We start from the raw sequence: 144,179 nt of genomic DNA, 5'->3' as shown, positions 1-144,179 counted from the left end.
TGTCACCCATAGTGTCTTGGATCTTGGATCCCCTTGTGGTTTACACTGGAGACCAGGCGTGGGGATAAGGAATCCTCCAATATCTTGTTGCAGCAAGAAACTCTGCACATGCTCTGAGGATCCTTCAAAAACCTAGATAATGTGTGTTGAGTTGGACTAAACTCCATGCACCCTCTTAATGGCATTTCACTAATATTTCCAAGCCCACAACCAGGGAAAAATCCCCCAACTGGGTAAAAAAAAATCACAAAATGGCCAAGAATTGTCTCAAGAGGGTGAGTGCAAACAAAAGGGAGGGAACTGAACTTTTTAGGAAATTTGTGCGGAAGGGCCAGAGTGTTACAGGAAGTTTTCCTACCAATTTAAACAGTTGCTCCACCTCTGTGCAAGCGACATACATCTCCTGATTTGTTGTGGGTCCCAATTAACTGTGGTCTGTTTGCTGGGGAGGAAAACCACTTTTGTGCGTGTGTGCCTGCGTGCGCTTACTTTTTCCACTTGAGCAAGGTATGAGTCGATGAAATCCCGCGGCTCTTCGGGCACCCCGCCCTTCTGATGTTCTCGGATTTCATTCTGTACGAGCCTTTCCAGTTGCTTCCAGTGACTCAGCGCTAACAGCGTTCTCTGAAGGATAGGTTGCAAGGGCTTCATGACCATCGGAAAGGCTTCGTAGAGCTGCGTGGAAGAAAGGCGTCAGACCCTCGAACGTGGAAATAACAGAGACCATAGGAAAATCCTAAAGCAGTTTATTTCTAGCAACGCGCAGGGTAACAATCTAAAGCTGAATCTAAGCTCCCCAGTTTAGATCCAGAGATTATATCCTTCAAACACCCCCCCCCCCGTTTCGCCCCACACCAAATGTCCCTCGCAGTTTCCACAACATTTGCACCACAGAGCTTCAAAGGATCTGGGAACCGTTCGCACCTTCTTGCAAGCGTTGGCGCCAGGAGGTTGCCAGGAAGGGAAGGGGGAAACAGGAAAGCATTTACAGGAAAACATTTGCAATTCTTACACAGCAAGACATCTAGGCACTGACACAGGGAGGTTGTGAATGAAGGAGAGGTAGAAGCCACCTTGAGTCTCCTTACAGCTGAGAAAAGCAGAGCATAAATCCAAACTTTTCTTCTCCATCCCGATAATACTCACTCTTGGCCACATCTTCCCACTGAATTGCTGCATGGCCTTTGAGCCGTCAATCAAGTGCTGGAAAGTGTCCTGCTCAGATGAAAAGGAGTGCCCGAAAAGCATGGTGGCAATCACATTGTTAATGGCAGCGAGGAAGGGACCGGAGGGATCTATTGGCTTTCCTGTGGATCGAGAAAAGGTGGAAGATGTCTATGGCCCCTTCCGCGCATGCAGCATAATGCACTTTTGATAGCGGAGCCAGAAGTGATTTTATTCCACTTCTGGTCTTGTTTTGAGATTGGGGGGTTTCTGCTCTACCTGGGCATGTCCCCTCCCAAAACTACAGGACTACTACGAGGCATTTCAAATAAAAAGTTTGATGGGAATTCAGGTAGACAAAAGAGACAGATGGATGAAGTTTGAAAACGAAATAAATCTGAATATTGGTAGCTTTGGAATATATTCAAGTTGTTCAAAAATAGAAAGACAAAAATTAAAAGGCCCTCGAAAAGTGTTAATGGAAATTTGGGAGAAATGGAAGGGGAAATGGATGCCAGGGTTACTGGATGCGACACCACTTGCGAGCATGGTTGGACAGGAAGGAGCACAAGCAATAAGATCTCTACATAGACAAGGAATACATAAGGTAGCACAACTGTATAATGAAAGAGGAGAATTAATACCGTTTCCAAATCTTATAGAGAAAGGAGGTAAAGAAAACTGGTTATTATTAAGAGGAATTTGGGAAAAGATAAAAGCCTCCAGGATGGAGGAAGAGTGTATAATGAAAAATTGTATAAAAATATATGAGGAAAGAAAAGGACAAATGTTAGGGTTTTTCATACAAATACATGATAGAGGATCAAGAATTTATGGAAAGAGCTATAAAGGAAAAATGGCAACAAGATGGAGTGAAAGACACAGATCTTATTAAACGGACTATAGACAATATAAATAAGATAAAAATAGATAAATATGCAGAATTGGAGAAGAAATTAATATTAAAATGGTATAGAACACCGAAACAGTTGGCATATATGATAAGTGGACTCAGTCCGAAATGTTGGCATTGTGGGGATAAAAATGCAATATATACCCATATGTGGTTAGAATGTATAGAAGTAAACAATATGTGGGAAAATGTGATAAAATATATAGAAAAATATGTGAAGGTAAAAATAATAAATATAGATTTACTATTTATGGGTATATCGGATTACACAATAATAGAACAAAGAAAGAGAAAGCTTCTCAAATTCATGATCAGAGCGGCCCATGCAGTAATAGCATTGGGGTGGAAAGACAAAAAAATATGGACAATACCTGGGCATGTCCCTTTCATTTGCTAAAACCATGAATGGACGTCTGACAAAAGGGACCCGGGAAGAAGCGCCTCCATCTGCCTTAATCCCACCAGCAGGTAGATAAGGGTGCCGTCGTCGTTAGGTTTCGTTTCCTGGCCCAAGCACACGAAGGACTCTTTGTGTTTTTCCCGCCTGTACCTACGTCATCGCCTCGCCCTGCTTCGGCCGCGAAATTCAAGAAGGGGCTGCCCACCGCACTCTGATTGGTTCCCATGTATTGTAGATGTATGATTGGTTATCATGTATTTTGTGAATTAATGGTTGTAGGCTGTCCTGTATTCTCCCGGACACCCGGTGGGAGAAAGTGTATTTAAAGTGTTGTAAAGCTGCTAGGCAGCGCAGTTGCCGTGGGCGGAGGTGCTGACACGTAGGTCAGCATCTCAATAAAACCTTTTTATTATTTACTATACTCACTGTGTTGGGTCCCGTTTCTGTTCACCTGCGCTGCCGAGAGCTGGTTGGTCTGGAGATACTAAAAGCTACCAGGCAGCGCGGTAACACTTTCAATCCACTTTCAATGCACTTTGCAGCTGGATTTTACTGTGCGGAACAGCAAAATCCACTTGCAAGCAGTTGTGAAAGTGGATTGAATATGCATTGTTCTGCATGTGCAGAAGGGGCCTCGGAGACCCAGTTTCAAATCCCCGCTCTGCCACGAAAGATTGAAGGAGGGTAAAAATGGGGCCGGGAGAACTGGGCATGCTACCCTGTGTCCCTTCTATTTTTGAGCTGATATTATGGTACAGTTATCTAAAAAATGGGTGTCAGATGTTTGAGGGGGGCACAATTTGATAGGTTGCCCCATTAAGACCTGCCCCTGCGCCACCAGCAAGGGTGGGATGATTGGGACAACAAGCAAGGTTGGTGTAATTGGAACCAGTTGATTATTAACAGGCCATTGTTCCTGTATGGAGATTTGTGGGCCTGCTGTATTCTTCCAGCTCCTAGCAGCTCTGGCAAAGAAGGGGGGATCTGTTATAGTGACCTCAGGGGCTATTGGGATCGGATTGCCACTCTGTGCTGGGAAACTCCTGCAGATTTAGGAGTGGAGCGGGGCGGGGGGGGGGGGGTGGTTTGGGGAGGGGAGGGACCTCAGCAGGGCATAATACCAGAGCGCCGACCCTCCAAAACAGCCATTTTCTCCAGGTTAATTGATCTATGTATCCGGAGTGCGCGTCTCAATCTGAGAGATCTCCAGACTCAACCTGGAAGATGGCAACTCAGTATTGGGGGGACAGCTCATCGAGAGCTCTGGCTGTAAATTGGGAGCAGTGCTGGACTATTGGCTTTGGGGTTGTTGGGTGTGTGTGTGTGTATGGGTGTGTATATATATGTATATGTGTGTTTATATATATATAAACACACATATACATATATATACACACCCATACACACACACACACACACACACATAAAAGCAGTGTGTGTGTGTGTATATTGATATGTGTGTGTGTGTATATATGTGTGTGTATATATCTATCTATCTATCTATATCTATCTATATCTATATATCCATATCTAAATATCTCTGTCTGCCTGTCTGTCTGTCTGTCTGTCTGTCTATATCTATATCTATATCTCTATATCTATATCTATATCTATAGATAGATGGATGGATGGATGGATGGATGGATGGATGGATGGATGGATGGATGGATGGATGGATGGATGGATGGATGGATGGATGGATGGATGGATGGATGGATGGATGGATGGATGGATGGATGGATGGATGGATGGATGGATGGATAGATGGATAGATGGATAGATAGATAGATAGATAGATAGATAGATAGATAGATAGATAGATAGATAGATAGATAGATAGATAGATAGATAGATAGATAGATACAGAGTTAACTTTATAATTTCAGATGTATGTGCTCACTAACATGAAACAATGGCTATCTGACCAATAGCTAATTAATAGATCAGGTCATAAACAGTGACTTCAGCAACTTCTTTACATACGAACAGTTAGCCCTTTTGTAACTGAGTTGTGACAGACACTTGCAAAATCCCAACAGAGGTTTGGGTCAAGAGAAGCTGATTCACCCGACCTCCGACTTATTCTCCCTTGGATGGAAATAGGACTACTTGCTCCCAACTACAATATTACCTCCAAAGGCTAACTAATCTGTGTCGTTCCCAGCTGTAACAGCATGATGTTAGCATAGATGGTTTCAAAAAACATAGAAACAGTACTGTACCACGGCTACATAAATTGACTTTAGCGTCAGAGCACAGAATGATTTAGCCCAGCAGAATATGTCACATCCTACTGTCTGAATATTATATATTATATAATGTAGAATATATGATATAATTGCATTTTTGGACAGATGATAAGATATTGATTTGTGGGCAAGACCAACTAAACTGCCGATGAAGTGGGAAAAGCTAACCATGAAACGGGCAATACGGGAGCTCGTCACATTTTTGGACTTTTGGGTTATTCCTAATTGTGCACTTTTGACGCATTGATTTCCTGGCAATACTTTGACTTACATTTTGTAGCCTTGTTTGCATTGTTTACTTTTATATACCCTGGTTTGCGCCCTCGTTTTACTATATCTGCGTGTCCAGCAATTTATGTCGCCTTGGCACATGTTTAATTTAGTACATACTAGTTGTTATAATATGAATTGCTTTGTAGAAAATTGCATACATCAATGAAGCTTTCGAAACAGGATTGAACTGGCAGCCGGCATGCTTTTGCTCGGCCTTGGGAATCATTGCAGAACATTCAACTGCTTGTAAATTATCCTGATGGGGATTCAACTGCTTGTAAATCACTTTGGTTGATTGCGTGGAAAAACAGAATAAAGAACCAAGAGACCATTTTACAAGTTCCACTAACTGGAGGAATTTATTGTTAACGATTACCATGCAGATATACGCCAGCTGATTGGCCTTTACACATGGGAGTTTTTGCATTTTTTTTTTGTATAAAATGTGGAAGTGGCAAAAGATAGCTCCAGGAATTGGCAGAAATGCTATGGTAAAAACCATAGAGTTTCCAGCGATTCCCAGAGCTACCCTTTCTGTCATATCTGAGTTTTACTGTGTAGTGATACGGTGATGTTCCTGGTGGCAGAAGAGCTGCCAGGCAATGCCATGGCAACCAGAGAGAGGACTGTGGGTGGGGATATGGGGGCCTCATGATGGGTGATAGGACTTGCCAGTTAGGTGACTCCAGCCATACCTGGAGTTCCAAAACAACAACATAGGAACCACAAAAACTTCTAATTAACATTAAAGAATTTCTATTTCAGAACTTTAAAGATGAGTGTTGATATGGACATATAGTTTATGATGTTTTAAGCCATTGTATTTATTCATACAAGTTATATGAGAGTAATTCACTGGGCACCAAGCACTTCAAAAACTAACTTTCGTTGGAAGAAACGAAACTCATAGAGCAGCCTGACACTGAGCTTTGATTTGGGAAAACAGGGCCCCTCAGTTGGGACTCTTTAGTTTGGAGAGGAGACGTCTGAGGGGGGATATGATTGAAGTCTATAAAATTATGCATGGGGTAGAAAATGTTGACAGAGAGAAATTTTTCTCTCTTTCTCACAATACTAGAACCAGGGGGCATTCATTGAAAATGCTGGGGGGGGAGAATTAGGACTAATAAAAGGAAACACTTCTTCACGCAACTTGTGATTGGTGTTTGGAATATGCTGCCACAGGAGGTGGTGATGGCCACTAACCTGGATAGCTTTAAAAAGGGCTTGGACAGATTTATGGAGGAGAAGTCAATCTATGGCTACCAATCTTTATCCTCCTTGATCTCAGATTGCAAATGCCTTAGCAGACCAGGTGCTCAGGAGCAGCAGCAGCAGAAGGCCATTGCTTTCACATCCTGCATGTGAGCTCCCAAAGGCACCTGGTGGGTCACTGCGAGTAGCAGAATGCTGGACTAGATGGACTCCGGTCTGATCCAGCAGGCTATTTCTTATGTTCTTATGTTCTTAGATAAGAAGTTAGCAGAAGCTCACAAATACAGATAAAGATGAAGTAAAATCTTAGTTGGTATAGAAACCAGTAGTTGTTATAGAAACCTTTTACGCAAGGTGTTTTTGACTTAAGTTTTCCCAAATATGGGAATGGGCAAGGTGTGGTAAAAGGTGGGATGAGATGACCAGGTCTGTACGTCTTCTTGACTCAAACCAATGGTCAGAAGACAAGGAGGGATGTTTGTAAGAGGGTATAAATTAAGTTACGCAAGCAACAGCCCCTTTGAACCTCCTCCCTGTTGCTAACAGAGGAGAGTTCCCTCTTCTGTGCAGAATTGAATGAAAACAACAAATCTCTGAACACTGAAGAAGCTTTTGGATGGTTATTTTTGTAACCGGTCAGAGCTTTTGCTCTGTGGACAGGGCTTTTGCCCCTGTGCCTATCAATATTAACATGGTATTTGTTCAACGAAAACACTTGCTTTCCTACCAATTCCAATTCCAAAGCCTTTATTGGCATTATAAACTACAGAGTTAGTAGAAAAGTAGAAAAGAGGCATTTATCTACTAACTGAGACATTAAAACATTAAAATGCATTAAAACATTAAATACATTAAATACATTAAAACAATGTTAAACATTCACAACCACGCCTTGTAAACCGCACATATAAATTAGTTAACCATTACTACTATGTAGACAATGATTGCGCCTGACCAAATAGTGCCTCAAAAAACTTGCAACATTCTCACATACAAGATCACAGGACCCATTGAGTAGAAAGTTCATCACAGATGGTAACCTGACAGCGTTTGAGCTCTCTACCAATGGACAGATGTACATGGAGCGTATAGACTCGTATATTGGACACTCCAATAGTACATGTTGAACCGTCTCAACAACGGCCATGTTACATTGACATAACCTGTTCTCATATGGAGTGTTTTTATACCTGCCAAGAGTCATAGCGTTAGGTAGAGCATTAAAATGAGCCAAAGTGTACACTCTGCGTTGTTTGGGATTGCACAGAATGTACAGATAGTTGGCACAGTAATCTGATCGGACAATTCCCAAGGCCTGTGGGGAGCAGCTTTTCCCCCCCTCCTTTCCTACCATGAGATCCTCTGAAGATGCCAGCCGCAGATGCAGGCGAAACGTCAGGAGAGAATGCTGCTAGAACACGGCCACACAGCCCGGAAACCACACAGCGCCCCCAATCTGTTTGAATAGATTTTAAATTCTACAGAAAGGGATTTTTACCATTCTGTCGGGCAAAGGTTTCAATCAGGACGCCAGCTTCTTGCTGAATACTGTCCTCCAAGACCGGCTTCCCCAGGCCCAGGTTCCGTAGCGTCATGAGGCTGAACCTCCTCTGCTGCTTCCAATGATGGCCGTTGGAAAATAGGACACCTGGCATCACAAAGAGATTGGGGGGGGGGGGGGTAACAGTTTAGAAGAGAAAAGCAAGACCTGCTGAGAGAAGAGGGTGTAAACCGCACTTGGAGTCCTGTGTTCAGTTCTGGTCGCCACATCTCAAAAAGGATATTGAAGAGATAGAAAAAGTGCAGAGAAGGACAACGAGGATGACTGAGGGACTGGAGCACCTTCCCTATGAGGAGAGGCTGCAGCGTTTGGGACTCTTTAGTTTGGAGAGGAGACGTCTGAGGGGGGGATATGATTGACGTCTATAAAATTATGCATGGGGTAGAAAATGTTGACAGAGAAATTTTTCTCTCTTTCTCACAATACTAGAACCAGGGGGCATCCATTGAAAATGCTGGGGTGAAGAATTAGGACTAATAAAAGGAAACACTTTTTCACACAACGTGTGATTGGTGTTTGGAACATGCTGCCACAGGAGGTGGTGATGGCCACTAACCTGGATAGCTTTAAAAGGGGTTTGGACAGATTTCTGGAGGAGAAGTCGATCTATGGCTCCCAATCTTGATCCTCCTTGATCTGAGATTGCAAATGCTTTAACAGACCAGGTGCTCAGGAGCAGCAGCCGCAGAAGGCCATTGCTTTCACCTCCTGCACGTGAGCTCCCAAAGGCACCTGGTGGGCCGCTGCGAGTAGCAGAGAGCTGGACTAGATGGACTCTGGTCTGATCCAGCTGGCTTGTTCTTATGTTCTTAACAGTTTGCAAACAACTGTTCACATAGGATAGTTTACACACTCAGCCCCCCTCTGCACGGGCCAATAAACATGAGTGTAGGACGGTAAAAAACCCATTTGGGGGCGGGAACCTTCCACAGATCCAGCCCCTAAAACTAGTCTGCCCCATGTTATTTCCCCAAAACCGTTTTTTTTAAAACAATCGTGCTGTTCGCAGATCCCGGGTTGCAGCTGCTCACAAGCAAACGGTCGGGCAGGAGGCACTTTATTTGCCTCTGTTTTCCTTTTTTAATTTTGCTACTTGCATCTGCGTAGCTACACAGGTGCAGATGGTGGTATCGTGAGACATCAGCATGGCTGTGGGGGTTCGTTTGTGCATGCCTGTAGCTGTGCATCGGTGGGAAGTAAATAAAGAGATGCATCTCCATGAGAAGGTGTGAACAGCAACACGGATTGTTTCTGTGGGCTCCAGTTGCTGCCTGCACGGATGCCAGTGAAATGTGAATGTGAAAACAGGAAAACAGGTTCCTCTATCCTGACTGCAACCTGTTATACATTTGCTGTGTGGAAAGGGCCTCAGGCAATAGAGGATTCGGGGTTTTTATGAGCCTGTAATTGGTTTCTTGATCAAAGCTTTCCAGCTCAGAATTTCCACTTACACCAGTGGTTCTCAACCTGGGGGTCGGGACCCCTTTGGGGGTCGAACAACCCTTTCACAAGGGTCGCCTAAGACTCTCTGCATCAGTGTTCTCCATCTGTAAAATGGATAAATGTTAGGGTTGGGGGTCACCACAACATGAGGAACTGTATTAAAGGGTCGCAGCATTAGGAAGGTTGAGAACCACTGAGTTACACTAAGGCTGGGTTTACTTGCATTTGTGCTGATGCAACTATAGGAGCTTTAGTTCTCGCAAACTCATACTCTGGGGATCTTGTTGGGTTTTAAGGTGCTACTGGACTTGAATCTTGCTCTTGGATTGCAGGCCAACATGGCTACCTGCCTAAAACTGTCTGGGTACTATTATATGTAGAGAGAGAAACACTATTGTTTCACTAGATCCCAAATAGGCAGATCCCACACGATCTAGAGAACTGGGGTTGATTCTCCACTTCTCCACACGAGCAGCAGACTCTTATCTGGTGAACAGGGTTTGTTTCCCTGCTCCTTCACATAAAGCCTGTTGGGTGACCTTGGGCCAGTCACAGTTCTCTCAGAACTCTCTTAGCCCCACCTACCTCACCAGGTATCTGTTGTGGGAAGAGGAAGGGGAAAGAGGTTTGTAAGCAACCTGGAGACTCCCTACAGGGGAGAAAGGTGGGGTTTCAATCTAAACTCTTCTTCTTGAAACACCTACCTACCTATCAGAGCCCATCAAAATTCATTCATCAGCCAGAGGAATTTTGTCCAAAAACATGTATAGCAGCGCTGGAATTCATACACTTTACCTTGTAATTAATTGTAACTGTAATTAATTTGAACAGCTACCGCCTTGATTGCCTGCTGTAAAAACATGAAAACATAAGAAAGAGCTGCCTGGATCAGACCAGAGTCCATTTAGTCCGGTACTCTGCTGCTCGCAGTGGCCCACCTTTGGGAGCTCACATGCCCTATGTGAAAGCAAAGGCCTTCTGCTGCTGCTGCTCCCGAGCACCTGGTCTGCTAAGATATTTGCAATCTCAGATCAAGGAGGATCAAGCCCCTTTAAAGCTATCCAGGTTAGCGGCCATCACCATCTCCTGTGGAAGCATATTCCAAACACCAATCACACGTTGCGTGAAGAAATGTTTCCTCTTATTAGTCCTAATTCTTCTCCTCCAGCCTTTTCAATGGATGCCCCCTGGTTCTAGTACTGTAGATAGTGCTAAGGCTCAAATGCCACCTTAGAACTATCTTGTTCATTTATTATTTTAAAAATGGATTTATTGTCCAGACTGACACATACCTTGTGCATCATGTATTAGGTCTTGGAGAAAAATGGGAACAGGCCGTTCCGCAAAATCCTCCGAACGAGTGACCAGAACTTCTTTCACGGCTTGGTATCCATTCACCACAACCATGGGGGTGGACCCCAACCAGAGCGTGTAGACGTTTCCATATGTTGAACTCATCTAGAAAGGAAGAACACACGCGCCATCAAGAAGAGAATGGGCAAGAAGACAGAGAGCTGAAATATTGTAAAGGGGGATATAAATCCAAACTCCTCCTCCTCCTCCTCCTCTTCTTCCTCTTCTTCTTCTTCCTCTTCTTCTTCTTCTTCTTCTTCTTCTTCTTCTTCTTCTTCTTCTTCTTCTTCTTCTTCTTCTTCTTCTTCTTCTTCTTCTTCTTCTTCTTCTTCTTCTTCTTCTTCTTCTTCGCTACCCTGAACCTTCTTGGTTGTTCCCCACCCAGGCACTAATCAGGGATGACCCTGCTTAGCTTCCAGCTGAGCTAGCCTGGGTCTCCCCGGTCAAGTTGCCACACTCTACCTTTTCTCCAGATTTCAAAATTGCTGACAGCCCCAAATGTTCTTATGTTCTTTTGAGGGTGAGCAGCTCCAGAACGGGAGTATAGGCATATTTTTGGGCACCAGCAGATGTTTGCCTGCAGGTGGCAATATTGCCTTGTGGTTGGTGGTACGTAACAATGATGGAATCAGTACAGTTGATTTTCTGTAATTTATTCCCTTAAACATTTCCCCCCCCCCCCCATCGGTTGGAAACTAGAACAGAAGAAGAGAAAGAGGCAAATTGCAAATGCCTTAGCAGACCAGGTGTTCGGGAGCAGCAGCAGCAGCAGGCCATTACTTTCACATCCTGCAGGTGAGCTCCCAAAGGCACCTGGTGGGCCACTGCGAGTAGCAGAGTGCTGGACTAGATGGACTCTGGTCTGATCCAGCTGGCTTGTGTAACCTCTATCTGTGGGTTCTGTGGGGCAGAACTTGGAATGCGTTTGCAACAACAAAATTTAAAAAACAAAATGGTTTACTTTCTTAACATATAACATCAACATTTAACATCACACTTCAAGGTCCTGTTCAGGTTGCATTTTCAAGTCCTTATATTTACAGTCTACTGATATTGCCAAGTCCAATTCTTCTTTGCAAGTGGGTTGGCTCCTGAAGACTCCAAGGGCTTGATGGACAGGATTCAGCAGGATGAAGGTTTCCAGGAGAACTCTCACCCATTACAAACACAAAAACCCAAGGTCCGAGTCTGGTAGCCTTGTCTCCTCCAAACTACATGAGCTCTTCAGCCTTCTGCTGCTTTGAGTCTCCCCCCCTTTCTGGGCCAACCCATTCTGAGCATGGGGGTTACACTTGTTCTTATGTTCTTATGTTAGGCCTTCCAGATTGGCAGCTATGTTTGAGTCCAGTAGAACCTTACAGACAAGCAAGGTTGCTGGGTCCATTTGCGCATCTCTGTACCAGGAGTAATTGGCCAGTGTCAGTGAAGCTGGGAGCAATACCATAAGGGGCCCAGAGACTATACCCCTAGAAGAGTCACTCAAGGTGGAATGGTCACATCTGAGACACCAGACTAATGATGCATCCACCCCCTTCAAGGATCAGTGGCCAAATCAGCAGAAGACAACGGACTGTTCCAAAGGTGAGGGGAACAGAGGGATCCTTAACGGCTAGCTACTGGGCAGCAGCAAGCAGTGGAAGATGATACTGATGGAGAGGATCTTTTCTAGACAACAGCAGCACCATGCCAGCTAATCGTGCACAGGAGAAGGCAGTGGACTCCCAGGATTCATGTGGAGGAACGGGGAAATAAATCCAGGTCACCAGACAAGAGTCCGCTGCTCATATGGAGGAGTGGGGAACCAAACTTGGTTCTCCAGGCTGGAGTCTACCTGATCTTGACCATTACTTTTGGCTTTTGGAGTGTCCGGCCGCTGATGTGCCCCCTCCCCCCCCCTCTACTCTAGTTTCCTGTGCTGGGGTCCCTTTACCACCTATGGGACCCCTCCCCCCCCCTTTTGGGAAGGTTTTTTAATAAGAATTTCGTTGCTGATGCTGTTTTTATATGCTGACCGCTGCGTTTATTTTATTTTAAATGGATTTTAATTGTATGTTGTTTAATTTGTTGTTCACCACCCAGAGCCCTTCGGGAGTAGGGCGGTATAAAAAACTCAACAATAAATAGATAGGTAGGTAGGTAGGTAGGTAGGTAGGTAGGTAGGTAGGTAGGTAGGTAGGTAGGTAGGTAGGTAGGTAGGTAGGTAGGTAGGTAGGTAGGTAGGTAGGTAGATAGATAGATAGATAGATAGATAGATAGATAGATAGATAGATAGATAGATAGATAGATAGATAGATAGATAGATAGATAGATAGATAGATAGATAGATAGATAGATAGATAGATAAAAATAAATTACGCCACACTGCTCTCAGTTCAGTTGCTGGCTTGAATGGATGCAAAAGGAAAATTCAAAGCTATTCAACACATATAAATGAATGTGGAGTATGAGAAGCACGAATCCAAATAAGCTTGAAATCAGAGAACAAGAAATGGAACATGGAAACGCCGCTGTCCTAAAGTGGAGTGAATTAGAGTATTTTCAGTCAGAAAAGTGCAAAGGGTTTTACTTGGGATGTGACAAGCACAGAAGAAACAGGGTTGCTGTAATAGCGAGGCGAGAAGTAGCACAAGAATTCGTGGTTCTATACTGCCAAGTTTGATAACATGATATCAATCAGACTTTATCAAAAGCTTGTCAACATAAACATCATTGCAGTTTATGTCTCAACTACAGATGCTGATGAGGAAAAACCTGAAAGCTTTTATGCAAGTGTTACCGTGCTGCCTGGGTAACTTTATTTCCCCAGAACTGCCAGCTCTCAGCAGCGCAGAGGAACAGAAACAGGACCCAACACAGCGAGAATATTTAGAAATAAAAATGACTTTATTGAGATGCTGACCTACGTGTCAGCACCTCCACACCACGGCAACTGCACTGCCTAGCAGCTTTACAACAACTTAAATACACTTTTCTCCCGCCCGGGAGTCCGGCGGAGTACAGGACAACCTACAATCATTCATTCACAAATGCAGGGGAACCAATCATACCTCTACAAATCTATGGGACCAATTAGAATCCAGAGGGCAGTCCCTTCTTGAATTTAAAGGCAACTAGAAATGAGAGTAAGCACATTAAAGGCACAAAGGCGGGAAAAAAACACAAAAGTCCCTTTGGGGTGCTTGGGAATTCAGGGAAAGCGAAACCCTATGCGCTTTCCTTGGCACCTTTAGCACACCCTGCTAGTTGGATTGGGCAGATGGGGGCTTTCTTCGAGAGGTCTCTTTTTTTTTTTGTCCAACGTCCGTTCATGGATTTTAGCAAATGAAAGGGACATACCCAGGTAGGCAGCAGGGAATTTGAATTCCCTCCACCTTAGAGCTAAGGAGGGTTCCATGCCACCAGACACCGAGAAATCCACCAAAGGAGCCCTACAGAAGCAGTGGGGAATTCCTGCAAATTACCTGTGCAAGCTTTGGTTCCCTGTATCCTGGCTTATAAAGAATAAAAGCCCATCAAGCTGCATTGGCGTAGGAGTTTAAGAGCTAAGGTGTAATCCTAATCCTGGGAGGAACTGGGTTTGATTCCCAGCTCTGCCGCCTGAGCTGTGGAGCTGATCTGGGGAATTCAGATTAGCCTGTACACTCCCACACATGCCAGCTGGGTGACCTTGGGCTAGTCACAGCTTCTCGGATCTCTTAGTCCCACCTACCTCACAGGGTGTTTGTTGTGAGGGGGGAAGGGCAAGGAGATTGTCAGCCCCTTTGAGTCTCCTGCAGGAGAGAAAGGGGGGATATAAATCCAAACTCCTCCTCCTCCTCCTCCTCCTTCTTCTTTATTAACAACAAGATCAGAAATTGGATAATTCATTTCTGACTCCTCTATCACAAGTGTGAAACTGATCACACACCTAATCGAGACATGCAGATAATTACAGGTAACTGGAATGCAAAAGTAGGAAACAAAGCAGAATTAAATACTGTTGGAAGATTTGGTCTAGGTTTAGGAGCATGAAATGAAATCGGAGACCAACTCAGTTTAGACAATTTGTTCATTGTGAACACATTTCAGGCAACCAAATAAACAATGGTATGGTAGACCTCCACCCAGAGCCCAGCCAAGCACAGAAGCAGGAACCAAAGAGGAATTAGGAAATACTCCTATTCTCTCCTGCACAAAGGCAAACACACTCCTCCTAGTCTTGTTTTACTTGGGGAGTTGGAAGGTCAAGAAGGGTGGGGATCCAGCAGGTTCTCACCAGTTCCCGAGAGTGGGTTACTAATTATTTGTGTGTGCCGAGAGGGGGTTAATAATTGGGTCCGCTTTTCCGTTAGAAATTCCATTAGGTCAAAAAATCATAAAGTCCTGTCGTTTCCTATGTGGCTGGTTAGCGAAGGTAGTAAACGGGATCATTCTCCCTGTTGGGCTGTTTTCAAAACATGCTTTAGAAATATGGTAAAGTTCCTTGTTTAAGGAAAGTCTCCTTCTTTTGATTTCTAGAAACAAAATGAAGTATTTGAACGTATTAAGTATTTGACAGGCAGTCAATTAGAGGAGAAGTAGTTGTTTCTGTTGGCAGTAGACGATAGGACTTGCTATAATGAGTTTAAATTATGGACAGAAAGATACCAGCTGGAAATTAGGAACTTTTTTTTACAGTAACAGAGAAATTATTAATGCCTCGCCCCTGGAATGCCCGGCCACGCCCACGCCGCACCCCGCCCAGCCCCATTGGTGCTATGCCACTGTTTGAATCCCACCACCATGGGAACCTGTTACTAAAATTTTTGGATCCCACCACTGGTTGGGCCAACACAAAATGGCTGCCAGAGCTGACTTCAGCCACACAGTGAAGCATCTTGCGCTGTGGTCGCAGCTGTTGCCCAAGCAACAGTTTTAAAAAATCCACACAACCAATCAGAAGCCTTGCTGGGCAAAAGCCCCACTGTGACCTGTCCACTTTCTGAAAACTCTTGGCAGGCACCAAGAAAGGTTAGCACTTCGGGGACCCCTTTCTACTATCAGATCTCTACCATCTCAAGGTGTAGCCTATTACATTGCTTATTGGATTCCCCCAAAGTATGCCCCTTTCTTCGTTCACATTTGATCCTCCTGTCTCTCTCACCAAGGTCTTCCCAAGTCAATTATCTGACCAAAGGGTGCAGACCTGTGGGAAGGAAGTTGGCATTTAGTAGAAGAGATAAGAAATAAGAAGAGATAAGAAGAGAGGTGGAGGCTGCTGAGAGGCGTGGCTTTCTATCAACTCTGTTGCTCTCTCTCTTGAAGCAGCAGCGTGCGGCTAACAGTGCATGCAGGTGTCTTACTGAATATGGATATATCTTGAGGGAAAGCGGAAGATACCGAAAGCTCAAGGCGGAGGCAATCTTTAAAAGTTTAATATTTGAATATCTAAACAGAGTTAGATATGAAGGCAGGAAGCCAGCAGGGGCGTGGGGGCTTTCCAGAGGTGGGATCCAGCAGGTTCTCACCAGTTCCCGAGAGTGGGTTACTAATTATTTGTGTGTGCCGAGAGGGGGTTACTTAATGGGTCTGCTTTTCCGTTAGAAATCCCATTAGGTCCAAAAATCATAAAGTCCTGTTGTTTCCTATGTGGCTGGTTAGCGAAGGTAGAAAATGGGAGATAATTCTCCCTGTTGGGCTGTTTTAAAAACATGTTTTAGTAATATGGTAAAGTTCCTTGTTTAAGGAAAGTATCCTTCTTTTGATTTCTAGAAACAAAATTAAGTATTTGAAAGTATTAAGTATTTGACAGTCAATTAGAGGAGAAGTCGTTGTTTCTGTTGGCAGTAGACGATAGGACTTGCTATAATGAGTTTAAATTATGGACAGAAAGATACCAGCTGGAAATTAGGAACTTTTTTTTACAGTAAGAGTTTTTTACAGTAACAGAGAAATTATTAATGCCCCGCCCCCGGAATGCCCGACCACGCCCTGGTCGTGCCCCGCCCAGCCCCATTGGCGCTACACCACTGTTTGAATCCCACCACCATGGGAACCTGTTACTAAAATTTTTGGATCCCACCACTGGTGCTCCTGAAGCCAACTGAAAGGCTTGCCGCCAGTCCCCTTCCTGCCAAGAACCCCGTCCAGCTTTAAACTGCCGGATGCGTGTCCGAAATCCACCTGGCTGCAGGTGGGGGAGGGGGGAGGGGTTATCAGTGCTGCCTTTGATGGTTTTCCATCAAGATGCCCCTGTCTCCACCCAGTAGACCCCCCAACACCCCTGCTCCCAGAAGAAACCAATGGCAGCCGCATTCTCATGGTACCTTCAGCAAAGTTTGATGGTGGAGCTTAAAGCGAAGCAACCCCAGGTTGCCAATGAGAGGCAGCGGGGCAGGTCCTGTAGGCAGTTTGCTTCGGGCCACTTGGACCTTCAGGAATTTCCAGGCTAAGAAAACAGCAAGGAGACCCAGGAGGGCTGGAAACAGAGGCAGCATCTTCCTTCCGAAGCTCCTCAGATCTCTGTTCCGCCGCGATTGCTCCTTCCACCACTGTCTGCCGACAGACTGCACTTAAGTAACCTCCCGGGCTGTCCTTATATGGACATTTCAAATATTTGCCAATCTACAAATGTCAGTTTCTTTTTTGTAATCAACTTCTGTCCCTTGCCCTTAATTGCAGTTCGACACACTGGTCTTAGCAGGCGGGCTCAATTACGTTTATTTCCTGGTTAGGGAAAGTTCCACTTTCCTTGCCCCTCCGGTACAATAGCCATTCAGGCCCTTTGTTCTGGATGGCTGACAACCCTCCTCAGACAGTAATTCCGGAGGGCAGGTGGCTCACTGGTACAGCATCTGCTTGGCATACTGCCTATGGCCCATCGCATCTTTCCCACGATGGGCTTTCCTGCTAGTCTGGTAAATAATACATAACGGCCCGCAAAGCCTCCACGAAAGGAACAAGACATTGTTTTGCTCAGATGCCCTCGACATATTGATCCTGCTCTTTCAATAGTATTTGGGCACCCGGGCACCCTGGAAACAGATAGGAGCTTATCCAAATAGAGAAGAGTGGGGAAAAAAACACGATAGAAGTTTCTCGCAGCAGTAGGCTATGAACTTAAGAACCCTCCTGCAGTAAAAGTGTTTTGAAAACCAAGCGAGGAGAAAGAAAGTGATTGTGGAGGGCGGGACTTGAAGGCCGTCGACCTCTTAAAGGCCACTTTCGGATATCAAAACAAACCTTTGTTTGCTCATGACTGGCAGGAACACAACTCAATTGCCAGCAGAATTATCTGTCTCCTATCAGGTAGCGGAAAGCAAATTATACCAGGAAATCCTTCTTGTCTTGAGCACAGTCAGTGGCTCAGAATAGGGTTGCCAAGGCATCCAAAATCCACTGGGGGTCTATGCCCCATCCTTATACATAATTGCCTAAGGGATGGAATGTCCGACGACAAACCCCCAGCCAATGGGTGTACAGGACTCACCTACAAACAGAAGGGGTGCAGCAGTAAATATTGGTAAATAGACTACAATGGCTGTTGCACTCTGGCTGTGACTAATCTCTCAGATGCATATATATACACATAAACTTATATCATTGTTCATCGTATATATTTCATTAGTTATAATCACAATCGCATATTTTCAAATAACATCCAAGAGGTAAGTCCAGAATCATCACAAGTAAATCCAAGATCATCAATGTTGAACCAAGTGAGTATTTAGTTCATACTCTTCCCTAAATTCAAACTTCCATACAGGTAAGTGTCCAATCAATACGAAGTCATTTGAGGTGACCTGGTGCAAAAAGGGTTGTTTGGTCATAGTGGGGGAGGGTGGCTGCCCATACGGGGGGAGGGGGGGCTGAAAACTCAGATTTTTGCACCGGCCCACATTTTCCATAGATACGCCTCTGGCCGTAGATGAGGCAGACTGTCTTCCTGTTTGTGGATCTGATAGGGTTCGACACAAAAAGGTACACACTGCAAATCAGAACAGTCACGTTTCCCACACTTCTCTGCTGCCCTGAGTTTCCTCGATACCATTCTCTGATCTCACTCAGCTCCCCCTTGCCTGTTTATTTGTTTTGAGTGGAAAAGCCCCTTGATGGGCAAAAGACATCCCTGACGGTGCGCATTTTCTAAAAACGCACTGGGGACACCAGGAAAGGTGTTGGTGGTCCCAGAGACGTCGCGTTGGAAACTCCCTGGCCTATGCCCATACCCACACATGGCGAAACTCTTCTTCCATAAGATGAGATGAGAAAGTTCAGCACTGTAGGAACCCTTAAGAACATAAGAACATAAGAACAAGCCAGCTGGATCAGACCAAAGTCCATCTAGTCCAGCTCTCTGCTACTCGCAATGGCCCACCAGGTGCCTTTGGGAGCTCACATGTAGGACTAGATTAAATAAACTGGAAGGCGCTGGTCGCCACATCTCAAAAAGGATATCAAAGAGATAGAAAAAGTGCAGAGAAGGGCAACGAGGATGATTGAGGGACTGGAGCACCTTCCCGATGAGGAGAGGCTGCAGCGTTTGGGACTGTTTAGTTTGGAGAGGAGGCGTCTGAGGGGGGATATGATTGAAGTCTATAAAATTATGCATGGGGTAGAAAATGTGGACAGAGAGAAATTTTTCTCTCTTTCTCACAATACTAGAACCAGGGGGCATCCATTGAAAATGCTGGGGGGAAGAGTTAGGACTAATAAAAGGAAACACTTCTTCACGCAACGTGTGATTGGTGTTGGAATATGCTGCCACAGGAGGTGGTGATGGCCACTACCCTGGATAGCTTTAAAAGGGGCTTGGACAGATTTATGGAGGAGAAGTCGATCTCTGGCTACCAATCTTGATCCTCCTTGATCTCAGATTGCAAATGCCTTAGGTGCTCGGGAGCAGCAGCAGAAGGCCCTTGCTTTCACATCCTGCATGTGAGCTCCCAAAGGCACCTGGTGGGCCACTGCGAGTAGCAGAGAGCTAGACTAGATGGACTCTGGTCTGATCCAGCTGGCTTGTTCTCATGTTCTTATGTTCTTATGGTATCTTTGGGACCTTCTATTCTTAGGCAGAGGTCTTGAACGATAAAACCATGAACTTAAATAAGACCCACACATACAGATACCTCTCTACAGACTGTTCTCCCTCTAAAAAATGAACAATAAAATAAGGGTCAGAGTCCTCTAAGAGGAAATGAACCGAAGGCACTGTTTTATGGTTTCCCATCTTGTTTATGGGTTGATTTGATCGTTTTATGGTAGTTTTATGGTATTTTGGCTTTACTGTATATTTTAAGTGATTTGTTCTGGAGTATTGCTGTTAGCTATATTGAGAACACATATGGGAAGGAAGAAGTATATAAACATCCGGAATAAAAAAAATACATCCCGGCGTGCTGCCAGGTTTACAGAGCAATTCTATGCAGAGGTTACTACAGGATAACCCTTTGAAACATGTCACAGTGTATTCCCCAGAAGAGCTCTTTTCCTTTCAATTAACGTTAAATGCTTAACGGTAAGCCCTGGCTTTAAAAAGAAATGTTGCCTGAAGGCTACTTCTGTACCTTTTGTTCGGGACTATATTCTAAGGTGGAAGGATACAATTTTCTCAACTGCTGCAGCTCATCTGGCTGTACTACCCTGTTTCCCCGAATATAAGACATCCTCTGAAAATAAGACGTAGTAGAGGTTTTGCTGAAGTGCGAAATATAAGGCATCCCCCGAAAGTAAGATGTAGCAAAGTTGTTGTTTGGAAGCATGCCCGACGAACAGAACACAGAAAAATAAGACATCCCCTGAAAATAAGACATAGCGCATCTTTGGGAGCAAAAATTAATATAAGACACTGTCTTATATTCGGGGAAACACGGTATAAGTATGCTTTAGCTGAGATGTTTAAAAGCTTTATTTCTATTTTCTAATTTCTGGGTCTGTGCTTTTAGATATGCTTTAGTTGAAGATATTATTTTCATGAGCTTTGACTTGCACACAAGCATTTAAAAAGTATCCTTTTCTGGAATGCAGGAACATTGAATGCTTTCTCTTGACAAAGACACTTTTTTATGATTCTGTGCAATGACTTTAAGCTGTATTTTTACCAGAATCTGTTTCAGAGAGCTTGATTAAGGCCTACATGATTTTGCCTCAGCTTATGGTTGTCAGCACAGAGATGTAAAAGGCATTGACTGGCTTAATATAAAATAATTTCCCCGTTCTGTGCCTACACTAACACAACTAAATGATTCTATGATGATACTTCATACATGCAAGAGGAACTCTCTGCTACTGCGTGGATTCTGATTTGGTTGACACAAAGCACTCAGAGCCCATTTTAAAAAATCTTTCATTTCGTGAGAGGTAAAATATTCCTCAAGAAAGAAGCAAAAGCAAAATAATGGAGGAGAGGCTGCAGCGTTTGGGACTCTTTAGTTTGGAGAGAAGACGTCTGAGGGGGGATATGATTGAAGTCTACAAAATGATGCATGGGGTAGAAAATGTGGACAGAGAGAAATGTTTCTCTCTTTCTCACAATACTAGAACCAGGGGGCATCCATTGAAAATGCTGGGGAGAAGAATTAGGACTAATAAAAGGAAACACTTCTTCACGCAACGTGTGATTGGTGTTTGGTCTATGCTGCCACAGGAGGTGGTGATGGCCGCTGACCTGGATAGCTTTAAAAAGGGCTTGGACAGATTTATGGAGGAGAAGTCGATCTCTGGCTACCAATCTTGATCCTCCTTGATCTCAGATTACCAATTCCTTAGCAGACCAGGTGCTCAGGAGCAGCAGCAGCAGCAGAAGGCCATTGCTTTCACATCCTGCATGTGAGCTCCCAAAGGCACCTGGTGGGCCACTGCGAGTAGCAGAGTGCTGGACTAGATGGACTCTGGTCTGATCCAGCAGGCTCTTTCTTCTGTTCTTAAGGCCATTGCTTTCACCTCCTGCCTGTGAGCTCCCAAAGGCACCTGGTGGGCCACTGCGAGTAGCAGAGTGCTGGACTAGATGGACTCTGGTCTGATCCAGCTGGCTCTTTCTTCTGTTCTTAAGGCCATTGCTTTCACCTCCTGCAGGTGAGCTCCCAAAGGCACCTGGTGGGCCACTGCGAGTAGCAGAGAGCTGGACTAGATGGACTCTGGTCTGATCCAGCTGGCTCTTTCTTCTGTTCTTAAGGCCATTGCTTTCACATCCTGCCTGTGAGCTCCCAAAGGCACCTGGTGGGCCACTGCGAGTAGCAGAGTGCTGGACTAGATGGACTCTGGTCTGATCCAGCAGGCTCTTTCTTATGTTCTTAAGGCCCTTGCTTTCACCTCCTGCAGGTGAGCTCCCAAAGGCACCTGGTGGGCCACTGCGAGTAGCAGAATGCTGGACTAGATGGACTCTGGTCTGATCCAGCTGGCTAGTTCTTATGTTCTTAAGGCCATTGCTTTCACTTCCTGCACGTGAGCTCCCAAAGGCACCTGGTGGGCCACTGCGAGTAGCAGAATGCTGGACTAGATGGACTCTGGTCTGATCCAGCTGGCTAGTTCTTATGTTCTTATGTTCTTAATGTATCTGAAGCTTGAGGTTGCTACCACACACACTAAACTCGGCAACTCTTTTAGTCACAGTTCATTTGTTTCACATTTAAAGTTTTCGCTGAACAGTAAACAATCTGTTCTGACATAACTACCCACATCTGTATCGAGAGAGGTTTTTCCCGCCCCCTCAGTGTGAGGGGCTGAGCTTAACTGCCTTAACTGCCTTAACTGCCGCTGATAGAATGTTCACTCTTTTAAAAATTTCTCCCAGCATGCACTCCTCAGGGGCCACTGACTTCAACGGATTGTTGGAATGTAACATTTTGATCAATGGTCACAGCTGAGTTGTGTTGGCCTTCAGCTAACGAACCGATTCAGCTAATACCTGGGAAAACCAAAACCAACGTTTTCATATAACAGTGATGGCGAACCTTTTCAAGACCGAGTACAACCCCAAACCCACTTATTTATCGCAAAATGCCAACACGGCAATTTAACCAGAATACTGAGGTTTTAGTTTAAAAAACAAACGGTTGACTCCGAGGTGTGCGTTACTCAGGAGTAAGTTTGGTGGTAGTCGTTGGCTTTGCTTTGAAGCAATGGAAAGCTACAGGTTTGGCAACAACCCCAAAATAATAGCCCAATGCAAGGAATAGTGCAAAATAAATGGAGAATTCGCATCAAGTCTATGTATGGTGAAGCAATGATAAGCTCACCACACCGCCAAGGAACAAATTCTCCATTTAATGAGACGTACAGTTATATCCAGCTGATAAAGATTAATGTCCTTAACTTACCTGTATATCTGTATGTTGTAAAGTTATAAGGATATTTATAGTTGTGACCAGAGGTGGGATCCAGCAGGTTCTCACAGGTTCCCGAGAGTAGGTTACTAATTATTTGCGTGTGCCGAGAGGGGGTTACTAATGGGTGATTTTGCCACGTGATTTTTGCCTTAGTTACGCCCCTCCTCTCAGCAGTAGCGCGCAGAACTTGAAGCAGTCCAGCAGGAGGTGCACCAGCGTGCGTGGCAGCCTGCACCTGCATGCATTCATTTCCCACCCAAGGACCGGCGCAGCGGCTGCGTCCTTGCCACAGCCCCACCCAGGAATGCCCCGCCCCCATAATGCCCGGCCACGCCCCCATCGTGCCCCACCCATCCCCATTGGCACTAAGCTACAGTTTGAATCCCACCACCATGGGAACCTGTTACTAAAATTTTTGGATCCCACCACTGGTTGTGACTGAGAATATAGCTATCACGAATTTATTTGCACTATTCCTTGCATTGGGCTGTTATTTTTGGGTTGTTGCCAAACCTGTAGCTTTCCATTGATTTTTTCTGTAGTTTTGCTTTGAAGCAACCATGCAACTCTTCGAACGGGTGAATCATGACCCTAGGAGGGTTTACTCAGAAGCAAGCCCCATTGCCAGCAACCAAGCTTACTCCCAGGTAAAGGATCGTGCTTTAGTTCTTCGCATGAAAATCAGTGGGGCTTAACAGGATTACCTACACTGCTTCCCCCAAACTAGGTCTTTGGTTAAATGCTAATAATCGAGCCCAGTGGCTCAGGCCAGCCTAGATGTGTGAGGGGGAGGGGGGACACTGTTTTGTGTGTGCCCACAGAGAGGGTTCTGAGTGCCACCTCTGGCACCCGTGCCATAGGTTCGCCACCACTGTCATATAAGAATCAAAATTTCAAACATGTCTAATGTTAGGCTAAGTTAAGCCTTTCTCCACAGAAACCCTATTGGAAACCCACAAATTGGCTGTGATTGGATGAGGCTGGATGGTCATATGTCAGGAGTGCTTTGATATCGTGTTCCAGTATGGCAAGGGGTTGGACTTGATGGCCCCTGTGGTCTTTTCCAACTCAATGATTCCCCTTTATACAGGCGTCCACAAGGAACTGAGCGTGACACAGCAGCCTGAAACTGCAGTCATAAACAGAATTACATCCTTCTAATTTCATAGTAGTCAGTAATCTTACAGGAGTGCAAATCTGCTTAGGAGCGCAGTGTCATGATCAGCCCGTTTGACCTCCCGCCATGTTTCACCTGCCGCCCAGCACCTGGGCACCTGCTTCTGTTCAGACCCACCCCTCTTCTCAGTTAAACTGTTTTCCTTTACTCAGCCCCGTTACCAGCTTGTTAGCCCCCTGCTATGGCAGCACTCTCAGTAGTGTTACCGCGGGGTAACTAATTAGAAGATTTAAGGCCAAAGAGCTCAAGCCGACAAGGAATAAAATTAAAGAAATAATTTTTATTCAGGCCAACAACGGGCAAGTTAGCATCAGAGGAGCCGCACCAAAATGGCTGAAGTATCTCGTTTTTATAGGTTACATCAAAATAGTACCATTAGAAAGAATACACCCCAAGTATAATCATCATCAATCAATCATTGAAGAAGGAGGAGATCATCCCCTTACCCAAAACATTTTAGACAGGCAGATGCCCCCATTGGAAGGTGTCATTAATTCACACTTTTGACGTCTTGCGAACTAAGACCCAGCCTCACCTTATCAGTATTGTTCTTGGTTGCCCTACTTATCTAAACAAAGAGCCTAAACATTTGGCTGTGTTCTGGTTTGTTTCAGAAAAGGAACAGACTTATGGTGCCAGCGAGGACAAGAAGACCTTAGAGACAACATAATGCAAAATCGTCTAAATTCCAATGGGTCAGCTAGAACAAAGGGTTTTCATCAAGGCTGTTACTGTTCTGGTTAGTAACAGAGAAAGAGGGGCAAAGAGCAAAAGGCCTATATGCATTTTATTTGACTGGTTATGTTTGAAGCACAAAATTATGAAGACAAGGAAATTAAAGAAAAATGATTTTCTAGAGGGTTTAAAGAATCCTCAGAATATACTCTGTGCCTACAGTAGTGTGGGATGTAGATTGTTTTCATCCTAGTGGGGGGAGGCAGTTTCTCCTTCCAGCAGACCGTGGGACTGGAGAGGTGCCGTAACCCCTTGGGAACTGGCAGGGATAGAGCAAGGAACTGGGATAGAGCGGCACTGCCCGTGTCGCAGTGCCCCCTGCCCCGGAACGCCATCGTGCCCCCCCGCCCCATGGGTGCTATGCCACTGGGCACTGGCCAGCAGGGTGGGGTGACAGGACATAGGGACATCACCATGGGGTATAATAGTGGTCGCTTAGTTCTGGCAATAGAAGTCTAAATGCTCATTTACTGATGCTGTTGCGTAATGAAGAAATCAACCGAAACCAGAGTCTTGTTATTGGACACTTCAGTGTGCGACATATAGCTGAAATTTATTTGTTTAGGACACTTTTAAGAACATACGAAAGAGCCAGCTGGATCAGACCAGAGCCCATCTAGTCCAGCACTCTGCTACTCGCAGTGGCCCACCAGGTGCCTTTGGGAGCTCACGTGCAGGATGTGAAAGCAATGGCCTGCTGCGGCTGCTGCTCCCGAGCACCTGGTCTGCTAAGGCATTTGCAATCTTAGATCAAGGAGGATCAAGATTGGTAGCCATAAGGTTTTATGTTGCCTGTCCCCGAGGTAACATTCTGGACAGATTGGGGGAAAAAAACTTTTGTTTTTATATATAACATTAGCAGCAAGAATACAAAAACGGAAAACTTTATAACTATAACAGAAGAATGAAGCTGTTGGAACTGGTGGAAATGACTAAATTTACTTCTGTGAATAGCAAAAAGAACTTATTTAAATACTCTGTTAATTGGGAATCCCTGATAAACTTTGTGCACAAGACAGGGGAACAAATGAATGGATGATGAGAAATAGAAGATTATAGGGGAAAATGTGAACCTTATTAGTAAGAATAATTAAGAATTAAATGTTATGATTAGAAAGCAAGTAGTAAAATTTTATGTTTGTTTATATTTGGTGCAGATGGAATCAGTGGCCTTTTTAATGTATGTTTTGTGTACTTTTTTCTTTGTTTTTTCTCCTTTTTGTTTTTTATGTATCTCTTTAAAGTCTCCAAAAAATATCCAAAATTATTACTCTGGTGGGCTTGGGAAGCAAAGGGAAACAGTAATACCTGGTGACCGCTGGAGATTTCCCAAGTCAGACAACCAAGATCAGCGTGGTGAACCAGCATGATGCTGTGGTTAAGAGCAGGTGCGCTCTAATCTGGAGAACTAGGTTTGATTCCCTGCTCTGCCACTTGAGCCTTGGAAGCTTATCTGGTGGACTAGATTCGCTTGTGCACTCCAACGCATGCCAGCTGGGTGACCTTGAGCTAGTCACAGTTCTTTGGAGCACTCTCAGCCCCACCTACCTCACAGGTTGTTTGTTGTAAGGGGGGAAGGGAGTTTGTAAGCCCCTTTGAGTCTCCTTACAGGAGAGAAAGGTGGGATATAAATCCAAATCTTCTTCCTCTTCCTCTTCTTCAAACATCTCCTTTGGTGGGTGGACTCTATGGCATTATCCTCTGCTGAGCTCCGACCCCAGGCTCATACCCAAAATCTCCATCTATTTCCCAACCCAGATTTAGACAGGTGTATAATCTGATAGAAGTCATGATGTGGGTGAACTGGAATGGGGGCGACTTACCTGTGTGGCTACCTGCGAACATTGCTTCAGTACCAATGTTGGTAGAATTATCAGTTGTACAAACTGCAAGATCTCTGGAACCCATTGTACAAATTGCAAGAGCTGTGGCACCCATACAGGACTATATAAGGGATGCTGAGGCTCTGGGTGGACTCTGCTAGGAGGCCCGGCAGGTTGCTCCACGCGGACAGGTACACAATGCAAAGGGAGATGGCAGGGATGAGTGAGTGATGAGTTCTGTCAGCCCCACCTACCTCACAGGCTGTTTGTTGTAAGGGGGGAAGGGAGTTTTTTAAGACCCTTTGAGTCTTCTTACAGGAGAGAAAGGGGGGATATAAATCTTCTTCTTCTTCTTCTTCTTCTTCTTCTTCTTCTTCTTCTTCTTCTGGTTTGTCGTGGCTGCCTCCGTGTCATGCTCCTGGTATTCCTTGGATATCTCCCATCCAAATACTTGCCAGGGCCAAAGGCTCAGAGTGTTTGACTAGCCCAAGATCACCCACCAGTTTCCGCCTGGCAGAGTAGGGATTTGGCCCTGGGTTTCCCAGATCTAATTCACCACCTGAAGCACTACATCACGGTGTATAAGTGTATCCTGCTACTACAGCAACCCAATACCCAGAAATTAGAGAGTGACTTGCTTACATGGAATGGGAACCAGTGGGCTTAGCGATTTCTTCTTCTTTATACTCAAATCTTTAGTTCTGCAGACTACGGTGAAGCGAGCTCCCTGGAGGCTGCTTTTGGAGAGTGGGCTCTATGGCATAATACTGGGGGTCCCTATACCTATCCTGGTACTCCTAAATCTCTGAGAATTCCCCAACTCGAATTTGGCAATCCCTAGCCAAAGAGGACACCTGATCCTCTAATCTGTAGGCCAGGATCAGCCCACACCAGCTAAACCTGCTCCTTCAGGGGGGAATGCAACCTATTCAGGACAGGTTGGTTCTTCAGTCTTTGAGCATCCTCATCATTGACCAAAATCTCCTCAATCTGGTCTGGATTGAGCTTCATTTAATTACACCTCATCCATCCCATTACATTTACTAGGCACCTGTTCAGGACTTCCATAGACTGCCATGACTCAGTTGTTAAGGCAAAATTGTACTAGATGTCATCTGTATATTAGTACCGCTTTATCACTGTAAATCTAGATCATCCCTCCCAGTGGTTTCAGAGTCAACGTTAAATAGAATGCGGACAAGATATTTATTTATTTTGTTATTTATTTCCTTAAGCACATACGCCCCATCGAGGAGACTCTGGAAGTGTACAACTATAGGAATAACAATGTGGAATAATTAAAACATTTTAAAAGCAGCGATAAAACCATAAAAAACTATTCCTAATAGATAAACCATAAACTAATAAAGTAAATGGCGTTCAACAGTCTATTTAAAAGCTCCTCCCATAGGGGGAGGAGGAGGGTGGCGTCCAGCATACTGATTATAAAGTTCCCTCCCCAAAGGAGGAATGAAGCCATGCAGGAGACCCACATAGCCCAAGTGCCCGGCACTACCTTCTGGAATCAGTCAGCCAAGTAACAGTGGAACCACGAGAAGCACAGTATCCTCCTACTCCAACAGAAGCCTCTCGAAAAAAAGATGCCATTGTCAATATTAAAGAGGGTCTTAGGAGAATCAACAGGATCATACTCCCCTGCCCTCTTCAGAAGATCGTTAGTCAAGATGACCATGGCTGTTTCCATCCCAAATGAGCCTGAATCCATATTGAAATGGGTTCGAACGATCTGTCTTCTTCATGACCAAAGCTGCATAAGACCACCAACAGCAATAAGCAGTATTGCTTCAGTTGGAATGTTGGCCACTGGGCACTGGTTATTTAGCCCATTTGGGTCTTACAAATTTGTCTTTCAAAACAGCTGGAAAAGACATTCTCCCAGTAAGAGGCCTAACCAGCCCAGCTCAACATCAAGTAAAGTCATGAAGGGAAAGGGTTGAATCTAGACATCTAAGCAGCTTGTCAACCATAATGTCCTCCTGGACTGGAGGCATGAAAGTCATCCATGCACACTAGATGACTTAGCGTCATTTCTACCTCCAGTAAATATCCACTTCCTCTGAGCAGGATCTGTTGGCAAGTTTGGGAAGGAGCATTAGTTTACCAAACTGGACTTACAGGTCTTACGTGTTAGGATAGCAGAAGGCTTTGAACATTTGACAGCTTTTGGCAAGTTATGGCCAATTTGAATAAGTGATGCCCTGCAGGTTAAGTGGAGCCCCAAAAAAGGTTTTTATATGAGTCTTATCAATGATGTTCGGGACTAAGTTGTTCAGAGGAGTAGTGGTGTGCTGGATGATGTACTCATCTACTCCCAGGATGATGAGTTACTGCTGCTATAGTTTTAAATTTTTTGTATTGTTTTGGCTGGGGTTATTAGGTTTGTTTTATTGTGTTTGTTGTTTGTTGTTGTACATCACCCGGGCCAGCCGGGATAGGGTGGTTTTATCAAAATCGAATAAATAATAAATAATAATAATAATAATAATGTGCAGTTAGTGTGGGAAGTGTTGAAAAAAGAACTCTAATGACTCTCTGTTTGTTAAGCTGCCTAAATGTGCATTCCGTCCAGGAGAAATTGATTTTTTGGGTATAGAATTTCCACTGGCAAGATAGAGATGGACCCTTCAAGGATCAGGATGTATTACAATGGCCACCACCAACTACCCGTAGAAAAACAACTGCAGCTGAGTGGTTTTGGGGCTGCTAACTGATGGCCTTAAGCAGGCTTTTAACTTATGGACCTGTTCTTAAACATGCTGATCAGCCTTACCTTTGTGGTCCATGTTGATGCTTAGGATAAAGGCCGCAGAAGTGACCCTCCTCCTAAAGGGGGCCGGATGGCAAATTACACCCCTGTGTGCTTACCTTTCAAAAAAAAATCACTGGCTCAGAAATGAACTGGACTGTGGGGACAAAGACTGTGGCTATCAGCCAGGCCCTCACTACTTGGCGGCATTGGTTGGGGAGGAAGCGGAAGTCGCTTTTGAAGTTTGGACTGATCATGTAAAAAATCTGGCTTGTCAGTACCCTGGTAAGCCTGTCATTCTAAGCAGCTTCAGTGGGCTGATTTCTTCTCCCGTTTTAACTTTACCATTCACTTTTTCCCAGGCAAATCCGGACCCGGCTTTCCTGCTTCCAGAGATGGTGGCTGAAGGGAGGTGGAGTTCTTGGTGCCTCAAACCATTCTTTCCCCACCCAGTTGGGCCTGACTGTCATGACCGATCTCAAGCCTGCCTCCAGAGCATGCCAGTCGCCGCCCTCGTCTCCCCTCCTTCCCAGCTTCTCTCCTCCTTTTCGGAGGCAGGCAGCAACCCGTCTCCCGAGGTGGTCCTTAGCTAAGTCTTCATGATGAATTGTAGGAGGCGGTCTGTTGTTTGTGCTGCCTCTCCGCCAAAATGATCATTCAACAGAGGGGGGCACAATTCCAAAACTGCAAGGACATTTTGGCTTTGTGAAAACCTCCCATACTCACGAGGAACAGTTTGAGTGGCTCAATGTGCAGGACATTGATGCCTATCAGGGGTTGTTGTCCTACATGTGCAATGGCAAAAAAACAACCCGAACCCCGAAACCACAGGGCTTCTCCACCGATTTCTGCCCAGATGGCCTCTAGAAAAAATTATCTCAATGGACTTTTGTGCTGATCTGCCTGCCAGCCCACGGCAAGGCGGTGATTTGGATGGTGGTGGATTAATTGTCTAAGCAGGCACATTTTATCCCTTGTTCATGTCGATTCAAGTGCTCCCAAATTGGCCAAATATTCATCCAGCATATCTATGATCTCCATTCCGCGCCCTGATAAAATAATTTTGGACAGAGGCAGTCAATTGGTTTCAAAGTTCTGGAAGGTGTTCCTATGGCTCTGGGGGTGGAGCAAGCACTTATCTTAAACTATCACACACCCAATCAGATGGCTAGTGGAACACACCAATCAAGCTTTAGAACAATACCTTATAGCAACTACCGCAAGATAACTGGGTGGATCTGTTACCCTATGCGAATATGCCTACAACAATGCAATGCATAGTAGCACAGGCAAAACTCCTTTGCAGTGGTCTCTGATCCCTCAGACAAGCCCCTCCCTTTTTTGGGTCAGCCTGCTGTTGATCCTCTAGAACTGCAGAAATGGATTCAGCACATAGTGGATGGCTGGGACCCCATTTTATGTACCCTCCAGAGAAAGCTAAAGATGCTCAAAAAAAACAAGCTGATAAGCATCGTCGACCTGCTTTGGTGATTGGAGGCATGGTTTACTATCTACTAAGAACCTCGAGAGACATACACAAGTTCAAAACTGGGTCATAGCGCATTGGTCCTTCAGAAGAAGGTTATTAAATGCGATTAATGAATTGTATAAATTGTTTAAATTGTATGTAACTAACAGCACGGAGTTACATACAATTGTAACTCGAAACCCTTCGGGGAAAAGCTGACCTAGAAATAAAATCCTAAATAAATAAATGAAGTGACTGCTCAACTTGAACTGCCTAAGGCACTCTGAGAAAAATTCACCCTGTTTTCACAGCCTGATCCAAAGCTTGCAGCCTCGGATGCCTGGCAACCCACATCATCTCCTCCTCCTCCAGTTCTGATTGATGGTGCCAAGCACTTTGAAATCCAGGAAGTACTGGACTCTCGCATCTATCACAACCGCTTGCAGTACCTGGTATCCCGGAAAGGCTATTTAGCTGGACAGAATGAGTGGGTGACTGCAGATGACATCAGAGCACCCAGATTCATCAAAGTGTTTCATCGTGCCTGTCCAAGCAAACCAGGGGGAGGGTCTTAAGGGGGACAGAAATGTCGGGACGCCATTGTTGGGAGGGGGAAATTGCCTTGGCATCTGCATGTGTCTGTTTCTCTGGCCTTGGGCTCAGCAGCTGGATGAGCTTGGACAGTTTTGTTCTCATGTGGGGTGGTATTTTTGCTACCAATAACATATTATTGGCGCGCTACGTAGCACAGTCTTCTCGTGTCTTTCGCCTGTCTTCATTAAAATCCTTGAACCCATCAAACGAGTCATTGTCTGAACGGGGAAGTCGACAAATACATTACTGGTGGCTGGAGATCTCTTGAGATTACATCTGATCTCCTGGAGATAGAGATCAGTTCACCTGGAGAAAATACCTCCCTTTGGCAGGTGGACTCTATGACTAATTGAAGTCCCTTCCCTCCCTAAACCCCACCCTCCTCAAAATCCATCCCCAAAATCTCCAACTATTTCCCAACCTGGATCTAGCAACACTATTGCTTTACATATAGGCCCCTTAAATTAAAAGGCTGGGGGAATAAAAGAATGGTCGCAGCTGTAGAAGAAGAACTTTGTACTGCCTTAAGAAATACTCTCAGATGTGGCTAGGAATGCAGCCTTCCTATGGGCTCTCCATGAGAGATTATAAGAAAATAAGAGCCGAATATACTTATAGCACTTAACCTGTTCAATTTGGATGCTGTTCATTGCCCAATTGAACATCTTTAAGCCCCTGGAAACGACCAGTACCTTGGTTTTTTATTACCAGTCTGTTGGATTCACAGCAGTCCACACAGCGCTTCATTATTTATTTGTTTGTTTGTTTGTCTATTAAACATATACCTTCACTCTGGAGGAGCTCAGAACAGTTCACAACAAACAAAACAAATAAGTAAATAAACGAACAACACCATTACATTTAGTACTGGGGTCACATTAAAAATACAGTGCACAATCATAAAATACCATTTCAAGACAACAGATGGCGTCCAACAGTAAACTCCTCAAAGGGGGGGGGACAGCAGGGCCCAGCTGTTGAAAAAAGGGGGGGGGGGCATCATGACCACAGCCTCCCCAAAAGCCAGCCCGAACAAAGCTCAGTCTTAGGCCGGGGAGCATTGGAATCCCTTGGGGCCGGACCGGCTGGAGGGAGAGCATTCCACCAGGCCGGGGCCAGGGCCGTAAAGCCCTGGCCCGAGTGGAAGCCAGCCGCCATTAAATGTCTAAGGCCAGCTCTGGAACAGGAGAATAAAACAGCATCATCATTATGCCCAGAGGTGGTACATGGGGTGTACCCTGTTTTGGAGCATAACTATTCACTACTGAAAGAGCAGAAGGGAGCTCATTCAAAAAAAGGTTGGAAAGAGTAGGGGCCACAACACATCCTGTTTGACTGCTTTGGAAATGGAAATGCAATGCTGACAAAGGCCTTCTTAGGGGCACTTAAGCTGGCAACTGGTGATGGCGTGCAGTTGCCTTATTAGAAAGTCTGGCATCAATGTCAGGGCAGCCAGTTTTGTCCAGAGTATTACTGTCTTTAAATCAAGCTGTCTTTAAATCCAGCAAAGGCAGCATAAAAAGTTTATTGTTGGCATTCAGGGTGTACTAGTGTGTGATAGCACCAAGGCATGATCAAGGGCGAATTTCCCTTTACAAACTGCACAAGAGTGAGCAGCCCACAGCTGAAGTTTCTTCAGTAGTAATTTGAAAATTGATCTTCCTATCACAGAAAGCAGACTGATAGAGTGGAGAATTGGCGAGCTCTGGTGATTCCTTTTATATAGATGGGAGTCACCATGCGAACAGCCAAGTCTTGGGAAACATACCTGTGAGTTATTTGTTTGGGTAAAAGAGTAGCCAGAATAGGGGCCCACCAGTCAATGCGAATTTCAAGAATCTCTTGGATTATAGTATCAGGACCAGGGGCTTTTCTTCCTTTAAGATCCTCCTAGCACAGGGTGTCCAACTCTGGCGCTTGAGGTGTTTATGGATTCATGGATTCAATTCCTGTTTGCCCCATTGGCCTACAAAGTTCTAAGGAGAGCAGGAAGACAATAGTTGATATCCCTTTATGGCAATTTATGCCCTTGTAGTCTCTTTTGCTTTGAGCCTACATTCCCTTCAGGTTTGATTCTCTGTGCCGTTTGTTTACCTTCCAGCACTCATAAGCTCTCTCAGGTGGATTCCACAGGTCCTTCAGCAGCACCCACCAGCATATAGCCAGTTCTGGTGGAGACCTGGGAGCTGCTAGCACCACTGAGGGCGAGGCGGCCCCAGAGCAGCCTGACCCGTAGGAAGAGAAGAAGAAAGTTTGGATTTATATCCCCTTTCTCTCCTGCAGGAGACTCAAAGGGGCTGACAATCTCCTGCCCTTCCCCCTCTGCTCGGCTTACCCTGTGGTAGGTGGGAGCTGAGAGAAACTCAGAAGCTGTGACTAGCCCAAGGTCACCCAGCTGGCGTGTGTGGGAGTGTAAAAGGTTAATCTGAATTCCCAGATAAGCCTCCACAGCTCAGGCGGCAGAGCTGGGAATCAAACCCGGTTCCTCCAGATTAGATACACGAGCTCTTAACCTCCTATGCCACTGCTGCACTTCCATTTTCTTTCACAAGCATCTTCTTTCCTTCCAGTGGCATGAACAGAGGACAGGGGCATGGCAGGGCATTCTGGGAGTGTGGCGGGGGCAGGCAGGGGTATGGCGGGGGTGCAGGGCACACATGTGTGCCCTAGTGCGGCTCTGCTTTCTCTGCGAGCTCGCAGGGACAGGGGAGGTGCCCACACCTACCCTCCGACCCTGGGGGGGGTCGAGAACATGGGCGTCTCCTCATCCCCTGCTGAGTTCCACAGGAGAAGGTAAGTGTGGAAATTGAAGCTAAAACGCCTCCAAACAGGTGCCATTCCAGCGGCTGCCGGCAGAAATGCTGTTTCCCAAGGAAACAGTGTTTAAGCCAGTATATGTGTGTGTGTGGTTGGGGGAGGGGGGGAGCACAGTACTGCCTTGTTGTGGGGGGCAGCAGCGTGTGAACAGCACCCTAGGGGCCGGCATTTTACGTCCCGAGAGCTGTTTTTGGCCAGTCACAGACTCCACCTCAGATCAGAGAATCTCCCACAGTTACTGAAAGCTCCTAAGTGAGACTTTTTTCTCCCTTTGCGGGAAAGTGGGAGATCCATATGCATTAGCATTTCCTTGGATTTTCTCGCCTCCTCACCTCCCCTACCCACCCACAGTAGTTTCTCTCCTCTACCAGCCACCATTTCAGGATGGTTAAAAAAAGTTTGGGGAGGTCCCCACCCCACCCTGCTGACTTCTTTTTAAAAGTTTCACAGTTAAAAGTCTATCCCTGGAGTGGTAGACTGCAGTACTGAACCTGTGAAAATGGCTGGGCTTTCAGTGATCTATCACTAGTCAAGACACACCCACCAAAGGCAGCAGGCAGCCTCCCAAGCGAGGAGGTTGCATGATATATAACAACAATAATAAAATGACAGATCAACCCGGTGAAAATAGGAGAAAAACTCACTGTGAATCGACTGGCTTCTCAGCTGCCAGGTAAATGGCACATGCATAAGTGGTCTGTAAAAGAGCTTGTCTCTCTTTAAGGTTGCCAGCACAAAGCCAGGGTAGGCAAGACTGTGCCCATTTAGAAGGACATGCAGTAGCAGCAAAACAAGCCACACTCTGTTCTAGAAAATTAGCAAAATGTGCTAATTATACAGAGTGGGCAATTATACAAATGAACGGTATACAAATATCACATGATTATTCCAGACTGTACTACTTTTGCATTGCTCCTGGTGAAGGAGTACTCAACCTGACACTCCACTGGAAACTTATTCAGTCACTTTCGGGGTTTCTTACACATGCGTACTCGTTTTCAAGTATATTTAAACTACTATGAGTTTCATGCTTTGTCAACGAAAAACTGATGTTCTTTCAAGGAGCTGTATTGCACATTCACTCACCACATTTTTTTTTACTGTTTACAACTTTCACACAAGTGTGACCTTTGCACAGGTAGTGTTATTTAAAAAAAAGGAAATTCACCACCCAAAAGTCAATTCACTCACCAAAACAGATGAACAGTAGATTCAGGAAAAGGAGCAGAGAAAAGCTTCACTGGTTTCTGGAATTTCTTTATTGGTGAAGCCCACTAGCTAAACAAGCGGGGAGAAATCATGCTGGCGTTTCCTTGCGACGTCTATGCGCGCCCTCCGCGGCAAGGTGGAGGCGGCACTGCGTCTCGCCCATGGCGTGCGTGACCTCAGGAGAAAACCAGCAGGCGGCAGGCTGACTCCGCGTGGGTACCTCTTCCCCTTCCTTTCCCATTTACTCTTGTGTTGCCGTCTCTGCGGGCCTCCTAAGCCGACCAGCTGCCTCCGACCTCAGGGTGGGAGGACAGCGAGGAAGACAAGAGCCAGCCAGTTTCTTGTTGCCTGAGATAAATAAGGAAAGAAAAACTAGCGTATGTTCCGGTGCTGTTAGGCACATCTTCACGAGAAGACACTGTCCCCTCAAAAACAACCGCTTAAAGGGTTGTTTTAGGCGACATCAGCAGCCCTGAGGGAGGAGAGGAGTCGGAATTAGGCTGCTCTGCGTTGCAGTAGCGCCTGTCTCGAATAGCTCCCTGAGGCGGCGTTTTCGATCCCCAGAGCCGATAAAGAACGTCTTGAGCGACCACTGCCAATGCCTAAAAGAATCATCCATGTTTAGAGACGGTAAGGCCTCTCCATATACCAGATGCTGAAATGCAAGTGAAGGAGGGCTACTTTAAAAAAAAAAAAAGGATTTGTTTCCTGAGGACGCAGGTGTTGCTTGGAAGAAGATAGGCATGGGCGAATCTGCTTTTCCCATAAATGAAAACTGTATCAGCTTGGTGGTACTTGTCAAAAATCCTCTCTGGACAGAAAGAAGAAGGGTTGGGGCTGCCTTCCTTTGAATTGGTTGGCTCACAGTTCCAACCTGTGACAAACTGGGAATCAGTAGCTGTGAGGCCCCAATATGTCTCTTTTCAGGTTTTATCTACCCACAAGGCAACTTCCTCCTTGGTCCTCCAGTTTCTGAGAATTCTTCCCAAGGATGACGTAACTGGAAATCCAGTTCAATATGGTTATCTTGTGGTCACTAACGAACGCCTCAGGCAGTTGACTGTCATGACTGATTTAATTGTGACAGCCTGGGGCAGAGAGGGCAGGCAGGGTGTGATACTGCAAGAGAGCAGCTATGGGTGCAGTAATGCTGAACACACGTCCTGCAGTAGCTGCACATGCTAATGGCACAATTTCTTTGGAGTCTGTTTATCCCATGTTGCATTCTACTGTAGCAAGCTAAGCATTGTGCATGTATAAATTGTTTTAAATTACCTTAGTTTTTATGTGTGTAAATTGTTGTTTTTAGCCTGCTGTGTTTAATGTTATTATGTATTGTTGTTGCAGGCCTGCTGTGCATGCCTAGAGTTCTTGGGGATGGAAGTAGGTTTAAAAATCTAATAAATGAATGAATGAATGAATGAATGAATGAATGAATGAATGAATGAATGAATGAATGAATGAAACAACTTCTATTAAGATCTGGTTTGAATTTTAACATGCTTGTATGAAGACTATGCCAGTAGTTCTTGCTCAGTCTTTTCATTCCTTAATTCCTTAATTCGTTCTATTTTCACTAGCCATTTCTGACTTGGGCCCTTCCGCATGGGCCAATAAAATGGGCTAACCGACAAATCCGTGTTGAGGAAGCTTCTTATGGATCCCATTCTTAATGTGAAACCCAGCTCCGTTCCCCATAGCTTAGGTTTTCAGAATCACACTATCGCTTAATTCTTTAGTTTTAATGTGGATGCATGGCTGTGGCCAAATAAATGACTGCCCTGGAAACACGTATTTGGCTACACTTCCCCAGCTTTTTTTGATCCACACCTCTGTGCTGCATAGCTATGAAGGAGACACAGGGATGCCTGCCTTAGCCATTAGCTATGCAGCGGGAAGAATAAGTAGAGAAAATGTGTCTTCTGCAAAGCTGGCTGACAGCAACGCGTGCCTCTGTGGGCTCCATTAGCTGCCTGCATGGAGGCATGCAAGCAGCCAAGCAATGTGGGTTAGCAGCCCCAACTACCAGAAACATGATGCCTGCCCACGTCTTGAGGAAGGGGCCCAAGTAAAAAAAAACACTAAGGTGGCTTTTTTGCCAGATGAGGCATTTTTTAGATACAACTTGTAATTCAGACCAGGGACGTAGGTATAGATTTTTTATGGGGGGGGGGAGGGTTAGGGGTGGGGCGACACCCCCCGCCCGCACCTAGGGCATGGCCATGCCTCCCAAGCCTGCCCTTGGCCTGAGTGCTTATAAAAGCAGCTCTCGAGGCCTCGGAAGCGGCGAACTTCCTGCCCTCCCTTCCCCTCCCTGCCCTCCCAGCGGCAGCCAGCAGTTCCTTTGCCCTCCCCTCTGGGCAGAGGCATAGAGGGAAAATGGATCCCCAATGCAAACTCTTCTTCTTCTTCTAAACTGAGGACCTCAGATTCTCCCTTTAATCCACATGCCAAAGGGGTGGATTTAAAAGGAGAATCTGAAATGAGGGTGCCTGCTGTCAGGGGTGCAATTGTTGGTAAGCTAGAAGCACCAAACTTTCAGGGGTATCTTTAGGGAGACTCTTCTAATGATACCACAGGTTTGGTGAAGTTTGAGTTCAGGGTGTCCCAAAGCTATGGACCCTCAAAAGTGTAGCCCCCATCTTCTATTAGATTCCATTGCAAACAATGGAGGATGGGGCACCTTTGGGAGTCCGCGCTTTGGACCCTAACAAACAAGCCGGGTATTATCATCAGGAGAGTCCCAAATAATCCCTGAAAGTTTGGCCTGCTTAAACAATGTGCCCCTGCGAGGCCAAAACCGAAAAACACTAAAATGTTTAAAACCACAAATGGAGACTTCGGACATTAATGGGGGGGGTTGAACCGAGAACCCCCTTACCTACGTCCTTGATTCAGACAAAAAGGGCTGAAGCACAGTTGACTTTATTAGAAAGTAAGAGAATATATAAACAGATTATACAAAGGAAAAAGAAGGATCATACTAAGAAGCATGGGAGGAACTTATACAAGCTACAAATCAGGAAATCTGCATTATTTTTTTGGAGTGTTCAGACTACAGGCAAAGGTTTTCTTCGATGGGCTTATGTATCTGCCAATCTACCTCCCCAAATCCCCTACTGGCGGCAGGGGGGATATGGCATTATGTATTATGTAAGACATCAGGACCAGGTGCCTTGTTCGATTTTAAACACTGGATCACTTCTTTAATTTCTATAGCAGGAATATTCTGATTGAGGGGCTCCGGTACATTTCTGGCGTTAATTTATTTAACTCACAGTTCTTTAAATATTTTTGAATATCCTGTTTTGCTGCATTTTCTTTGTGGTACAAATTTTTGAAAAAATAATTTGGAAGAGCATTTTTATTTCTTCAGTATTTTGAATTACTTTGCCCTTGTGTGACTTTTGTTATTAGAATTCCTTCCCCTTTCTTTTTTCTTAGTTTTGTGGTTAACCATTTGCCCGGTTTGTTAGCATGAGTGAATTCATATTGTTTTAAATATTTAAGTTCATTAGCTATCTCATCCATTCTAAATTTCTCAAGTTGATTAGTAAAATTCTAATTCTATTCCGTATTGTTTGTTACTAGGTTTAGATTGTAATTATATTTCTTGTTTTCTTAAGTCTGATTTCTAATGCTAATTTTTTTTCTTTTTTTTGATTCAGTTTATGGTATCCGATCTCCTGTGTTACCAGTTAAGCCTCTTAGTAACCTTATGTGCATCCCTTGAACATGGTCATCATAGATTCGAAAAAAAAGCCATATCTGGAGGGATACATAAACCCGGTTGGAAAACCAGGAATTATTTCCATTTCTCTCCTGTGTCTCTCCATTTCATTTGCCTGTGTTTAATCTGTAATACTTTCATAAATTAAGCAAACCCCATTCCATTTTCCTTAAATCATTACTATAATGTGGGGTCTGTGTATGAGAGGAATCTACCAAAGTTTTCACACATTTTAGATTAAACATTCTAAGTTTGATGACCTCCATCTAACACATCTGAAGCTTGAAGGGGGGTGACATTATGGTTGCCATCTCCAAGCGGGAATTCCTTTGAATTTGGGGGCAAAGTGTGGAAAAGGGATGGAGTTGAAGGGAACCTAAGAACTGTGAAGTTATGACACCATAGAGTCCACCCTTTAAAGCTGCACTTACTTAATGAAGAAATGGCTCCCCTTCCGTTTCCTTTTTGCTTTCATCCTCTCCTTCTCCAACCGGGTACCCAGAGATTTGGAGGGACTTAGAAATCACAGAGAAACACCAGGAAATGCTACCTGACCTAGGGAAATGATATCTTGACCCAGCCTGACCTGGTCAAGGAGGTGGGGTCTGGGATCCTGATAAATTGAGGGAAGAGTGAGGTCTCTTGGCTCAGGTCTCTCTGGAGGGCAAGTCTCTTGCCTGAACTGGGGCGGCAGCCATTTTCTGGACCATGTGCTCCAGCCAGGTAATGTGAGCTCTTTGCCAATGGCAACATTTTAAGCACAGGACCTACCCTGCTTTCTACCATCTCTAGCCAGGGTATGTGATTAGTGATAGGAAAAGAGGATTTCGTTTGTCTCCTTTTATTTTGTAGCCCTTGCTAAATCTGGGTGTGTGCTAAACATTTGGTAAACATTTTTTTCTTTTTTAATAAATACTTTTTTAAAACCTTGGCGCTGTGGAAAGTTCTCTGTACCACTTATGCCCTACTGTCTTGGACAGCTATTTAAACAGGAGGTAGAGGAAGGCTGAGCAGCTTTTTCCTCCAGGATCTCCAGTCTCCCCTGTGGAACCCAGGAGAGGGGAACCAAAGGAAACTGAGGCAGGGGCCTCGTGCAGTTGGAAGGAAGCTGGGGAAATCCTGATCTTCCCCAGCAGGCAGTCCTCAAATGATCAGGTGGTGGCAGCATGCCCAAAGAAAGTTAGCCCTCCCAGGAAAGAGTTGGTAACTCCTGGGGGTGTGCAGAGAAGTCTTGAGAAATAGGGGCCACCAGCCAAAAGCAAGCCTGTTCGCCACTTGCCCTTTTCTCAAAGTAGCTGATCCTGATGCTGTAACTCCAGGCCTTACCTCGAGGTTGGCAACCTGTTCCCCATGTATATCTAGGGGACAAGATCCTGTGCAGACTTCTGCATTGAACAAAAAGCCTAACAACTGTGTGTGTATCTAGGATTACGATAGGTGGTTTTGAGAAAATTCCTGGAGATTGGGGGGGCAGTGCCTGGGGCTGCCATGCCCCCTGCCACCAGTGCAGGTTGGAGGGTGGGGAAGATAAGTACCAGATCCAGACTGGGAAATTTATGAAAGTTTGGATAAGGACCTCAATGGGATAGAATGCCATACAGTCAATCCTCCAAAGCATCCATTTTCTCAGAGGCTAATATCTGTAGTCTGGAGATGAGCTGTAATTCGGAAGATCCCAGGTCTCACCTGGAGGCTGGCATCCCCTAAGTGCCTAAGGAGAGCAACATTCAGGGTGGGGCTTGGCAGGGATATGACACCATAGAAACTTTTCCTCCAAAGCTGACATTCAGTCAGGGAAACTGATCTCTATAGTCTGGAGATCATATAATTCCAGAAGACCTCAGACCTCATCCTTAGGGTCCTCCCCAAAGGAATCCTTTAGCCAGGGCTGCCAACTCCATCTTGGGAACTTCCTGGATATTTGAGAGCAGAACATAAGGTGAGAGTGGTGTTTCAATAAGGAAGACAGCTCAACAGGGATACAGTGAGTGAGTCCACCCACTAAAACTGCCATTTTCTCCCAAGAAAATTGATTTTGCCGTCCTGAAATCAGCTGAAATTCCTGGAGATTTCTAGATTTACATGGGGCCTGGTATAATAAGTCAGCCTAAAACAATCTGCTCTGTATTGATGTGCAAGAAGGTGCACATTTTGTGACATCAATACAAGATTAACAGAAAAGGGCATCAACCTTGCAAGATAAAAGGTAAGTGCCTTGCTGAAAGCCCTAGAAGGAAGGAGGCTAGGAGAACTTGGGACCAAGAGTAAAGCAAAACATTTAATGCCACAATGAGAAAAAATCTATATTTGCACACGAAGACAATGGGGTGGTGATCGTTGCCAAAATCTCTGGCATCACTATCTGTGAAGGTACCCCAGGCAATATGTTCTAAATGTTCTTGTTTTTATGTCTCTTACCTGCTCCCCTAACCACGGAATGTCAAATTAAATAGTTGCTAGTACAAGCCTACACTATATAATTCACCAGGTGGCAGGGTAGAGAAAGTTGGAACGGGCATTGAACAAACAATAGTACCACAAAAAATTGGCATCTGTTACATACATTCAGAATGATATTTCAGGACTCAAAACAGTGAAGCAATGCATTCCCAGGCCAAAAATGCCTCGAAACAGACTGGGCAATTAAGGCAACAATAGTACTAAAAAAAAAACCATGGGATGGATTAAAGACACTCCAGGACAATATTATAAAAAAAAAATCCAGAAGACTGAAATGGTACACATTTATTAACCTTTCAGATCAAAATGCTCCTGGAACAGACCAGAATGGACATTAAAAGCAAACTACCAAAAAAAAAGGGAATGGGTGAGAACAATATTTTAGAAATTAAAATACTGAAATGGCACAAATTTATTAACCCTTTCCAGGCCAAAATGCCTCCACAACAATATAAATGGGTCGAATGGGCATTAAATAAAAAAAACAGTAACAGCAAAATACTGAACTGCATTCAAGGCTTTTAGAACTAGACTTCCAGGAAGGCGATTGTTTTGAATTAGCTTCGAGAGACTTACATGTTGCTGAAAGGAGTGATTGTTTGGCAATTGTTGGCGTTAGGTCCAAATAGGGTCTGGTCTAGCTTCTCCAACAACTTTAGAGACCTTCAATTGACAAGATGAACTGGGGTGTTCTTTTTTTTTTGGGGGGGGGGGGGTTATCACTAGCTCTGATTCAACCCAGAATCAGTAACAGTCCAACGTTTGGCTTTAAAGCTGCCTTTCCTCTTTCAAAACTGTTTCCTAGATTTTGATTTTCCACTTTCTGGTGCACTATTCTCCTTCTTGTTAGAATAATAAAATCATAGAAGTTGGAAAAAAAGACCCCCCAAGGGCCATCAAATCCAACCCCCTGAAATGCAGAGATGCAGAACAAACAATCAATCAAACAATCAAACAATCAAAAAACACCAATCAAACAATCAAAACATCAAACAATCAAAAAACACAAAACATACAAAACAATCAATCAAAAACACAAAGGCCATCCAGCCTTTCTTTAAAACCTCTGTAGAGAAATGGCTCCTCCCGCCCTTTCCCCCACTTCCCTTCTCCAAATCAGGTATTATGGGTTGGAGGACTTAGAGGCCAAGAGGACATCAGGAAGAGCTATCTGACTTAGGGAAAAAAGATATCTTGACCCAACCTGACCGGATCAAAGGGTGGGAGATCGCAGGAACTGATAAAAACTCCTGGGAAGAGGGCATGAAGCTCTTCTCTTTCTGCTGGGTCACTAGAGGAGCAGACCTCTTGCCTGAACTGGCTAGAAACAGCCATTTTGAACCATGTGCTCACCCAGGGAATTCGCTCAGCCTGCCAGGTAATGGGAACTCTTTGAGAATTACAACCTTATAAGCTTTAAGAACCTACCCTTTTTTCAACAACTGCCTTGAGCCCTTACTCCTGGTCCTAGTCTCTGGAGCTGCAGAAAACAAGCTTGCTCCCTCACCAACATGATGTCCTTCAAATATCTAAACGTGGCCATCGTGTTACCTCTTAACCTTCTCTTCACCAAACCCAACATACCAAGCTCCCTAAGTCTCTCACGTTAATGCGACATGGATTCCCAGACCTTCCACCATTATTTTTTCCTATTCTTTGTTGCTATGTTATTATGCTTTGTAAAAAAAAAAATGTTTTTTTTTAAAAAAGGCATTCAGAACAGTATTTTGGAAACCAGAACACACAAATACCATACATTTATTAACCCTTTCCTGGCCAAAATGCCTTGAACCGACGCGGGCACTGGTATTTGAATGAGGATCTTCCTAAAGGGACAGTTCAGAGAGAGCTTTGTAACAACGACCAAGCACTCACAACAAGAAAAAGTTAACTGTGATGGATCAACAAGATTTCATACAAAGTTAAAATAAACATTGCTGAACTAAAAGTTGTATGATTGGTTTCTGTAATTTTCACATAATACCACCACCATCACAAAGTCACCGGTAATTCCATGGAACCAACCACTTACATCAGTGGTATGCTAAGGAAACACACATAAAAAGGAATTTCAGAGTAAAAGTTCAAAAAAGCAAAAATACAGCCTTTTTTAGTATACAAATTATAAATTTGCATAGTATATACAAAGTTTAATACTGCAACTGTGGGATTGGGATGCCTCTTGATAGCATATGATTCTCGACTTGCGGGTGCGTACTAAAGCTTAAATAGATGCGGTGAGAGTTGTTAAATTACCACCAGCTGGAGAATCCTCCTTAATTTCTCTTTAAGGAAATTAAAATAGTATGATGTCGAAATTTGAATTAAGCCCTAAAAGGGTGCCGTGTTCAAAAGTTTAAAACTGTAAAAGATTCCATTTGAAGAAGTCTTCTATGAATGTTGATACATAGAGTTTGCCATTTCATTTGGCTAATACTAAAGAATTTCGATTCTTGGTGAGGATTACTTTTTTTTAAAAAAAAGGGAATTGATTAAAGAGGGGCCTCAAGTACACAATGCTAGTTGTGAGAGATGTGCACCAAGATCTACAATTTAATGGGGCAAATTATTGCTACTTACACAAATCAAATTACACAAGCATTGGATGATATATATCACATGGCTTGAATTGCAATTTGGAAAATGTCTCAGCTCTTTTACAGTATCTCTGGGTTGGGTGCACAAACTGTTGGATTCCACACTTAAAATGTACACATTTAAATAGAGTTTTCTCCTTTTAAAATCGATCAAATGAGGATATGTCCCAGACTCAGAAATTGATGGCCAGTATTTATTTATTATTCCCTTGATTCTATGGCTTAAAGTTGAATGTCTTAAAGCCACATGACAACCTTCCCTCCAGCTATTTAAACTTTGATTGAAATTTAGCTGCTTAATAACTCACCAGGGTGAGTTTTTGTTTATTAATTGTACCTCCACTGATTTGGCAGTTTACAATCTTTACTAAATGCACAATTCATGTACCTTCAGAAATAAGACAAATTATATTTTAAATGGCTAGGATGGTAGGAAGAAAAAAATAAAGTAAGGCATTTGTTTTTTTAATATAATACTAGTGAGCCCGGCCACCCATTGCTGTAGCTGAGTCTGGTGAAGTGGAAAGAAAGAAAAGGAGAAATAGCCCGGTTCGAACATGTGTCATTGCACAATGCTGCGGAGGGAGGAGGCAGGGCCCTGGCTCCCCTCCTCTCCGTTCCTTGCATAGCTGCCCGTCCTCCCTAACGTTCCTCTTCACTCTGCTAGGGTGGTGGGCCATGTCCAGTGGCTGTCATCCCTTTCACTCCCTTCCCTTGCCAGCGAATTACCCTGGCGTAAAACGGCTGGGAGGCATTATTAGCTTCGTTGTGTTCAAATTTCAGGCGTTTGGTTGGCAAACCCGGACCTCCTCACCTTCCTTCCTCGCTAGGCAGCGGTTTTCAAGGAAGGCATGGTTGTTTTCTCTTGTATCAGAGAGGTGTTGCTTTGGCGGCCAGCAGGTAAAGCTGTTACAGGAACAGAACTGTGGTTCCAACTGTCACAGGTGTGGCATGTACAATAACTGGCTTTGGTTGTGACATGTACACAACAGGTGTGGAAGCAATTATGGAAACCTGGCCCGCTTTTTTACAAATCGCGACATTGTGTGAAAATGTCCAAACAATCGGTCCAGTAGTTTAAGGGAAGTGCCTGTCAGCAGAAAAACACTGATAGATTTTTATATATATGCTGGCGGGCCTGGCCACCCACGTTGCTGTGGCTAGTCTGTGGAAGGTGGTTTAGGCATATTGTCGTACTGTGCTTGCAAGGAGGGAGGGCAGCGGGCCCCTGGCTCCCCTCCTTCTCCGATACCCTTTCATGGCAACCCAGCCCGGTCCTCCCTTTCCCTTTCCTCTGCTTACTAGGGTGGGTGGAGCGTAATGCGGAGTAACAGTCCTGTCCCTTCACTCCTTTTCCCTTGCAGGCGGGTATCTGGCGTAAAACAGCTGGGAGGCATGAGCTACATTGTGTTCCAAATTTCAGAAGCGTTGGACCAGCAAAACCCCTGGACCCTCCTCACCTTCCCTTTCCTCCGTAGGTGGGTGGGTCATGTCCAGATGGCCGGGCCCCATTCCTTTCCTCCATTAGGCAGTGGTTTCAAAGGAAGGCATGATTGGTTCCCTTATTATCAGAGGGTGTTGCTTTGGCTGACCAGCAGATGGCTGTTGCGGAACAGAACTGTGGTTCCAACTGTCACAGGTGTGGCATGTACGCAATAACAGTTGTGACATGTGTACGCACAACAGGAGATGTGGAAACAGTATGGAAACCTGGCCGCCCGTGAAATCGTGTTGTGTGAAAATTTCAAAGCTGTCGGTCCAGTAGTTTGGGGAGATTGCCTGTCAGCCAAGAAAAGCGCTGATAGATTTTTTATATAGATAGATAGATTACATGCAGCCTAACATCAGGTTCACGCGGACTACAGCATAGGTGTCAAACTTCGCAGCCCTCCAGATGAACTTTGGACTGCAGTTCCCATCATCCTTGCCAGCATCGCGCTGGCGGGGATGATAGAGAACTATGATCCAACATCTGGAGAACTCTGAATTGTACCTAATGAATTCAGTATCAAAAAAAGCTATTTGTTGAGGAGTTGAATGTACCCGCAAAGGAATTTAATAGTTGAATGTAAACTATTAGTCCATTGTATAAAACTCAGTCATCTTTGAAGAATCAGTAGAAACAAAAAATAAATCATCAATAAATCTTTTTGTAAAAGACAGCTACGCTTCATTTCTATCCGGGGTTCCACGCCTTCTAAAATCCTTAATGCATTTGTTATTGAATGTCCCATTTTCAGTAACTGTCCTGGCTCATTCTGTCCCTGTGGAAAAGGTAGATTATAAATAATGTAAATAAAAGAAACACCTGGCGTACATAAGTTCTGTTATTGTAATTTTGCCATTTAATGTGTCACATTAATATTTATGCTAGGAAAGGAATATTTATGCTAAGAAGGAATATTTATGCTAGGAAAGGAAAACCAGAACCAGACTCAGGGGAAGGACCTGATGCCAAAGAAAGCATCTGCAAAGCTGAGGTCAAACATGTGTGTGTGTGTGTGTGTGTGTGTGTGTGTGTGTGTGTGTGTACGTGCGTGTGTCTGTGTGTTTAATGGAAGGGGAAGGAGAGGAGGCTGAGCAGCTGACTCTGCCATTGAATTTGGACACAAGGCAACAGGCTGGAGGGAACTGAGGGGACTGGACACAGCCAGGCCATGTGACACCTGATTTTACGACAGTCCCAGTGCACATGCAGACATGTGTCTCTTTTTTTCTCCTTACATGCCATCACGAAGAGTGAGACACGCCTCCTCAGTGTAGATGTGGTGGCAGAGATGGCCAAGCACTGCTGCCCATCCTTGCAGTCTGCTGTAGCTATAACATTGTGATGCTCCTCCAGGATGCAGCTGGCCACCCAAATGGGAGGGAGGAAAAGAGGAAGGACGAGCCACATCAGAAGTGTCACAGCGGTGGCCATTTTGCCTCAAAGCTTGCTTAACTCAACAACTCAAGTCCCAGACTGTGGGAGAGGCAGGAGGGCGGAAGCCTGAGGGAAGGAAATGTCTGCATGCTTCTTTTCTTTTCTCTGGGCTACCTAGTACTCTCCCTCAGGAGCATCAAGGTATCTGCCTACTCCCACCTCTAGTTATGCCCTGGTACTGCTGTGTGCAGCTGAGAAGCAGTCAATTCACAATTTTGCTTCACAGTGTGGTTTTGCATTGTGCACAATGCTTTTTCACTTACTGTTATTTTTCATTAATGTACTGCAGGGTTTGTATTTTGCATATCCACAAAAGTTAGCTTTTCAAGAGTCTGGGTGTGGGGTGTCACTTGTGCCATGGTGAAAGGAATCCCATATCTTTGGCAAGGTCTATCACAGCTTCAGCATGGCAATAGGAAATTTGGATCTTCCTGGCTCTGTGGCAGCATACACAATTGCACTATCAATTCATTGTCCTCCATTTCTGTTCCCCTCCCCAGAAATATCTTGATGGGATGCACCATTTTGCCCTTCTTTGTTTGCCATTTTGGGAGGTTTCACTTGGTTCCCTGGTAAAAACATCCATCTCCCCACATAGTTTCTCCCCCCACCCCCCACCCCGGCCCCAGCAGCAATGAATTTAGTATTGATAGATCACTGGCCTAAACTGTAAATAGGACTTGATCCTTAGGAGAAGGGGAAGTTTCCCCAACAGTGTAAACTAGCCTATTAGCCTGGGGCTCCCTCCCACACAGTCGATGACCAATCTAAAATGTGTTTTTTCCAAGACCAATATTTGGAAGGATGGTTGCCAATATCAATAATAACACACACACAGCACTGGAGAAAAGTGTTGTTGTTTTTTAAGTTTTTGTTCTGGAGTGCCTTTAATGCAGTGATGGCGACCTATGGCCTGCCAGTGCCAGAATTGTACTCAAACCCTTTCTGTGAACGCAGCGCCAAACAGAGTGTCCCCACATCTGAAACGGCCTAGGCTGCTTCTTCTTCTTCTTCTTCTTCTTCTTCTTCTTCTTCTTCTTCTTCTTCAGTTCCCCTGGAAAAAAGTCTCCTTTGGTGAGTGGACTCTATTGCATTAAACCCAGCTGAGCTCTGTTCCCAGTTTCATACTCAAAATCTCAAGGTATTCCCCAACCCATATCTAGACAGGCATATAATTTGATAGAAGTCATGGTGGCAGTGGGTGAACTGGAATGAGGCTCACTTACCTGTGTTTCTACCTGTAAACATTGCTTCAGTACTGATCTCCTTATAATGTAATTAGATAATAGTTACTGTTGGTAGAATTATTAATTGTACAAATTGCAAGACCTCTGGTATGCATTGCACAAATTCCAAGACCTTTGGCACCCATACAGGACTATGTAAGGGATGGATGAAGATGCTGAAGCTCTGAACAGACTCTGCCAAGAGACTTGGAAGACCCAAGAGACCTGCCAAGAGACCTGGCAGAGCCAAGAGACCTGCCAAGAGACCTGGCAGAGCCAAGAGACCTGCCAAGAGACCTGGCAGAGCAAGAGACCTGGCAGAGCCAAGAGACCTGCCAAGAGACCTGGCAGAGCCAAGAGACCTGCCAAGAGACCTGGCAGAGCAAGAGACCTGGCAGGTTGCTCCACAAAGACCGATACACAATCCAATGGGAGGAATAAGTATGCTCTTCATACTTTTTGCTGTAACTTCCTGGATACTACTGTTTTTAAAGCTTCAGTGGGCCAGGCGCAGCTTACCACCCGGACCAATTCCCTTTCCCTTCATAGGTGTTGGAAGATCCACACCTGGTGCGTGTGTATCCCTTGAAAAGTAGCAGAGTGCACGGAGGCTAAACACAGGGAAGCTTACCTGAGCACAAACACGTGGTTGAGCTTGCTAGAGAGAACTTCAGAACACAAAAGAAAGTCAGAGTCATTTGTAGTTTCTAATCTAGTAAAAAGAGTATTTATTAGTGAACTCCATTCTGGATAGAAAGGTGGAGAGATAGGTTCACTATCTAGTCTAATCTAGCTGGATGGAGGCGGATGCGTAGGAGACACATCCTCTCCCTAGGCATGGTGAAGGTAAGAGTAATGGAGAGGTCCGAGAAGAAGGTGGAAGCAAGGGAGGAAGTCCCTAAGAGTATCAGTCTACATCAAAGGGATAGACTCAGCATGATAGAGTAAAGGTGACAAATTCCTAAGTCCCTATCTAGCCACTAGCTCGCTAGTAAAAAACCCCTCTGTAGGATGAGGCAGGAAACAGCGTAAAGTCCCTTTCTTCCAACAATAGGAACCCTGTGGTATTGGCCCTTGCCATTGGAAAAGGTATGTATTTGCATGTGTTGATGATACACAATAGGCCAGCTGAGAAAGCAAAATGGAGCTGTCATTTATGGGTATGTTTGACTCCCAAATGCATTGCGTAGTTTGATCCTGTGTGTGATGGACACTGGCAGAGATTCTTGGAGCAAGAGCATTGAGACTCAAAATGTGGGGTAGTGGTTACAGCATCTACCAAGGCTCGGAGAGAGCAAGTTTACACCCCTACTTGTGACTGAAAATCACCGGGGTCTTTGGGCCAATGGTTCTCCCATTGCCAACCCCCCCCCCCCCAGCGTTGTTGTGTGAATCACATGGAGAATGGTATTTCAGAGGGCAGCTGTAGAAAAGGTAGATTACATTGCAGGGGTACCTTACAGATTGATAAAATGGGGGGGGGGTTGTGGGCGGGAGGGGGATATAAGCTTTTGAGAGTCCAAACATTTTAGGAGTATGATGAACGGAACTTTTACTCTTGAAAGATTATAGCCTGAATATATTGTTGGTCTCTAAGATAGTACTGGACTCAAGTGGAGAATAGAGAATCATATAGATGGCTCTGAACATCTTGGAGGGAGGAGGGAGGGAGGGAGGGAGGGAGGGAGGGAGGGAGGGAGGGAGGAAAGAAAGAAAGAAAGAAAGAAAGAAAGAAAGAAAGAAAGAAAGAAAGAAAGAAAGAAAGAAAGAAAGAAAGAAAGAAAGAAAGAAAGAAAGAAAGAAAGAAAAAGAAAGAAAGAAAGACCTGGACCTTAGATTTGCATGGAAAATGCTCAATTTTCCTTAGCATGAACAAGGCTTTGCTCTGAGTTACTGGATTGCTTTATGCATGAAGGATGCTTGAGACTCAAGTTTCACTTATATTTTTGCAATTACAGATGGAGATCAGAAAGATATATTTTTAACAGCTGGGTTGTTAATCACATTCACTTAATAATCACATTCACCTATTAATCACAATAAAAAAGCTAACTTGGTCATAAGTAGTATTCAAATCAAGTCCAGCTACTCAAATGGAATGTTCTGATACTGAGTCATCATAATGTCACAAAACTCTACAACTGTCCTTTATGAGAGCCAGGGCTGAGAGTCAGCATGGTGTAGTGGAGTCAGACTTCAGTCCAAAACAAAGAAACTGTAGACGTAAGCTATAGCCTTTATTGGGAAACCAAAGATCAGAACAAGCAATAGACACTTCTAAAGAGTCACAAGGCAATGCTTGGGCTTAAATTCCCCTCCTCACCATGGCCAAAAGGCGCAAAGGGCCCCCCGTTTCCCACAGAAGAAAAGGGAGAGTGTACAAAGGAAATTGAAAGTACAAAGGGAGATGGCATTTCACACTGATAGCGGTTTGAGCTAAACCAGACCCTCAAGCAGAGAGGAGGCAAATAATGTGGGAGAAATGGAGCCTAGGGACTAGGAAATCTGAATTTTCATGCATGCTCCATCAACATGGGCGACCATCCCTCCCTCACCAACAAGTGGACTCAAACAATGAGATTTTTGCTACACCATTGTGGTCATTTCGAAGTCACCATCACATTATAGAACATGCCCCAACTCACAAATCTGAACACAGCAATGGGCCATGCCACACAGCAAAAATAATTTTTTTAAAAAACATATTCAAAATGCTTTCAAAATGTTTTATTACTGCTGTGAAAAATGTTTATGGTGTTGTATCCCCCCCCCCCAATTGGGGGAAACAGCATTACTTTCAATGTTGTTTAAACTGGGGACCCCAGATTCTCCCTTTAATGTGGATTTAAAAGGAGAATCTGGGCTCCCTAGTTTAAACAAGTGATGCTGGAATCCACCTCCAAACAGCATCACTTTCAATGGTGTTTAAACTAGGTAGCCCGGATTTTCCTTCTAAATCTACCTGAAAGGGAGAATCTGGAGTCCCCAGTTTAAACAACATTGAAAGTGATGATATTTTGGGGTTGGATTCTTCCCACCCTGAAACAGCATCACTTTCAATGTTTAAACTGGGGACCTCAGATTCTCCCTTTAAATCCATGCTGAAGGGGGTGGATTTAAAAGGAGAATCCGGGGAAATTTGGGGGACGCCTGCTGTCAGGGGTGCAATTGTTAAGCTAGCAGCACCAAACTTTCAGGGTATCTTTAAGAGACTCTCCTGCTTATACCACCCATGTTTGGTGAAGTTTGGTTCAGGGGGTCCAAAGTTATGGACCCTCAAAGGTGTAGCCACCATCTTCATTAGCTCCCATTGGAAACAATGGGGGATGGGGCATCCCCTTTGAAAGTCCATAACTTTGGGGGGCCCTGACCAAACTTCACAAAACCTGGGTAGAATCATCACGAGAGTCTCCCAACAAATTCCTAAAATTTTGGTGCTGCCTGCCTAAAAACTGCACCCCCTGCAGACCCAAAACAGAAAAAACCACTAAAAAATACAAAAACCCACAAACAGGGGGCAAAACTTTGGACATGTAATGGGGGGGGGGGTTAAACCCAAGAACCCCCCCTTACCTATGTCCTCTGTGGCTATTGGAAAGACAAACACAAAGGGCCAGATCTGTGATGTCTGCTCTGATCCCCAGTGCCTCTTTCTCTTTTCTGTTTAACTTCTGTACTCTTCTTGACCCTTGGACCTTCCATTCAGTCCTGAGAATTGGCTTGATTTCAAATACATGGTGACAAATGACTCTATATTATCATTAATAGTCCTTCTTTATCCTTGGCCAAATTCCCAGATAGATTAGCCTCAAATGCCATGAAAACAAGAAGAATTAGAGACTGTCACTTATTTACCAGTTCCTCTACACCTGAATGGAATAAAACTGCATGCCGTATTTTGCGCTTAAACTGATGACGTCAGGAAGAGGCACTCCAATTGAAGAAGCAGAATTTGGATTTATAACCCGCTTTTCTCAACTGTAAGGAGTTCCAAAGTGGCTTGCAAACCTCTTCTCTTCCTCTTCCCCACAACAGACACCTTGTGGGGCAGGTGGGGCTGAGAGAAAGGGTTGTCAGATCCAGAAACACGGGCTATCAGATTTTGTGGAAACCAATGGTAATGGTGAAAAAGCCAACTTTTTTTCTACAAGACAACATGTAAGAGAAGGTTTTGCTTTTTCAGATTATTATACCTAACTAGCGGGCTTGGCCACACGTTGCTGTGGCTCAGTCTGGTGAAGTGGAAAAGAAAGAAAAGGGGAAGCGAACTGTTTAAACATGTGTCATTGCACAATGCTTGCAAGGGAGGGGCAAGGGGCCCCTCACTCCCCTCCCTCTCTCCCGTTCCCTTGCATGGCACCCCGCCCCATCCCTCCCTAACGTTCCCTTTCCTCTGCTAGGGTGGGTGGGCCATGTCCAGGTGGCTGACCCTGTCCCTTTCACTCACTTCCCTTGCAGGCAAATTACCTAGCTTAAAACACCTTGGGAGGCATGAGCTACGTTGTGTCTCACTGGGAATTTCAGGAGCCGCTTTGCAGTCCCAGCCAAACCCCCGGACCCTCCCTCACGCCTTCCCCTTCCTCCACGTTAGGGCCATGTCCAGATCACTGGACCCCATCCTTTCACTCCAAGATGGCAGCTGCTCTTCTAAGGAAGGCATGGATTTGGTTCTGGAGGGGTCTTTGCAGGGCTGTGTGAGCCGTGAAGGGTCTGGTGGATTTTGTTCCTAATGTTTAGCACTCTGCATCTGTGGTGGCTGGAGGATGATATTCAGGAGGTGTATCACAGAGAAAAGTCAGTTTCTCACTGTGTCTAAATGAGAAGGGAAAGTTTAGTGGGGTATATATTGTCCATGTCCCAGGGTGGGGAACCAATCATTAACTGTTTGGGTGGAACTTGCTATGCAAAGGTGTGGTTTGAGTGCATTGTGTATTGCTGGATTGGGGTTATCAGTCCCATTTTTTAGAGTTACTGGGCACCAGGCCCTGCTAATCTTCAAAGTCTCTTTCTTTCTCTTATTGAAATTCCAAGTCCTGGTGTTTTGTAGAATTTCCAATGGCCTCCCTGTGCAGATCTGACATAGTAGGCTTCTGAATTGTCCAAAATTTCCCAGTGTTCTCTGCAATAAAATGTTATGTCCAGTTTTGTTTAACACGTGTTCTGCTAACTGCAGATTTTTTTTCTCAGGATGGTTAAGCTTCAACAGTGTCTTTCGCATTGTTCCTTGCACACGGGTCTGAATGCTTTCGCGTTTGTGGTTTCCTATGCGTAGACCTAACTCCATAGATAAGCAGGAATTATGCTGGATATACTCCTGCAGTAGCGAGGGGGGCTCTCTTGTCCTTTGCTGAGCGTTTAGGCATCTGCTGTAGTATTTCCTGGTGGGTTTGAAAATGGTTTGTATGAGGTAATAAGCTTTTTCATCCAGTTTCCCTATTTGATCTGTGATTCCCTTTGATGTATAGGTAGTGGAAATATTCTTTCTCGGTGGTGGGCTGTTTCTCCTCAGTCCTCTGGGTTTCTCTTTGTCTTTAAAGCTCTTCTGATTTCTGTTGTGGAGTAGCCATGACTAGCCACGTAGAGTATTATTACCAGTCTAGGATGGTTGGTTTCATCAGGGAGTGAGAGATGAGGGATTCACGGATTCATTTTTTTGCACTTGATCTGTCAGAGTTTTGATTATGTCCCCTTTTCTACTATTTGTGGATGAGATCTATTTAGGAGTTTGTATGTAGATACCTCCGTCTGTGTGCTTTCAGTTTTGTGCGTATACTGTGTACGGCCCAATTCTGGTGGACAGGTCTCTGCTAAAGATATAAGATACATCCTAAAAAAAAAAAGGCAGTTTCCCTTCTTTTTCAGTTTCCATGGTAAATTGTATGTTTGGGTGGATGCTGTTAAGGTGGTTCAGAAAATTAAGCAGTTCTTCCTCACCCCGGCTCCAGATTGTTAAAGTGTCATCCACAAATCGGAGCCAAGTTGCAGGTTTCCTGGGTGCTGTTTTGAGGGCTTCTTTCCCAAAACGTTCCATATAAAAATTGGTTATCACTGGGCTGAGGGGGCTTCCCATGGCCATCCCATTGGTCTGCTCATAATAATCACTGTCCCATTGGAAGTAGCTGGTTGTTAGGCAGTGTTGAAATAAAGCTGTGATGTCATGTGGAAGCATTTGGCCCAGGGGTAGGGAACCTTTAACACTCAAAGAGCCATTTGGACCCTTTTTCCACGGGAAAAGAAAACACTTGGAGCCGCAAATAATTTTTGACATTTAAAATAAAGATAACACTGTATATATTGGGGTTTTTAAACCTTTTACTCCACTCATTCTGAGAAGCGCATGGATACAGGGCGGGCAACGATGCAGGGCGGGCAAGGATGAAGCCAGCAGCTCGGCTTCACCGGCCGCCGGGAAAGCACCTGCCCCACTCCAACGGGGCGGGCGAGAGGGGAAGCCTGCAGCGCGGCCCAGCCAGCCACGAGCAATTGGTGCTGCTGCCCTGCTGCCTGCAGGGCGGCCAAGGATGAAGCCGGTGGCTCGGCTCGTGGAGCCGCAGTGCAAGGGCAGAAGAGCCGCATACGGCCCTCGAGCCGCAGGTTCCCTACCCCTGATCTGGCCGATGAGTGCAAGTGTGTCTTTCACTGAAACTTTGGTGAACAGTGAGACAACATCAAAGCTGATCGGTCTGTCGCTAGGGTTGAGATGGAGATTGCTAATTTTCTCGATGAAGTGGGCTGAGTCTTTAACATAATGCGCTGTGTGTGTCCAATGTGGTCTTTGTAACTATGAAGTCGGGTTAAAGAATTTTGCCAGTTCATATGTGGGGGAACCAATCGCACTCACAGTAGGTCTGAGTGGAATGGAGTCCTTGTGGATTTTGGGGAGTCCATATAATCGGGGTGGAAGAGCTTCTGACTTGCAGAGTCGTTGGCATGTGTCTGGTTGAATGGAGGAGCTCTTAATCAATGTGATGGTTTGGCGAGTGATTTTCTTGGTTGGGTCTTGTTTCAGTTTTTTTTGTGCATTTATTGGGATCCAGGAGTTCTCCTTGATTTTTTTCTTTATATTATTGTTCAGTCTTCATGATTACTAAGTTGCATTTCCCTTGTCTGCTGGAATTATGATGATTGGATCTTGAGCTAAGATTCTTAATAGCATTTCTTTCCTTTCGTAAGTGATATTACTGGGGGAAGTTTTGCTTTTTTGCAATATTCTTTAAGCTGTTTCTCACTCTTGAATTCCTTTGTTTAGCACTCTTCCAGGAAGGAGTATGCTCAGATGGCTGAATTCTTATCGTTGGCAATGATGTCTTCCACGGGAACTCTGGTGGGAGTAACAGCAAAATTGCCTCCCTTGGCCAGGATGGATGTTTCATCACTGGAAAGATGCCGTTCAGTCAAATTTATAATGATTCTTGAAGTGTCCAATGAAGGGTTTCTGTTGGTGCTGATGTTTTTGGATTTTGCTGAATTTCTGCTTCTGTCTTTTTGTGTGTAGGTGAGGTTGTCAATTTTGTCCCAGTCCTGGCTTCTCATTTTTTGACTGATGTGGATGTGGAGAAGTAGTAACACCTTGTCTATGGCTGCAAGTTCTATGCAGGTGGTGTGAATTCTCTCATGTACTAATACACATTCCAGGCAGTTATATATATGGTTAGCCTGTGGGGATTTGAAAGTTCTTTTTGCTTTGGGAAAGGCTGGAATAGTCTGGAATAGAAGGCATGGTTGTTTCCCTTGTATCAGAGGGTGTTGCTTTGACAGCCAGCAGATGGTGCTGTTGGGGAACAGAACTGTGGTTCCAACTGTCACAGGTGTGGCATATTCACAATAATGGCCACAGTTGTGACATGTTCACAACAGGAGGTGGGGAAACAGTATGAAAACCTGGCCGCACGTGAATGCGATGTTTTGTGAAAATTTCAAAGCAATCAGTCCAGTAATTTGGGAGATTGTCTATCAGCAGAAAAATAAACTGATAGATTTTTATAGAGAGAGATATGTTTACTTCCAAATGTGTTGTTTTTAACAACAACAGCAGCAGCAGCAGCAGCAGCAGCAGCAGCAGCAACAACAACAACAACAACAACAACAACAACAACAACAACAATAATAATAATAATAATAATAATAATAATAAGCCTTTATTTGGCATAACAATAATCATAACACAATAAAAAACCTGAGATAAAAGGTATACAAATACAAAGGTTTAAGATAAAAGGTATACAAATACAAAGGTTTAAGATAAAATATAAATTATTGATTGTGCATCACCTCCAGTAAAAATTGTGCAACCAATTCACAAGTTTCATTGTCAGAATTGTCCAGAAGAAAAGGAAGTCTACTTGATTCTTCCATTTCACTAGGTATCCTAGAAAGAATGTTGGAATATTTTGATCTGATATTAGCAGATTTTAGGGCAAAGCAAAGCAGTTGATGTGCCAAATGTTTCAATCTTGTTGTTTCACACCACAAGAGCATACCCTTTCAGCTCATTTCCCAAGGATTGTTAAATCTACCACGCAATAAAGCCGGAGGGGGAAAATATCATTGAAGCTGAAAGAAAGTGCTGCGGGAGTAGAGGCTCTTCTCTGCATTGGATTAGTTAAAAAAAATACAAATAGGAGCCATCCCTGTTTTGATATAGGGGTATTGAAAAGCATGTAAGGGTGAACAAAAGTTCTTCACTAGCAGCCCTTAAAATAAATTAGATCCATCTCGCTTTCCAACAATTCTTTTGTTTTAACAAGTTGTAGGATTCTCTGAACTAGGATAAGCGGGAAAAGCGAGAGTCGCAGAGGATATACCAAGTGATTCAATCTTTCTTCGGATCAGAGAGAACTACATGGATTGAAAGCCTGAGTATCAGACAAAGGTAGGTGAATCAGCGAAAGTGCATCATCATGCGAGAAATGCAGGCTAGAGTTTCAAGATTTAAAAGCTCTCAACCAAGCCCTATAAACTCCAATGAATTTTGGCCCAAGTTCTAAACAGAGGGCCGCCTCACGGTCTACACAATAATTTGGCAGGCCCATAGATTTTACGGAAAAATTTGGATTGGACAGTATTCAAAGGAGTCATTGGAACTGCTTGGAGCCAGATAGGTACTGCTACATAGCAAGTAACTGCGCTTCTATCTTAGGAGTTAGAAAGATTTTAGATGCTGCTGGGACAAGGAGTGGCACCCTTTCCATAAAAAAAGAAGCGTGGCAATGGCAGAATAACTGATGGTAGCACCTGCAATAGCAGCTTTTGTGGGAGGTAAATCCAAGGAGAGGCGTTATAAGAAAATGTAATTCCAAGATCCATTTCGTATTGGATTAACCTTGCTCCACTGGCACTTTATTAATCGCTTCCAGTTATGTTTTTTTTTGTGCATTGTTTGGCAAAGATCAAAATCTTGGTGCTTTTGATAATTTGGGGAGTGACTAGTCCGGTTATCCTGTACAGTACTCGCCCACATCTTATTCAGTAGTTCGATCTCAAGATCCAACTTTTGAAGCCGTAGTATAGAAGGATGGTATCTGTATCAGCATATAGAAGTATTGGAATATGCCTTGGGCCTAATTTAGGGCATGGTTATTAATTTTACCAATAAGGCTGGATGGAAGGTCACTCCAAAAAGAAATAAATTGAAAAGGGTTGGTGCTAACACACAGCCCTTGCCTCTCACACACCTTTAAAGTTGTAGAAATAGAACTTCAGTCATGAGACCTTCACGTGCGAGCACTTAACTCTGCAGTTTGTGTTGGTATAAAGTTGCCTGATTAGAAAAGAGAGGCTTTCATTGTCTATTCCTTTGTACTTAGCCAATTTATTCCAAAGAGCGCTTCTCTAGGGCTATTAAGTCAAAAGCTGCAACCTCCTAAATCAATTAGGGCAGGCATAAAGTTTGTTTTCAGCTATTGGACTTTTGGAGTATTTATTAACCAAATGCGTAAGAAGCATAGTGCATGGTCCATTCAACGATGGATTTCCCCTGCGTGAAGCCCTGATTTTGCTCTGGGCCAATGATGTTCTGATGAATCGTCCAGGCCTGTAGTTTGGGTAGAAGTGTCTTAGCATATATTTTCCCAATGACTGATGTCAAACTAATTGGGCGGAAGTTGGTAATAATAATAATAATAATAATAATAATAATAATAATAATAATAATAATAATAATAATAATAATAATAATAATAATAATAGGTCACTAGATACCATTATTTGAAAATCAAGTTTCAGCGTCTATGGCACAAACCAGCTGAGGTCGTCCCAGTGGTAATAGGCATGCTGGGCACCATCCCAAAAACACTAGGGCAGCATTTGAAACATCTTCGAATTGACAAAATTAACATCTGTCAAATTCAGAAGGCAGCCCTGCTGGGATCCGCACGAATACTACGCCGATACATTACAACTTCCTAGGCCTCTGGGTGAGGCTCGAATTGTAATGAAGGCCAACAACCAGCTGTGAAATCTATCATAACAGCAACAACAACAACAACAACAACAACAACAATAATAATAATAATAATAATAATGATAATGATAATAAGTGAGGCTCGAATTGTAATGAAGGCCAACAACCAGCTAAAGATCTGGCAGCTAAAGATCTACCATAATAATAATAATAAGATTTTTAAAATTTTCATTGTGCACGCACAACGAAATTACAAGCCTTCCCTGATGCACACTCTTCCAGACCTCACATCCCACCCTCCTCCAACCATCACTACACAGTCCCAACCACATCAGTGCGAAACCATGGAGTTCAGCATAGCCACAGCTCTCGAATAAAAGCTGTCTCTGAGCCTTTTTGTCCTTGTTTTTATGGTCTTATATCGTCTGCCAGATGGTAACATTTAAAAAAAAGAGTATGCAGGGTGAGGTGGGTCCTTCAGAATATTCTGAACTTTCTTTAGGCAACGGGAATTATAATGTTCGTCCAAGGAGGAAAGAGGGCAGCCAGTTTTCTCTGGGCAGTAGTAATCACCCTTTGGAGCGCCTTCCTATCGGCCACTGTGCAACTGGCAACTTGCAGTCAATTGACCCATAAAACAACCTCATACAACAGAAAACAGTATCCAGCCAACAACAGCAAACAGTTCCATAGATTAAAAGAACAAAAGAAGTAAGGTTACGTGGACTTAGGTGCAAAATAGTACAACAATGGAAAGGCTGCTTGAGATCTCTGGTTTTTAATTCTGAAAAACTGTCAGAAATTTTGCAACCTCTAATGTGATCCTAAAATGTTTGTCTTCTAGCAAAAAATGTATGCGGGATTGTTCTGTATTACCGCTAAATTTCGACCATAGAAGAAAATCTTTTGTTGATGCTCACGATGATAAAATCCGCAAAAAATAAGCCGATGTGGTAGGGTTTCTATATCCTGAGAGTTACAAGGTCATAGTCTGAAAGGATAAGGAACACCTGTGAGCCTACCATGAAAGTTTTCAGGTGAAAATGTGCTGAGCCTTGCTTTTGCGAACAGCCATCCATAGGGAAAAGCAATCATGGTTTTCAAGTAAATAGCTGTAAGGTTGTGGTGTGTGTGTGTGTAGTCTGACCTTGGAAAGGTTCCCCCTGGAGGCTTTTGGCTTAACGCCCGGGAAGGGGAATTTCACTGTTTTGGTTATCTTTCACTTGCTTGCTTGCCTGGTGTGAAACTCTGTGTGAAATCCTGCCTTGTTTGGCTACTCTCTTTGGCTGTGGAGCCTGTATTGTTTGCTCCTGCTATAAGCGTTTGAGTCAAGATCTGGGTTTCTAGCCTCTTGCATTTTGCTCTGTCTCACCTGGACTAAGTAAATGCCAGCTCAATAAAGAAGAACTTTAACAACCACGGTTGCTTTCTTTGACTGGATTCTTCTTACTGGTTTCAAGTTACAATGCTCCAGCATAGCACAACAAAATGGGACCACATTTACCACAGTAAAAAGAGCAGCAATTAAAGGGACCCACCAGTGCTGATTATATAATCAGTGCCTGGAGCCTTACCATTTTTCAGCTGGTCAAGTAGTTTGTCCACTTCCTCTGTCATAAGAATGTTTAGCTCCTCCACTGTATGTATAGCTCCTCCACTGAGGAGCTATACAGAGTACATCCAAGATTTGGGCTTCATCATCTTCATAGTGACCATTACGTTCAGAGAACAGGGTTTTAAAATGTATCTCCTAGATATCTACAGGGATGCCAGGTCCCCTTCTCTACCCCTAACCCCAGGGTGGGTGGGCCACAACCAGAAGATTGGCCCCTTTCCCTCCCCCCCCTCTCTAACTTTCCTGCCAGGGTGGGTGGGCCTTGACCCCTTTCCTCTCTCCTCCCCTTTGGATCATCAGCTGAGCCGAGTGCCCATGTAACCCCCATGCTCAGAATGGGTTGACCCAGAAAGGGGTGGAGACTCAAAGCAGCACGAGGCTGCAGAGCTCATGTAGTTTGGAGGAGACAAGGCTACCAGACTTGGACCTTGATTTCCATAAGCCCTTAACACCTTGTTAAGGTAACTGCAATGTTGTTGGGAACTACTGGAAAGATAATTGTTTATTTTTGCTATGTCGTAAATGTTGGAGTTTATTGTTTCAGGGTGTTTTTTTGTGTTTGTAATGGCTGAGAGTTCTCCTGGAAACCTTCATCATGTTGAATCCTGTTCACCAAGCCCTTGGAGTCTTCAAGAGCCAACCCACTTGCAGGAAGAACTGGACTTGGCAATATCAGAAGACTGTAACTAGAAGGACTTGAAATGCAACCTGAACAGGACCTTGAAGTGTGATGTCAAATGTTGATGTTTGATGTTATATGTTAAGAAAGTAAACCATTTTGTTTTTAAAATTTGTTGTTGCAAACCCATTCCAAGTTCCGCCCCACAGAACCCACAAATAGAGGTTACACCCGCAGCTGTCGTCTGGCTGTCCGCAGACTTTTTCTGCCTTGCCTTTCTTTTTGAACATGCCTGCATCTCCTTGCCAATGGTGGGGGGGGGAGTCTGGGGGCCTGGGAACAGCGGCTGGTTCCGAGGTTCGGAGTCAGGAGGGGTGAGGACCGTCAGATTAGATCTGAGCTGCTTGTTTGCTGGGTCAAGAGCAAGGCCCCTTCCGCACATGAAACCCATTTCTGCTGCGTTGCCGCCATCTGATTGGCAGCTGCGGTAGCCAGTTGGGATCGCTGGGATCCTGGAGGTAGGGCAGCATGGTTCGTATGGAAATGCCGTGTTTCCATGTGAACCGTGCAACTGAGATTTTTTCCCCCCACACCCAAGAATCTACCTCCCACCCCCGAGAAGTGCCCTCACCTGAGAATCCCCCCCCCAACTATCTGCATGGCTTGGCAGCCACCTATTAGGGCATCCCCTCTAATGGTGCCACCTGGGAAATCCACCATAATGGTGGAGGGAATGGGTTGGGAAGGGAACACTCCCACTTTCCTTAGTTTGCACAGGCAAGCAGGAAGTGTTTGCAATCCAGGTTTAAGCGAAAAAACTTGCAAAATGAGTGAGTTTCATTAAACCTGGGTTCTGGCCATGGGATGTTAACAGCTCTTATACATATTATTAAGAAGAGACAGTAAGTGTGGTATCTTAAATGCTTAATTTGGTGTTTATGAATAATAGTATTGTAGATATGTATTCTTTAAAAATATGTTCTAATTATTGTAGAATGAATCCCAAAGACGGCTAGAATAAGTATACAACAATTGTACTGAAGAAGGCTTTTTAAAGCCGAAAACGCAATATCAAGCAAGATGCGTTTTGTTTGATGCTTGCTTGTAATATACGTCCTACCTTTCAAGGTTGTCCTTGAATTGACTTGCTATGAGCAACTTCTTGGATAGCTTCAGCTGGAGAGCCAATTTCATGAATGGACTGAGTCTACATAGAGTTGTTACCTATTATGAATGAAATGTCTATTTTGACATGGACAAAAGTATTATGAATGGGAATTTAGCTGTGTATTATACCACAGTAAAATATTATGAATGAGACCTGAAAATTGCTGTGTTACATTGTGACTAAAATATCTTGCTTTGCTCTCACCCTAATATTTACATTTATTGTTAATTATGAAATGATTTTTCTGTATATAATTCTTCTATGAAGCAATAGGTTTGTATAACTTTGGTACAAAGTAGTTTTTGTTTATGTTGTTATTCCTATGAAGTAATAGGAAAATACATACATATGAAAATAATTTCCAAGTCAAGGACATGTTTTCACGTCATTATTTATTATCCTGTGGGTCCTGTTCAAATGTTAAAAAATATTAGATATTTCAAAACACATAGCACCATTCAGTTTCTTAGGGTGTGAACTCGCTTGTGTTACTAGGGTTTCCTTCACACTCTGACCTTGTGTATGTTTGGCCACCTGGGAAATCCACCATAATGGTGGAGGGAATGGGTTGGGAAGGGAACACTCCCACTTGCCTTAGTTCGCACAGGCAAGCAGGAAGTGTTTGCAATCCAGGTTTAAGTGAAAAAACTTGCAAAATTAGTGAGTTTCATTAAACCTGGGTCCTGGCCATTAAAACAAGTTAGCAGAGTTTTGAAGGAGAGTTCTGAGCAAACTTCCCCCACCCCAGAGGCTACCTACTCCAAGGGGGCAGGGGCGCAAAGCACTGGGGGGCGCTCCTGTGGGGGTGTGGCGAGAGTGTTGCGGGGGCGTGGCATTCTGGGGCATTCCAGGGCATGGCGGGGGCGTTCCGGGGTGGGACGGGGCAGAGGATGGGCCCTTCCCCCCGCTACACCTCTGCCCCACCCCCCACGCTTTTAAAAAGGGACCCAATCTGTTTTAATTGGCCCATGCAGAACATGCCCAAGAGGGTCAGTAGCTGGTGACGGCTCCTTTGAGACTTTTGCCTCTTTTCCATCTGAGTCAGCTGTGGGGATGTCAGGGTCAAGGAATGTCATCACACAATTGCGGAAAAGAATGTGTAAAACTCTATGCTGGGGATAATTAGGAAAGGAATTAAGAATAAAACTGCAAAGTTTGTCATGCCCTTATATAAAGCACCGGGTGGCGCACCAAGCGACTTGGAGATACTTGTGGTCCAGTTCTGGTCGCCACATCTCAAAAAAGGGATATCGAAGAGATAGAAAAAGTGCAGAGAAGGGCAATGAGGATGATTGAGGGACTGGAGCACCTTCCTTATGAGGAGAGGCTGCAGCGTTTGGGACTCTTTAGTTTGGAGAGGAGACGTCTGAGGGGGGGATATGATTGAAGGCTATAAAATTATGCATGGGGTAGAAAATGTTGACAGAGAGAAATTTTTCTCTCTTTCTCACAGTACTTAGAACCAGGGGCATTCATTGAGAAATGTTGGGGAAGAATTAGGACTAATAAAAGGAAACACTTCTTCACTCAACGTGTGATCGGTGTTTGGAATATGCTGCCACAGGAGGTGGTGATGGCCACTAACCTGGATAGCTTTAAAAGGGGCTTGGACAGATTTTAAGTGGAGGAGAAATTGATGTATGGCTACCAATCTTGATCCTCTTTGATCTGAGATTGCAAATGCCTTAACAGACCAGGTGCTCGGGAGCAACAGCCGCAGAAGGCCCTTGCTTTCACATCCTGCATGTGAGCTCCCAAAGGCACCTGGTGGGCCACTGCGAGTAGCAGAGAGCTGGACTAGATGGACTCTGGTCTGATCCAGCTGGCTTGTTCTTATGTTCTTATATTTGTATGTGTAAAACGTTAAGCAACACCACAGTCCGTTGACTGGAATGTTCAGCTCATTAGATAAGAAAGGTGATAATCTCTTAAGAAATTTTGGGCCATTTGCAGGGTTGATGATTATAGGCCTTTGGAAACCAGGGAACATCAGATATCAAAATCTGGCTGAGGAAACGTTGGTTAATTATGGTGATGGGGGAAAAATTGCAGTATGTAACCATTGAAGGCAGGGGTTGGCAATCTTTACTATCAAAGCAGCAGAACATATTTGAGCCTTACAATAAAAGTAAATTAGCATACCAACATGACTATTAAGTCTAATTGAGTATTAACTAATGTTATGTTTTATTACACGTGAATATATTCTGCAGTGGACTACGGATGATCATTTGGTACTTTAACTTTGCATCTCCACTTCAACCCTGCCAGGTTCTACTGCATTTATGAATGGCCTCTGGGCCGTAATCATGACAAATTGACTGACCAGCGGTACAGTCAGGATAATTTGAGTAATCACATCTTTAAACAGCACACAATAAAGAAATTCCCCAGTACAAAAACCACTGATTATCAACAACACATATTGATTCAAAAGGGAGTTAAACCAGCTCATGGAAAGGTACGGTATTAGTCATGCCAGCTAAACAGAGCCTCCAGATTCAAAGGCAGTATATCTCTGAGCCTCGACTACCAAAGAAATGCTGCAAGAGAAGGCTTTACGCTCACAAATGTGGGATTCCTGGATGTAGACGGACCTTGATTTGATCCTGTAAGGCTTTTCTTACATGTTGCCAATTCCATTTGCCTTCCTTGAAAAGGCAAGAGAAAAAGTGATAAATCCTATGCCAAAGGATAAATATCTTTGTGCTGTCCTTTACACCTCAAGTCCAGCCCTTTGCCGGCCTTTGCTGCTTCAACAAGATTATCAATCCATGCAACTCCAGGGGACATCCCAGCCCCAACCACCTGCCTGCCCGGCAGATGCCTCCCTTTCTTCTTCATAGATGATCCTGTTAGCAGAGTAACAAGCAGAATGTAGCTTTGTGTGCCACTATACGATAAGAACAGTTATCTAGCCAAAGACCAGCCTTTTTACCTCAGAAATCATAAACAAAAGAGAGCTTTACTTAAACTGAGAGAGAAACAGACTATATACCCGTGTTTCCCCGAACATAAGATAGGGTCTTATATTAATTTTTGGTCCAAAAGATGCATTAGGGCTTATTTTAAGGGGATTTCTTATGTTTTGTGCCCCCCCGCCCAAGTGACCAGATCAGCTGCTCCGGGGAATCTGTAACTAGGGCTTATTTTTGGAGTAGGGCGTATATTTCAAACATCCTCAAAAAAATCCCAAAAAATCATGCTAGGTCTTATTTTCGGGGAAACGGGGTAGATACATTCACAGTTCATCGTTTGGTTACAATATCAAGCACTAGCAGGGCACCCGTGCTTCGCTATGCATACTTCATCACAAGCTCTCTATGAATTTCGGGGTGACATTCCACATACTTCTTTACAGCCTGTTTGTGAACTTTGGGGTGACATACAGCATGTTTCCTCACAGCCTGTCTGTGGACTGATGGGTTTGTTTTTGCATATTTTGCAGCAGCTTCCTGTAGTTGTCTTTTTCTAAGGCAATGTGTTATTGATCTCTTTCACCTGGTGGGCTCCAAAAGACGTCATGTGGAAGCAGCCATTGTATTTTCGGGATCCAGAAAGGAAGTGTTCTGCCATTGGATTATGATGAGTGAGAAGGCTGTGAAGAGGTTCAGGGTAGGGTTGAAGGGCAGGGAGCTGGACTGTACCGCCACTGCAGCACATTCATGGGGACTCATCCCGCCACTTCAGAGCACAACACCAAGCACAGGGTGATCGGAGGCCAAGAGCAGTAAACTTGTCTCCACGGTAATAAATCTGATGTCTATATGCAAAACCCAACAAATGTTAAGTAGTCCAAGTAGTTGTGGTTTGTAATCTATTTTGATAGTATTTAGCTGTAGCGGTGTTGTTAACGTGAGGGTGGGTGGAGGGGTACATTTTCCACAGCCTGTGTGTTAACTTCGGGGTGACATTCAGCATGCCTTTTTGCAGCCTGTTTGTTGAAGCTAGTGGTGTTTAACTGTCACCCTTATAATGTTCGTGCAGCATTTCTGTGGACTGAGCGGTCGGTTTGCCCTTAGAATGTTCACGCAGATGGCCAGAGATGAGCAGTTAAAACAGTAAATAGGTAATAAATCGAGTGGAAGTGAATATTTTGGGAAATCCTTTCTTAGTGAGCACCTGGAGTATGCAAGGAACAGGTGTGCCAAATTTCATGTGTGTGGCTTCGGTGGTTTTTGAGTACTGTTGATGAGTCAGTCAGTCAGTGAGTGGTATTTCGCGTTTATATATATAGATAATCTTCAATATTAAACATTTCAGTCAGAGGCGTTTGGTTAACAGAACACATAACAAGAAGTTTCCTCAGCAAGAGTCAGGGAGCAACTGTTCCCAACTGTCACCTTTAGAATGTTCGTAGAGATCTCCCAGAATTCCCTGCTGCTGCATGCAAGCAAGGCTGTAAAATCCAACACTTTGGACACTGAGCACTCTTTTTTACCCAGTTGGGCACTTCTCTTTCCATATCCCTGGCCCTCTTTCCCTTGGCACAGATAGCCTCATTTATGGATCTGTAAGAGATGGTATGTACCATCCAGGCTGAAACAACTGCTTCAAAAGCAATTACCTTTCATTGGAGCGAAATAGTTTTGACTTGTAAGTAACAATTATATATGTTCAACAGTACAATTAAATATACAACACAAGCAATAAAGCAAAGCAGCTAGTCAGAATCTAGATAGTGCCGGCCTCGTTAAAAACCTTCAAGCCTGCTAAGTGGCATAGAGATAAGGACTCTCAATGTAATAATAATAATCAATCTGACTGCACTCTGCAAGTCTAATAATCAATCCGACTGCGCTCTGTCCTCGTAGGGCATGGATTCCAGACCTTTCACTGATTTGTTTGCCCACCTCTGGACTCATTCCAGCTTGTCAATATCCTTCCTCAACTGTGGTGCCCAGAACTGTGCACAATATTCCAGGAGACGTCTAAGCGATACTTCTTCCCTTTGTGTCTTTTAATACATTTCCAAATAGTTTTGGCTGACACAATCAAGGAATTTCTCTTGCGTGATTGGTTCCCACCCAACCTACCTTTCAGCCATTGCCCCTGTCACAACCAGCATTTTGAACGCTGCTTTCATCTAAGTTGTGACATAGGGTCATGTACCTTCTCACCCAATATTTCTTCATGTATGCTATTAACAGTGCCGCCCTGGGCAGCAAGCCAAGTCAACTGTGTTAAACAGACCCTAATGTCAAGAAGACCTTACTTGGATTTCCTAGGTTGGCCCGATCTCCTCAGATCTTGGAAGCTAAGCAGGCTCTGCCCTAGTTAGTACTTGGATGGGAAGTCCAGGTTTGCCACATAGAACCAGGTGCTACAGTTTATCACTTAAGAACATAAGAACAAGCCAGCTGGATCAGACCAGAGTCCATCTAGTCCAGCTCTCTGCTACTCGCAGTGGCCCACCAGGTGCCTTTGGGAGCTCACGTGCAGGATGTGAAAGCAATGGCCTTCTGCGGCTGTTGCTCCCGAGCACCTGGACTGTTAAGGCATTTGCAATCTCAGATCAAAGAGGATCAAGCTTGGTAGCCATAAATCGACTTCTCCTCCATAAATCTGTCCAAGCCCCTTTTAAAGCTATCCAGGTGAGTGGCCATCACCACCTCCTGTGGCAGCATATTCCAAACACCAATCACACGTTGCGTGAAGAAGTGTTTCCTTTTATTAGTCCTAATTCTTCCCCCCAGCATTTTCAATGGATGCCCCCTGGTTCTAGTATTGTGAGAAAGAGAGAAAAATGTCTCTCTGTCCACATTTTCTACCCCGTGCATAATTTTATAGACTTCAATCCTATCCCCCCTCAGACGTCTCCTCTCCAAACTAAAGAGTCCCAAACGCTGCAGCCTCTCCTCATAAGGAAGGTGCTCCAGTCCCTTAATCATCCTTGTTGCCCTTCTCTGCACTTTTCCTATCTCTTCAATATCCTTTTTGAGATGTGACGACCAGAACTGAACACAGTACTGCAAGTGCGGTCGCACCACGGCTTTATATAAGGGCATGACAATCTTTGCAGTTTTATTATCGACTCCTTTCCTAATGATCCCCAGCATAGAGTTTGCCTTTTTCACAGCTGCCATGCATTGAGTTGACATTCCCATGGAACTATCAACTAAGACGCCCAAATCCCTTTCCTGGTCTGTGACTGATAGCTCCGACCCTTGTAGCGTGTATGTGAAGTTTGGATTTTTTCGCCCCTATGTGCATCACTTTACATTTTGCTACATTGAACTGCATTTGCCATTTCTGAGCCCACTCGCCTAATTGATCAAGGTCCGCTGGGAGCTCTTCGCAATCCTTTGCAGTTCTCACCACACTACATAATTTGGTATCATCTGCAAACTTGGCCACCACGCTACCCACCCCTACTTCCAGATCATGCTACAGTTTATCACTTGTCTTGGAAACCCTATTGGGAACCCACAAATTGGCTGTGATTGGATGAGACTGGATGGTCATATGTCAGGAGTGCTTTGATCGTGTTTTCCAGCATGGAAAGGACTTGATGGCCCCTGTGGTCTTTTCCAACTCAGTGATTCTTTGATGAAACTTAATCCATGCATCCACAAAGAACTGAGCGTAGCACGGCAGCCTGAAACTGCAGCCATAAGCAGAATTACATCCTAATTTCACAGTAGTCAGTAATCTTACAGGGGTGTAAATCTGCTTAGGAGCGCAGTGTCATGATCAGCATGTCTGACCTCCTGCCATGTTTCACCTGCCGCCCAGCACTTGGGCACCTGCTTCTGTTCAGACCCACCCCTCTTCTCAGGGCGTTTCCCCGCTCACCCTGATCCCCCCTATGCCACGCGCTGCTCTCAGCGCGCGGCATCCCTGGCGAGTGCCCGGGCGTCGCCACGACCCCACGCTCTGCACGGAGTCATCAAAAGGCGCCGTTTCCTCCAGCGCCAGGGATGCCGCGCACTGAGGGGGTGCGACAGTGGCAGCTTTGGGGCGGCTGCACTGTCACTGCCCTTGTCGTGGGGAGTGCCCCGGGACCCCACGCTACATGAGAGTAGCGCGGGGCTTACGGTAAGTGGGGAAAGGCCCTCAGTTAAACTGTTTACTCAGCCCCATTATCAGCTTGTTAGCCACCTGCTATGGCGGCACTCTCAGTAGTGTGCGATGTAGATTGTTTTCATCCTAGTGGGAAAGACAGTTTCTCCTTCTAGCAGACGGTGGGACTGGAGAGGTGTCGCCCCCCCCCCTTGGGAACTGGCCGGGGTGGAGCGAGGAAGAACTGCGCCTAGGGTGTGAACCCTGTGCCCCTGCTGCTGCGGCGCCTGCCCCCACCCCACTCCGGAACGCCCCTGCCACATCTTTAAAGTCTCCAAAAAAATTCCAAAATTATTATTCTGGTGGGGGTGGGAAGCAAAGGGAAACAGTAATACCTGGTGACCGCTGAAGATTTCCCAAGTGATCTTCAGACAACTAAGATCAGCGTCGTGAACCATGGTGCTGTGGTTAAGAGTAGGTGCACTCTAATCTGGAGAACAGGGATTGATTCCCTGCTCTGCCACTTGAGCCTTGGAAGCTTTTCTGGTGAACTAGATTAGCTTGTGCACTCCAAGACATGCCAACTGGGTGACCTTGGGCTAGTCACAGTTCTTTGGAGCTCTGTCAGCCCCACCTACCTCACAGGCTGTTTGTTGTGAGGGGGGAAGGGCAAGGAGATTGTAAGCCCCTTTGAGTCTCCTTACAGGAGAGAAAGGGGGGATATAAGTCCTCGTCCTCGTCCTCTTCTTCTTCTTCTTCTTCCTCTTCTTCTTCTTCCTCTTCGTCTTCTTCTTCTTCTTCTTCTGTTCCCCTGGAAAAAAGTCTCCTTTGGTGAGTGGACTCTATTGCATTAAACCCAGCTGAGCTCTGTTCCCAGTCTCATACTCAAAATCTCAAGGTATTCCCCAACCCATATTTAGACAGGCATATAATCTGATAGAAGTCATGGTGGCAATGGGTGAACTGGAACGAGGCTCACTTACCTGTGTTTCTACCTGTAAACATTGCTTCAGAACTGATCTCCTTATAATGTAATCAGATAATAGTTACTGTTGGTAGAATTATTAATTGTACAAATTGCAAGACCTCTGGTATGCATTGCACAAATTGGCACCTTTGGCACCCATACAGGACTATGTAAGGGATTGATGAAGATGCTGAAGCTCTGAACGGACTCTGCCAAGAGACCTGCCAAGAGACGTGGCAGAGCCAAGAGACCTGCCAAGAGACCTGGGAGAGCCCAGAGACCTGCTAAGAGACTTGGAAGAGACAAGAGACCTGCCAAGAGACGTGGCAGAGCCAAGAGACCTGCCAAGAGACCTGGGAGAGCCCAGAGACCTGCTAAGAGACTTGGAAGAGACAAGAGACCTGCCAAGAGACTTGGAAGAGCCCAGAGACCTGCCAAGAGAATTGGCAGAGCCAAGAGACCTGCCAAGAGACCTGGCAGAGCCAAGAGACCTGGCAGGTTGCTCCACAAAGACGGATACACAATCCAATGGGAGGAATAAGTATGCTCTTCATACTTTTTGCTGTAACTTCCTGGATACTACTGTTTTTAAAGCTTCAGTGGGCCAGGCGCAGCTTGCCACCTGGACCAATTCCCTTTCCCTTCATAGGAACCCTGTGGCATTGGCCCTTGCCATTGGAAAAGGTATGTATTTGCATGTGTTGATGATACACAATAGGCCAGCTGAGAAAGCAAAATGGAGCTGTCCTTTATGGGTATGTTTGACTCCCGAATGCATTACGTAGTTTGATCCTGTGTGTGATGGACACTGGCAGAGATTCTTGGAGCAAGAGCATTGAGACTCAGAATGTGGTGTAGTGGTTATAGCATCTAACAAGGCCCAGAGAGAGCAAGTTCACACCCCTACTTGTCACTGAAAATCACCGGGGTCTTTTGGGGCTACTGGAGCCTCTTCCTATTGCCAATGGGGGGGGGGGGGTGGGGGGGGGGGGGGGTGGGTGGGGGGGGGGGTGGGGGGGGGGGGGGGTGGGGGGGGGGGGGGGTGGGGGGGGGGGGGGGTGGGGGGGGGGGGGGGTGGGGGGGGGGGGGGGTGGGGGGGGGGGGGGGTGGGGGGGGGGGGGGGTGGGGGGGGGGGGGGGTGGGGGGGGGGGGGGGTGGGGGGGGGGGGGGGTGGGGGGGGGGGGGGGTGGGGGGGGGGGGGGGTGGGGGGGGGGGGGGGTGGGGGGGGGGGGGGGTGGGGGGGGGGGGGGGTGGGGGGGGGGGGGGGTGGGGGGGGGGGGGGGTGGGGGGGGGGGGGGGTGGGGGGGGGGGGGGGTGGGGGGGGGGGGGGGTGGGGGGGGGGGGGGGTGGGGGGGGGGGGGGGTGGGGGGGGGGGGGGGTGGGGGGGGGGGGGGGTGGGGGGGGGGGGGGGTGGGGGGGGGGGGGGGTGGGGGGGGGGGGGGGTGGGGGGGGGGGGGGGTGGGGGGGGGGGGGGGTGGGGGGGGGGGGGGGTGGGGGGGGGGGGGGGTGGGGGGGGGGGGGGGTGGGGGGGGGGGGGGGTGGGGGGGGGGGGGGGTGGGGGGGGGGGGGGGTGGGGGGGGGGGGGGGTGGGGGGGGGGGGGGGTGGGGGGGGGGGGGGGTGGGGGGGGGGGGGGGTGGGGGGGGGGGGGGGTGGGGGGGGGGGGGGGTGGGGGGGGGGGGGGGTGGGGGGGGGGGGGGGTGGGGGGGGGGGGGGGTGGGGGGGGGGGGGGGTGGGGGGGGGGGGGGGTGGGGGGGGGGGGGGGTGGGGGGGGGGGGGGGTGGGGGGGGGGGGGGGTGGGGGGGGGGGGGGGTGGGGGGGGGGGGGGGTGGGGGGGGGGGGGGGTGGGGGGGGGGGGGGGTGGGGGGGGGGGGGGGTGGGGGGGGGGGGGGGTGGGGGGGGGGGGGGGTGGGGGGGGGGGGGGGTGGGGGGGGGGGGGGGTGGGGGGGGGGGGGGGTGGGGGGGGGGGGGGGTGGGGGGGGGGGGGGGTGGGGGGGGGGGGGGGTGGGGGGGGGGGGGGGTGGGGGGGGGGGGGGGTGGGGGGGGGGGGGGGTGGGGGGGGGGGGGGGTGGGGGGGGGGGGGGGTGGGGGGGGGGGGGGGTGGGGGGGGGGGGGGGTGGGGGGGGGGGGGGGTGGGGGGGGGGGGGGGTGGGGGGGGGGGGGGGTGGGGGGGGGGGGGGGTGGGGGGGGGGGGGGGTGGGGGGGGGGGGGGGTGGGGGGGGGGGGGGGTGGGGGGGGGGGGGGGTGGGGGGGGGGGGGGGTGGGGGGGGGGGGGGGTGGGGGGGGGGGGGGGTGGGGGGGGGGGGGGGTGGGGGGGGGGGGGGGTGGGGGGGGGGGGGGGTGGGGGGGGGGGGGGGTGGGGGGGGGGGGGGGTGGGGGGGGGGGGGGGTGGGGGGGGGGGGGGGTGGGGGGGGGGGGGGGTGGGGGGGGGGGGGGGTGGGGGGGGGGGGGGGTGGGGGGGGGGGGGGGTGGGGGGGGGGGGGGGTGGGGGGGGGGGGGGGTGGGGGGGGGGGGGGGTGGGGGGGGGGGGGGGTGGGGGGGGGGGGGGGTGGGGGGGGGGGGGGGTGGGGGGGGGGGGGGGTGGGGGGGGGGGGGGGTGGGGGGGGGGGGGGGTGGGGGGGGGGGGGGGTGGGGGGGGGGGGGGGTGGGGGGGGGGGGGGGTGGGGGGGGGGGGGGGTGGGGGGGGGGGGGGGTGGGGGGGGGGGGGGGTGGGGGGGGGGGGGGGTGGGGGGGGGGGGGGGTGGGGGGGGGGGGGGGTGGGGGGGGGGGGGGGTGGGGGGGGGGGGGGGTGGGGGGGGGGGGGGGTGGGGGGGGGGGGGGGTGGGGGGGGGGGGGGGTGGGGGGGGGGGGGGGTGGGGGGGGGGGGGGGTGGGGGGGGGGGGGGGTGGGGGGGGGGGGGGGTGGGGGGGGGGGGGGGTGGGGGGGGGGGGGGGTGGGGGGGGGGGGGGGTGGGGGGGGGGGGGGGTGGGGGGGGGGGGGGGTGGGGGGGGGGGGGGGTGGGGGGGGGGGGGGGTGGGGGGGGGGGGGGGTGGGGGGGGGGGGGGGTGGGGGGGGGGGGGGGTGGGGGGGGGGGGGGGTGGGGGGGGGGGGGGGTGGGGGGGGGGGGGGGTGGGGGGGGGGGGGGGTGGGGGGGGGGGGGGGTGGGGGGGGGGGGGGGTGGGGGGGGGGGGGGGTGGGGGGGGGGGGGGGTGGGGGGGGGGGGGGGTGGGGGGGGGGGGGGGTGGGGGGGGGGGGGGGTGGGGGGGGGGGGGGGTGGGGGGGGGGGGGGGTGGGGGGGGGGGGGGGTGGGGGGGGGGGGGGGTGGGGGGGGGGGGGGGTGGGGGGGGGGGGGGGTGGGGGGGGGGGGGGGTGGGGGGGGGGGGGGGTGGGGGGGGGGGGGGGTGGGGGGGGGGGGGGGTGGGGGGGGGGGGGGGTGGGGGGGGGGGGGGGTGGGGGGGGGGGGGGGTGGGGGGGGGGGGGGGTGGGGGGGGGGGGGGGTGGGGGGGGGGGGGGGTGGGGGGGGGGGGGGGTGGGGGGGGGGGGGGGTGGGGGGGGGGGGGGGTGGGGGGGGGGGGGGGTGGGGGGGGGGGGGGGTGGGGGGGGGGGGGGGTGGGGGGGGGGGGGGGTGGGGGGGGGGGGGGGTGGGGGGGGGGGGGGGTGGGGGGGGGGGGGGGTGGGGGGGGGGGGGGGTGGGGGGGGGGGGGGGTGGGGGGGGGGGGGGGTGGGGGGGGGGGGGGGTGGGGGGGGGGGGGGGTGGGGGGGGGGGGGGGTGGGGGGGGGGGGGGGTGGGGGGGGGGGGGGGTGGGGGGGGGGGGGGGTGGGGGGGGGGGGGGGTGGGGGGGGGGGGGGGTGGGGGGGGGGGGGGGTGGGGGGGGGGGGGGGTGGGGGGGGGGGGGGGTGGGGGGGGGGGGGGGTGGGGGGGGGGGGGGGTGGGGGGGGGGGGGGGTGGGGGGGGGGGGGGGTGGGGGGGGGGGGGGGTGGGGGGGGGGGGGGGTGGGGGGGGGGGGGGGTGGGGGGGGGGGGGGGTGGGGGGGGGGGGGGGTGGGGGGGGGGGGGGGTGGGGGGGGGGGGGGGTGGGGGGGGGGGGGGGTGGGGGGGGGGGGGGGTGGGGGGGGGGGGGGGTGGGGGGGGGGGGGGGTGGGGGGGGGGGGGGGTGGGGGGGGGGGGGGGTGGGGGGGGGGGGGGGTGGGGGGGGGGGGGGGTGGGGGGGGGGGGGGGTGGGGGGGGGGGGGGGTGGGGGGGGGGGGGGGTGGGGGGGGGGGGGGGTGGGGGGGGGGGGGGGTGGGGGGGGGGGGGGGTGGGGGGGGGGGGGGGTGGGGGGGGGGGGGGGTGGGGGGGGGGGGGGGTGGGGGGGGGGGGGGGTGGGGGGGGGGGGGGGTGGGGGGGGGGGGGGGTGGGGGGGGGGGGGGGTGGGGGGGGGGGGGGGTGGGGGGGGGGGGGGGTGGGGGGGGGGGGGGGTGGGGGGGGGGGGGGGTGGGGGGGGGGGGGGGTGGGGGGGGGGGGGGGTGGGGGGGGGGGGGGGTGGGGGGGGGGGGGGGTGGGGGGGGGGGGGGGTGGGGGGGGGGGGGGGTGGGGGGGGGGGGGGGTGGGGGGGGGGGGGGGTGGGGGGGGGGGGGGGTGGGGGGGGGGGGGGGTGGGGGGGGGGGGGGGTGGGGGGGGGGGGGGGTGGGGGGGGGGGGGGGTGGGGGGGGGGGGGGGTGGGGGGGGGGGGGGGTGGGGGGGGGGGGGGGTGGGGGGGGGGGGGGGTGGGGGGGGGGGGGGGTGGGGGGGGGGGGGGGTGGGGGGGGGGGGGGGTGGGGGGGGGGGGGGGTGGGGGGGGGGGGGGGTGGGGGGGGGGGGGGGTGGGGGGGGGGGGGGGTGGGGGGGGGGGGGGGTGGGGGGGGGGGGGGGTGGGGGGGGGGGGGGGTGGGGGGGGGGGGGGGTGGGGGGGGGGGGGGGTGGGGGGGGGGGGGGGTGGGGGGGGGGGGGGGTGGGGGGGGGGGGGGGTGGGGGGGGGGGGGGGTGGGGGGGGGGGGGGGTGGGGGGGGGGGGGGGTGGGGGGGGGGGGGGGTGGGGGGGGGGGGGGGTGGGGGGGGGGGGGGGTGGGGGGGGGGGGGGGTGGGGGGGGGGGGGGGTGGGGGGGGGGGGGGGTGGGGGGGGGGGGGGGTGGGGGGGGGGGGGGGTGGGGGGGGGGGGGGGTGGGGGGGGGGGGGGGTGGGGGGGGGGGGGGGTGGGGGGGGGGGGGGGTGGGGGGGGGGGGGGGTGGGGGGGGGGGGGGGTGGGGGGGGGGGGGGGTGGGGGGGGGGGGGGGTGGGGGGGGGGGGGGGTGGGGGGGGGGGGGGGTGGGGGGGGGGGGGGGTGGGGGGGGGGGGGGGTGGGGGGGGGGGGGGGTGGGGGGGGGGGGGGGTGGGGGGGGGGGGGGGTGGGGGGGGGGGGGGGTGGGGGGGGGGGGGGGTGGGGGGGGGGGGGGGTGGGGGGGGGGGGGGGTGGGGGGGGGGGGGGGTGGGGGGGGGGGGGGGTGGGGGGGGGGGGGGGTGGGGGGGGGGGGGGGTGGGGGGGGGGGGGGGTGGGGGGGGGGGGGGGTGGGGGGGGGGGGGGGTGGGGGGGGGGGGGGGTGGGGGGGGGGGGGGGTGGGGGGGGGGGGGGGTGGGGGGGGGGGGGGGTGGGGGGGGGGGGGGGTGGGGGGGGGGGGGGGTGGGGGGGGGGGGGGGTGGGGGGGGGGGGGGGTGGGGGGGGGGGGGGGTGGGGGGGGGGGGGGGTGGGGGGGGGGGGGGGTGGGGGGGGGGGGGGGTGGGGGGGGGGGGGGGTGGGGGGGGGGGGGGGTGGGGGGGGGGGGGGGTGGGGGGGGGGGGGGGTGGGGGGGGGGGGGGGTGGGGGGGGGGGGGGGTGGGGGGGGGGGGGGGTGGGGGGGGGGGGGGGTGGGGGGGGGGGGGGGTGGGGGGGGGGGGGGGTGGGGGGGGGGGGGGGTGGGGGGGGGGGGGGGTGGGGGGGGGGGGGGGTGGGGGGGGGCTGTTAAGGCATTTGCAATCTCAGATCAAAGAGGATCAAGATTGGTAGCCATAAATCGACTTCTCCTCCATAAATCTGGAGAGTCAGGAGAGAATGCTGCTAGAACACGGCCATGCAGCCCGGAAACCACATAGCACCCAAGTGATTCCGGCCGTGAAAGCCTTCGACGATAAGGAATTTGTTGGCCAAGTTGCAATATGGCCCACCTTGTTTACATGTGACACTGAAACTTCTCCAACTGTCACTGAGAACAGCTATATTGTGAGCCGCCTCGAGCCCTTCGGGGGTGAGGCGGCCTATAAATCTAACAAATAAATAAAATAAAATAAAAACCACATCTAGTATTTCTTTGTTACTTTTCCATTCAACCCTATTCCATTTACAGGCATTATGTTTTCCAACGGTCACTCATGGAAGCAGCAAAGGCATTTTGGACTAACCGTCCTGAGGAAACTGGGAGTGGGGAAATCCGTCATAGAGCTCCAAGTACAAGAGCAGGCCTCTCAACTGGTGGAGTACTTTGCCCTTCAGAAAGGTCAGGAAAATTGTGAACTTTGAAATCTGTCTGGATAGCTGCATAAGAACATAAGAAGAACATAAGAACAAGCCAGCTGGATCAGACCAGAGTCCATCTAGTCCAGCTCTCTGCTACTCGCAGTGGCCCACCAGGTGCCTTGGGGAGCTCACATGTAGGAGGTGAAAGCAATGGCCTTCTGCGGCTGTTGCTCCCGATCACCTGGTCTGTTAAGGCATTTGCAATCTCCGATCAAGGAGGATCAAGATTGGTAGCCATAAATCGACTTCTCCTCCATAAATCTGTCCAAGCCCCTTTTAAAGCTATCCAGGTTAGTGGCCATCACCACCTCCTGTGGCAGCATATTCCAAACACCAATCACACGTTGCGTGAAGAAGTGTTTCCTTTTATTAGTCCTAATTCTTCTAATTCTTTTCAATGGATGCCCCCTGGTTCTGGTATTGTGAGAAAGAGAGAAAAATTTCTCTCTGTCCACATTTTCTACCCCATGCATAATTTTATAGACTTCAATCATATCCCCCCTCAGCCGCCTCCTCTCCAAACTAAAGAGTCCCAAACGCTGCAGCCTCTCCTCATAAGGAAGGTGCTCCAGTCCCTCAATCATCCTTGTTGCCCTTCTCTGCACTTTTTCTATCTCCTCAATATCCTTTTTGAGATGCGGAGACCAGAACTGGACACAGGACTCCAAGTGCGGTCGCACCACGGCTTTATATAAGGGCATGACAATCTTTGCAGTTTTATTATCAAAAACTGCAGGGGGCCACATGTCCCAGGGTGCATGGCAGCTGGTCACGTGGGGGGGCGGAGACATGACAACAGAACAGGGGCGTAAATCCTAAATGGGAGATGCTGATGTTCCACCATTGCTGTCCTGAACCATAGGCCCAGCGGAATAATTCCATCTTACAGGTCCTGAGGAATCGAGCCAAACAGTGGTGGGATTCAACATTTTTAACAACAGGTTCCAATGGTGGTGGGGCCAAAGGGGCCGGTTGGGGCGTGACACGGTGGGGGCGTGGCCAGGGTGTTCCGAGGGTGGGGCATTCCAGAGCTTGGTGGGCAGTGCTGCGGCAGGGGTATAATTTTTTTAATAAAACATTCCCTTCTCACTGGACACAGTGTGTAACAGACTTCCCTCTGTGATACACCTCTGAAGATGCCAGCCACAGATGCAGGCAAAACATTAGGAACAAGACCCACCAGACCACGGCCACACAGCCTGGAAAACCCACCACAATCAGTTGAATCCGGCTGTGAAAGCTTTCGACAATACAAGTTAATTTCCACTTTAATAGATAATTTCCAACTCTCTCTCCTAATTTTGTCATCACACCAACCCTATGAGGTAGGTTGTTAGCCTGAGAAACAGCTCCAAGTGGGTATTAAACATGTAAATCTTTCAATTTCAATTTCTTCTGTTCAGGGATATCCAAATGAGCTCAGAGGATTTTTTAAAAAAAATCTGTATGAAGCTTTTGCTGTGTCTTCAAATCAGGTTTTTGTCGAACTAACTATTCCGATATTTGTGTTTTCAGGTAAGCCACTGGACCCCTGGAAACACCTCTTGCATTCAGTTTCCACTGTGATCTCCACAGTAGTTTGGGGACATGGCTTTTCCTCTGGAGATGAAAAATTGTACAAGCTGTTTCACCATGTTGACATTATAATAGAATTCATCACTCATCCCTTTCACTTCGTAAGTTTTGAATGCAAATTTTTTTTTAAAAAAACTGTTCTTTCCTGTGATAATACCTATCTTGTATAAATAATCCAAAATTACTACAGTGGAACCTTGGTTTTCGTCGATAATCCGTCCAGGAAATCTCGGCGACATCCGATACCGACGAAAACCGAGGCAAACACTGGAAAACCATGAAACTGCATGGGTTGCTGTTTTTTGTTGCAAAATTAGAGCGCGCACCAACAAAAACTGACAAAAACTGGAGCAAACAACGAAAACAGACAAAATTTTCAGGGAAAGGATGGACAAAAACCGAAACTGACAAAAACTAATGACAACGAAAACCACTGTAAATTGCTTAAAATCATTCTAATAATCAATTCTGTATTCAATATTAAGTATCTCAACCAGAACTAGACATGTAAACCCATCCTATACCAGACCTGTAGATGATCCTATAGCTTCACTCTTGTCCTTGTAGATAGAATCAGGGGGTCATGGTCAAAACTTCAAGTAGGGTTGGAGATTCGGACAGATCCATGGGATTCGGATCACCAGCCGAATTGCGTTTTTATTTTTTGGTGGTTTTTTTTCATGTTTCGGCCTGCAGGGGGCGCATTTTTGAACATATCAGCACCAAAATTTCAGGGTATCATCAGGTCAAATGTGAATACAAATTTTCTGATAATCTTTTATAGCTATTCCTGGGATTAACATGATCACTTGCGCACGTACATTTAGGGCCAAATAGGCATGGGCATTTATTTCATAATTTTGGCGTTCTACATGTGACTTTGAATACTCCCTGTACAGTGCCAAAGTTGTGAAATCTACCCATTGAAAATCTACTCATCAAATATCTGCTATTTGAAAACGGCAACAATGGAAGACAGCATTTCGTAAATACAGGGATGCCACCCTTTTATGTGATAAACATTCCCATAACTGACTTCTTTTCTCGGTTAGCTTTATTTCATCCTTCCAAAATGGATACGTCGTTTAACAGGACCTCCGAGAAAACCTGTCAATGCCCTAAAGGTTGCTGGTGCTATTGCAAAGGAAGCGATTAGCAGCCATGAGAAGAGCAGGTGCTCAGAGGATCCACAGGATTTCATAGACTTCTACCTGAATCAAATAGACAAGGTAAGTTATGACTCTATATCAGTGATGGCGAACCTTTTCGAGACCGAGTGCCCAAACTGCAACCCAAAACCCACTTATTTATCGCAAAGTGCCAACATGGCAATTTAACCTGAATACTGAGGTTTTAGTATAGAACAGGGGTAGGGAACCTGTGGCTCTCCAGATGTTCAGGAACTACAATTCCCATCAGCCCCTACCAGCATGGCCAATTGGCAGATGGGAATTGTAGTTCCTGAACATCTGGAGAGCCGCAGGTTCCCTACCCCTGGTATAGAAAAAACAGTTGGCTCAAAGGCACATGTTACTCGGGAGTAAGCTTGGTGGTAGTCGGTGGCTTTGCTTTGAAGCAACTGTGCAACGCTTCAAACGGGTGAATCACGACCCTAGGAGGGTTTACTCAGAAGCAAACCCCATTGCCAGCAACCGAGCTTACTGTCAGGTAAAGGATCACACTTTCGTTCTTCCCATGAAAATCAGTAGGGTTTAACAGCGCTTAACAGGGTTACCTACACTGCTTCCCCAAAACTAGGTCTTAGGTTTAATGCTAATAATCTCCCTGAAATAATTACACTATTATCACATGACGAACTCTGTGCATGCGTGCCCACAGAGAGGGCTCTGAGTGCCACCTCTGGTACCCGTGCCATAGGTTCGCCACCACTGCTCTATATGAACAGTTCTTCTGAGCTCTCTCAGCCTCACCTGCCTCACGAGGTGTCTGTTGTGGGGAGAGGAAGGGAAAGGAGTTTGTAAGCCCCCTTGAATCTCCTACAGGAGAGAAGTGTGGATATAAATCCAACTCTTCTTCTTCTTCATTGCACATGCTCAGTTTCGCTGAGCCCTTGACCCTTAGCCTAGAATTTGGACTCAGTTCTGCTTTGCCTCTTTGCAGTCAGCTTGTGGTTATTTTTAGCCTCTCTGAGCCATCTGGCCATCCTGTTGAGACATCTGCTCATAGTTTTAGGGCCACTTTGCCCCTTAGTGGCATTTTTCACCAGCAACACCTTTATGTATATTTTACTCCTTTCTTGGTTAGTAAAACATCTTAGTCTTTTATTCCATATGGCACCGTATTTCTGTGTTCATCCCCCCTCCCTTGAGCTCAGAAGCTATACAATGAGAGTTCCTTAAAGCTCCATATAATCATTTACTTATTGATTCTGAGAAAGCAATATTTCTGTTATTGATAACAACATTCTGTATGGAATATTATACAACTGAATGGAAACTGGGCATGAAAAGGATTGATAGTGACAGGCTATTTTTATCAAAACGTTGCCTGGTTATAATCACAGATTTGTTTCTTCCTCAGAGCAAAGATAATCCTATGGCTACATATAGTAAAGACAACATGGTACACAGTATACTGGAGCTCTTTGGGGCAGGAGTAGACACCACAGCTACTACCTTGTACTGGGCATTGTTATATATGGCTGCTTACCCTAATATTCAAGGTGAGAAAGGGGAGATATTGGCCTACAAATGTACATCCTCTTGCCACCACCAATGGTAGTCCATAATGAACACACCACACTTTGTTTGGGTGTATGAAGTCTTGGTAGAAGATGACTTCATCAGAAGGGGCAGACAAATCTCCTAAAACTTTTGTAAAATCCACCCCCACCCCCCTTTGTCTGAACTTACCTCCTGGAAATTATTCCTGTTCACCATTTTGTGATTTCCCCCTTTGTGTGTGTGGGGGGGGAGGGAACTCTACAGTAAAAATATTCATAGGCACTGCGCCAGAGGCATATCTTGGAAAAATGGACACCAGGGGCAAAATCTACACACACACACACACACACACACACACACACACACACACACACACACACACACACACACACACACACACACACACACACACACACACACACACACACACACACACACACAGTGCCCAGGTCTACCGCTTGGAGCCAGTGCTGGCATCCAGGTTTACTGTGTGGAGCCGGCATCAGCATCCAGTTCTACTGCTTGGAGCCAGCGAGACACCCAAGTTTACCACCTGAAGCCAGCGAGTGGACCAGGCCTGGTGCCCCCCCCATGATTAGATCATGTGCGACCAGGGACATGTGACACCCCACGTTCCTCTGGCAGATACGCCCCTGCACTATGCTTAAAGCACCTAATGTATAGGGCGTCCCTGCCTACAGGTTGGCAACCAAACCTGTGAAGCTATGGTCCTTCAAAAGCAGCATAAAGGGTAAACTGGGAATCTTCAGTAGAGGGGGAGTTGGTGTGGTGATGATACCTTACAGGTCTATACAAATGTGCAATGTGAATTTTGTGCGTAGGGCTGGGGATTGGAGTAGATCTTGAGGTCCCTTCCAGCTTTATGTTTCTATGAAAGGGCTCCTATGTACAGGTTGTTGTAAATTGGATCCTACTACATGATCTGGCATCCTTTAATGTGTCTTGTTAACCGTTAAGCTTTGCTTCAGTTCTGTTTTTAAAATTTCTGGTCGGTTCCAAAACCAAATCCTGTTTCCTAGTTTATGGAATGTCCCGTCCCTTTGACGTTTCGCTTGTTCTGTGTAATCTGCCCTTGAGTCCCAGTGAGAAAGGCAGACTAGGACATTTTCCGCATGGAGCTTGTATCCTGGGTTAAGGAGGTGAAACATCCTAGTTCAGCCATGACTTCCGCATGGCTTCCGGGGCTAACTCGGTCCCGCCCTGCAAGATTTCCCTCATCCCGGGTTTCAAAAAAACCAGTATATTGGCAGCTCTTTTTTAAAAAACCCATGCCGCCCCCGCTTCCATGCAAAAACATGGCAGATGAACTGGTTTATTTTTCCTGCCTCACTGCTTTCAGCCAATCAGAATGAGACAGTTCACACATGCGCAACAATGTTGGTGTGGAAAATGAAACTAAATCGGGGGTCATGGATAATTGCCTGGAATTCTTCCTCCTGGTCTGAACGTCCTGGCGGCAGCCGTGCGGAGGGAGAAACCGAAACAAATGGCTCAGTTTGTATGATCTCGGTTTCCCCCCAGGATATTATGTCCATCTGGAAAACGCCTAGAAATACCAAATATAAAGTATTTTCCCAGTGAACTCACTTTTTTTGAAGCATTGTCCCACAAGCTCTTCCCTCAGTTCTATGTGTCAACAAATCTCTTCAGCTAACGTCCAGAAGGAGCTGGATGATGTTTTGGGACCTTCTCGAATAATCTGCTATGATGACTGGAAAAAACTGCCTTATACATTCGCGGTGATTCATGAGGTCCAGCGTTATAGTGCCATCGTTCCCGTCACATTCCGAAAATGTACGAAGGATACAGTCGTGCAAGGGTTTCTTATTAAGAAGGTACTCAACTTTTCTTTTTCACCTATTTATGGGAAGGGGAGGTGGAGCGATCTAGAATAGCCCAGTCTCGTCAGAAGCTAAACTGGGTCAGTACTTGCAAGGGAGACCACCAAGAAAGACTCTGCAAAGGAAGGCAGTGGCAAACCACCACTGCTTCTCACTGGGGGTCACGAAGGCCATTCCAGCACGACACAATTTTGCCGGGTTACAACCAGTATCTTACAAACTGGGTCTATTTTATTCCCGTTTCTCCCTCCACACGACTGCCCATTTCTTTCCAGGAGCCAAGTTAGGACTGAGAGATAACACTCCAGTTTGTTCTGCACCAGCCGGGGTCTTTTGTATTTACACCGCAAGTGCACCCCTGCATGCGCGAACCCAGAGCGGTGAGGCAGGAAAGAAAAATGGTTCTGCTCCTGTGGTGTTTGCATTGCAGCAGGGTCACCCCGGGATATTTGCAAAGAACTGCCAATTTGACGATTTTTGAAAATCCGACATCTTGAGATAGAGGAAATATCACAGGGCAACACTGAAGCAGGCTCACTTTAGATCCGGAAACTATGCGGAAAACTTGCACGAACCAAGATATTTCACTTGCCCATCCCAGGATAGTTGGACCGTGCAGAAATGGCCTAATTGGGGTCAGTAAGCCTCTGATGTCCCTTGCTGAGAGAAGCTAAGCAGATCAGTACTTGGAAGGGAGACAACCAAGGCCAGCTCTGTGCCGGAAGGCATTGGCCAACAACTTTAGTTGCCTTGAAAAGCTGTGACTTTTAAAGCATGAAGTTTTTCTATTGGGACTAATATAGTAGAAGAGAAATGATTGCAGTACCTGAGGTTTAAAAGAAAACAGCAGGTCGAAATAGAATAATAGAAATGATAAAGTATGTAACTGAGGCCCTTTCCACATAAGAAGAATAATGCACTTTCAACCCACTTTCACAAATGTTTGCAAGTAGGTTTTGCTATTCCGCATGGTAAAATCCAGCTGCAAACTGCATTGAAAGTGGATTGAAAGTGCATTATTCCGCAGGTGTGGAAGGCGCCTGATAAATTGTTCCAGTTTAAATAGTTGCATGAACCTAGAATGGATTAGAATTCAGCAGTGAGATATCGGGAAGTCGTTATTTGGTGTTATGGTGTGTAGTTTAATTGGTTACAATAGGCTGAGTCCAGTTATTGTATGAGTTCTTATATTCTTATGTTCTTATGAGTTATACCTTAATTCTTTTGTGTGTGTTTATTTTTCTTTTCTGTATTTTGTATTTTTTGTTTTGTATTGATGGGTTGGGGGTGTGAAAGTGGGGTTTTTTTGTGTGTGCTGAGAAAATGAAAAAAATTACATAAAAAAAGAAAAGCTGTGACTTTGATGGCAATTTATTCACACAGGCGAAGACCAGACAGATGCTGCTTGTTCAGCAAATGTACCACATTCTCCTTTTTTTCCTTACTGCACACATGTACACTTGCTCAAAGTTGGTGCCAAAGTTTTTTATTCATTCATTTAAATCACTTTCTAGTCTGCATTAGTTCCTCTCTGTAGTTGGAATTGTGGGAGATGCCCGGGCCGCACCTGGAAATTAGTAAACTGAACCACTCTGAACCTTTCATGGAAGGGTTCATGCAAACACATACGGGGCTTTTAAAAAATCTTATAATATAGCTGTGTTATCTTCATCAAATGTACAAGTTGTACATTTGCAGAATTCTAAGTTGGCTGCAAGAACGGTATTGCTGTGGTGCTGTGTGGTTTCCGGGCTGTATGGCCGTGTTCTAGCAGCATTCTCTCCTGCATCTGTGGCTGGCATCTTCAGGGGAATTGATTTGATTTGATTTGATTTATTCAATTTGTATCCTGCCCTCCTGTGGCGCTCTCCCTCCCCCTCCTGCGGCTGGGGCTGACAAGCCGTCCCACCGTCCCTTTCTGAGGTGTTGGTCTCCTCGTCTGCAGCCCCGGTCTTTGGGGTTCCTAAAGAAGTCAGCTGCCTGAACCACAGGGTGCCCCCTGAGGAGGGAGGGGAAGGTGCCCTCCCTACCGGCTGGGCTCACCCTACGCGCGCCTGGGGTTGGTAGCCCCTCCCACAGGGGGATTGCCGCCCCTTATTGAGTCCGTCTCTCTTCCCTCCTCCTCACTCTTCCCTGGTCCTTCCCCGCTCTCTCTCTCTCTTCTCCTCTTCGCCTCTCCGTTCTCTCTCCCTTCTCTCTCTTCCTCCTTGCTTTCTCTCTCTCCTCTTTCTTCCGCCTCGCTCTCTCTTTCTCCTCTTTCTACCGCCTCGCTCTCTCTCTCCTCTTTCTTCCACCTCGCTCTCTCTCCTCTTTCTTCCACCTCGCTCTCTCTTTCTCCTCTTTCTACCGCCTCTCTGCCTTCACTCCCTTCCACCTCTTCAACCAGCCACCCCCTCGCTAGCCTCCGTGTCTCCTCTCCCGCCGCTCCTTCCCCAGCCGATCCCAGCCTCCGCAGCTCCCTCCCGCGCCCTGCTGCAGCCAGCCTCGCTCTTCCGCCCTGCCTTCCCTTTTCAAGCCTCGGCCGGGCTCCGGGGGCATGCCTCGCCTCGCTCTCGCCCCGATCAGGCTCGGCTGATGGCTTCACCAGCTGCAGCTGCGGCTTCTTCGGCGGGCCCAGCCCTCGCCGGCTCCCGCTGCCGCTCCACTGCTGGCCCCGCCCCCTGGCCAGCCGAGTCCAGGACAAGCCGCCGCGGCGACCCCCGGACACCTCCCCTGAAGGGGGAGACGAATTTTGTTTCGGTTATTGTATACATTTAAAACCAAGCGTGCTGATTTATCAAAAAAAATCTTGTTTTGTTCAAGTAACCACATCACTATCGTGACTGTAAAGCGGTTAGCGGCTCTTATGTTTATTAAGCCGAATGCTTAATAAATGTTTATTAAAGTTTATTAAGCTGAATGTATATATAAGGTCTAGGTGTATCATACGAATCTTTACTCTGCTTCTTTTGTATTTATTGGGGAAGATTACAAATCTATATTAAAAGGTATCTTTTAAAAGTCTTGTATGGCTGATTACACAGCCGTTGATTACACAGTGGCCGATTACGCTGTTCCAGCAACAGAGGCCCAATACAGAAAACGTCCTTGTACTGATCTACAAGGAAGTTGCCGTGCAGCGGGAGAGGAAGTGGCACACGGCAAGGAAGTTGCCGTGTGCCTCCTGCTTTTGCTCTTGGCTTTCTCTGTGAAAGCAAGAGCAATTCAGGTGCATGCCTGATGCCATGGGTGGGGGGGTGCAGAGAGGAGGTAAGCATGTTAGCCTGAAAGGTGCAGAGTCGTTTGGTTTGCTAACTATAGTGCAGCCACCCCATATCTTTGGCAATGGTGGACCTATCTGGAGCTTGGCAAGTCTCTCTAGAACATGCGTCTGCATGCCATGCTGACAGGGGCTGATGGGAATTGTAGTTCCTGAACATCTGGAGAGCCGCAGGTTGCAGACCCCTGCTCTAGAAGAATCCTTCTTAAGCAGAGCTGTATTAGGGGGGAAATGGCGCCCGGAGACAACTCCTTCTCTGGGTGTTCCCCCACCCCCGTGCCCCTTGCAGCCCCTCGAGCTCAAGGGCATGGCTCAGGGGCATGGTTCCACCCTGAGCCCTGTCCCCCACCTCCATACAGGCCAGCTTTCAAAAGCCTGCCTGCACAGAGGTCAGGGGCAGGGCTTAGTGGTGTGTGCCCCAGCGCCCCCTCCCAGTGCCCCCCAGTGACCAAAAGACGTGTGCCTGGGGACATAGGAATTCAGATTAGCCTGTGCAGTCCCACACACACCAGCTGGGTGACCTTGGGCTAGTCACAGCTTTTCAGAGCTCTCTCAGCCCCATCCACCTCACAGTGTGTTTGTTGTGAGCGGGGAAGGGTAAGGAGATTGTAGGCCACTTTGAATCTCCTGCAGGAGAGAAAGGGGGGATATAAATCCAAACTCTTCTTCTTCTTCTATAGGCCATATGCCTCCGTTCTTAAGACAGATAGTGTTAAGACCTTACGGTGTTAAGACAATCCAGATATCATCATTGGCAACTCCAAGACCATAAACACGTAACAGGAATTGCTCAAGAACTTTGTGTCCAGCATGAAAGCTGCAGAACTTCCCAATGTTATGTTCTCATTAAGCTCCTAGCAAGCCGTACGTGGCAGACGTGCCTTAACTGACAGACTTTTTAAATTCACACTTTTTTTTTGTTCCTTGCAGGACACTGGAGTGGTGGGCAATTTATATTCTTCCTTGTATGACGCTGAGCAGTGGGAGACCCCTCATCGGTTCAACCCGCATCACTTCCTGGATGAGGAGGGCCATTTTGTCAGCAAGGAAGCCTTTATGCCCTTTTCAGCAGGTAGCGACATATGTCATAACTCAGTGATGGCGAACCTTTTCGAGACCGAGTGCCCAAATTGCAACCCAAAACCCACTTATTTATTGCGAAGTGCCAACACGGCCATTTAACCTGAATACTGAGGTTTTAGTGTCGAAAAACGGTTGGCCCCGAGGCGCACGTTACTCGGGAGTAAGCTTGGTGAAGCAACCGTGCAACGCTTCGAATGGGTGAATCATGACCCTAGGAGGGTTTACTCAGAAGCAAGACCCATTGCCAGCAACCGAGCTTACTCCCAGGTAAAGGATCGTGCCCAGGCTAGCCTAGATGTGTGTGTGTGTGGGGGGGTGATTTTCTGCCTCCCCCACATGATGAACTCTGTGCACGTGTGCCCACAGAAAGGGTTCTGAGTGCCACCTCTGGCACCTGTGCCATAGGTTCGCCATCACTGTCATAATTCCTTTCCAAATGTTTCTTGCAACCGGCAGGATAGGTTATGTTTAGAGTTGCCATCAGGGGTTAGGAAATACCTAGAGATTTGGGGTTTGAAGCCTGAAGAGGGCGTGGTTTGATGAGAGGAGGGACTTCAACGGGGTAGTAATACCATAGAGTCCATCTTCTAAAGCCACCACATTCTATTGGTGATCTTTGATCTCCGATCTCTGTCGCCTGGAGATCAGTTGTAATAGTGGGGCATCTCCAGGTTAACAATCCAAGCAAGCACTTGTATGGCTAACGGTATTAATGTGCTAATGTCTCTAGTGTACAACTGAGGCCCTTTCCGCACAGCCAAGGGAGGGAGCCTGCATCGGCATTAATCATGCCGACGCAGGCTCTGGGGCCGTTCGCACAAATGGCCTCTTGGGCTGCGCAGCTGTTGGAGCAGACTCCGCACAGCCGCGCAGCCCCCTTGCCTCCTGCTGGCAGCCATCGCTCTGCTGTTGCTCTGAGGAGGCCAGGGGACATGCCCCCATGGCCAGAGCGACGGCTGCAGCTACAGAGGCCAGGGGGCATGTCCCCATGGCTCTTCAGAGTGACGGCAGCCAGCAGGAGGTAAGGAGGCGTTTGGGGCCGTGGAGGGGAATGCGCCGGCTTCCACCTGCTGCCGTTTGCATGGCAGTGGATGGAAGCTGGCATTTGCAGAAAACCTCGCTCCCCGAGCGAGTTTTGAAAACACCGTTTTGGTGGGAACTGAGCATGGCTGCTGCGATTTGGCAGCAGCGCCTGTGTGAAGGGTCCCCGCCAAAACGGTGTTTTACTGGCCCGACATTGTTGCTTTTGGCTCGTGCGGAAAGGGCCATTCACTCAGGTAATTATAAATAAGCTTTTATCCTGTGTAACATCAACAATATCCACACAGGCTTATTACTGTGTGATCATTTACACAAATAAATCCTAACATGGCACCCTCAGTGACTGAAATCCTAATTATGTTAGCTGTTGGGTTTTATTTAAATAATTCTAGGGTGTTGTGGGGTTTCTGGGCTGTATGGCTGTGTTCCAGTAGCATTTTCTCCTGATGTTTCACCTGCATCTGTGGCTGGCATCTTCAGAGGATCTGATGATAATAAAGCAAGTAGAGCATTTATACCTGTGGAATATTCAGGGTGGGAGAAGGAACCATTTATTTATTTATTTATTTATTGTTTGTTTGTTTGTTTATAGACCGCCCTCCCCAGTAGGCTCAGGGTGGTGTACATCATAATTAAAACATAAAAGAAAATGTAAAACTGTAGTTAAATCTGTAATTTAAAACAATCAATATGGCAACAGTTCCTGCCCCAAACCCCATCCACGGGGGGCCTGGATGACATGAGGGTCTGATGGCTATCCCGGCTGGCCAAAAGTGGAAACTTTGAAGGTCACGCAGGGCCCTGGTCTCCTTAGGGAGCCTGTTCAACCAGGTAGGGGCCAGGGCGGTGAAAGCCGGATCTATTTTGGGCCGGGGATTTCCAGCAGATGCTCCTCCGAGGAGTGGCGTTCCCTAGCAGGGCAATGTGGGGAGATGCGGTCCCTCAGATATGCAGGCCCAATGCCGCTAGCAGCCTTAAAGGTCAAAACCAGTACTTTGAAGATGGCTCGGAACTCGATGGGCAGCCAGCGTAGATGGTATAAGACCGGAGTGATACGGTCCCGGCACGATGTTCCCGTCAGTAATCTGGCTGCTGTATGTTGCACGAGTTTCAATTTCCGGACCATCAACAAAGGCAGGCCAGCATAGAGCGCATTACAATAATCTAATCTGTAGGTGACCGATGCATGGATCACAGTAGCCAGGTCGGATATGGGGCCAGTTGCCGTGTTTGCCGCAAATGATGGAAAGCTACCCGGGCCGTTTGAGCGACCTGGCCCTCCAACGATAGTGTGGAGTCCAAGGTCACGCCCAGGCTCTTGACAGACGAGGCTAAACGTAAGGCCTCGCCGTCTAGCAATGGCAGGCAAAAGTCCACCGGTCTCTCCTCCCATCCCAGCCACAGGACCTCCGTCTTTGTAGGATTTAATTTTGGGCGTCTTAGTTGATAGTTCCATGGGAATGTCCACTCAATGCATGGCAGCTGTGAAAAAGGCAAACTCTATGCTGGGGATCATTAGGAAAGGAGTTGAGAATAAAACTGCAAGGATTGTCGTGCCCTTATATAAAGCCGTGGTGCGACCGCACGTGGAGTACTGTGTTCAGTTCTGGTCGCCACATCTCAAAAAGGATATCGAAGAGATAGAAAAAGTGCAGAGAAGGGCAACGAGGATGATTGAAGGATTGGAGCACCTTCCTTATGGGGAGAGGCTGCAGCGTTTGGGACTCTTTAGTTTGGAGAGGAGACGTCTGAGGGGGGATATGATTGAAGCCTATAAAATTATGCATGGGGTAGAAAATGTTGACAGAGAGAAATTTTTCTCTCTTTCTCACAATACTAGAACCAGGGGGCATACATTGAAAATGCTGGGGGGAAGAATTAGGACTAATAAAAGGAAACACTTCTTCACGCAACGTGTGATTGGTGTTTGGAATATGCTGCCACAGGAGGTGGTGATGGCCACTAACCTGGATAGCTTTAAAAAGGGCTTGGACAGATTTATGGAGGAGAAGTCAATCTATGGCTACCAATCTTGATCCCCCTTGATCTCAGATTGCAAATGCCTTAGCAGACCAGGTGCTCAGGAGCAGCAGCAGCAGCAGAAGGCCATTGCTTTCACCTCCTGCATGTGAGCTCCCAAAGGCACCTGGTGGGCCACTGCGAGTAGCAGAATGCTGGACTAGATGGACTCTGGTCTGATCCAGCAGGCTAGTTCTTATGTTCTTATGTTCTTATGTTCAGCCGATTTGCTCTCAACCAACCCGCCTTGCATTGGTCAACCAACCGATTTGCATTGGTTAACAAGTGCAAATGGTTCTTTCTCCCACCCTGGACATTTCACAGGTATAAATACTCCACTTGCTTTACTACCATCAGATCCTCTGAAGAAAGGAAACCCCACAATACCCCAGTGATTCCGGCCATGAAAGGCTTCGACTGTGCAACTATAACAATCCTTGTATTATTGAGAGCTTTCACAGCTGGAATCACTAGGATGTTGAGGGTTTTCATGGTTGTATGGCCGTGTTCCAATAGTATTTCCTCCTGACGTTTTGCCTGCATCTGTGGCTGGCATCTTCTTTGAAGAAGAAAATACTACTACAACATGGCCATACAACCACGAAAACCTACACACACACAACGGTTTGGCATGCGCCAGTTCAGCAAGCATGCCCAGAGCCGCCTGATTACATCACCCTTGTTCTTCTTATCATTCTCTCCCTTCCATCTTTCTCTGCCCCTCTCTTTCTGCAGGGCACCGCATATGTCTGGGGGACCAGCTTGCGAAGATAGAGCTCTTCATTACTTTTGCCAGTCTTTTGCAGGCATTGACGTTCCGAGCGCCTGAGGGTGTGCAAGGGATCAACCTGAAGCGTCAGATGAAAAACTTCGTTGCCCGGCCCCAGCCCTACACTATTTGTGCTACTCCTCGCTGAGCAGAAAAGAAGCCCTCTTGGGGAACTTACCACTCTGGGCATTTCTGCATGCCCTTTAACCAATGCATTGCTTGCTCCCCAGAGCAGGGGCGGAGCGAGGGGAACTGTCCCCAAGGCACTTGTGTGCCCCGCACCCCTCCCACGCCTCCACTCGCCCCTGCTCCTGCCGCCACACAGGTGCGTGGCCAGGGCATTGCATTCCCCTGTCCCATTGGCGCTACGCCACTGCCCCAGAGTAGCTCTGCAAAGTTTGCCTTTGTTTCCATTCAGAATGGCTATCATGATCCTGTCTTGGTCATTAGTCTTGAGGATCTGGATCTGAAAATTGGGTGGCAAACCTCCCTCTATTACGATTGATGTCCAGGCAACCAAGATCCGTTTCTCTGGAGACAGCGACTTTTTGGGAAAGTGGGCCCTGCGGCGTAATCCCTTGCGCCCTCTGCTTCCCAAACCAGACTCTACACAAATCCCGCTTCTAAACCCAAGAACTGACCACCCTATCTGGAAATGAAGGGCACATTTGATATTTTGCTTATTTCTACCCTCCTCTATTCAATAAGTGAAATGAATCGGCTCCTAGAAATTATCCCAATTTTTGCAACATTGGCTTTCTTTGTTTTTGTTTTGACAATTTCCAGTTCTATTAAACCCAAACTCGAAAAATACTGATTTTTTTCCTGCCCATAAGGGCTGGTGGGCAGTTTTGCAGAATGACTACACTTCATGGAAATTGAAAAGTTTAACTAAATTGCCAATTCCATGTCTATGAAAATCTGCTCTTTTTAAGCTCCATGTAAGCATTTTCTCTTGCATACGTGTACTTCTATTAAACAATCCAGACAATCCAGCCTTGGTCCCGCATGTTATTTATGACATAAGAAGCATTCCTACTGAACGTTTCTCCTTCTGACTGCAGGATTAATTAAATAAAAATGGGCTCTTTCATTCTGAGCTCTCATTCCTGGCCCTCCATTTTCTCATCAGATGGGTCCCCTGCAACTTATCATTACACATGGTCAGCTACACATTTTACATGAACACCCAATTTTGAGATTTTGATATGACTGAAGACAATTCCACTGCAGTAAAATGTTACAACACAGCTCTCAGTTGATCTTGAGACTAGAAGAAGAAGATTTTGGATTTATATCCCACCTTTCTCTCCTGTAAGGAGACTCAAGGTGGCCTTTCCCTTCCTCTCCCCACAACGGACACATTGTGAGGTAGGTGGGGCGGAGAGATTTCTGAAAAACTGTGACTAGCCCAAGGTCACCCAGCAGGGATACAGGAGTGGGGAAACACATCTGGTTCACCAGATAAGCCTCTGTCACTCAGGTGGAGGAGTGGGGAATCGAACCCGGTCCTCCAAATTAGAATTCACCTGCTCTTAACCACTAGGCTTGAAGATTCGAGTGCAACAAATGCCAGATTCGTCCCGAATCTGGGTGAATTCAGGCATATTCGGGCCAAAATTGGCCAAATATGTCCTGCCCGGATATGAACATATCCGAATGCAAACTACCCTGTTTCCCCGAATATAAGACATCCCCTAAAAATAAGACATAGTAGAGGTTTTGCTGTAGTGTGAAATATAAGGCATCCCCTGAAAGTAAGACGTAGCAAAGTTTTTGTTTGGAAGCATGCCCGACGAACAGAACACAGAAAAATAAGACATCCCCTGAAAATAAGACATAGCGCATCTTTGGGAACAAAAATTAATATAAGACACTGTCTTATATTTGGGAAAACATGGTATTCCAGCTTTTGGGGGTATTTTTGGTGTTTTATATTTCAGCCTACAGGGGGCACAGTTTTAAAGGTAGCAACACCAAAATTTCAGGGTATAATCAGAAGACTGTCCTGTTGATACCACGCAAGTTTGGTGAGGTTTGGTTCAGAGGGGCCAAATTTATGGACCCCAAAGGGGTACCCCCAATTTGGGAGAGGCTCTGGGGGGTTGTTCTGGGTAGGGGCACTTATTTCCTGCAGGGCTGCTGGTGTGAGTCTCCTGAAAGGAACCAGCCAACTTTGCTAAAGTTTGCTTGGGAGGGGCAAATGCTGCAGGCACCCAGTTGAAGGCACTTGTTCCCCATAAAGAATTCAAGCTCAGCAGGGATGTGATGCGAAAAACTTCCCTGGGGAAACTGTTTTCTGTAGTCTGGAGATCTGTGGCAATTCTGGGAAAACTTTTATCCACCTGGAGATTTCCCATGATGCAAAGAAACATGAAATCGTTTAATACAGCCAAAGGCCAGTACAAAACAAAACAAAACAACACCACACATCCCTAACAGCAGATTACAACAATGATTAAACAACTAACTAGTTGAATACATATTTGACTTTCAGCTCATTTCCTGGCTAAGTAGGACCTTGCGTTTTTTGTAGGCTAGTGCTCAAAACTTTGCTACCTGCTGAGAGATGGTTGCATCCTTGTCTTCTAGCGACATTTTCCTAATCTCTTGATCAGGGTCCTTTGCAATTATCGAGCCATACTGAACAAGTAGAGGCGAAATGAAGAGCTTTCTTTCTGCCGTATGCAGCATACACTGCAGCAAAATATGTGTCATAGAATCCACACAGTTACAAACACATTTCCTCAAATGCCATGGGGTTTTCCTACATCTGCCCATAAGCAGGGATGATGGAAAGGCACCAAACCGTGCTCTACAAAAGGCCCACTGGTATTTCGCTATGGTAATGTGTTGAATGTAAGGGGCCATTACCGTACCAATCCAAGATTCCAGCGGTCTACATCACAGAATCATAGAGTTGGAAGAGACCACAAGGGCCATCAAGTCCAACCCCCTGCCATGCAGGAGCACACAATCAAAGCACTCCCGACGTACGTTCATCCAGCCTCTGTTTGAAAACCTCCAAAGAAGGAGATTCCTCCACTCTCCAAGGCAGTGAATTTAGAGGTGGGATCCAGCAGGTTCTCACAGGTTCCCGAGAGTAGGTTACTAATTATTTGTGTGTGCCGAGAGGGGGTTACTAATGGGTGATTTTGCCATGAGATTTTTGCCTTAGTTACGCCCCTCCTCTCAGCAGTAGCGCGCAGAACTTGAAGCAGTCTAGCAGGAGGTGCACCGGTGTGCATGGCAGCCTGCACCTGCATGCATTCGTTTCCCACCCAAGGACCGGCGCAGTGGCTGCGTCCTTGCCACAGCCCTGCCCAGCAGTGCCCTGCCCCCAGCAGTGCCTGGCCACACCCCCGTCGTGCCCTGCCCAACCCCATTGGCGCTACACCACTGTTTGAATCCCACCACCATGGGAACCTGTTACTAAAATTTTTGGATCCCACCACTGAGTGAATTCCACTGTCAAACAGCCCTGATGGTCAGGAAGTTCTTCCTAATGTTTTGATGGAATCTCTTTTCCAAATGTTTAGATGGAATCTCTTATATAGAGCAGGAAATGAGGCATTATCATTTTGATAATCAACGTCATCCAATCATTAATAAACCATCTTAATGGCTGAGGATAAGTCTCATTCAAGCACCAACATAGGGTCTAGCTCTATCTGTTTAAGCTTCAGAATAATCTTCTCCAACCAGGTTGGATATGGCGATGTTGACAAAATTGATAATAGGCTCTGGGGGTGCAGATGGACTTTAATCCAGTATTTAATGGCCCTCTTCCAGACATGATGAAAAGATGTTCATTGCTTTTGCCCCTTGCCCGTAACAAAACTTTTGAATTCATTTTTTATTTGCACTACAAAATCTTTCCAATGTCAAAAAAACACAAAGATAAAAATTCACCAAAAGGCAAAGCACTTATTCCCTAAGATCTCCCAGTTTCTTCTGCTCAGAACATTAACCCTAAAAACAATTTTTTCAGCACTTGGTCATTAGGCATCTAGGTAAAATTTAATCTCAAACGTCATTACTTAAATGTTCTCACTTTCCTCTATTGATTCTTATTTCAACAGTCCTTACCCTTCAAAATTACTAGTCATCGATTTATTTATTTTTCTGTTTTGCCTAAATACTCTACCAAGGGTTTCTCATTCTTCATAAACTGAATTAAGTTCTTTTGCTTTAGTTGCTTAGTCAGGGGCGGAGCGAGGTGGAACTGTTCCCGGGGCATGCGTGCGCTCTGTGTTCCTGCCATGTCCCTGCCCAACTGCAGAACGCCCCCTCTCTGCGCCCCTGCCATGCCCTCGCCCCCGACCCCCTTGGCACTACACTAGAAGAAGAAGAAGAAGAAGAAGAAGAAGAAGAAGAAGAAGAAGAAGAAGAAGAAGAAGAAGAAGAAGAAGAAGAAGAAGAAGAAGAAGAAGAGGAGGAGGAGGAGGAGGAGGAGGAGGAGGAGGAGGAGGAGTTTGGATTTATATCCCCCCTTTCTCTCCCCTTGCCCTTCCCCCCACACAACAAACACCCTGTGAGGTGGGTGGGGCATCCTTGTGGGTGGGGCTGAGAGCTCCGAGAAGCTGTGACTAGCCCAAGGTCACCCAGCTGGCGTGTGTGGGAGTGTACAGGCTAATCTGGTTCCCCAGATAAGCCTCCACAGCTCAGGCGGCAGAGCTGGGAATCAAACCCGGTTCCTCCAGATTAGATACATGAGCTCTTAACCTCCTACGCCACTGCTGCTCCTGTGTGTAGTTGATCTGGCCATCTCTGCCAACTCTAATATCTTCACCCACTTCAGTTGTAGGTATAGCGGGAGTTTTCAGTTTCTGTGTGTACAGTATCCTTCCTGCTGCGATCGTATATAAAACAAAGTTCTAGGTTTGTGTTGGTATTTGGCAAATGCCAGCCGCACAATCCAGTCATGAAAGAGTTAATGCTGTGAATGCTAATTAGTTAATGAGGTCAGAGGTGTATGACCAGTCAATTGGTCAGAGGAGTCCGGCATAGCTTGCATGCAGGCCGCACGTATGACAAAGGTCATATAGGTTATCTTGTCTCCTTTGTCTCTGTGTGCTAGTCTTAGTCTGGGTGCAGATGTAGTTGTACACCATGTGATAGCTAGAGATAGCTTGTGTAGCTAGCCAGGTGTAAGTAATTTGTTGTTTTAATTCTAAGTTACCCTTCCCTTATAGTAAGTAAGCTCTTTTCTTATAGAAGAAGAGGAGCAGGAGGAGGTGTAGTTTGGATTTATATCCCCCCTTTCTCTCCTGTAAGAAGGAGATTCAAAGGGGCTTACAATCTCCTTGCCCTTCCCCCCTCACAACAAACACCCTGTGAGGTGGGTGGGGCTGAGAGAGCTCCGAAAAGTTGTGACTAGTCCAAGGTCACCCAGCTGGCGTGTCCCTACCCACCCCTGCCCCAGAACGCCCCCTCTCTGCGTCCCTGCCACACCCTCTCCCCCGACCCCCTTGGTGCTACGCTACTGTGTGCAGTTAATCTGGCCATCTCTGTCAACTCTAATAACTTCACCCACCATTCCTCAGTTGTAGGTATAGCGGGAGTTTTCCATTTCAGTGTGCACAGTATCCTTCCCGCTGCAATCATATAAAAACAAAGTTCTAGGTTTGTGTTGGTATTTGGCAAATGCCAGCCACACAAACAAGTCATGAAAGAGTTAATGCTGTGAATGCTCATTAGTTAATGAGGTCAGAGGTGCATGACCAGTCAATTGGTCAGAGGAGTCCAGCATGATGCTGTTCCTTGTTTGTGTAACCCTGCAAGCTTACCAAATCTTTCTAGAATATTTATTACAGTTTGCCACTCGCAAAACGTTGACCAGTTGGTATTCTCCAAGGCCTCCAGCAAAGACCTCTCTCAGTGCTTTCCATGAAACCTGTTTAGAGGTCAGGCATAAATAAAGTTGCCCACTTTGGGTTAGAAGGTTTTAGGAATGACCCCTGGTGTGGATGGAGTTTAGGGAACGGAGGGACCTTATCAAGTTATAATACCATAGAACCCACCCATCAAAGTAGCCATTTTCTCCAGATGAACTGATTTTGGTCAACTGGAGATTAACTGTAATAATGGGAGATGTTCTAGATGCCACCTGAAGGTTGACAATTTAAAAGGACAGTAAATTGCAACTGAGGGTTCATTTTACCACAGAGCTACCCTGCCACTTTCCAGTCTAGACCAACTTGGTTGTTATTGGTTTAGTCTGGGGTAGCTTTCCTTCCTGCCCTCCCTCAGTATTGCACAGCTATCTCATAACAACAGCAGAAGAAAAAAATTGATATAATGCAGGGATTAGAGACTTGTCAACAATCCTTGGACGTGGGGAGAGTGTTGATTCTACTATTCTACTATCAGGCAGGAACAAAAGTCCAGAAGTCATGAGCTTCGGCCTCATCTGAGGCTGGCTTGTCCACCTAGAGGCTTTCCCCACTACAGAAGGGAGCTAAGGTCGACTCGGTTCCCTTCAGTGGAGGGCGATTCCAGGCTGTCCCCACAGCAACTGAGTTGGCCCCCTGGAACCGAGCTAAGTGGGCGGGATCGTCTTGGTGCCTGTTTCGCTCCTCGATCGTGATTGGCGCTTGTGTTATGGCGGGAAATGGGAGTGTTCTTTTTTTTTACAGTTTTTACAGTTTACAGTTACATGCACTTTCTGCCCGCCACGACTCTCCCGTTCTGCGCATGCCACAAAAGCGGCTCGTGATTGGTTGAACGGATGCGGTGTTGTTTCAATGCTTCCCCACTTCGAAGCGGTATCGACCTTGTTCCGGCAGAAAAGTGTCGTTCATAACTGCGACAAGGATGTCGCAGTTCTGGGGGCGCGGGAACTGAGACAAAACAATGTTGAGCTCGGGGGCAGTGGGGATTCACTGAGACAAACCTAGGTAGAAACCAGTTCAACTCTGTCAGTGGGGAAAGCCCCCTAGATTCTTTCACAGACTAAAGTGGTGACAGAATTCTTTGAGGTGCCATCTTGTATCTTCCAGTCTTGGGATGATGGGGCCCTTACCCCAAGACTTGCAATCCACAATAAACCTGAAAATTAGACAGTAATGAAAGATCTAGGTGGGTCCTCAAAAGTCAGAGGGAACTGAAAAACATCCTCTAATGATACCTCAGATCCTCACAATACCAAAGACGCTTCCAGCAGAAAACGAGATGCTTGAAGTCACTGTAGGACAAAACTATTGTGTGGCTTCCCCAGTGGACTCACTCTCAGCCACACAAATCTTAGCGAGGTTCAGCACAGATCTCGAAATAATGAGGCTGCAAAGTGCCCCCCAAAATGGGCTCCAGGTTTATGTCTTTCACGCCTTCGGGTAAACGGAAGGTGAAGGCCTGCAGCAGGTTGGAGAAGAAAAGAAAGAGTTCTGTCCTTGCCAAATGATCTCCCAGACACATCCGATGTCCTGTAAGGGGAAAGGAGGAAAAGAGAGAGATGAATGCAAAAAATCACACATGCTCTGTAAATAGGGTTGCCGACCCGCACGGGGTGTGCGTGTAGTGGTTAAGAGAAGTGGGCTCTAATCTGGAGAACCGGATTTCATTCCCTACTCCTTCATTCTTATCTGAGGAACCGTTTCCCTGCTCTTGCACATGTCGTCTGCTGGGTGACCTGGGCTAGTCACAGTTCTCTCCTAACTCTCTCAGCCTCATTTACCTCACAAGGTGGGGTAAGGAAGGGAAATGAGTTTGTAAGCCCCTTTGAGTCTTCTTAAAGGAGAGAAAGGTGGGTAATAAATCCAAACTCTTCTTCTTGGGTATGATGCTGGTGGAGCCCCAAGACTGTTCACACATTCCCGTGTGGGCGGTCCCAAAGCCTCCGTGGCCCACAGAGGAACCTTTGCATGGAGGTGCCTCCATTGTATTTGCAAACTTACCTTCTCTTCCCTGCGCAGATTTGCAGGGATGAGGGGACACGCCTCTGTCGCCATGGCAACACCTCGGGGGTCGGAGGGCAGAAAGCATGTCCCCTCATCCCTGCGGAGCTGCGTAGGGCAGAGAAGGTAAGTTGGCAAATAAAATGGAGGCATCAAAAAGCTCTGCCTCGGACCTGGTGATGTTCGCTGAGCACCAGGTTCAAAATGCTGTTTTTGAAAAGACTCGCTCATTGAGCAAGTTTCAAAAACAGTGTTTCCCTGCCGGTTGCCAGGGGGGGGAGCACAGTGCTGTCTCATTGCAGAGGCGGCAGCAGTGTCAACTGCGCCCCTGGAACGATGTTTTTACCATTCCAGGGGCGCTGTTTTTGGCCTGTGCGGAGTGGGCCACTGGCAAAATGAAAGCGGTTAATGTGTCATTAAGGGTGATGGCGGAAAGGGCCATCAAGTCACAGCCTATTTATATGACTCATAGGGTTTTTTCATGCCAGTGGTGAAAATAGGTGGTCTGCTATTGCTTGCCTCTATGTAATAACCCTGAACTTTCTTGAAGGTCTCCCATCCAAGTACTAACCAGGACTGACCCTTCCTGGCATGTGAGATAGGATGAGAGATCAGATGAGATATCTAGGTCAGGACAGTTCCTGGTTAGGCATTCTCAAATATGCTCCCTTTTTAAATGTGGCCCAAACATCAAGGTTATTGAATATGTTTTCTTTGCTTCTTGAAGCAAAGGGTTGTATGTCTCATTATTTACTCTATTTGATTAATTTTAGATTAAGACGTGCATTCTCTTTAGCAAGATTCAATATTTTGCCACCTGCCTTACTCGAGGGTGGATTCCAAAAAATACCAAAGACCGAAAGATTATGCCCTTGCAACAGCATACAAGTAGAAACACTAGAGCAGGGGTAGGGAACCTTTAACACTCAAATTGCCATTTGGACCCATTTTCCATGGGAAAAGAAAACACTTGGAGCTGCAAATAATTTTTGACATTTAAAATAAAGATAACACTATATATATTGGGGTTTTTTTACCTTTTACTCTGCCCATTCTGAGAAGCGCATGGATGCGCCCACCCTGCTGCCTGCAGGGTGGGCAAGGATGAAGCCGGTGGCTCGGCCTCGCTGGCCGCCGGGAAAGCGCGCACCCCACTCCAACAGGGCGGGCGAGAGGGGAAGCCTGCAACATGGCCCAGCCAACCGCGGGCAGTTGGTGCGCCCGCCCTGCTGCCTGCAGGGTGGGCAAGGATGGGGCTGGTGGCTCGGCTCGTAGAGCCACAGTGCAAGGGCAGAAGAGCTGCATGCGGCTCTCGAGCCGCAGGTTCCCTACCCCTGCACTAGAGCATATCACGTTTCACTGTCCAAATAGGGAATACTTAAGGTGTAAGTATCGACCATTGTTTACATCCTTTAATGTGGATATGACAGATGATCAAAGGATAAAGTATTTCCTGGATGGATCAAATCAGGGTTTTTCTGAATTAGTTGCCAAGTTTCTGTTGGATATAATTGGTACATCTGCTAAGGGAGATTTTTATATTAAATGATGGTTATTTGAGCTGTAACTATGTTATTCTGGTTGTAAAATGTTTCTGGTTACAAAATATTTTACTGTATGATGCCAATAAAGGCTTTGTGTGTGTGTGAATATGTTTTCTTAAAACTGGCCACAAACAAAAGGGGGTAAATAGAGTCTATAAGTTCAGGGAAAAGAGCCGGGAACTAATAGGCAGGGCTTTTTCTAAAGGTTTGACCAGCCCTTTCCTAAACTTTTCCTTTCAGTCTGAGCACCTGTCTTTTTCTTTTGGGGGAAGAAAGTGACGCGAGGCAGACACCTTCCTCCTCCTTTATTATAAAGCGAATATGGGCCCTTTCCCCACTTACCGTTTGCTGCGCGCTACTGCCCCCAAATAGTGTGTGGTCCAGCGGTGCTCCCCACGAGTCCGGGCGGCGACAACGCAGCCGCCCCAACTCTGCGCTCCAACGTCCCTTCAGCGCGCGTCATTTCTGACGCTGGAAGAAACGGCACCTTCTGGGGAACACGACCCCGCGCCGGAAATCGCTCACGCTGGGAGTGGCGCGCAGGAAATCGTAAGTGGGGAAAGGCCCTTTGTTAGCTCCCAAAATCTGGTGAGATCAGGTGAGCCTGAGCCATCCAGGTGTGGGCAGCCTGTCATTTATACACCTTGTTAAAACTTTCTCTTTTTTCCTAGCCATTTTATATTCTGGCTATGCATTGTGGATTCCGGTTAAACGAGTTTTTAATTGTGGGCTGCTGTTATATTGTGTGTTATTATCAAAGTGGGCGGGGTGGATTTTTAAATCCCCTTGAAGATTTCATGTTTAAAAGTAGGATAGAAAAAAAACCCAGAAGGCTAATTAAAGAGTGTTTCCTCTTGGCTGCGCACCGCTCCTAGCTTCTCTGGGGAAATTTAGCACAACCTGCCTTTTATTTTTGTCAGAGGAGGAGAGTAAAAATAACACCCTCTTCCCAGTAAAAATCGGGGTTTCCCTCCTCAGCATTCTTACTGGCAGGCTGCCTCAGGTAATATAATGGCCAATTATTCATGGAACACTTACATCAAGCCTGTTCTCTACATTTTCTGAACCTTAAAAAGTAGACTTCTAGAACAGGAATATCATATCTTGTTGGGGCAAGCAAATAAATCATGCTCACCCCTCTCTGTCGGAATAGTACTGGAACAGGGGCACCTAGCCAAATATCTTGAATTATTAACTGAACCCCAACAGAGATGGATTATCACAAGGGCCAGATCCAATACCTTCCCATTGGCCATTACAAAGGGTCGCTACTTATCCATCCCTCTCCAGGATCGGGTTTGTCCACACTGTAAAAACCAAGTGGAGACTCTTGCTCACATTATTCTCGACTGTCTGAGATATGTGGGCATTAGGAATTTCTCTCCCTAGACAAATCTGAAAGCGACTCTGACTGCTCTGTTGTGGAGCTTCTGTTAAACAACACAGATGTCATGCTCTTGGAAAAAGTAGCAACATTTCTTTTACAAGTGACAGGACTTTCTAAGTAATGTATACTGCTATATACAGTCTTCCTGTCCGCGTTTTGAATGTACTCTTGATTTGTATTTCAAAAATGTCTGGCAACGCTCTAGAACCTATTTTTAAATGCCAAATAAAGGTGGTGGTTGTTGTTGTTGAAGCCTGTTCTCTGTGCAGTGGGCTTGCAGTGGGCTCTCCTTGCATTTATTTGTTTACACACTAGGAGGCAGCCCATAGCCTGCAGCGCAGTTTGTCTGCTGAGCTCCGCTGGGCCTCTGTTTCTCTTAACTCTGCCCATCGATGGCCTTAAAGGAACAGAGCTGATATTCTCTCCCTCTACTCCCTTCCTCTCTACTCACACATGCACATATGCACACTGCCATCACAAGAGAAGAGAGAGGCATGCTTTAAAACAGAATATTGCCTGAAATAATAAAGTCTTAAAAGCCCTCTCACTCATCGGGGAGGGCACAAGTAGAGCAGGAGAGGGGGTGGAGCCAAAAAGATGCCAGCCTATACTGTTCCTAGCAAAAGCCCTCTCTGTTGTTACTTTATATTGAACGATCGATCTCTCAGTCTCTCAACATGTGCACTTTAGAGAAACAGGAAGGAATTGGCAGTGTGGAGAGGGAGGGAGGGGAAGGCTCCAGGGCACCTGGTAACTAAGACTGTGCTGGGCTGAGGTTGTGTTGCTGGAGGAGAGACTGAACACAGACGTTCAAAAGAGAGGAGGGGAGGTTCTCCCCCCCACACACACTATTCATATGAGAGATCAATCTCTTGATCCAGTGAACTTAGGGAAGCAGGAAGGAGTCATCAGCATGAGGGGGGAGTGAGGGGAAGGAATGCAAATCACTGCGAGGGAATGGGAAGGCTGGCTATGGCCAGAGGTCCGGGGTAAAGCTATGCCCACTGGCAAATCTGTCCCGCTCTGGTGATGAAGCAAGCTTTAGATCCTGATCTAAGTGGTTTCTCTTGCTGCTGAGAGAGTGGAAAATGAAAGTGGGGCTCCAGAAAATACGTCTTGCTGCAGCAAACACTGGCCTCCACTACGCAGCAAAGACTTTTTGCATAATTAATCAATAGCTCTTCTTGTTCTCATCGGAGAAATCCAAAAATAGTGTTACCAGTGTCACGAGGAAGAAAATTTCCAAAATCCACTGATTCCTCTTATTCTCCTTTTTCTCTTTTAAAAGAGGGATTTCTCTTTCATCCCCCCCCCCTTGATTTCTCTTTGAAGAACTTCTGCCCTCACAGATGTTGAGTAGGGTTGGGTAGTGTGGTGGCCAAGTTTGCGGATGATACCAAATTATGTAGGGTGGTGAGAACCGCAAAGGATTGCGAAGAGCTCCAAGCGGACCTTGATAAATTAGGTGAGTGGGCTCAGAAATGGCAAATGCAGTTCAATGTAGCAAAATGTAAAGTGATGCACATAGGGGCAAAAAATCCAAACTTCACATACATGCTACAGGGGTCAGTGCTATCAGTCACAGACCAGGAAAGGGATTTGGGCGTCTTAGTTGATAGTTCCATGGGAATGTCCACTCAATGCATGGCAGCTGTGAAAAAGGCAAACTCTTTGCTGGGGATAATTAGGAAAGGAATTGATAATAAAACTGCAAAGATTGTCATGCCCTTATATAAAGCAGTGGTGCGACCGCGACTTGGAGTACCTGTGTCCAGTTCCCTGGTCGCTACATCTTCAAAAAAGTGGGATATCGAAGAGATAGAAAAAGTGCAGAGAAGGGCAACGAGGATGATTGAGGGACTGGAGCACCTTCCTTATGAGGAGAGGCTGCAGCGTTTGGGGCTCTTTAGTTTGGAGAGGAGACGTCTGAGCGGGGATAGGATTGAAGTCAATAAAATTATGCATGTGATAGAAAATGTTGACAGAGAGAAATTTTTCTCTTTTTCTCACAATACTAGAACCAGGGGGCATCCATTGAAAATGGTGGGGGGAAGAATTAGGACTAATAAAGGGATATCCTCTTCGATATCCTTTTTGAGATGTGGCGACCAGAACTGAACACAGTGCTCCAAGTGCGGTCGCACCACGGCTTTATATAAGGGCATGACAATTCTTGCAGTTTTATTATCAACTCTTTTCCTAATTATCCAGAGATCAGCAGCCCACTAGCGCCCTCTCCCTGCCTCAACCCCCCACAATGCGCACACAGAGATTTTCAGGTCATAGGCTGATAGAGAGGCCAGGGAGGGCCGGAGGCTGCAATTGCTGCTGCCACTATCGGCTTGATTGGTACCACGTGTGTGTGTGGGGGGGGCAATTCTGCAAAGGGAGGGGGGCAGTAGCATTGTTGCGGCACCCCTAGGACGTGCTCACGGCACCCCAGGGTACCGTAGAACCCCAGTTGGGAATTGCTGTGTTCATACATTCACCGTCCATAATTATACCCAAATTAGTTCCTTAGTACATCTATTTTTAAGTGGTGCCGGAAGGTCACATAAGAAGCACTGAAAACGTTCTTTTAGATCTCAGCTCCAAGCCCCAGTTCATAAAAACAGCTGTTAATCACCTATAGAAAATGGGATGAAGGCCTCTGGGCAGGTGAAATTCCCCTCTTTGTCAAGGAAGTGGCTTGGGTTGAACTGTTCAGGCGCCTCCCATTCATTGGGGTCCTTCAAGGCAGAAGCGATACTTGGAAAAACAATGGTGCCCTGTGAGAAGAAAGCCGAAAATTCAGTTTGCTCCCTCAAACAAACTGAGGGAAATCATAAATATAATAAAATCATAAATCATGAATAAAACAAGGTGGGATCCAGCAGGTTCTCACAGGTTCCCGAGAGTAGGTTACTAATTATTTGTGTGTGCCGAGAGGGGGTTACTAATTGGTGATTTTGCCACATGATTTTTGCCTTAGTTACGCCCCTCCTCTCAGCAGTAGCGCGCAGAACTTGAAGCAGTCTAGCAGGAGGTGCACCGCGTGCTGCGTGGCAGCCTGGGCGCCATGCGCGCATTCGCTTCCCTCACTTCAAGGATCGGCACAGTGGCTGCGCCCTGCCACAGCGCCCGCCCCAGCAATGCCCTCACCCCGAATGCCGCTCCAGCCACGCCTCCCCGTCGCGGTTCCAGCCCTCGCCCCGCGCAGCCCCATTGGCGCTACACCACTGTTTGAATCCCACCACCATGGGAACCTGTTACTAAAAATTTTGGATCCCACCACTGGAATAAAAGTTAAAAAAATCATAACTCCACCAAGAAAAATCGCAGGGGAATACAGATGAAATTATTGGTTGCTGTGGGTTTTCCGGGCTGTGTGGTCGTGGTCTGGTAGATCTTGTTCTTAACGTTTTGCCGGCATCTGTGGCCGGCATCTTCAGAGGTGTATTTGATGCTCGAGCATCATTTAAATCTTCAATGGTTATGAAGCCAGGGTGAAGAAGAATCAACTCGGCTTCTGCAAAGGAACACCTTTCCTTGCTATCTTGCCAACAAACATATGGGAAGGAGTGAGCCCGGTAGACAATTCATTGTTGGATTCTTCTTCATCACAAGTTTCTGGGGAAATTTGCCAGCCATGATGCAAGAACACAGGTTGGCAGCCAGTTAAAAATAAGGGGAAACAGGCTGGTAGATTCTGCAGTATAAGAAAGTAAATATTGGTTGTTCCAAAGACGGGGGTTGTGATTTCAATTACAAATTATCTGGGATTAGGTGTAGCAGTCTGAGGAGAGCATTGTAGCCCTTTTGAAGAGGAAAGCCTTGCTGGTTAAGAAGAAGAAGAAGAAGAAGAAGAAGAAGAAGAAGAAGAAGAAGAAGAAGAAGAAGAAGAAGAAGAAGAAGAAGAAGAAGAAGAAGAAGAAGAAGAAGAAGAAGAAGAAGAAGAAGAAGAAGAAGAAGAAGAAGACGAGGATTTATATCCCCCCTTTCCCTCCTGTAAGGAGACTCAAAGGGGCTTACAATCTCCTGGCCCTTCCCCCCTCTCAACAAACACCCTGTGAGGTAGGTGGGGCTGAGAGAGCTCCGAGAAGCTGTGACTAGCCCAAGGTCACCCAGCTGGCGTGTGTGGGAGTGTACAGGCTAATCTGAATCCCCCAGATAAGCCTCCACAGCTCAGGGCGGCAGAGCTGGGAATCAAACCCCGGTTCCTCCAGATTAGATACACGAGCTCTTAACCTCCTCACGCCACTGTTGGTAGAGTATAGAATCGCGGTTTCAGCCTAGAATCCTGCGTGTTTTCCAGCATGTTCAGAATCATATTCTTCCATCAGTTCACCTTCAGCATGGCCAATTGGCCATGCTGACAGAGGCTGATGGGAATTGTAGTTCCTGAACATCTGGAGAGCCGCAGGTTCCCTACCCCTGGTATAGCACAACGGCTAGATTGGATTCCAGTAGCATCTCAGAGAGCAACAAGATTTGGGGGTATGAACATTTGTAAAGAAAAGAAAAAGAAATTTGAGCTTTATTTGTCAATATTAAAAAGGGTTCTGTAGAAAAGTGATTTGCTTGCCCTTCTAAAGGGAAACTGTTACATCATTGTGTCTTTCGTGTGTTCAGTAGCATTTTTTTTTGTTAGCCATGTAATAGACAACCAATAAGCTCCATGAAGGAGCTGGCTGATCAGATAGATGTTTCCTGTTTTGTTTTTCCAAGTTACCCTTCCCTTTTATTTTGTAACGAAACCATTTTTCTATAAGCAATTGCCTCTGTCTCATTATTGAGCTAACCCGACTCTATATTTTTATTTATTTATTTATTTATTAGATTTTTATACCATCCCCAAGGGGCTCCGGGCGGTGTACAACAACAAACATAATATAACATAAAATGGCTAAATCTTTAAAAGCAGTGATAAAACAGTAAAAGCTAAATCTTATAAATACAATAAAATACAATAAAAATACAATAATAAATATAAATGGCGTCCATATTCAAAATCCTCTCCCCAAGAGGGAGGAACGGCAGGTCCCAGATGTACTTACAACCATCTTCCAATATTAAAAAGGGTTCTGTAGAAAACTGATGTGCTTACCCTTTTAATGGGAAACTGCCGAATCATTGTGTCTTTCACACACAACCGGGGTACTCCGATTGAGATAATGTTGCTGAAGCGCTGGACCTCGTGAATCACAGCATTTGTGTAGGGCAAGTTCTTGCGATCCTCATAGCATATCCTTTGGCAGGGCGGTACTGCGGCATCTATCTCTTTCTGGACTTTGGCTGAGGACAGATTATCCAGGGACAGAATTACAAAAGGCTGATGCCAGAACTCAGAGAATACCATATTTAACTAAAAGAAAGGTGAGCTTGAATGTAAGATGATCCCCTTAAAAACAAACTCTTCTACTCCCCACAATCGGCATTCTGTGAGGTAGATGGGACTGAGAGAGTTCGGAGAGAACTGTGACTGGCCCAAGGTCACCCAGCAGGCTTCAGGTGTAGGAGCAGGGAAACAAATCCAGTTCTCAAAATTAGAGTCTGCCTGTCGTGTGCAGGAGTGGGGAATCCTGAGAGACCGCATTACTCCATATGTCCCTACTCGGCCTCTGCGGTCGGCAGAGGCCAATTTGCTGATGGTTCCTGGCCCCTCAATGATGCGGCTGGCCTCCACACGGGCCAGCGCCTTTACGGCCCTGGCCCCGGCCTGGTGGAACACTCTTCCTCCAGCTGTCTGGGCCCTGCGGGACCTTGGTGAATTTCGCAGGGCCTGTAAGACTGAGTTGTTCCTCCGGGCCTTTGGAGTGTCCAGTCGCTGAGCTCCGCCCCCCCCCCCTTCTTTGCTTTGCTCTTTGGCTCTCTTGCTCCCTATTTTTACAATCTGCTCTTGCATATCTATTGCTATTTTTAGGGAGGAGTTTAGCTGCTCCCTTCTTTTTGGGGTGGTTTTTAAAGGAATTGGATTGTGGGACACCATTTTTATTGTTACTGTTTTTGACCGCTGTTTACATGGTTTTAATGGTTTTAACAAATTTTAATACATATGGTCACTATTGTGACCCTTGTTATATATTGTACATAGATGATGTTGTGCACCGCTCAGAGCCCCTTGGGGATTGGGCGGTCTATACATTTAAATAAATAAATAAATAAATAAATAAATAAATAAATAAATAAATAAATAAATAAATGAATGAATGAATGAATGAATGAATGAATGAATGAATGAATGAATGAATGAATGAATGAATGAATGAATGAATGAATGAATGAATGAATGAATGAATCAGCCCAGTTCTCCAGATTAGAGTCCACGGCTCTTAATCACTATGACATCCAGTTAGTCAATATCAAATATTTGTTAGATTCTTTACTTCATTTATACAGAATCATAGAGTTGGAAGAGACCACAAGGCCAACCCACTGCCATGCAGGAGCATACAATCAAAGCACTCCTGAGAGACGGCATCCAGTCTCTGTTGAAAAACTTCCAAAGAAGAAGACTCCACCACCCTCTGAGCCAGCGTATTCCACTGTCCAACAGCCCTTATCGTCAGGAAGTTCTTCCTAATGTTAAGGTGGAATCTCTTCCTGCACATTGAACCCATGACTCCATGTCCTAGTCTCTGGAGCCGTAGGAACAAGCTTGCTCCCTCACCAACATGCCATCTCTTCAAATATCTAAACTTAGCTATCATGTCACCCCTTAACCTTCTCTTCTCCAGACTAAACATACCTAGCATAGGGCATGGAATCCAGACCTCTGAGCATTTTGGTTGCCTTCCTCTGGACCTATTCCACCTTGTCAATGGCAGTCAGGAATTGTTTCAAGGGGGCGAGTGCGAACGAAAGGGAAGAATTGAAAACGTTTTAGAAACGTTTTCAGAGATTTGTGCGGAAAGGGCCCTCGACTCACCTTGGACATCAGGGTAAGCCACCATATAGAGCAATGCCCAGTAGAGCGTGGTGCTGGACGTCTCTGTGCCACCCAAAAACAGGTCAAAAATACACTGGATCATGTTGCGTTCATCATAAGCTGGTTTTGGCTCGCCTTTGCTCTGCAGGACAACACAAAGGGGAAAAATAGCCTGTTATATAGCCTTGGCCCTGCATATCTGAGGGACCGTCTCTCCATATATCGCCCTTCCAGGCCCCTCCGCTCATCGGAGACGGACCTCCTGGTGATCCCTGGCCCCAAGGTGATCCGGCTGGCCTCTACAAGGGCCAGGGCTTTTACAGGCCTGGCCCCTACTTGGTGGAACAGGCTCCCGGGTGAGATCAGGACATACAGAGTTTCCGCAGGGCCTGTAAAACGGGCCTGTTCCGCCAGGCATTTGGCCAGCCGGGGTAAGATCGGCCGCCACCATAATAAAATCTGGCCTCCTGTGGGTACAAGAAAGGGGGGGAGTTGCAGCCATCTGTCATGGTAAGGTATTATACTCTTTTAATTAAGTATTAATGACTGTATTGTTTTGATTGTTTTAATTGCTTTATGCTCAATGTCGGACACCGCCCTGAGCCCCTTGGGGGAGGGCGGTATAAAAATGTAATGAAATAAATCAATAGAAATAAATGTATTTCCAAGGGTGTACTTCCAGCTGTAAAATTCCACGCTGTGAATTATTAGGAGAGGGACTTAGGAAATAAAACAGCCAATATTGTCCGGTTTTCGTATAACGCTATAATCAGAGGTGGGATCCAGCAGGTTCTCACAGGTTCCCGAGAGTAGGTTACTAATTATTCGTGTGTGCCGAGAGGGGGTTACTTGTTAGTGATTTTGCCACGCGGATTTTTACGAGCTTAGTTTACGCCTTCCTCTGCTCAGCAGTAGAAGCGCCGCGAGAACTTGAAGCAGTCTAGCAGGAGGTGCACCGGCGCGGCGTGGCAGCCTGGGCGCCATGCGCGGGCATTCGCTTTCCCACCTGGCGACTGTGCAGGCCGGACTGCCGCCCTTGCCACAGGCCCACCCAGGAATGCCTCCCACGCCTTCAAAAATGCCCAGCCACGCCTCTATCTGCATTCCTCGCTTCCAGCCCTTAATATGGTGCTACATACACAGCCATACCGGGTGAATCCCACCACCATGGGAAGCTGTTACTAAAATTTTTGGACCCCACCGCTGGCTATAATGACCTTCTCGATTTGATCCAGGTAATGGTTAATGAAGTCTTGCGGCTCATCTGAAGCGCCTCTGTCCCGGTGGCTGCTGATCTCCTTCCTTATGAAAGAGGACACCTCCCTGCAGCAGGCCAGCGCCTTCTTGTGAGGTCCCGGCAAGCGGCGCATCAACCAAGGAAAGACATCGTAAAGCTGCAAAAGACATACGCCAAAGAAGAAGAAGAAGAGTTTGGATTTATACCCCCCTTTCTCTCCTGCAAGGAGACTCAAAGGGGCTTACAATCTCCTCTCCCTTCTTCCCTCCCCCCAATAAACCACAGGGTGAGGGGGGGTGGGACTGAGAGAGCTCCTGAGAAGAACTGTGACTAGCTTCCAGAGGTGGGATCCAGATAAGAGTTCTCACCAGTTCCCAGAGATAAGTGACTCAATTATCTGTGTAGTGCCGAGAGGAGGTTACTTAATTGGAGTCGCTTTTCCGCTCATAGGAAATTCCATTAGGGTCCCAAAAAATCATAAGAGTCCCGTTAGTTTCCTATGTGAGCTGGCTACGAGAAGGTAGAAAAGCGGGATAATTCTCACTGTTAGGCTGTTTTAAAACAAGGTAAAGTTCCTTGTTTAAGGAAAGTCTCCTTCTTTTGATTTCTAGAAACAAAATTAAGCGAGTATGTAAAGAGAAAGTATTAAGTATTTGACAGTTGCAGTCAATTAGAGTGAGATAGTAGTTGTTTTCTGCTTGGCGGTAGACGATGCAGGATTCTTGCTAGAATGAGTTTAAATTATGGACAGAAAGATACCAGCTGGAAATTGAGGAACTTTTTTTTTTACAGTAAGAGTTTGTTTACAGTAACAGAGTAGGTGCTATTAATGCCCCCGCCTCTGGAATGCGCAATGGCCACGACTCACATGTTCTTCAGCCCATTGAGCTTACTTGCACTGTTTGAATCCCACCACCATGGGAATCTGTTACTAAAATTTTTGGATCCCACCATTAGGCTAGCCTAAGGTCACCCAGCTGGCATGTATTGGAGTGTACAAACTAATCTGGTTCACCAGATAAGCCTCCACCACAGCTCAAGTTCTCAGTATGGCCATTAGTTGGTTAAGCAGTTGCCTTGAATATTTATATCACACCCTATTTCCTTGGATTCCAGGGAGCTAACAGTGTAGCATTGCAAGGACTATGAAATATTGTAAGTCCATTAACAAAATCAAAACAATACACAAATAGGTGGGACTTGGGGATCCCCTGAAGTTACAGCTCATCTCCAGTCTACAGAGAGGAGCTCCCCTGGAGAAAATTGCAGTTTTGGAGGGGGGGATCTATGGCTTTGTACCCCACTGAGGCCTCCCCAATCTCCATCCCCAAATCACTAGGAATTTCCCAACCTGGCTTTCCACCACAAAAAGTGCGTGTAGGATGATGGTTTTAAATGCAGGAAGTGAAATCAGTAGAATTCCGTGCTTTGCATCCCAGGAGGTAAGTTGGATTTACATCTAACCATCCATGAACTCCACAGAGTCCAAGTTCCTCTTTTTGTTTCAGTCCACTGAAGCCCTTCAAAACGTCGTACCTGGGCATCAACAGGAACTCAGAAATTGCTTCTGAGACAAATTGAAGGTCTGCAGAAGAAGGATGGAATGAATAGAAAAATGCTGGTCCCCTTTTCCAAAGACTTAAACCAGTGGTGGGATCCAAAAATTTTAGCAACAGGCTCCCAGGGTGGTGGGATTCAAGCAATATGGCATGAAGCTCAATGAGGTGGGCTGGGCGGAGACACGACGTGGCGCATGGCACTCTGGGGGGGCGGGTATTAATACTTTCTCTGTTACTGTAAAAAACTCCCTTTACTGTAAAAAAAAAAAAAAGTTTCCTAATTTCCAGCCGCTGGTATATTTCTGTCCATATAATTTAAACCTTCATTATAGCAAGTCCCTATCGTCTGCTGCCAACAGAAAGAATCCACTTCTCCTCCTAATTGACTGCCTGTCAAATACTTAATACTTTCAAATACTCTTAATTCTGTTTCTAGAAATCAAAAGAAGGAGACTTTCCTTAAAACAAGGAACTTGACCCATATTTCTAAAACATGTTTTAAAACAGCCCAATGTGAGAATTATCCTGTTTTACTTACCTTCGCTAATCCAGCCACATAGGAAACAACAGCAGTGACTTTATGATTTTTTTGGACCTAATGGAATTTCTTTAACGGAAAAGCAGACCCAATTAGTAACCCCCTCTCGGCACACACAGATAATTAGTAACCCACTCTCGGGAACTGCTGGATCCCACCTGCTGGATCCCACCTCTGATTTAAGCGCTGTTAAGTCTTTGGACTGGCATGGCTGGACAGATGCCACGATGCCTCTGCATTCCCACCCACGAACGTGGTACCCAACATTGCTGTTCCTTTCTTCCTTCAACCCTTTGCAAATCAGTTCTGCAGTTTTCAGGGGAAAACGAAAAGGGAAAAGGTGAAACGATTACATGATGATAGAGACTCCCTCCAAACTTGAATATGCATTCCATAGCTTCCAGCAGGTGATGAAAGGTCTTGTCGTCATTGGAGAAGCGATGGCCAAACACAACGGCGCAGATGACGTTTGAGACGGCAAGAGTCAGGGCGTAACGGCGATCTCATGGGGCTTTCCTGAAATGGGAAGTCAGTGAGTCCAGTTTTAGCTTAATGAAACATATTTGGCAAGAAGGCAAGCCAAGCTTGAAAGAAGAAGAAGAAGAAGAAGAAGAAGAAGAAGAAGAAGAAGAAGAAGAAGAAGAAGAAGAAGAAGAAGAAGAAGAAGAAGAAGAAGAAGAAGAAGAAGAGGAGGAGGAGGAGGAGGAGGAGGAGGAGGAGTTTGGATTTATATCCCCCCTTTCTCTCCTGTAGGAGACTCCTCAAAGGGCTTACAATCTTCTTGCCCGCTCTTCCCCCTCACAACAAACACCCTGTGAGGTGGGTGGGGCTGAGAGAGCTCCCAGAAGCTGTGAGTAGCCCAAGGTCACCCAGCTGGCGTATGTGGGAGTGCACAGGCTAATCTGAATCCCCCAGATAAGCCTCCACAGCTCAGGTGGCAGAGCTGGGAATCAAACCCGGTTCCTCCAGATTAGATACACGAGCTCTGAACCTCCTACGCCACTGCTGCAAAGCTTTACAGGCTGCCGGGCCTTATATGGGGATGGGCTGATAGAGGGGAATGCCCAAAATCACAGGAGGGATCGGCAGAGGAACAGGCTTTGCCTGAAGGGGAAGAGCTGAGACAGAGGCTGGTTGACTTGAGGCATGGGAGGACAACCATTATGGAAGCGAGCAATTATATCTAGTATCACTTTGGAAGAACTTGATCATCCCCGATTCAGCGCTCAGTTTCTGAGGGACACAATTATACAATATGCAGGGGCGTATCTGTCACAGGTCACATGTCCCTGGGCACCACCTATTTGATCAAAATTGAGCCCCCAACATGATCAAGCCATGGTTAAGGGCCAGAAGCCTGTACATGCCCCTCTGGCGGGCACGCAAGCCTGCACTGCCTCCAATGGGGGGGGGGGCACAGTAGCTGGTGCTGGACAGGGGAGTAATGCCCACTGGGCAAGGTGGGCAGCTGCCCAGGGCATCACCTTGTGTGGGGCTCCAAAAATGCAGGGTTTGTTTTGGGGTATTTTTAGTGGTTTCCGTTTATGGCCTGCAGGGGGCGCAGTTTTTAGTCTAGCGCAGGGGTTCATGGGGAACTTGCGTTTCTCAGATGTTCAGGATAAACCTGGACCATAATTTCCATCAGTTTCACCAGCATGGCCAATTGGCCATGCTGGTAGGGCTGATGGGAATTGATAGTTCCTGAACATCTGAGAGCCTGCAGGTTCCTACCTGTCCTGAAATGCACCAGAAAGCACTGTATTTTCAGCGTGATCATCTGTAGACTGTCTCTGATGGCACTTTGACAGCTAGGTGAAGTTTAATTGGTTCAGGGGCTAAAGTTGGCGGACACTCAAAGGCGGGTGCCCCATCCCCCCATCTCTTTCCAATGGGAGCTAAGGAGGTGGGTCATGCCCTTTTGAGGTGGTCCATAATTTGTCCCCCCCCGAACCAAACTGCACTACAAACTTGGGGGGGGGTAGCATAGGATCAGTCTCCTGATGATATGCTGAAATTCTTTGGTGCAGTGATATGTCTAAAAATGCACTTCTGCAGGTACCACAATGTAACCTGGTGCAAAAAAAATTTTTTTGGTCGCAGTGGTGGGGTGGCCGCCTTTGGGGGGCATCCAACTCAGGTTTTGCCCAGGGCTCCAGTTTGCCTCGTTACACCCCTGGTGCTGGGTTGTGGTAACTTTGAAAGCCATGGGTCCGCCGGACGTCCCTCGAAAGAGGCAGGCACAGCCTCTCACCCGAGGGGGGACGGGCTGACAGCTGCCGATGTTAGGCGCTGCGGCAGTCGCGGGCAGGCACCCGGAGTAGACTCCCGGCCCGGCCCACGGCTTGCAAAGTTGCTGCAGCCCGCGACTCGATGCCGGCTGCTGCCACCCCCCCCACCTCACAGGCCCGCCTCCCTCCTCTGCCAGCTAAGGTAAGTGGGCTGCAGGGGGGCTGTGGGGGCACTGGGGGTGGGGGCACCTGAGGGCACCTGGAGGAGGTGTTACCCCAGGCGCCATTTTCCCTTACTACGCCTCTGACAATATGCCATCACATTCAGTCAAATGAGTGGACATACCATAGAACCAGGGGGCATTCATTGAAAATGCTGGGGGGAAGAATTAGGACTAATAAAAGGAAACACTTCTTCACACAATGTGTGATTGGTGTTTGGAATATGCTGCCACAGGAGGTGATGATGGCCACTCGACCTGGATAGCTTTGAAAAAGGGCTTGACGGCCAGTTTATGGAGTGAGAAGCTTCCAGTTGATGGCTACTCACCTTGATCCTCCTTGATCTCCCAGGTTGCAAAAGCAGACCAGGGTGCTCAGGAGCAGCAGCAGCAGAAGGCCATTGCTTTCACCTCCTAAATGTGAGCTCCCAAAGGCACCTGGTGGGCCACTGCGAGTAGCAGAGTGCTGGACTAGATGGACTCTGGTCTGATCCAGCAGGCTAGTTCTTATGTTCTTATATCCATGTTCTTATGGTGTTATATCCATGAACATAGTTTCAGAGGGGAGCCATGTTAGTGTGAGGTAGAGTGGCTAAATTCAAGTCAAGCAACACATCAGAGTCCAGCCAGATTTTCAGGACGTGAGATTTTGCCAGTCAAAGTTCCCCTTCATCAAGTATCTGACATCTCAAGTATCTGAAGACAAGTATCATCAAGTATCTGGAGGCAGCTTTAACTCTCAAAAACTCACACCCTGAAGATTTTGTGCGTCTCTGAGCTGCGACTGGACTCGAGTCTAACAATATAATACGGCCCTTTCTGCACTATCAAAATAAAACGTTTTGAGGCAGGAAATTAAAATGTGGTCCTCCCACGGAGGAGTTTCATCACGAGGAGTTTTTTTTAGTTCAAGATGTTTTACTTCCAGCCTCAAAATGTTTTATATGTGTCCTGGTTCCTTCGCAATTCTTTTTGTGAAAACGTTTTCAAAATGTTTTCACTTGCTTGTACATATCTCTTTAAAATGTTTTACAAGCCTCTCTGCAGACCCCGGACTTCCTCCTTGGTTCCATTTTCTGAGCTCATGCCATCATCTCGCCTGTTTGTTTCCTTGCTCAGGGCTGGGCGCATTATCTTCTAAAGCCACAAAGACATGAAATAATGGTTAAGAATCGCGAGCATTGGCTTTGAAGCATTGAAGCTACGAATTTACAGAGAAGACAAAATAAAATGAGAAAATCACAAAATGGCGGCCAGGGAGCATTTTGAAGGGGTGAGTGCAGACAAACGAGGACAAGTAAATGTTTTGCAAATGTTTTCAGTGACTTGTATGGAAATGGCCAGTATCTCGTGCTTATGTAACCCCCATGCTCAGAATGGGTTGACCCAGAAAGGGGTGGAGACTCAAAGCAGCAAGAGGCTGCAGCAGACCTCATGTAGTTTGGAGGAGACGAGGCTTCCAGACTCGGACCTTGGGTTGTATAAGCCCCTAATACCTTGTTAAGGTAAACTGCAATACATGTTGGGAACTACTGGGAAGGTAGTTGTTTATTTTTGCTATGTTGTAAATGTTGGAGTTTATTGTTTCAGGGTTTCTTTTTGTGTATGCAAATGCTGAGAGTTTTCTGGGAACCTTCAACACCTTGAATCCCGTTCACCAAGCCTCTGAAGTCTTCAAAACCAACCCCCAGCAAAGAAGAATTGGACTTGGCAATATTGTCTCAGTTTCTGAATTGAAAGCTAAGTTTTATGAGACATATCAGCACATTAATGAACCCCCATCAGCATATTTAAATCGGTTGCATGCTCTGGCTATGAAAATATTAGAAGAAGGAGGGATTGCTGATGAAGAGCTTAAGTTCTATGTTCAGGAACAATTCTTTAGGGGATGCTGGGATGAAGCATTGTTAACAGCCCTCAAAATAAGGAACATAGAGTGCAGTAGTGAATTAAAAGAAGGTCAATATGTTGCTCTCCTTCATGCAGTGAGATCCTTAGAGAAAGAAATCTCTAGTAAACTGTTTTGTTTAAACTTCGTTCTTTGCAACTCCTTCCAAGTACTGCCCCACAGAACCCACAGAAAGAGGTTACACTTAGCCAATACAATGCAAAATTCACAAGGGGGCTTTCCGCACTACAGAAGGGAGCTAAGGTCGACTCGGTTCCCTTCAGTGGGGGGTGATTCCAGGCTGTCTGCACAGCAACTTACTTTGGCCCCCCTGGAAACTAAGTGGGCGGGATCATCTTGGTGCCTGTTTCGCTTCCTCACTGATCGTGGATTATTGGAGCTTGTGTTACTCATGGGGAAAGCGGGATGTTCTTTTTTTACAGTTTACAGTTACATTGCACCCGCCTACGACTCTCCCATTTCCCGCGCATGCCACAAAAGCTGGCTCCTGATTGGTTGAACGGATGAGGTGTCATTTTCGATGCATCCGCGACTTTGAAGCTTCAAGCTGCATCGAGGCCTTGTTGTTCCAGCAGAAAGGTGCAGTTCATATAACTGTGACAGGGGATGTCGCAGTTCTACGAGGGGAACTGAGACAAAACAACGCTGAGAGCTCAGTTGTAGTGTGGATACACCTCGAGGGTGAACCTAGATAGAAACCGGTACAACTCTGTCAGTGCGGAAAGCCTCTCTGTTAGTACAGGGACAGCAGAGCTTTTTAAACATAAGCCGCATTTTTCATGACTCTCTGAAAAGGGGGTTGTAGTTTAAGAATGAAGCTCAGAATTTGTTGGAAGGGATAATTTAACCTTCTCTCTCACAGAACCATCCTCCCAAGTTCCCTTGAGTCAGGGAAACAATTAAAATAAGTTCCACTCCCATCTGCACGGCCCATATTGTGCAATGTCACAAGGTTGTCTCTGAGAACCGAGATCACGGAGTGACATTTTGACAGCAAAATTCCCTCCTAATTGCGGTAAGAAGAACCCAGAGGTGATATCTTATTTGAGATCCATCAGCTCATTTGCAAAAAGAGATCCATTATCTCTTGCTCCAGTCGCCGGACTCACTCTTGGCACATTGAGAGTCATGCTGAAATCGACATGCAGATGCAGAAATCACATTGGAACGCAATGCTGTGGCCCAGTAGTTAGAGCGTCTGCTCATCATCCCGAAGTTGCTGGGTTCAACCCCCGCATCTCCCGTTAAAAAGATCAGATAGTGGGTGACCTCCACCCGAGACCTCGGAGAGCCACTCCCAATTTGAGCAGGCAGTGCTAACTTTGAAGAACCAGTAATCTGATGCAGTATAATATAGCTCCTTATATTGTCAAAGCCTATCACGGCCAGAATCACCAGGGTGTTGTGGGTTTTCTGGGTTGTATGGCCGTGAAACTCCAGTAGCATGCCCTCTCTCCTGGCGTTTAGCCTGCTAGAGCTGTTTGGCTGGCCTCTTCAGAGGAGATCCTCTGAAGAGGCCAGCCACAAGATGCAGGTGTTTAAACATCAGGAGAAAAAATGTCTTATTGTCGAAGGCTTTCACTGCCAGAATCATATTTAGTGCTGTGGGGAAGCTGTATGGCCAAGTTCTAACAGCATTTATTTTCCTGGCGTTTAGCCTGCATCTGTGGCTGGCATCCCTCTGAAAGATGCCAGCCACAGCATTTTAAGGGCGCTAACGGCCAGGAGAGAATGCTGCTAGAACACGGCCATACAGCCCGGAAACCACACAGCACCCAGCATCAGGAGAAAATGCTACTGGAACACAGCCATGCAACCCAGAAAACCCACAACACCACAGCTCCTTATGTTCCTATGTCCTGGAGAGCAAAAAAATCCTCCATGTACTTAGACTGAAACTTGAAAATAAATAGTTGGGGAGACTCTACTTGCTGCATGTGCAAGTCGGGAAGAGGGTCGCGGTTATGTAGGCCCTGGGAATACCATCTTGGGAGAGAAAGGGGGGATATAAATCCAAACTACTCTTCTTCTTCTTCTTCTTGGCAGGATGTAGAATACAAGTCATTTTGGAATCCTCTTCTAATTCACAGCTATAATCCTCTTCTAATTCACAGCTATAATTCACAGCTATAATTCACAGCTTCACAGCTATAACTAGGTTTAATAGCCAAGGCCTGGGATGTTACGCTGAACTAAAGTTTTCGTTTGTAAGGCTCCCACCAAGTTTGAATATAAATCCTATGGCTTCCAGCAGGTAAGGGCTAGCAGGTGTTGTGGCTAAAGGCTCTGTGCTTCGCAAACAGGTCGCTCTTGCAGGTGAAACTGGTGGGGGGCCAGTCTAAAGGCTTTAAGGCTCCCACCAAGCTTCTGCAATTATAGAATCCTATGGCTTCCCAGCAAGGCAAGGGCTAGCAGGTTGCTTTGTGGTGGCTAAAGGCTCTAAATTAGGCCGCAAAACAGGTCGCCTTCTTGCAGGTGAAACTGGTGGGGGGCCAGTCTAAAGGCTTTAAGGCTCCCACCAAGTTTGAATATAAATCCTATGGCTTCCAGCAGGTAAGGGCTAGCAGGTGTTGTGGCTAAAGGCTCTGTGCTTCGCAAACAGGTCGCTCTTGCAGGTGAAACTGGTGGGGGGCCAGTCTAAAGGCTTTAAGGCTCCCACCAAGTTTGAATATAAATCCTATGGCTTCCAGCAGGTAAGGGCTAGCAGGTGTTGTGGCTAAAGGCTCTGTGCTTCGCAAACAGGTCGCTCTTGCAGGTGAAACTGGTGGGGGGCCAGTCTAAAGGCTTTTTAGAAAACTCTATGCTGGGGATAATTAGGAAAGGAGTTGATAATAAAACTGCAAGGATTGTGATGCCCTTATATAAAGCAGTGGTGCGACCGCACTTGGAGTACTGTGTTCAGTTCTGGTCGCCACATCTCAAAAAGGAGATCGAAGAGATAGAAAAAGTGCAGAGAAGGGCAACGAGGATGATTGAGGGACTGGAGCACCTTCCCTATGAGTAGAGGCTGCAGCGTTTGGGACTCTTTCGTTTGGAGAGAAGACGGTTGAGGGGGGATATGATTGAAGTCTATAAAATTATGCATGGGGTAGAAAATGTGGACAGAGAGAAATTTTTCTCTCTTTCTCACAATACTAGAACCAGGGAGGCATTCATTGAAAATGCTGGGGGGAAGAATTAGGACTAATACAAGGAAACACTTCTTCACGCAACGTGTGATTGGTGTTTGGAATATGCTGCCACAGGAGGTGGTGATGGCCACTAACCTGGATGGCTTTGAAAGGGGCTTGGACAGATTTATGGAGGAGAAGTCGATTTATGGCTACCAATCTTGATCCTCCTTGATCTGAGATTGCAAATGTCTTAGCAGACCAGGTTGGGAGCAACAGCCGCAGAAGGCCCTTGCTTTCACCTCCTGCAGGTGAGCTCCCAAAGGCACCTGGTGGGCCACTGCGAGTAGCAGAGTGCTGGACTAGATGGACTCTGGTCTGATCCAGCTGGCTTGTTCTTATGTTCTTTTGATGACTTAACCCACCCACTAGCCTGGCACCCACTTCTCCACTAGACCTTCCATGCTGCACTTGGATATGCCCATGGGCCCAGTTGGGCAAGAAGCCAGCCACCGTCCCACAAGTTAGGTGGTGCCCAGCCCAGTGGAGATAGAGGAGCTAGCAATTGACTGCTGTTCCTCCCTTCTTTCTTTCTGGGTCAGGGCAGGGAAAGCAAGCTAGGTGAGCAAGAGGGGGTGTGGCTCAGTGGAAGAATGTCTGCTTGGCAGGTCTGCCCTGAGGTCCTAAGGGGGAGGGGGAGGAGTTTGGATTTATATCCCCCCTTTCTCTCCTGCAGGAAACTCAAAGGGGCTTACAATCTCCTTGCCCTTCCCCCCTCACAACAAACACCTTGTGAGGTAGATGGGGCTGAGAGAGCTCCGAGAAGCTGTGACTAGCCCAAGGTCACCCAGCTGGTGTGTGTGGGAGTGCACAGGCTAATCTGAATCCCCCAGATAAGCCTCCACAGCTCAGGAATCAAACCTGGTTCCTCCAGATCAGAGTGCACCTGCTCTTAGCCACTGCTCTTAGCCACTACGCCACAGCTGCTCACGTGTGCTTCAGCTTCACGTGTGCCCAACTGGCAACTACCACTTCCGCCTTTCATTCCATGAATCCAGGCAGAGGTTTCAGATGTTTCTGACTGCCTTCTTTCTCTTCCTTCCTTCATTTTGATTCTACCTTTCCTTCAAGGGGCTCAGAACAGCGCACCTTCCTATTACCTTCACAATAGCCCTTCGAAGATTAGTCAAAGGACTTCTCGGCAGTGGTGGGATCCAAAAATTTTAGTAACAGGTTCCCATGGTGGTGGGATTCAAACTGTGGCGTAGCGCCAATGGGGCTCGGCGGGGCACGACGGGGGCGTGGCCGGGCATTCCGGGAGCGGGGCATTCCTGGGCGGGGCTGTGGCAAGGACGCAGCCGCTGTGCCGGTCCTTGGGTGGGAAACGAATGCACGCAGGCGCAGGCATTCCTCCTGCTGGACTGCTTCCAGTTCTGCGCGCTACTGCTGAGAGGAGGGGCGTCACTAAGGCAAAAATCACGTGGGCAAGAATCACTTCCTGTATTAGGTAACCCCTCACCGGCACACACAAAGAATTAGTAACCTACTCTCGGGAACCTGAGAGAACCTGCTGGATCCCACCTCTGCTTCCCGGCTGATTGGATATTTGAATCTGGGTCTCTTAGATCCAAATTAATTACTTGAACCTTACGCTTAAACTGTTATTGATCTTTAATTAAGGCTCGGAATAAGTTGTTAGGCTGAGTTTGGGGTTTTGGTGGCAAGGGACGGGGGAGACTTTGTATTATTGGTAAATTTTCTGTGGAAAAAAATGAAGGGAAAAGGCGCCAGTACTCATATATAGGATTGTGTCAGTGGCTATCAATTCCCCTACCAGGACCCAAGAGAGTCTCCCCAGAACTCTGTGCCATTGAATATTACAGAACACACACACACACACACACACACACCCCTCCTTGTTGCAAACTAATAATAAAACATTAAATAATGGAAAGAAAAAAAATCTTTTTCTGAGGCACTGCCTCTGTCAATTTCACTTAGGCCCCTTCCGCACACGCAAAATAATGCGTTTTCAAACCACTTTCACAACTGTTTGCAAGTGGATTTTGCTATTCCGCACAGGTTCAAAGAGCGCCAAAAGCAGTTTGAAAGTGCATTATTCTGCAGGTGCGGAATGAGCCTTAGTTGGCACATGAATATAATACAGGTCTCTTTGTGGTCTTAAATCTCACCTAGTTGAGCAATACCATCATCTGGTACTAAAGGCTTTTTTCCTGGGTAATAAACAGGAAAAGACAGATTTATGGATAGGAAGATAAAGAGAGGTTCGCCTTTCTTCAGCGGTACCTTTGGCATTGGCAAAGTTCTTCACCAGATAACCGGCTTCCTCTTGGATCTGGTATTCGAGGCTGGTCTTCCCCAAGCCCAGACTTTTCAGAGCCATCAGTGAAAACCGTCTCTGATGCCTCCACGTGCTGCCGGTTGCCAGCAAAATACCTGAAACCATTGAAAATGTGGTTTTTTAAAAAATATATTGAGGGAGGGAGGGAGGGAGGGAGGGAGGAAGGAGGGAAGGAGGGAAGGAGGGAAGGAGGGAGGGAGGGAAGGGAAGGAGGGAGGGAGGGAAGGAAGGAAGGAGGGAGGGAGGGAGGGAAGGAAGGAGGGAGGGAGGGAGGGAGGGAGGGAAGGAGGGAAGGAGGGGAGGGAGGGAGGGAGGGAGGGAAGGAAGGAAGGGAAGGAAGGAAGGAGGGGAGGAAGGAAGGAAGGAAGGAAGGAAGGAAGGAAGGAGGAAGGAAGGAAGGAAGGAGGGAGGAAGGAGGGAAGAAGGGAAGGAAGGAAGGAAGGAAGGAAGGAAGGAAGGAAGGAAGGAAGGAAGGAAGGAAGGAAGGAAGGAAGGAAGGAAGGAAGGAAGGAAGGAAGGAGGGGGGAGGGAGGGAGGGAGGGAGGGAGGAAGGAACCAGTATCTCATACAGATAGAGTACTCTCAGCATATGAGGAGAGAAAACCAACATTAAGCCATTCATTCTGATTCTGGATTAGCTAAATTCCCCTTTTTAATTCTTGTTGCTATTATTTCGCAATCCAATTAGCCAGGGTCAGCCCAAGTTCTTTAATAATTTGCCAAGTAACTTTGTTGTGAACCATGCCTACGTGTTTTTTTAATGTGTATTTATGTGGGGTTTTTTTACTTTCTACTGTTCTTTCTTTTCCTGCAGTTTCCCTACGTTTCCTTTTGCGTGTTGTAATGGTAATGGCCTTTAGCCCTACACAATAAAAGCTATCTACCGAGTGGTGGGATCCAAAAATTTTATTAACAGGTTCCCTTGGTGGTGGGATTCAAAAAGTGGTGTAGCGCCAATGGGGCTGGGCGGGGAACGACGGGGGCGTGCCCGGGCATTCTGGGGGCAGGGCATTAATAATTTCTCTGTTACTGTAAAAAACTCTTACTGTAAAAAAAAGTTTCTAATTTCCAGCTGGTATCTTTCTGTCCATAATTTAAGCTCATTATAGCAAGTCCTATCATCTGCTGCCAACAGAAACAACTACTTCTCCTCTAATTGACTGCCTGTCAAATACTTAATACTTTCAAATACTTAATTTTGTTTCTAGAAATCAAAAGAAGGATACTTTCCTTAAACAAGGAACTTTACCATATTTCTAAAACATGTTTTTAAAACAGCCCAACAACAGGGAGAATGATCCCGTTTTCTACCTTTGCTAACCAGCCACATAGGAAACAACAGGACTTTATGATTTTTGGACCTAATGGAGTTTCTAACGGAAAAGCAGACCCAATTAGTAACCCCCTCTCGGCACACACAAATAATTAGTAACCCACTCTTGGGAACTGGTGAGAACCTGCTGGATCCCACCTCTGTATCTACCGATAAGAACAAATATCCAAAGTTGCAATAAGGACCATCTTACCCTTGTTATTGGCCATAGCTAGGAAGAAGGGGGATAGCGGGCGGCCTGCAACGTCTTCTGGGTGTGTGGTGAGACCATCCTTCACTGCTTGGAATCCATTTAATAAAACCACAGGGGTCCGACCAAACCACAAAGTGTAAATGTTCCCGTAGGATTTAGCTACCTGTGAGGAAATACCAACAAGCATGGGTATTTAAACACAACAACAACCCTCAAGCAAAAGATCCTGGTCTTTTTTTTCTTTTCTTTTTCAAACTTTTAAAAATTGCAACTTCCCCACCTCCGCTGCTCCTTGCCATGCAGAAAGATATACAGATGAGTATCTACAAAAGGTCAACATGTTGACGTACGGCAGGCACAATTGTCTACGTGTCCTGCGTGGAACTGTTGATAACAGTTGCATGATTCTCAGACTGCTGGATTAGTGGAGGTGAACATTTATCTCTCCGAAGTTGTAATCGAAGGCTTTTAGCAACAGTAAGGGCATAAAGGTCGCCCCAGGTTAGGGATGGAAGACCACCAAGGAATACCAGGACTGTTATTCAGAGACAGGCAATGGCAAACCACCTCTGCGGCCCCTTCCGCACATGCAGAAAAATGCACTTTCAATCTACTTTCAGTTTACTTCGAAGCTGGATTTTACTATGTGGATGTGCAAACAATTGTGAAAGTGGATTGAAAGTGTGTTATTCTGTATGTGCGGAAGGGGCCTGAATGTCTCTTGCTTTTACTAGAACCAGGGGGCATCCATTAAAAATGCTGGGGGGAAGAATTAGGACTAATAAAAGGAAACACTTCTTCACGCAACGTGTGATTGGTGTTTGGAATATGCTGCCACAGGAGGTAGTGATGGCCACTAACCTGGATAGCTTTAAAAGGGGCTTGGACAGATTTATGGAGGAGAAGTCGATGGCTCCCAATCTTGATCCTCCTTGAACTGAGATTGCAAATGCCTTAGCAGACCAGGTGCTCGGGAGCAGCAGCCGCAGAAGGCCATTGCTTTCACATCCTGCACGTGAGCTCCCAAAGGCACCTGGTGGGCCACTGCGAGTAGCAGAGAGCTGGACTAGATGGACTCTGGTCTGATCCAGCTGGCTTGTTCTTATGTTCTTATGTTCTTATGCTTTGAAAATCCTACTGGGTTGCCATAAGTCAGCTGTGGCATTTTACCCACACACACACACAGGGGAGCATGGAGGGTCCATTTTCTTTTTATTATTATTATTATTTCCTTAAGCTTTTATACCGCCCCATCCCCGAGGGGCTCTGGGCGGTGTACAACATAGGAATAACAATGTAGGATAATTAAAACATTTTAAAAGCAGTGATAAAACCATAAAGCTAATTCTAATAGATAAACCATAAACCCAATAAAGTAAATGGCGTTCAACAGTCTATTTTAAAAGCTCCCTCCCCTCCCATAAAGGGGAGGGGTGGCGTCCAGCATACTGATTATAAGTTCCCTCCCCCCCCAAAAAAGGGAGGAATGGCGAGTCTCATTAGGTGGCAGCTGGCCCAGATGTCAAGGGCCAAAGAAGGGGGGCACCATCAGCGGCTGGATCCTCCGAAGGCCCGGCGGAACAGCTCTGTCTTACAGGCCCTGTGGAACTCACTAAGGTCCCGCAGGGCCCGGACAGTTGGAGGAAGAGCGTTCCACCAGGCCAGGGCCAGAGCCGTAAAGGCCCTGGCCCGTGTGGAGGCCAGCCGCATCGCCGAGGGGCTAGGGACCACCAGTAAATTGGCCTCAACTGATCGAAGAGGCCGTGTAGGGACGTATGGGGTGATGCGGTCCCGAAGATATGATGGTCCCAGGCCGCGTAAGGCCTTAAAGGTCAACACCAGCACCTTGAAGATGATCCGGAACTCTATTGGAAGCCAGTGCAGCTGACGCAATATGGGTTGGATATGTGCCCAGGTGGCGCTACCTGCAAGCAAACGCGCCGCTGCATGCTGAACCAGTTTTAGTCTCCGGATCAAACGCAAGGGAAGGCCCGCGTAGAGCGAGTTACAATAGTCTAGTCTGGAGATGACCGTTGCGTGGATCACAGTGGCTAGGTCCGCTTGGGAGAGGAAGGGAGCCAGCCGCCGGGCCTGGCGGAGATGGAAAAAAGCAGCCCGGGTTGTATGGGCCACCTGGGTCTCCATCGAAAGAGACAAATCCAGGTGGACCCCCAGGCTGCGGACAGAGGGGGTCGGCGCCAATGTGACCCCCTCCCACACCGGCGGCTGGAAGGTCCCACCCACCCCCTCACAGCCGAGCCAGAGGACCTCCGTCTTCGATGGATTCAGTTTTAACCTGCTCTGATGCAACCAACCAGCGACCGCCTCCAAACAGTGCTGTAGAGCCACAGGGGCGGCGGTTGCTCCCCCCTCCATCAACAGAATGAGCTGTGTGTCATCTGCGTACTGATGACAAATCAGCCCAAAACTCCGTACCAGCTGAGCAAGGGGTCGCATGTAGATATTAAATAGCAGCGGGGATAGTAACGCCCCCTGGGGTACACCGCATTGGAGCGGGCACTTCCGGGAGGCTTGATCCCCGCACCTCACTTGCTGACTCCGGCCCCGGAGAAACGAGACAATCCATTGAAGGACAGTGCCCCGGACTCCGGAGGCGGCCAGGCGGTGGGTCAAAAGGTCATGGTCGACCACATCAAATGCTGCGGAGAGATCTAACAACACCAGCAGCGCCGATCCGCCTCGGTCAAGTTGAATACGGAGTGTGTCTGTGATAGCGACGAGAACAGTCTCCGTCCCATGCCCAGCACGGAAGCCGGACTGTAAGTGGTCAAAAGCCGATGCGTCATCCAGAAAACCTTGAAGCTGCTCCAACACCACTCTCTCAATTACCTTCCCCAGAAACGAAAGATTCGAGACGGGGCGGTAATTGGCCAGATCTCTCGGATCTAACGATGGTCTTTTTAAGAGTGGGTGGACCACTGCCTCCTTCAACCCATCCGGAAAGGCTCCTTGCTCAAGGGAGCCATTGATTATACTCAACAGATGGGGTCGTAGCTCCGCCCGGCATGTTTTCACAAGCCAGGACAGGCACGGATCCAGAGGACAGGTAGTAGGTCTAACAGCAGCTAAGGCTCTGTCGACAGCGGCTTCAGAGAGCAGGGAAAACTGGGCCAAACAAGGGCCCGAAGACGGCAAGGGAGTCTCCAGTTCACTAATTGTAGCTAATGTGGATGGAAGGTCGTGGCGGAGCGACGTGATCTTATCCGCAAAAAAGCTCATGAATGCCTCACAGCTAATACCCAATTGAGGATTTGAAGATCTCTCCGATAAGGAGGTCAACGACCGAATAATGCGGAACAATTGTGCTGGGCGAGAGCTAGCGGATGCGAGGGAGGAGGAGAAGAAAGCCCTCTTCGCTTCCTTGGTCGCCATCTCATAGGCTTTCATAAGCGTCCTATAAGATGTTCGCGCGGCTTCGTCACGAGATTTCCTCCATACTCGCTCTAGACGTCTAAGCCCCTGTTTCATGCGGCGCAGCTCCTCTGTATACCAGGGAGCGCGTCGAGAGCGGGGGCATAGAGGACGCCGGGGAGCAACAGCATCCATCCATTATTATTATTGCTTTTTTTTTTCACAACAATATAAGCAAACAAAAGAATAAGATCTGGGAACAGAACAAAACTTGGCAACAATTCTAAATACATAGATAAGCAAACAAAGTTAACCAGATAATGTTCTGTAAAAGCATCAAACAACTGATATTCAATCACAATTATCATATTACAATTACAATTCAATCACAATTATCATATTACAATTACAATTCAATCACACTTATCATATTCAAAAAAAATTCCACTCCTCCAAGTTATAAAGTCTGTTAGGTTATAATTTTGTTTTATTCCACTGGCACAGGTATGACAGTACTAATACCTACTAATTGTTGCATATTTCCTTGATTTATTTTCCCAGTTCTTTAGGTAGGGCATTCTTCCATCTTTCAGTTTGTTGCAAGTGTCATTCTGGCAGCTGGTGACAACTATTGAAACAGTTCTTTCAAATTTCTTGAAAGATTCTTTGGTAATATGCCTAGTAGCATAGTCTTGATTTTTATTTTACTTTTATTTCTGCATATATCTTTTCCCCAGGCAAATAGGAGGAGAAAGAAGAAGAAGAAGAAGAAGAAGAAGAAGAAGAAGAAGAAGAAGAAGAAGAAGAAGAAGAAGAAGAAGAAGAAGAAGAAGAAGAAGGAGGAGGAGGAGGAGGAGGAGGAGGAGGAGGAGGAGGAGGAGGAGGAGGAGGAGGAGGAGGAGGAGGAGGAGGAGGAGGAGGAGGAGGAGTTTGGATTTATATCCCCCCTTTCTCTCCTGCAGGAGACTCAAAGGGGCTGACAATCTCCTTGCCCTTCCCCCCCTCTCAACAAACACCCTGTGAGGTAGGTGGGGCTGAGAGAGCTCCGAAAAGCTGTGACTAGCCCAAGGTCACCCAGCTGGCATGTGTGGGAGTGCACAGGCTAATCTGAATTCCCCAGATAAGCCTCCACAACTCAAGCAGCAGAGCGGAGAATCATACCCGGTTCCTCCAGATCAGAGTGTACCTGCTCTTACCCGCTGCGCCTCTGCTTAATAAGTCAATCGATCGAAATATAGTTCCAGAAGTACCTCTGTCACGATATCGCGTTCCAACCGAAAGAATTTCAGTTTCCATAGACATCCAATTAGTGGGATCGGAGCTGGTCCGGGTGGAAGTTTTCTTTTCTTCCTTTGCAGTTTGACAAACTGGACCGTCAGGTAACACAGGAGGAAGAGGGTAAAGACTGTGCCTAACGCCAACATTTTGCTGCACCTGTTCTGGGTACTGAACGGCAGCTGCGTTGGGGCGTACGAGAAGAGTCCCAGTCTCCTGTTATGTCCCTCCCTTGGGTGTGCTTCAATTCCCCGTCTGGAGATCTCCATCAGCCCTTCCCTTTCATCGTTGTCTCGTCTAATCCTGTTTCCCTTCAGGCATTTTCTCAACTGAAGCACGTTGAATCGCTTAGGTTTCTGGAAATTGTACCTGGAGACTCCTTACTGGTTGAAAATCATTACCTCCGTGATCCTGGCGACTGTTAGTTAAATACAGCTGTTTAGCTCATGACTCGCCATCTGTCTTGCCTGAGGAGGAGATCCATCATACCTATAGCAGTAAGGACACAAGAAGAACCCCACAGAATCTGGACCAATGTACACCAAATCTAACATCCTGTTTCCAACACTTGACTGGATGCTTCTAAAAAACCCTCAAGCAAAGCAACACAGCAATTTGCATCTCAGCAATAAGGAGGAGGAGGAGGAGGAGTTTGGATTTATATCCCCCCCTTTCTCTCCTGTAGGAGACTCAAAGGGGCTTACAATCTCCTTGCCCTTCCCCCTCACAACAAACACCCTGTGAGGTGGGTGGGGCTGAGAGAGCTCCGAAGAACTGGGACAAGCCCAAGGTCCCCCAGCTGGCATGTGTGGGAGTGTACAGGCTAATCTGAATTCCTCAGATAAGCCTCCACAACTCAAGCGGCAGAGCTGGGAATCAAACCCGGTTCCTCCAGATCAGAGTGCACCTGCTCTTAGCCACTGTGCCACTGCTGCTCTGTCCAGATGCTGCATCAGGATTCAGAGGTATGCTGCCTTGGAATATGGAGGTTCCATTTCACTATCATGTCACCTAAGTGTTTAGACGGTTGCCAGTTCCAGGTGGGAAAATTCTTGGTGTTTTGGAGATGGACTCTAGGAACATCAGCCTTTGGGGAGGGGGACCTCAGTGGGTTATAACACCACAGAACCCACCCTTCAGTTTCTCCAGGGGAATTTATATCTGTCATCTAGAGATCAATTGCCATTCTTGGAAATTTGCAAGACCCAATTGCACGGACTGCAAGTGACTGGATAGATACCCAACTTGCTTGCTTGTTTGATTTGTATCCCACCCTTTCCTGGCCTCAGGGTGGCTAACAACATAGAAATATACAACCAATTAAAAACATACATTAATTTTATTATTGTTGTTGTTGTTGTTGTTGTTGTTGTTATTAATTCAACTTAATTGACCACCCAACCCCCAAAGGGCTCTGGGCGGTGTACAATGAGACATAAAACAAATACAATATAAGGTCTCATAAGTACAATGTAACGACAAAACATTAAAATTCATTTAAATACATTATAGCAGCAATTTCAGCAATTACAGATAAAAATACATGCCCAGATGCACGCACAGATGGCGCCCAACCCAATTTAAGATCCAACTGGTTGAAATGCCCATCTGCATTCCCGTTATTTCACAGAATCAGGGGCTCATTCCACACATGCAGAATAATTCACTTTCAAACTGCTTTCAGTGCTCTCTGAAGCTGTGCGGGATAGCAAAATCCACTTGCAAACAGTTGGGAAAGTGGTTTGAAAATGCATTATTTTGCGTGTGCGGATGGGGCCGTAGAGTTGGAAGAGGCCATCAAGTCCAACCCGCTGCCATGCAGGAACACCCAATCAGAGCACTCCTGACAGATGGCCATTCAGCCTCTGTTTAAAAACCTCCAAAGCAGAAGACTCCACCACCCTCCAAGGCAGCAGATTCCACTGTTGAACAGCCCTGACGGCCAGGAAGTTCTCCCTAATGTTAGGTGGAATCTCTTATCCTGTATCTTGAATCAATGTACTCCTTGTCCTAGTCCCTGGAGCAGCAGAAAACAAGCTTGCTTCCTCGATCACTGTTAGTATACAAAAAGACTAACCAAGGAGGTAGGGACTTTAGGAAAACAAGTCAAAAGTACCAAAACAAAACCAGATTCGAGAATCTCATAAGTAAAGACAACACAGGGCCCCTCCGCACTGTAGGATTCGACCTTAGTTCGATGTAGGTCCGACCCCGGTACTCCGCACAGCCATAGCGTTCAACTCATGTCTGTCTCGGCCCCCCCCCCCCCCCCGCCCTGTTAAATTTTTGAGCTCGACTGGGAGGTACAACTTCCTGGCGAACTCAGGTTGCACTCAAGCCGAAGCTGGCGGAGTGCGGAATCTCCCTCGCCTCGACTCTGCCAGCCAGCCAATCACAGTGCAGTATTTCGTCCATGCGCAGAATGGGAGACTCGTGGGGGCAGCGAGAAGCGCACCTTTTAAAAAACCCTCCTACGTAGCTCCTGCGTCGGTAAATGAAAAAAAAAGGGACGCGCACTCACGTTTCCCACCATAGAACGGCAGCCAATCGGGAATGAGGAGTGGAAGACGCGAGGAGCTAATCTCTCCCTCTGAACCCAGCTCCGAAGACACGAGCTCAGCTGCTGTGCGGAGTAACAGAGGAGTCGAGCTCAGGTAACGATTTCCGAAGACACGAGTTGAACCCTAGCTGCATTTGCTATGCGGAGGGGCCCTAAGAAGGATAGGGGTAGGCAGGCTGGCAGATGGCAGTTAGTAATGAAGCAATATATATATTTGAAGAGCTTGGATTTAGAACATAAGAACTAGCCTGCTGGATCAGACCAGAGTCCATCTAGTCCAGCTCTCTGCTACTCGCAGTGGGCCACCAGGTGCCTTTGGGAGCTCATAAGCAGGAGGTGAAAGCAATGGCCTTCTGCTGTTGCTGCTCCTGAGCACCTGGTCTGCTAAGGCATTTGCAACCTCAGATCAAGGAGGATCAAGATTGGGAGCCATAGATCGACTTCTCCTCCATAAATCTGTCCAAGCCCTTTTTAAAGCTATCCGGGTTAGTAGCCATCACCACCTCCTGTGGCAGCATATTCCAAACACCAATCACATGTTATGTGAAGAAGTGTTTCCTTTTATTAGTCCTAATTCTTCCCCCCAGCATTTTCAAGGAATGCCCCCTGGTTCTAGTATTGTGAGAAAGAGAGAAAAATGTCTCTCTGTCCACATTTTCTACCCCATGCATAATTTTATAACTTCAATCATATCCCCCCTCAGACGTCTCCTCTCCAAACTAAAGAGTCCCAAATGCTGCAGCCTCTCCTCATAAGGAAGGTGCTCCAATCCTTCAATCATCCTCGTTGCCCTTCTCGGCACTTTTTCTATCTCTTCGATATCCTTTTTGAGATGTGGTGACCAGAACTGAACACAGGACTCCAAGTGCGGTCGCACCACGGCTTTATATAAGGGCATGGATTTTTGATTTATACCCCGCTTGGATTTGGATTTATACCCCGCTTTTCTCAAAGTGTCTCAAACCATTAGGAGTCTGACATCTTGTGAGGCAGGTGGGGCTGAGATAGTCCAGAGAGAACTGTGACTGGCCTAAGGTCACCCAGCAGGCTTCATGTGCAGGAGCAGGGAAACAAATCAATTTCACCAGATTAGAATCCACCTGTTCTTAACCACTGCATCATGCTGAGCCAATGCAGACCAAGGTGTGTGGCAGTACACCAACATGGAGAAAGATAAAAGTGCTGTGGAAATAAAATATTGGATTCAAATCACAAAGAGGTGAAAGCTGGCTGGATATAACCATTCTAACATTGAGAGATTTATTTATTTATTTATTTATTTATTTATTTATTTACTTACTTACTTACTTACTTACTTACTTACTTACTTACTTACTTACTGTAAATTACTTACTTACTTACTTACTTACTTGATTTATGGGCCGCCCTCTCCAGAGGGCTCAGGGCAGTGAACAACAAATAAAACCAACACAAATTACAATTTAACAATTTAAATTGCCGTATGAGTCATTCCTTCAATTTGAGGGAGCATGAAAGATGGTGTTTTAATCATCATAATCAGACACTGTAGCAGCATGTAATTGATGAGAAGACAATTTTTTTCTACAAGCTGCACTTTATCGCCTAAGACTTGACTTGACTTGCTGATTCCTATCTGGGCAAGTATAGAAAATCTCTGCCCTGCTGAAGAAGCTATGAGCAGTGAAAGGGCGGTCGTCCGGAAAATCCTGTCCATAGTGTCACTTCACATTGGCTCCTTCCGCACATGCAGAATAATGCACTTTCAAACTGCTTTCAGTGCTCTTTGAAGCTGTGCGGAACAGCAAAATCCACTTGCAAACAGTTGTGAAAGTGTATCGTCGAAGGCTTTCACGGCCGGAATCACTGGGGTGCTGTGTGGTTTCCAGGCTGTATGGCCGTGTTCTAGCAGCATTCTCTCCTGACGTTTCGCCTGCGTCTGCTTCAGATCCTCTGAAGATGCCAGCCACAGACGCAGGCGAAACGTCAGGAGAGAATGCTGCTAGAACCCGGCCATACAGCCCGGAAACCACACAGCACCCAAGTTGTGAAAGTGGTTTGAAAACGCATTCTTTTGCGTGTGCGGAAGGGGCCATTTTTGCCACCTCTTTACTTACCTGAGCCTCACCTGGGGTGTTTTGGTTTGTTTGTTTGTTTATATTTCAAACTTTTAAACGGCCCTCCCCCGAAGGGCACAGGGTGGAGAACCACAATCATCAAACCATAAATACACAATAAATAACAATATAAAACAATATACATTATAAACAGATTAATTCAGATGGTGACAGTTCTCCAGTTTTGTTTGAGGTTTTGATTCTGTATTTGTTTTGATGACTGGCTGTACATGTTTTTAGTTTGACTTTTTTCTCTACAGAGGTTTTCATACTGCTTATCAGCTTGTTAGCAGATACATATGTCTGTACTTTTATCCGTCTTCTTGTTCATATATTACACTTGTGATTGTTACACCTTGTTATTAAACTAAGCGCTTGCATCTTATTATTGGTAGCTTTTTCACTAGCTTGTTCTGCTATACCCCCTTCCTTTTTTTCTGTTGTAATCTGGTCAAGGCAGAAAATATGTACACCTATCATTTATAGAACAGCTCGATTCAAGCCCAGTAGCACCTTAGAGACCAACAAAATTGCTTGGGCATTCTCCCTTTTCCACACTAGAAGAAGAAGAAGAAGAAGAAGAAGAAGAAGAAGAAGAGGAAGAAGAAGAGGAAGAAGAAGAGGAAGAAGAAGAAGAGGAGGAGGAGGAGGAGGAGGAGTTTGGATTTATATCCCCCCTTTCTCTCCTGTAGGAGACTCAAAGGGGCTTACAATCTCCTTGCCCTTCTCCCATCACAACAAACACCCTGTGAGGTAGGTGGGGCTGAGAGAGCTCCGAGAAGCTGTGACTAGCCCAAGGTCACCCAGCGGGCGTGTGTGGGAGCGCACAGGCTAATCTGAATTCCCCAGATAAGCCTCCACAGCTCAGGCGGCAGAGCTGGGAATCAAACCCGGTTCCTCCAGATTAGATACACCAGCTCTTAACCTCCTACACTAGTGGCGGTCACTAATCTGCTGAACCGGATTTGTTTTCCTGCTCCTCCATGTGAAGCCTGCTGGGAGATCTTGGGCTAGTCACAGTTCTTTCCAAACTCTCTCAGCCCCACCTACCTCACAAGGTTGTGGGGAAAGGGTTATAAACTCTTAGGGCAGTTCCGCACATGCAGAATAATACACTTTCAATCCACTTTGCAGCTGGGTTTTACTGTGCAACATAGCAAAATCCACTTGCAAACAATTGTGAAAGTGCATTATTCTGCACGTGTCAAAGTGCCCTTACAGACTCCTTGTGGTAAAGAAAAGCAGGGTATAAACCCAAACTCTTCCTCTTCTTCTTTACAGGAAAAACTGAAAATCTAAAAAAAGGGGGCGCTACTTCCCAAAATAAGGTTTGGTTCCTCATTATTATTTTGGCAGGACTTGGGGGGAAAGATGTTTTGTGAGTCCATTCCTTTGTTGATATTTTCCTTCGCTGATGATCAGCCTTTTCTGGGATTTGAAGACACCTCCAACAAAGTTCAGCACATTTCCAATTGCGTCTTTCAGCAGCAAGGAGCTTTCTCTCCCTCTTGCCTGGGAGCAATCCATTCTGTATGAGATAAGAAATATAATTGAAGTAATAAAATCAATTAATTTGCTATGCTTCACTTGCTTTAAAAGGAGCTGTTTCCCTTCCATTGGGAGTAGCATGATAGATTCATGCTACTCCTTCCTTATGCTAGCACCTTCCTTATGAGGAGAGGCTGCAGCGTTTGGGACTCTTTAGTTTGGAGAGGAGACGTCTGAGGGGGGATATGATTGAAGTCTATAAAATTATGCATGGGGTAGAAAATGTGGACAGAGAGAAATGTTTCTCTCTTTCTCACAATACTAGAACCAGGGGGCATCCATTGAAAATGCTGGGGGAAAGAATTAGGACTAATAAAAGGAAACACTTCTTCACACAACGTGTGATTGGTGTTTGGAATATGCTGCCACAGGAGGTAGTGATGGCCACTAACCTGGATAGCTTTAAAAGGGGCCTGGACAGATTTATGGAGGAGAAGTCGATCTATGGCTCCCAATCTTGATCCTCCTTGATCTGAGATTGCAAATGCCTTATCAGTCCAGGTGCTCGGGAGCAACAGCCACAGAAGGCCATTGCTTTCACCTCCTGCCTGTGAGCTCCCAAAGGCACCTGGTGGGCCACTGCATGTAGCAGAGAGCTGGACTAGATGGACTCTCGTCTGATCCAGCTGGCTTGTTCTTATGTTCTTATGTATCCTTAATGGATAATTGTGTGTTTGATATTAATACTTTCCTGCAGATGGGTGAAAGATTAGTTTGGTTAAATAGCGCAGGATCACATCAAGTCATGAAATCAGGAGCTGAACAGATTCAGCCGAGTTGTTTTCTGCTGATCCTCAATTAATCCCAGAGTTATTTTTGGAATACAAATCGGAGTCATATTTAACCCTTACACACTGTAAGATTTGTGTTATTGTTACCACAGGAGTGGGGTACAGACCCAGAGGCTAATAAGCAAAACTGACAACAGAATTAAAGATAAATAAAATTTATTCAACCCAACGAGGGCTTTTCTGTTCTCATGCTCTCAGCTTGTTTGCCCTGTCAGCATATTTTCAGCTCCGCAGCCCAAGAGGAATGTGTTCTTAACGTGATACAGCAGCCCTGCCGAACGTATACTCTTTTCTAGCCACAAGAAGGCTTCTGATGTCACTTTCCTGATTATCTTAACCCAGATGCTCCAGAGGCGGAGCAAGGGGAAACTGCGCCGGGGGCGCACATGCGCCCCACGCCCCTGCTGCTATGACATCACCTGCCCCGACCCCGCCATTTCACTGTGTCCAGCATGTTGCCCCCTGGAACCAAACACTGGCCATTTGGCTCTGAACCCTGGATCTTCCTCACTTTACGATCAGTGTATTACCCATATATCCCATACCCCCTTTCTATTCCAAATCTGTTTTCCAACCTATCAGTGGTCGAATCCCCACTTGAAATTTGCATGCAGATCCAAATCTGTTTGTTGTGAAACCGTGTCCTCTTCATCGGAGTTTCTCCCTCCCCACCGCAGAGAGCACACAACAGACACACCCGGTTGCAGAACTCTTAGCATTCCCCACTACCAGGCGAGCTGGCTTCGTCGGTCTCCCCTGATTGGCTGGCGTGCCTTGATGGGGCGGGACCTTTTCCCACTGCGGAAACGAACATTGTAGGGGCGTGATAAAAAAACAGCGTGTAAAAGTTTAACGTTTAACTGTTTAACTGTGCAAACAGTTAATCGTTACCTGTGTAAACTATTAACGATTCAAAGTTACACGTTTGACTGTTTAACATTTGCGTTCCCTTCTGCTGGCCAATCACAAAAGCGAAAACGAAACCAAGGAAAGGCTGCGCGCGCATCGCAGCACTGATTGGTTGCCCGAATTCTGCGTCACACTCCAGAGCGGGAAACGAGTCAGGGTTTCAACCCTCATCCCTCCCCTCGGATCAGCTCTGAACCGTGTTAATGGGGTCTGTGCCACTTGCAACCAGGTCCTGCCGGAATGCGGATTAACGGGGAGAACGAGCACCAGAAACGGAATCTGCCACACAAGCAATGGGGAGGTCGTCCCTCAAACCTGGTTAGTTTGTGTTCTGAAACCTGGCTAAGACAGTAGTGGGGATTTGACCTATATCTTAGGAACTCTGTGTGTGTGTGTGTTTATTGAACTGAATCAAATGCTTGTGAAGCGCTCATCCCTACAATAAAGATTGTCAAATTTGCATCATATTCCTCTCTGTGGATTTTCTTCTAAGAGCTGATCTTCGTATACACTGGTATTAAAGATTCCTTACCCAGCCTTTCGCAACATTAATAAGCAGTCTGCTCTAAGCTAACATTCCCCACTATGTTGAGAGACTGTGTCTCCACCTTGGGTAACAATACCTTCTATTGAAAGCACCTGTTGCCTGAGGCTATCCAGTTAAATGGACGAAGCATAATCGCTCGTTGACAAATCCTCTCACAACTTAAAGAGCCATGTCAAACAAACAAGGGAGAGTACGCAGCTCAGGAGAAGAATGTCCAGTTTACAAAAAGCCAGAGTAGTCCAAACTCTCTGGTTGAGTCCAAAGAAGAAGAGGAGGAGGAGTTTATCCCACTTTTCTCTCCTGTAAGGAGACTCAAGGTGGCTTATAAGCTCCTTTCCCTTCCTCTCCCCACAACAGACACCTTGTGAGGCAGGTGGGGCTGAGAGAGTCCAGAGAGAACTGTGACTAGCCCAAAGTCACCCAGCAGGAGTGTGGAAACACATCTGGTTCACCAGATAGGCCTCTGCCACTCAGGTGGGTGAGTGCAGATTCAAACCTGGATCTCCAGATTAGAATTCACCTGCTCTGAACCACTACACCACACTGGAGCACAGCCTGGAGACGAACTGGGCCTCGTGTTTGTATTTGTCAGGCTGTTAGTTATATTGTGGTTTGAGGTACAGTTTAAAGCTCTTTCCTCTGAATCAACCTGGCCTTCAGCAGATGGAAGGCCCACAGCTCGACTGAGGGAGCTGAAAATTTCCTTACGAGTTTGCGGCAGCCCCAACGAGGGAGGAATTACAGATTAGAATTTCCCCTCTAGGAATTGTGCTAATGAAAGGGTTTGTCAGGCTGCTAGTTATGTTGTAGTTCCAGATATGGTTCACAACGATTTCCCCTGAGTCAGCCCGAACTGCAGCCGGGGAGGGAAGGCGCAGAGCTTAATTGAGGGTACTGATAATTTCCTTGCAGGCCCAAACAGCACAAAGATCTGCAGCAGCCACAGAAGAGCTGATGGGGAAGAAGCGGAAATGTTTAATCGTCAAATCTGGGCCGGGGGAATAGAGTTGGGGAGATGGCAGGGCCCTATGCTGGCAAATTTGTCCTCTCTAGGGTTCTGATCCCAGCAGAGGAGCAAATCCATAGCCTTCCACAATGGCCAGAGTTTCTAAACCAATCTCCATTGGCAACTCCATATCCAGTGTAGAGTAGTGGCTAAGAGTGGTGGACTCTTGTCTAGAGAACCAGGTTTGATTCGCCACTCCTCCACATAAGCAGCGGACTCTTATTTGGTGAACCGAGTTTGTTTCCCCACTCTTACATTCCTGCTGGATGGCCTTAGGCTGGACCAAATTCATTCAGGACTCTCTCAGCCTCACCTTCCTCACCTTCCCCACCTACCCCAGTGGTGGCGAACCTCTGGCACGGGTGCCAGAGGTGGTGATAGGCACAGGGCAAGGCCCTGTGCACAGAGCAAAAGCTCTGACCAGTTACAAAAATAACCATCCAAAAGCTTCTTCAGTGTTCAGAGATTTATTGTTTTCATTCAATTCTGCGCAGAAGAGGGAACTCTCCTCTGTTAGCAACACGGAGGAGGTTCAAAGGGGCTGTTGCTTGCGTAACTTAATTTATACCCTCTTACAAACACCCCTCCTTGTCTTTTGACCATTGGCTAGATTTGGAATACATACACATTGCCATTTGAATCTCCACTCCTCTCCAAAGCCCACCTTACTTTCCATAATTGGGCGTATATTCTTTATGTCATCTTGCCCCGTTCAGAGATCTTGGTTGCTATATCAACCCAGTTTTACTTCGCCCTTATCTGTGTTTTTCTGTACGCTTTGTCTCCTTTATCTTTCTGGTGAGAGGCTGTACCCAAATTCCACAGCATGTGTATCAGACTTTACTGAAAAGTGCAGAAATCTCTCCCTTCCTTCTTCCTAGCAAAGCCTCTCTACTAATGAAATTACAGTTCTTTGTTTAACTAACAGCATCTTACTGATCTTTTATAAATTACCTCTAATATACTTTATATGATTAAATATATGGCTTAAAACATTATAAACTATATGTTCATATCAGTGGCACTCAGAGCCCTCTCTGTGGGCACTCGTGCACAGAGTTCATCATGTGGGAGGGGGGTAGAAAATCACACACACCCCCCCCACACACACATACATCTAGGCTGGCCTGGGCATGATCCTTTACCTGGGAGTAAGCTTGGTTGCTGGCAAGGATCGTGATTCACTCATTTGAAGCGTTGCACAGTTTCTTCACTAAGTTTACTCCTGAGTAACGTGTGCCTCGGAACCAACCGTTTTTTTCTAAACTAAAACTTCTGTATTCAGGTTGAATTGCCGGGTTGGCATTTTGTGATAAATAAGTGGGTTTGGGGTTGCAATTTGGGCACTCGGTCTCAAAAAGGTTCGCCATCACCGACCTACCCTCATACCACCTAGGTCTCCCGTGGGCAGGAATGGGGTTGGGATCAGTCGCCATCTGTGAATTTTAAATTGCCAGTGACATTCTGCAATTCTGTAAAATTTTAAATTGCTATCAGATTGTCGTACTGTTATTATTTATATTTGATGTGGATGTACCCCGCCCTGAGCCCTTCGGGGGAGCGCGGTCTAAAAATGAAATTAATTAATTAATTATAGTGTCTATTGAGAAAAGAAAAAGGGAAAGGCAAGGAGAGAAAGGCAAGATATAAATTGGCTGCCGGTCGAATTCCGGATCGTGTTCAAGGTGTGGGTGCTGACCTTTAAGGCCTTACGCGGCCCGGGACCCTCGTACCTTCGGGACCGCATTACCCCATATGTCCCGGTTCGACCTCTACGTTCTGCGGAGGCAAATCTACTGGAGATCCCCGGCCCCTCAATGATGCGGCTGGCCTCCACTCAGGCCAGGGCCTTTACGGCTCTGGCGCCGGCCTGGTGGAACACTCTGCCACCAGCTATCCGGGCCCTGCGGGACCTTGGAGAATTCTGCAGGGCCTGTAAGACCGCATTGTTCCACCGGGCCTTTGGAGTGACCAGCCGCTGATAGTGCCTCCACCCCCCCCCTCTGCTTATGGGTCCCTCTCTGTTACAGAGCCGTATACCATCGGGACCCATTCTTTTTCTGGGGAGGGTTGTATATGGACTCGTTGGGCTACTGTTTTAGAATTTAATTATTTTATACTATGTTTTATATATGATTTTATGCTGTTCACCGCCCTGAGCCCTTCGGGGATAGGGCGGTATACCAAATTCAATAAATAAATAAATAAATAAATAAATAAATAAATAAATAAATAAATCCAACGTCATCGTCTGCTAAGAAAAAGGATAAAACTTCTAGGAGCTTAGTTTCTGGAAAAAAACACCCAGATATGCATGATAGAGGCTTACAAAATTATGCTTGGTGTTGAGCGAGTAAATAGAGACCGATTGTTCTCCCACTCATTATGCTAAAATATACGGTTGGCAAAATGGAGTTGCTTTGGGCTAGATTCACATAAGTAGATTATAAGTTTCAGTGTCACGAGATGTTGAGGTGCAAAGTATCCTCGACGGCAGTTTGCTGAGCAGCAAAAAGTAATCAGGGAACGGTTGATTTAAGGCAGTGCTTGTCAACTTTCCAGATGCACCATAGAAAACAGACTGAAAACAGGGCTCTTTTTAACATTCTTAGTTGTGCTGGAAGGTTGCAGGCATAGAAAATACGATATAAGCCAAAAGGAGTTATATAACGATGGTATAAAATTATGAGCCTTATACATCAACTGAGCTTTATCCATCAACTTTATCCATCGACTGAGATATTTGCCAGCTGGGAATCACTTGTAATGCACTCTTATTATTATTGTAATTATTGTAAGCACAATAATTTTTATTTAATTATTTATTTATTATTTAAATTTATAGACCGCCCAATCCCCAAGGGGCTCTGGGCGGTGCGCAACATCATCTATGTACAATATATAACAAGGGTCACAATAGTGACCATATGTACTAAAATTCGTTAAAACCGTTAAAACCATGTAAACAGCGGTCAAAACAGTAGCAATAAAAATGGCGTCCCGCGATCCAATTCTTTTAAAAACCACCCCAAGCAGAAGGGAGCAACCAAACTCCTCCCTAAAAATAGCAATAAATATGCAAGAACAGATTATAAGGGAGCAAGAGAGCCAGGGAGCAAAGCAGAGAAGGGGGGCAGGGGGGCGCACCTCAGCAACTGGACGCTCCAAAGGCCCGACGGAACAACTCAGTCTTACAGGCCCTGCGGAATTCACCAAGGTCCCGCAGGGCCCGGACAGCTGGAGGGAGAGTGTTCCACCAGGCCGGGGCCAGGGCTGTAAAGGTCCTGGCCCGTGAGGAGGCCAGCCGCATCATTGAGGGGCCAGGAACCACTAGCAAATTGGCCTCTGCCGAACGCATCAATAATGCACTCTCAATCCACTTTCAATGCACTTTGAAGCTGAATTTTACTGTGTGGAACAGCAAAATCCACTTTCAAACAGCTGTGAAAGTGGATTGAATGTGCGCTATTCTGCATGTGCGGAAGGGACCATTTACAACTTTCTGTAATATAATTAGGTCAACATGCCAGGTAATGCCTACGAAATAGGTGTGATAGTGGAAAAGACAAGGTGAAATAAACAAGGGAGGGTAGAGGGAAATATACGCAACAGAACACACCTCTAAGATTCAGGAATGATATATAAGGTGGTGCAGCTTGTGTATGATCAACAGAGTTACTTCTGTGTAGCCCAGAAAGTTACAGTGAAATGCCAGTGATAAGTACCATATTAAAGGAGCAGCAGTGGCGTAGGAGGTTAAGAGCTTGTGTATCTAATCTGGAGGAAACGGGTTTGATTCTCCGCTCTGCTGCCTGAGCTGTGGAGGCTTATCTGGGGAATTCAGATTAGCCTGTGCACTCCCACACACGCCAGCTGGGTGACCTTGGGCTAGTCACAGCTTCTCGGAGCTCTCTCAGCCCCACCCACCTCACAGGGTGTTTGTTGTGAGGGGGGAAGGGCAAGGAGATTGTAAGCCCCTTTGAGTCTCCTGCAGGAGAGAAAGGGGGGATATAAATCCAAACTCTTCTTCTCTTAAAGAAACACACGCACAACTTTTTTCATCATAACAGACTGCGGTGGCTCTGATAGAGTATGGCTCTTCAATCTCTCTGACTATATAGCTTTTGTATGGCTACAGCTCCCATATTGTGGTTGCAGCTTTGGAAGCTGACTTGTGACTGACAACAAGAGACTCCTTCCTTGAATACTAGTTTTGTTTTACAAATAGAGAGTTTTTCCACATGTTTGCTATCCTCACATGTAAGTTTCTGTTTCTTTAATTGGCCTTTCTGATCTGCAAGATTTTGCTCCCTCTAGTGGATATTGCGCAGATTTATGTCTTGCATATCTCCCTGCAGATTTAGGCCATTTCCGCACGGTCCAAATACCCCGGGTTGAGCAAGAAAAATATCCCTGTGCAGCCGAGAATTCTGCACGGTTCCTGGTGCTAAAGCAGGCCTTCCCCAGGGTTGCCCTGCAATATTTCCCTTACCCCGGGATTTTAAAAAATCACCTGTTTGGAAGGTTTAAAACAAAATTCCAGCATGACCCTGCTTGTGCCTGCTACTGTGCGAAAATCAACCGGGAGCAGGACCGGTTTACTTTTCTCGCCCAGCCACCTGATCTCCCCTGTCATTCAAAAACAACAGCCAATCAGAATGTGGGATACCGGGCCTGCTCAGATATGCTTCCGAAGCAATTACAGAAGTCCTGGGCTCGTGTGAAAGAAATTGGGAGTGTTTCCTCACGGTTTTCTATGGACTCCTTAAAAAAGTGGGCAGCCATGCGGACAGACACCCCAGGATTAAAATAAACCCAGGTTAAAAAAACAGTGGTGCACAGGTATAATTTTGCCATGCGGGAACAGTCTGTCTATTCTGAATCTACTGCCATACCAGTCCACAGCCCCCCATCACTAGAGAGGTAAAGCCTCAGAGCTCCCCAGCATATATTTGTCATGTACATAGCCCTAAATAACAGAATAGTACAGGCAAACAGGCTCTATGGCTAAAGTCTTCTCAAATCTATGAGTTGGTGCAATGATGGGGTGTGATCACACTGGGTTAAAGCATGGGTTCTTGTCCAGCCCTGTGTCTGATTCTGTGTCTCCCCCCCCCCTTTATTCTTTATTAACCTTTAATAGGCATAGATAGATCAAGATTTACACAGACACATTCTGCAGTCTCAAATATAGTTCAATAGCAAGAAAATAGTCCACATAACTTGATGGTTGACTTCAAGGGATTCAGATCACTTCAGATTTTTTTTAAAGAGATAGCCAGAGCAAATGCCAGTGAATACCCCTACACAGCAATGTAAAAATACAATCTAATATAAAATTGCAATACAAATAGATCTGTTTAGCGAGTTAAAAGCAAAATAGTACAGCAATAGGTGTCCTACCATGCCTAAATATTAGACAGTGTGTATCAGTTAGGCTGGAGAAGATACCTATCTTTTATAAGAAGTTCTACATTTGTTTTATGCATCATGTTTGATATTTGAAAGATTTGATTCTGTGCCAAATAATAATGAACCAATTTGGTTTAATGTGCTGGTATAATATATATTTTTTTAAAAAAAACACAGTTAAAAGTTATAAAATAGGAATAAGTTGGCACTTTAAAATGGTTGTCAGGTATAGAGCTACCATACGTGTTGTATGAGCATTGTAATCTCCAAGAAGAAAACGAATGGCAACAGTAGGGTTAGAAATTTTCCTCACCACTAATAAAGGGTGGATTAATCTGAGATGCGCATCTGCATTTATTTGGCACTCTAGGCGGGTGTGTGTCCCCCCCCCCCCCACTACCCTTTCCTTATTCCTTTCTACCCTTGGAAAACAGGAAGTTAAAGACAATAAGGGAAGTCTAGAATAGATGGACCACTAATCTGGCTTCTTATGACCTGAAATGGAAATTGAAACCAGAGTGTAGATGCGGACATCACAGCACTGTCAAATGGATGTGGCTTGTTCAATTCCTTACCAAAAATGAAGATAATTCCAGTATCTATAAATCAAGTCTTAGCAATATCCCGGTCTCTTTCTCTGTTAGCAAAGCTGGGTTCGAGAGGCTGGGAGCCCTGGGAGGCTGGAATGGTAGATTTGTGTTTGCTTTTGTATAATAAGGTAAATGGCAACGCAATACAGCCTAGTGCTCAGTAATGATATTATATATCTATTTCTCAACTTGGTCCAATTGCATAGATCAAAAAATCTGCCCAATGGGACCATCGCGGGCTTGAAGGCTATTTCTACAAACCCAAGAGAAGCTTGCATTTTCAAGAAAACCCCAAAAGGCACTTTTTAAAAAAGCCAAATCATAACAGAGCAACAACAGCTGAAAGAGAACGATCTCGTGAGAATGCCTGTCAAACTCCCCGGTCAGACAATAACTCGCTTGATGCATTCAAGGATTTTATTGAATACATGAGAGTAACAGTCAGAGGTGGGATCCAGCAGGTTCTCACCAGTTCCCGAGAGTGGGTTACTAATTATTTGTGTGTGCCGAGAGGGGGTTACTAATTGGGTCGGCTTTTCCGTTAGAAATTCCATTAGGTCCAAAAATCATAAAGTCCTGTTGTTTCCTATGTGGCTGGTTAGCAGAGGTAGAAAACGGGATCATACTCCCTGTCGGGCTGTTTTAAAAACATGCTTTTAGAAAGTATGGAGTAGAAGTTCGCCT

The 144,179-nt window shown here is 47.3% G+C and overlaps 2 protein-coding genes and 1 pseudogene across 2 annotated transcripts in view; 1 reads left to right on the top strand and 2 right to left on the bottom strand.

The window, feature by feature from the left end:
• Positions 1–17,026, bottom strand: part of LOC125438096 (cytochrome P450 2J2-like) — a 26,073-nt gene extending 9,047 nt beyond the window's left edge. The window contains exons 1-5 of the mRNA XM_048506276.1: positions 16,856–17,026; positions 10,511–10,676; positions 7,713–7,862; positions 1,147–1,307; positions 490–675 (exon numbers count right to left, since the gene is read on the bottom strand). Of these exons, the coding sequence (XP_048362233.1) occupies positions 490–675; positions 1,147–1,307; positions 7,713–7,862; positions 10,511–10,676; positions 16,856–17,026 (834 nt within the window). The remainder of the gene's footprint in view (positions 1–489; positions 676–1,146; positions 1,308–7,712; positions 7,863–10,510; positions 10,677–16,855) is intronic.
• Positions 17,027–48,544: 31,518 nt separating this feature from the next.
• LOC125438534 (cytochrome P450 2F2-like) lies at positions 48,545–91,947 on the top strand. Its single transcript, XM_048506965.1, has 9 exons — positions 48,545–48,779; positions 70,374–70,838; positions 76,505–76,654; positions 78,190–78,350; positions 79,302–79,478; positions 80,791–80,932; positions 82,605–82,789; positions 86,985–87,126; positions 90,933–91,947. Exons 1-9 carry the CDS (start codon positions 48,545–48,547, stop codon positions 91,112–91,114), a joined length of 1,839 nt encoding a protein of 612 aa, XP_048362922.1. The 3' UTR covers positions 91,115–91,947.
• A 5,859-nt stretch (positions 91,948–97,806) lies between these two features.
• LOC125438533 lies at positions 97,807–128,185 on the bottom strand (annotated as a pseudogene).
• Positions 128,186–144,179: the final 15,994 nt, after the last annotated feature.

The sequence above is a fragment of the Sphaerodactylus townsendi genome, linkage group LG08 (genome assembly GCF_021028975.2).
Source record: "Sphaerodactylus townsendi isolate TG3544 linkage group LG08, MPM_Stown_v2.3, whole genome shotgun sequence".
Taxonomy (NCBI): Eukaryota; Metazoa; Chordata; class Lepidosauria; order Squamata; family Sphaerodactylidae; genus Sphaerodactylus; species Sphaerodactylus townsendi.
This window is presented reverse-complemented; position numbering and strand designations above follow the sequence as displayed.

Bases quoted from the DNA above. Each gene is read 5' to 3' on its own strand.
- LOC125438534 (XM_048506965.1), top strand. From the start codon at position 48,545: ATGGATGAAGATGCTGAAGCTCTGAACAGACTCTGCCAAGAGACTTGG. The intron at 48,780-70,373 runs GTTGCTCCACAA...CTCTGCCAAGAG, and splicing joins CAGAGCAAGAGACCTGGCAG to ACCTGCCAAGAGACGTGGCA. The intron at 87,127-90,932 runs GTAGCGACATAT...CTCTTTCTGCAG, and splicing joins CTTTATGCCCTTTTCAGCAG to GGCACCGCATATGTCTGGGG.